Source organism: Salmo salar, chromosome ssa24, assembly GCF_905237065.1.
Source record: "Salmo salar chromosome ssa24, Ssal_v3.1, whole genome shotgun sequence".
Classification (NCBI taxonomy): domain Eukaryota; kingdom Metazoa; phylum Chordata; class Actinopteri; order Salmoniformes; family Salmonidae; genus Salmo; species Salmo salar.
The window spans coordinates 27,952,074-28,092,969 of record NC_059465.1 but is presented as its reverse complement, the minus strand read 5'-3'; the positions used below and the strand labels follow the sequence as shown (position 1 = coordinate 28,092,969).

Sequence of the window (140,896 nt, the reverse complement as noted above, 5' to 3'; positions counted from 1 at the left end):
GCTAGCAGGAAGGTTGCTCTAACTTTTTCTGTGACTAAACCAACTAGGCTCGCAATTTAACAATTTTATTCCTATTTACAGATGGCATACAAGTTTGATATTAAGGCACATGAAAGTTCAGATGTTCCTGAAAAGGCATTTCTACCCAAAAACGCATTTTGATAAAAAAAATATTTTTTACGTTCAAACGACTCTCTGTGAAGTCGTGACTTGCGACATATCCCTAGTTTCCTGAATCGGGTCACATATGTAATAATAGTATGAGCTTTCTTCTCCGTTGGCACCATCTGTTCTACGCTATTCTTTTCAACATTATTAGCCAAATAATGATCATTTTGCACACAAAAAAAACAAGTGAGACAGTTACACTGGGCAAAAAAAGGATTTGCCCGAAATGCCAGATGGCCAGTCCGCCCTTGAACCTCCACATACAGCAGGAAAACCCCCAAAAGGATAAACAATGAAGCATAGAGATAGAATACATCAAGAGGACAGAGTTTATTTTGTATTTAAAGGGAAGAGAATCTAAACCAGCTCACTCAAAGTTTATCTTAATAAGTAAGACTAAAATATTAAATACGTTGGAGTTCTGAACACAATACAGATTGGAATTCTATGTGCCATAGCCATGAGAATAGCTTTCATCTCTAATGGAGAGAGAAAGAGGGCGCACAAAGGAGACAGTGGAGAAAATCCACATGACAGGTCTAGTTATCTTGAATGCAAATGCTTGCCATGTGTTTGCAAGAATGACACATTTGCTATTTATTGATCAATGGAGGACCACATGCTATAATGCTCCCATCTTACTTTGAGAGACCAGGCAAAGATCCACTCTAATCGTTCAGATGGTGACAAAATGTGTTGACAGTCATTGTTAAGCTCCTTGCCCAGCACTTGGACTGCTCATGGTGTAAACACAGTTAAACATTAATTATGCCAACTGCCAGTGGTGATATCGACAGTGGGATTTGGGTTATAGGTAACCAGGATTTATTTTGTATTTTGTTTCGCATGAACATTCCAAACTGTATTAGATGACCCAAGCCCTCTTCATAGCGAAACAAACAAAAAACTAAAATACATACAGTATATATATATATATATATATATATATTTTTTTTTTTATGTTTGTTTATTTATTAATGATAATGTTACCATCATACAGTGGTTCCTCCTTTAAAAATTGTGAGCTTAGGCTGCAGGACTTATGAGGTCATTTGTGGTTTAGTACGGTACCCTGCGTCACCACTTCATTGCTCCAGACCAGCACAAGGGGGAGTTAGAGCACTGATTATACTTTTGGGGCCCACTGTGTCTCTGACAATGAATGGGTGACATAAACCTAAATAGAAACTGATAATTGTGCACAACTTTAGTATTACTTACATGTACTACAACTGTTGTTATACTAAGGTTTTTATTATTTCATTTTGCTCTTACTGTAGTACTGTAGGACACACCTGACCAGCAACATTGTACAGTGCCTGAGTTGTGCAACGGTCTAAGACACTGCATCGCTGTGTTGCTACAGATGCTGGTTCAATACCCGTGTCGGCCTCGACTTGGAGACCCATGAGGTGACTAGGTTTTTCTCCCTCTAAAAACAGAAATAAATCATTCTAAATAACAAACTTCCTTTATTTACAAATTAGTAACAATGTCTCACCTCATGTTCAAGAATGGTCTTCTTTTGCTCATTTTACGTTATTTGAAAACAAAATCTTCTTTAAGGGGCATTGCACTAATAATGGCGCTGACTAGGGAAATGTTCTCACTGCTCTGTTCTTAGTGTCAGTCTGCACGTTCAAACTAAAACAATGTATCTAACAATGGCATCTTTATGCTTTCATTAATAAAATAATGATAAAAATACTCTTTCAGAATGCCGATGTTTATTTGGTTATGGATCCATAACGATTTACTATGGGAATAAATATCTCTGAATAACAGAAATATCCTCCAATCCTCTATATGTAATTATTGGCGGAGAGTCACGTCATATTTTTCAATATACTGTAGGCCTACCGTAGGTAACATGAGTCTCACTAGTGTTGAGTAATGTGCTGTTAAAAGTGGTCTAGGTCTTATTTATTTAAAGAGCATATTGAAGTTAGAAGCAATAGCCTACAACTATTTTAGCACCGTTCACGCTGCTCTGAGACAAGCATGGCGGCTGGTCTTGATAAATCAATGAGATTTCTATTTTCACTGAATCTTCGTTTGGGTATTGGTTAGATTAGAATTAGAAAATTAGGGTGTAGAAATGTTATGCTTTTAGTGTAACCTTTATTTAACTAGGCAAGTCAGTTAAGAACAAATTCTTATTTACAAGGACAGCCTATTCCTTCCTCCCCATCGGGGAATTGAACCTCGGTCTCCCGCAGAGCACTGGATTCTTTAGCTAAATAGCCCAGTACTGTACTCCCGACCGTCACGTTGTACAGCGCCATATTTTCCGAACCATCCTAACAGAAACCCAGAGGTTTTTTTTTTTTTTCCTTGGAATAGAAACACCATAATATTAATCAAATTAATCCAAAAAAGTAATTGGAAAGGTAGATACAAATTATTTGTGACATTGTGGTTACAATAAAGAATGTAAACAAGATGTAAACAAGATGCTGTATTTTTATTTACAGTAGTGATGGACAGCTGGTGGCATTTTGAAAACAGGTTTTCAAACACTTGTAGCCTGGTTAGCAGGACAATAGACTCTTTATAGCCCGTGCTGCAGTATGACGCAACTTTTAAAGGAGGAACCACTGGAATTACTATCACCTATTTGTCTGTGATAATATCTTGGCAATCTTGCTTATCACAAATGTAACCATCCATGCTACAGTACGGTTATGCTTTGGAATCTGAAAAAAACGGTCCCAATAAAAAAGGATGAATATGGGCTTAGATGTTTCTTAAATCCATATCCTTTAGCAACGCTGCAAGCATTTGTTTTGGATGAACAGGCCTATGTGATTTACTGGGGGGGTAATAAAGTAACAGAGTGGTCTCTACATTATCTCTGTGGATATATACATACCGTACAAAACCTCCTGCATCAGAGACGCTTCAGAAATATCTAATCATATTTACATGCCCCTACATATTCCAGGAGGACTACAGCATTGGGGTAATGACTGAGAAGTCTTTGAAGGCCAACCTCAATAAACTGCATCACTAATTCAAAGCCTCATGCAAGCAAGTAGTTCATCAAGTCTTTTAAAAAGCAATCAAAAACCTTTCCATGAAAAACAGTAAGTAGCTTTTGGATTCACACAACTACGTATGTTTTTAAATCAAACTAAGACCAATGCACTAATGAGTAAGAGTTTCCTTCTGAACATGCTTCAGGCCGTAGCTTTAATAGCCGGCCTCTCGACCAATTAGAAAATTACCCAGGATAGGAAATACTGTACACTGGTGCTTCATCAATTACTGTAAAATTGAGTATTTTGCTGCTCCAGCAAACCTGCACTGTCGGGGGTCATTATTTATGTCCTGCTGTTAACAGTCAGATCATAACCATGGCTGCAAATAATATTAATGAATTATGAGAAAATATTAAAGTGCTCTGCAAAACCAAAACACTGGAAAAACATATGTCATATAGAATTGACACGACCACTAACATTGACTACTGACTGACTGACTGACTGACTGACTGACTGACTGACATATTGACAGACTGACATATTGACAGACTGACATATTGACTGACTGACTGACTAACATTGACTACTGAATGACTAACTGATTGACAGTGACTGAATGACTGACTGACATTGACTGACTGACTGACTGACTGACTGAGTGACAGATTGACTGACATTCATTGACTGACATTGACTGACTGACATATTGACAGACTGACATTGACTGACATTGACTGAATGACTGACTTGACTACTGAATGACTAACTGATTGACATTGACTGAATGACTGACTGACTGACATTGACTGACTGATTGACAGATTGACAGACTGACATTGACTGACACTGCCATTGACTACTGACTGACTGACATTGACTGACTGATTGCCATTGACTACTGACTGACTGACTGACAGATTGACAGACTGACTGACTGACTGACAGATTGACAGACTGACTGACTGACTGACATTGCCTCACTGACTGACATTGACTACTGACTGACATTGACTGACTGACATTGACTGACATTGCCTCACTGACTGACATTGACTACTGACTGACATTGACTGACTGACTGACATTGACTACTGACTGACATTGACTACTGACTGACAGACTGACTGACATTGACTACTGACTGACTGACATTGACTACTGACTGACTGACATTGACTACTGACTGACTGACATTGACTACTGACTGACATTGACTGACTGACTGACATTGCCTCACTGACTGACATTGACTACTGACTGACATTGACTACTGACTGACATTGACTGACTGACATTGACTGACATTGCCTCACTGACTGACATTGACTACTGACTGACACTGACTGACTGACTGACATTGACTACTGACTGACAGACTGACTGACATTGACTACTGACTGACTGACAGACTGACATTGACTACTGACTGACTGACATTGACTACTGACTGACTGACATTGACTACTGACTGACTGACATTGACTACTGACTGACTGACATTGACTGACTGACTGACTGACTGACTGACTGACTGACTGACTGACATTGACTGACTGACATTGACTGACTGACTGACATTGACTACTGACTGACTGACATTGACTACTGACTGACATTGACTGGCTGACTGACATTGACTGACTGACATTGACTGACTGACATTGACTGACTGACTGACATTGACTACTGACTGACTGACATTGACTGACTGACTGACATTTGACTGACTGACATTGACTACTGACTGACTGACTGACAGACATTGACTACTGACTGACTGACATTGACTACTGACTGACTGACATTGACTACTGACTGACTGACATTGACTACTGACTGACTGACATTGACTACTGACTGACTGACATTGACTACTGACTGACTGACATTGACTACTGACTGACTGACATTGACTACTGACTGACTGACAGTGACTACTGACTGACTGACAGTGACTGACTGACATTGACTACTGACTGACTGACATTGACTGACTGACTGACTCGCTGACAGACTGACTGACATTGACTGACTGACTGACATTGACTGACTGACTGACATTGACTGACATTGACTGAATGACTGACTGAATGACTGACTGAATGACTGACTGACTGCCATTGACTGATGCTGACGACCATTGACTGACTGATTGACATTGACTGACTGACAGATTGACTGACATTGACTACTGACTGACTGACTGTCATTGACTGACTGACTGATTGACAGACTGACATTGACTGATTGACTGCCATTCACTACTGACTGACATTGACTGACTGACTGACATTGACTGAATGACTGACTGACTGACTGACATTGACTACTGACTGACATTGACTACTGACTGACTGACTGACATTGACTACTGACTGACTGACTGACATTGACTACTGACTGACATTGACTGACGCTGACATACATTGACTGACTGACAGACTGACTGACATTGACTGACGCTGACATACATTGACTGACGCTGACATACATTGACATACATTGACTGACTGACTGACATTGACTGACGCTGACATACATTGACTGACTGACTGACTGACTGACATTGACTGACTGATTGACATTGACTGACTGACTGACATTGACTGACTGACTGTCATTGACTGACTGACTGTCATTGACTGACTGACTGTCATTGACTGACTGACATTGACTGATTGACTGTCATTCACTACTGACTGACTGACTGCCATTGACTGACTCACTGACTGACTGATATTGACTGACTGACTGATATTGGCTGACATTGACTACTGACTGACTGACAGACTGACTGACAGATTGACTGACTGTCATTGACTGACATTGACTGACTGACTGACATTGACTACTGACTGACTGACTGACATTGACTACTGACTGACTGACTGACATTGACTACTGACTGACTGACTGACATTGACTGACGCTGACATACATTGACTGACTGACTGACTGACTGACTGACAGACTGACTGACATTGACTGACTGACTGACATTGACTGACGCTGACATACATTGACTGACGCTGACATACATTGACATACATTGACTGACTGACTGACATTGACTGACGCTGACATACATTGACTGACTGACTGACTGACTGACTGTCATTGACTGACTGACTGATTGACAGACTGACATTGACTGATTGACTGTCATTCACTACTGACTGACTGACTGACAGATTGACAGACTGACTGACTGACAGATTGACAGACTGACTGACTGACTGACAGATTGACAGACTGACTGACTGACTGACAGATTGACAGACTGACTGACTGACTGACATTGCCTCACTGACTGACATTGACTACTGACTGACTGTCATTGACTGACTGACTGATTGACAGACTGACATTGACTGATTGACTGTCATTCACTACTGACTGACTGACTGACAGATTGACAGACTGACTGACTGACAGATTGACAGACTGACTGACTGACTGACAGATTGACAGACTGACTGACTGACTGACAGATTGACAGACTGACTGACTGACTGACATTGCCTCACTGACTGACATTGACTACTGACTGACTGTCATTGACTGACTGACTGATTGACAGACTGACATTGACTGATTGACTGTCATTCACTACTGACTGACTGACTGACAGATTGACAGACTGACTGACTGACTGACAGATTGACAGACTGACTGACTGACTGACATTGCCTCACTGACTGACATTGACTACTGACTGACATTGACTGACTGACTGACTGACATTGCCTCACTGACTGACATTGACTACTGACTGACTGACATTGACTACTGACTGACTGACATTGACTACTGACTGACTGACATTGACTACTGACTGACTGACATTGACTACTGACTGACATTGACTGACTGACTGACATTGACTGACTGACTGACATTGACTACTGACTGACATTTGACTGACTGACTGACATTGACTGACTGACTGACATTTGACTGACATTGACTGACTGACATTGACTGACTGACATTGACTGACTGACATTGACTGACTGACTGACATTGACTACTGACTGACTGACATTGACTACTGACTGACATTGACTGACATTGACTGACTGACATTGACTGACTGACATTGACTGACTGACATTGACTACTGACTGACATTGACTACTGACTGACATTGACTACTGACTGACATTGACTGACATTGACTGACATTGACTACTGACTGACTGACATTGACTACTGACTGACTGACATTGACTACTGACTGACTGACATTGACTACTGACTGACTGACATTGACTACTGACTGACTGACATTGACTACTGACTGACTGACATTGACTACTGACTGACTGACAGTGACTACTGACTGACTGACATTGACTACTGACTGACTGACAGTGACTGACTGACATTGACTACTGACATTGACTGACATTGACTGACATATTGACAGACTGACATTGACTGACTGACTGACATTGACTACTGACTGACATTGACTGACATTGACTGACTGACTGACATTGACTGACTGACTGACATTGACTGACTGACTGACATTGACTACTGACTGACTGACATTGACTACTGACTGACTGACATTGACTACTGACTGACTGACATTGACTACTGACTGACTGACATTGACTACTGACTGACTGACAGTGACTGACTGACATTGACTACTGACATTGACTGACATTGACTGACATAGACTGACATATCGACAGACTGACATTGACTGACATTGACTGACTGACTCGCTGACAGACTGACTGACATTGACTGACTGACTGACATTGACTGACATTGACTGAATGACTGACTGACTGACTGCCATTGACTGATGCTGACGACCATTGACTGACTGATTGACATTGACTGACTGACAGATTGACTGACATTGACTACTGACTGACTGACTGTCATTGACTGACTGACTGATTGACAGACTGACATTGACTGATTGACTGCCATTCACTACTGACTGACTGACTGACATTGACTGATTGACTGCCATTCACTACTGACTGACTGACTGACATTGACTGACTGACTGACATTGACTGACATTGACTGACATTGACTACTGACTGACTGACTGACATTGACTACTGACTGACTGACTGACATTGACTACTGACTGACTGACTGACATTGACTACTGACTGACTGACTGACATTGACTACTGACTGACTGACTGACATTGACTGACGCTGACATACATTGACTGACTGACTGACAGACTGACTGACTGACAGACTGACTGACATTGACTGACGCTGACATACATTGACTGACGCTGACATACATTGACTGACGCTGACATACATTGACATACATTGACTGACTGACTGACATTGACTGACGCTGACATACATTGACTGACTGACTGACTGACATTGACTGACTGATTGACATTGACTGACTGACTGACATTGACTGACTGACTGTCATTGACTGACTGACTGATTGACAGACTGACATTGACTGATTGACTGTCATTCACTACTGACTGACTGACTGCCATTGACTGACTCACTGACTGACTGATATTGACTGACTGACTGATATTGGCTGACATTGACTACTGACTGACTGACAGACTGACTGACAGATTGACTGACTGTCATTGACTGACATTGACTGACTGACTGACTGACATTGACTACTGACTGACTGACTGACATTGACTACTGACTGACTGACTGACATTGACTGACTGACATTGACTGACTGACTGACATTGACTGACGCTGACATACATTGACTGACGCTGACATACATTGACATACATTGACTGACTGACTGACATTGACTGACGCTGACATACATTGACTGACTGACTGACTGTCATTGACTGACTGACTGATTGACAGACTGACATTGACTGATTGACTGTCATTACTGACTGACTGACTGACAGATTGACAGACTGACTGACTGACTGACAGATTGACAGACTGACTGACTGATATTGACTGACTGACTGATATTGGCTGACATTGACTACTGACTGACTGACTGACTGACAGATTGACTGACATTAACTGACTGTCATTGACTGACATTGATTGACTGACTGACATTGACTACTGACTGAATGACATCGACTGACATTGACTGACTGAATGACATTGACTACTGACTGACTGACTGACATTGACTACTGACTGACTGACTGACATTGACTACTGACTGACTGACTGACATTGACTGACGCTGACATACATTGACTGACGCTGACATACATTGACTGACGCTGACATACATTGACATACATTGACTGACTGACTTTGACTGACGCTGACATACATTGACTGACTGACTTTGACTGACTGATTGACATTGACTGACTGACTGACTGTCATTGACTGACTGACTGATTGACAGACTGATTGACTGTCATTCACTACTGACTGACTGACTGCCATTGACTGACTCACTGACTGACTGATATTGACTGACTGACTGATATTGGCTGACATTGACTACTGACTGACTGACAGACTGACTGACACATTGACTGACAGTCATTGACTGACATTGACTGACTGACTGACATTGACTACTGACTGAATGACATCGACTGACATTGACTGACTGAATGATATTGACTACTGACTGACTGACTGACTGACTGACTGACTGATTGACAGACTGACATTGACTGACATTGACTGACATTGACTGACTGACTGACATTGACTACTGACTGACTGACTGACAGATTGACAGACTGACATTGACTGACATTGACTGACTGACTGATTGACTGACTGACATTGACTACTGACTGAATGACTGACTGACTGACTGACAGATTGACTGACTGATTGACTGACTGACAGATTGACTGACATTGACTGACTGACTGACATTGACTACTGACTGAATGACATCGACTGACATTGACTGACATTGACTACTGACTGACTGACTGACTGACTGACTGACGACAGATTGACTGACATTGACTGACATTGACTGACATTGACTGACTGACATTGACTGACTGACATTGACTGACATTGACTGACTGACTGATTGACTGACTGACATTGACTACTGACTGAATGACTGACTGACTGACTGACATTGACTGACTGACTGACTGACAGATTGACTGACATTGACTGACTGATTGACTGACTGACAGATTGACTGACATTGACTGACTGACTGACATTGACTACTGACTGAATGACATCGACTGACATTGACTGACTGAATGACATTGACTACTGACTAACTGACTGACTGACTGACAGATTGACTGACATTGACTGACATTGACTGACATTGACTGACTGACATTGACTGACTGACATTGACTGACATTGACTGACTGAATGACATTGACTACTGACTGATTGACTGACATTGACTGACAGATTGACTGACATTGACTGACTGACTGTCATTGACTGACTGATTGACAGACTGTCATTGACTGACTGATTGACAGACTGACATTGACTGACATTGACTGGCTGACTGATTGACTGACTGACATTGACTACTGACTGAATGACATCGACTGACTGACTGACATTGACTGACATTGACTAACATTGACTAACATTGACTACTGACTGAATGACTGACTGACAGATTGACTGACATTGAGTGACTGACTGTCATTGACTGACTGATTGACAGACTGACATTGACTGACATTGACTGACTGATTGACAGACTGACATTGACTGACATTGACTGACTGACTGACATTGACTACTGACTGAATGACATCGACTGACATTGACTGACATTGACTGACTGACATTGACTACTGACTGAATGACATCGACTGACATTGACTGACTGAATGACATTGACTACTGACTGACTGACTGACTGACTGACATTGACTGACATTGACTGACTGACATTGACTGACATTGACTGACATTGACTACTGACTGACTGACTGACAGATTGACTGACATTGACTGACATTGACTGACTGATTGACTGACTGACGTCGACTGACATTGACTGACTGAATGACATTGACTACTGACTGACTGACTGACTGACTGTCATTGACTGACTGATTGACTGACTGACTGACAGATTGACTGACATTGACTGACTGACTGTCATTGACCGACTGATTGACAGACTGACATTGACTGACTGAATGACATTGACTACTGACTGACTGACAGATTGACTGACATTGACTGACTGACTGTCATTGACTGACTGATTGACTGACTGACATTGACTACTGACTGACTGACATCGACTGACATTGACTGACTGAATGACATTGACTGACTGACTGACAGACTGACAGATTGACTGTCATTGACTGACTGATTGACATTGACTACTGACTGACTGACTGACTGACTGACTGTCATTGACTGACTGATTGACTGACTGACTGACAGATTGACTGACATTGACTGACTGATTGACAGACTGACATTGACTGACTGACATCGACTGACATTGACTGACTGAATGACATTGACTACTGACTGACTGACAGATTGACTGACATTGACTGACTGACATTGACTACTGACTGACTGACATCGACTGACATTGACTGACTGAATGACATTGACTGACTGACTGACTGACTGACTGACAGACTGACAGATTGACTGTCATTGACTGACTGATTGACTGACTGACATTGACTAACGGACTGACTGACATTGACTAACTGTCATTAACTGACTGACATTGAATTTTGACTGACATTGACTGACATTGAAGGACTGACTCAGAAGAGTGGGTGAGCCATGCCGTTCTGAGAGGTGACAGACATATCGATAATGTATTATCATAATAAAATGATATTTAATGATATCAGCAGGTGATATACTGTTTTAATAACTCAAAGTGAGTTAAGCCATACTGTTTTGATTTTTATTAACAATTACTTTATACCGATACTGGAATGCACACACAAAAAAATAAGCTTATGTGCAGTAAAAGCCCAGCCTCAAGAGGAGAGTATCGGACAGCACTAGCTGCACATGTAGGAAGAGAATCTGTGTGATTTTTAGGTCTTGCCCTGGGCACTCGCTCTCCCCTCAGCCCATGTATGCACTCCGGCGTATGGAGCTATAGCGCAGCGGCCGAGTGGGGGGCAGGCCCTTCCAAAGGTGAACTCCAGGTTTGTATTCAAACACAGCTCCACTATCAACAACTTCAACCCCAGAAGGTCTCCAGCACAGATGTGGACATGCCGACAAACAAAATGTCACGTCAAAGTCAAACCAACCGCCCCCTTCTCAAACTTGGCCAGGGGTTTGCTGATTGTGTCGAGATATAGTTGAACCATTTTATGTCCCATTTTCTGAAAAGTGCTGTTCACATGCTATGCAATGTGGAAATCAAATTGCAAATGTCATGACATTTTCAACTGAATGGTTTCGCATTGGTAACCCAAAATGCTGTTTTTATTATCCTTGAAACCTTTTGTTTTACATTGTTGTTTTGTTTGTTGTTGTTTTTATTTGTTCTCGTCTCTTTTTCTCAGTTTTACATTTTTAATTGGTCGTTCGCACATCGGGTTGGTAGTTGTTTGGTTAGGTTGGACGGGGATGGTGGCTCAGAGGGGGTGGAGATGGGAGGGGGGTTTGGAGGAGGAGGTTCTCGGAGGGGACTGTGGGGGGGGTTTGGAGAGGAGGGATGGAGGAGGAGGTTCTCGGAGGGGACTGTGGGGGGGTTGGAGGGGGGATGGAGGAGGAGGTTCTCGGAGGGGACTGTGGGGGGGGTTGGAGGGGGGGTGGAGGAGGAGGTTCTCGGAGGGGACTGTGGGGGGGATGGAGGAGGAGGTTCTCGGAGGGGACTGTGGGGGGGTTGGAGGAGGAGGTTCTCGGAGGGGACTGTGGGGGGGGGGTTGGAGGGGGGATGGAGGAGGAGGTTCTCGGAGGGGACTGTGGGCGGGGGTTTGGAGGAGGAGGTTCTCGGAGGGGACTGTGGGGGGGGCTGGAGGAGGAGGTTCTCGGAGGGGACTGTGGGGGGGATGGAGGAGGTTCTCGGAGGGGACTGTGGGGGGGGGTTGGAGGGGGGGATGGAGGAGGTTCTCGGAGGGGACTGTGGGGGGGGGTTTGGAGAGGGGGATGGAGGAGGTTCTCGGAGGGGACTGTGGGGGGGGTTTGGAGAGGGGGGATGGAGGAGGAGGTTCTCGGAGGGGACTGTGGGGGGGGTTTGGAGAGGGGGGATGGAGGAGGAGGTTCTCGGAGGGGACTGTGGGGGGGGTTGGATGGGGGGATGGAGGAGGTTCTCGGAGGGGACTGTGTGGGGGGGTTGGAGGGGGGGATGGAGGAGGTTCTCGGAGGGGACTGTGGGGGGGGGTTGGAGGGGGGATGGAAGAGGTTCTCGGAGGGGACTGTGGGGGGGTTTGGAGAGGGGGGATGGAGAAGGTTCTCGGAGGGGACTGTGGGGGGGGTTTGGAGAGGGGGGATGGAGGAGGAGGTTCTCGGAGGGGACTGTGGGGGGGGGTTTGGAGAGGGGGGATGGAGGAGGAGGTTCTCGGAGGGGACTGTGGGGGGGGTTGGAGGGGGATGGAGGAGGTTCTCGGAGGGGACTGTGGGGGGGTTTGGAGAGGGGGGATGGAGGAGGTTCTCGGAGGGGACTGTGGGGGGGGTTTGGAGAGGGGGATGGAGGAGGAGGTTCTCGGAGGGGACTGTGGGGGGGTTTGGAGAGGGGGATGGAGGAGGAGGTTCTCGGAGGGGACTGTGGGGGGGGTATGGAGGAGGAGGTTCTCGGAGGGGACTGTGGGGGGGGTGGAGGAGGAGGTTCTCGGAGGGGACTGTGGGGGGGGGGTGGAGGAGGAGGTTCTCGGAGGGGACTGTGGGGGGCGTTGGAGAGGGGGGATGGAGGAGGAGGTTCTCGGAGGGGACTGTGTGGGGGGGTTGGAGGGGGGATGGGGGAGGAGGTTGGAGGGGGGATGGGGAGGAGGTTCTCGGAGGGGACTGTGGGGGGGGTTGGAGGGGGAGGATGGAGGAGGTTCTCGGAGGGGACTGTGGGGGGGGTTGGAGGGGGGGATGGAGGAGGAGGTTCTCGGAGGGGACTGTGGGGGGGTTGGAGGGGGGGATGGAGGAGGAGGTTCTCGGAGGGGACTGTGGGCGGGGGTTTGGAGGAGGAGGTTCTCGGAGGGGACTGTGGGGGGGTTGGAGGGGGTTTGGAGGAGGAGGTTCTCGGAGGGGACTGTGGGGGGGGGTTTGGAGAGGAGGGATGGAGGAGGAGGTTCTCGGAGGGGACTGTGGGGGGGTTGGAGGGGGGATGGAGGAGGAGGTTCTCGGAGGGGACTGTGGGCGGAGGTTTGGAGGAGGAGGTTCTCGGAGGGGACTGTGGGGGGCGTTGGAGAGGGGGGGATGGAGGAGGAGGTTCTCGGAGGGGACTGTGGGGGGGGTTTGGAGGGGGGGATGGAGGAGGTTCTCGGAGGGGACTGTGGGGGGGGTTTGGAGAGGGGGGATGGAGGAGGTTCTCGGAGGGGACTGTGGGGGGGGTTTGGAGAGGGGGGATGGAGGAGGAGGTTCTCGGAGGGGACTGTGGGGGGGTAGGAGGGGGGGGATGGAGGAGGTTCTCGGAGGGGACTGTGGGGGGGGTTGGAGGGGGGGATGGAGGAGGTTCTCGGAGGGGACTGTGGGGGGGGGTTGGAGGGGGGTGGAGGAGGAGGTTCTCGGAGGGGACTGTGGGGGGGGTTTGGAGAGGGGGGGATGGAGGAGGAGGTTCTCGGAGGGGACTGTGTGGGGGGGGGGGGGTGGATAGTTTAGCGTCTCCACTGCAGGTGGATTGGGTTTTAAAATTCTATAATATACACTGCTCAAAAAAATAAAGGGAACACTTAAACAACACATCCTAGATCTGAATGAAAGAAATAAGCTTATTAAATACTTTTTTCTTTACATAGTTGAATGTGCTGACAACAAAATCACACAAAAATAATCAATGGAAATCCAATTTATCAACCCATGGAGGTCTGGATTTGGAGTCACACTCAAAATTAAAGTGGAAAACCACACTACAGGTTGATCCAACTTTGATGTAATGTCCTTAAAACAAGTCAAAATGAGGCTCAGTAGTGTGTGTGGCCTCCACGTGCCTGTATGACTTCCCTACAACGCCTGGGCATGCTCCTGATGATGTGGCAGATGGCCTCCTGAGGGATCTCCTCCCAGACCTGGACTAAAGCATCCGCCAACTCCTGGACAGTCTGTGGTGCAACGTGGCGTTGGTGGATGGAGCGAGACATGATGTCCCAGATGTGCTCAATTGGATTCAGGTCTGGGGAACGGGCGGGCCAGTCCATAGCATCAATGCCTTCCTCTTGCAGGAACTGCTGACACACTCCAGCCACATGAGGTCTAGCATTGTCTTGCATTAGGAGGAACCCAGGGCCAACCGCACTAGCATATGGTCTCACAAGGGGTCTGAGGATCTCATCTCGGTACCTAATGGCAGTCAGGCTACCTCTGGCGAGCACATGGAGGGCTGTACGGCCCCCCAAAGAAATGCCACCCCACAACATGACTGACCCACCGCCAAACCGGTCATGCTGGAGGATGTTGCAGGCAGCAGAACGTTCTCCACGGCGTCTCCAGACTCTGTCACGTCTGTCACATGCTCAGTGTGAACCTGCTTTCATCTGTGAAGAGCACAGGGCGCCAGTGGCGAATTTGCCAATCTTGGTGTTCTCTGGCAAATGCCAAACGTCCTGCACGGTGTTGGGCTGTAAGCACAACCCCCACCTGTGGACGCCGGGCCCTCATACCACCCTCATGGAGTCTGTTTCTGATCGTTTGAGCAGACACATGCACATTTGTGGCCTGCTGGAGGTCCTTTTGCAGGGCTCTGGCAGTGCTCCTCCTGCTCCTCCTTGCACAAAGGCGGAGGTAGCGGTCCTGCTGCTGGGTTGTTGCCCTCCTACGGCCTCCTCCACGTCTCCTGATGTACTGGCCTGTCTCCTGGTAGCGCCTCCATGCTCTGGACACTACGCTGACAGACACAGCAAACCTTCTTGCCACAGCTCGCATTGATATGCCATCCTGGATGAGCTGCACTACCTGAGCCACTTGTGTGGGTTGTTGACTCCGTCTCATGCTACCACTAGAGTGAAAGCACCGCCAGCATTCAAAAGTGACCAAAACATCAGCCAGGAAGCATAGGAACTGAGAAGTGGTCTGTGGTTACCACCTGCAGAACCACTCCTTTATTGGGGGTGTCTTGCTAATTGCCTATAATTTCCACCTGTTGTCTATTCCATTTGCACAACAGCATGTGAAATTTATTGTCAATCAGTGTTGCTTCCAAAGTGGACAGTTTGATTTCACAGAAGTGTGATTGACTTGGAGTTACATTGTGTTGTTTAAGTGTTCCCTTTATTTTTTTGAGCAGTATATATATTTTTATATATATAATGCATTCCTGTAGGAGGAAGAAAATGGATTGACAAGGTGAAGTGTGCATCACTGAGAAAAATGATGCCTTTTGATGTTTGCCGTTAATAGAGGATGATGGTAACTGTCAGAGGCAATAATGGCCAAACACAAGGCTCATAGAAGGCATTTGTTTTTATTGAATTGCCTCCTCCAACTTTTTCCTGACAGTTTTCCTGTTTGAAAATATATGTTCTCCTTTGATAGACTTCTCTCCTCTGTTGACATCTCTCTCCTCTGTTGATATCTCTCTCTGTTGAGCTGAATGTCCATATTTTGAATCACATAAATACTTAATCCAAAGCCATGGCATGAAGCCTTCACCTCCCTTTTCTACTGATCTAAACTATTAAATTGTATTAAAGATGTTGATATGGTGAATAGTTACAGCTGGAGGTGGGTTTAGCATAATCAGCACTTCCTGAGGAGCAGCTTTGAGAGACTGTGACATGTGGTACTGCTGCATTCCTCTCCACTCAGGTCTGATGAATTCAGGCAAAGGGGAGGCCAATTGCTGACGTAAGTTCATAAGCATTAGCTTGGACCGGGCACCAGGCAGATCTACTTATCTTTTAATCATCTACATTTCCAGACAGTATAGGGAATTATATGGTTACAGCAGTGCAACATTGCCACCAGTTCATATTCCAATGGTCTTGCTCTCTGCAGCACCATGCAGTCAGGCCGCTGCCTTAGACCTGGGTCATGCTGGAGTAGAGGGCCGGTTTTGATGGAAAGGCAGAGGGGATATTAGCCTTCTGAGCCTCACAGAGAGAGGTTGACACATTTAAGTTACAGTGAGTCTCTCTATGGTACAATGAGTCAAAGCTTGGCAGCGGAAGACGATCTTAATAACCATACAGTGCATTCGGAAAGTATTCAAACCCCTTGACTTTTCCACATTTTGTTACGTCACAGACTTATTCTAAAATGTATTCAATTGTTATTTTTTCCCCTCATTCATCTACACACAATACCCCATAATGACAAAGCAAAAACAGGTTTTTAGACATTTTTGCAAATTTGTTTAAAAAAATAAAATTATGAAATATCACATTTAGATAAGCATCCAGACACTTTACCCAGTACTTTGTTGAAGTACCAATTACAGCCTCGAGTCTTCTTGGGTATGAAGCTACAAGCTTGGCAGACCTATATTTGTGGAGTTTCTCCCATTCTTCTCCGCAGATCCTCTCAAGCGCTGTCCGGTCGGATGGGAGCGTTGCTGCATGGTTATTTTCAGTTCTCTCCAGAGATGTTTGATCGGGTTCAAGTCCGGGTTCTGGCTGGGCCACTCAAGGACATTCAGAGACTTGTCCCGAAGCCATTCCTGTGTTGTCTTGGCTGTGTGCTTATGGTCGTTGTCCTGTTGGAAGGTGAACCTTCACTCTAGTCTGAGGTCCTGAGCTCTCTGGAGCAAGTTTTCATCAAGGATCTTTCGGTACTTTTCTCCATTCATCTTTCCCTCGATCCTGACTAGTCTCCTAGTCCCTGTCACTGAAAACCATCCCCACAGCATGATATGATGCCAGGTTTCCTCCAGACATGAGTTCAATCTTGGTTTTATCAGACTAGATAATCTTGTTTCTCATGGTCTGATTGTCCTTTAGATGCCTTTTGGCAAACTCCAAGCGGGCTGTCATGTGCCTTTTACGTTGGAGTGGCTTCCGTCTCTACCATAAAGGCCTGATTGCAAAGATGGTTGTCCTTCTGGAAGGTTATCCTATCTCCACAGAGGAACTCTGGAGTTCTCTCAGTCTGACCATCGTGTTCTTGGTCACCTCCATGACAAAGGCCCTTCTCCCTCGATTGCTCAGTTTGGCCGAGCGGCCTGGTCTAGGAAGAGTCTTGGTGGTTCCAAACTTATTCCATTTAAGATTGATGGAGGCCACTGTGTTCTTGGGGACCTTCAATGCTGCATAAATTATTTGGTACCCTTCCCCAGATCTGTGCCTTGACACAATCCAGTCTCGGAGCTCTACGGACGATTCCTTCGACCTCATGGCTTGGTTTTTGCTCTGACATGCGCTGTGGAACTCTAAGGGGTGTTAAACTGGTGGCAGAGAAGTCAGACGCAGGAGAGAAATAACTGTGTTTCCAACGGCACAGTTTATTACAACAACAAAAAACACCGGAAAACATAATAATAAAAATCAATGAGTAACATAACCCGACGCACACCAGTACAGACGTACACAAACACTTACAACAAACAATCTCCGACAAGGACATGAGGGAAAACAAAGGGTTAAATACACAACATGTAATTGATGGGATTGGAACCAGGTGTGAAAGAAGACAAGACAAAATCAATGGAAAATGAAAAATGGATCAGTGATGGCTAGAAGGTCGGTGACGTCGACCGCCGAACACCGCCCGAACAAGGAGAGGGACCGACTTCGGCGGAAGTCGTGACAGGAACCTTATATATCATGTCCAATCAATTGAATGTACCACAGGTGGACTCAAATCAAGTTGTAGAAACATCTCAAGGATGATCAATGGAAACAGGATGCACCTGAGCTCAATTTCAAGTCTCAGAGCAAAGGGTCTGAATACTTACGTAAATTAGGTATTACTTTTTTGTTGTTGTTCAAAATCAGTTTTTTAATTAATACATTTTAGAATAAGGCTGTAACGTTACAAAATGTGAAAAAAAGGGAAGGGGTCTGGATACTTTCTGAAGTCACTGATCTCTCTGTTTCTTAGTCAAAACGTCACATTTCCTGCACTGAAATTCTCATATTTTCTTCCTTTGATGTTGCAGATGACTTTATCTTCACTACAGACTACTTTGCCATAAGCTGCTTTGAAACCAAAGTAGTAATTACCAACAATAATTAATTGTGACTACCAGCCATCGCACTCTGACTGCAGTCAGACATTCTCATTGCATTCAGCCAAATATGAGCCTCACAAAGGATTTTCTATGTAATTGCTCTGTTCAGAAATCTCATTTTAAACCAGTATGGCAAACCCCCAAAAAACGATCAAGTTGAATTTGAACAGTTTTTTGGGGGGAACCAAAATCACCACTGCTGTTTTGGAAAGATGACAGAACATGTAGTAGCAGTGTCTAACTGCTGTTTTGGAAAGATGACAGAACATGTAGTAGCAGTGTCTAACTGCTGTTTTGGAAAGATGACAGAACATGTAGTAGCAGTGTCTAACTGCTGTTTTGGAAAGATGACAGAACATGTAGTAGCAGTGTCTAACTGCTGTTTTGGAAAGATGACAGAACATGTAGTAGCAGTGTCTAACTGCTGTTTTGGAAAGATGACAGAACATGTAGTAGCAGTGTCTAACTGCTGTTTTGGAAAGATGACAGAACATGTAATAGCAGTGTCTAACTGCTGTTTTGGAAAGATGACAGAACATGTAGTAGCAGTGTCTAACTGCTGTTTTGGAAAGATGACAGAACATGTAATAGCAGTGTCTAACTGCTGTTTTGGAAAGATGACAGAACATGTAGTAGCAGTGTCTAACTGCTGTTTTGGAAAGATGACAGAACATGTAATAGCAGTGTCTAACTGCTGTTTTGGAAAGATGACAGAACATGTAGTAGCAGTGTCTAACTGCTGTTTTGGAAAGATGACAGAACATGTAGTAGCAGTGTCTAACTGCTGTTTTGGAAAGATGACAGAACATGTAGTAGCAGTGTCTAACTGCTGTTTTGGAAAGATGACAGAACATGTAGTAGCAGTGTCTAACTGCTGTTTTGGAAAGATGACAGAACATGTAGTAGCAGTGTCTAACTGCTGTTTTGGAAAGATGACAGAACATGTAGTAGCAGTGTCTAACTGCTGTTTTGGAAAGATGACAGAACATGTAGTAGCAGTGTCTAACTGCTGTTTTGGAAAGATGACAGAACATGTAGTAGCAGTGTCTAACTGCTGTTTTGGAAAGATGACAGAACATGTAGTAGCAGTGTCTAACTGCTGTTTTGGAAAGATGACAGAACATGTAGTAGCAGTGTCTAACTGCTGTTTTGGAAAGATGACAGAACATGTAGTAGCAGTGTCTAACTGCTGTTTTGGAAAGATGACAGAACATGTAGTAGCAGTGTCTAACTGCTGTTTTGGAAAGATGACAGAACATGTAGTAGCAGTGTCTAACTGCTGTTTTGGAAAGATGACAGAACATGTAATAGCAGTGTCTAACTGCTGTTTTGGAAAGATGACAGAACATGTAGTAGCAGTGTCTAACTGCTGTTTTGGAAAGATGACAGAACATGTAGTAGCAGTGTCTAACTGCTGTTTTGGAAAGATGACAGAACATGTAATAGCAGTGTCTAACTGCTGTTTTGGAAAGATGACAGAACATGTAGTAGCAGTGTCTAACTGCTGTTTTGGAAAGATGACAGAACATGTAGTAGCAGTGTCTAACTGCTGTTTTGGAAAGATGACAGAACATGTAGTAGCAGTGTCTAACTGCTGTTTTGGAAAGATGACAGAACATGTAATAGCAGTGTCTAACTGCTGTTTTGGAAAGATGACAGAACATGTAGTAGCAGTGTCTAACTGCTGTTTTGGAAAGATGACAGAACATGTAATAGCAGTGTCTAACTGCTGTTTTGGAAAGATGACAGAACATGTAGTAGCAGTGTCTAACTGCTGTTTTGGAAAGATGACAGAACATGTAGTAGCAGTGTCTAACTGCTGTTTTGGAAAGATGACAGAACATGTAATAGCAGTGTCTAACTGCTGTTTTGGAAAGATGACAGAACATGTAGTAGCAGTGTCTAACTGCTGTTTTGGAAAGATGACAGAACATGTAGTAGCAGTGTCTAACTGCTGTTTTGGAAAGATGACAGAACATGTAGTAGCAGTGTCTAACTGCTGTTTTGGAAAGATGACAGAACATGTAATAGCAGTGTCTAACTGCTGTTTTGGAAAGATGACAGAACATGTAGTAGCAGTGTCTAACTGCTGTTTTGGAAAGATGACAGAACATGTAGTAGCAGTGTCTAACTGCTGTTTTGGAAAGATGACAGAACATGTAGTAGCAGTGTCTAACTGCTGTTTTGTGTTTTGGTGTATTTTGTCCCTGCCCATAGCAGTATTTTCTCCTCTGTTTGAAATCCTTCCCTGGAGAATGAACCATTGTAGATGCCCATTCTCAGATAATGAATGCCTTACCACTGAGCTATGAAATTAACAGACCATTATGCGCTAAAACACACACAGAGACAATAAATGATTCCCCATAGCATGGTGCTAAATTCAACCAAGGAATAGGAATAAACATATTGTCATTTTGTGTCCAATATTATCTGGGGGGAAAAATTATGAAAATGTAGCAAAAGATTTCTGCTTGAGGAGCAAAGGACAACAGTGCCCCCCTGTGGACTAAAGTGGCTCCTCATCCAGTTGACAGCTACATCTTGAAGCCAGTTGTAATGCTGCCTAGCTTTGCCATGGTTGTATTCCGTTCATGCTAAATTAACATACAGGCCTTGGGTTTTTAGCTCATTTTCACTCTATATCTATATCTAATAGCCATTAACAGCTGCTTAAGTCTCCTTCACATAATTAACTGTAATTTGATATTTAAACAGTGAGACATGAGAAATGGCTTTAGTTGTGAAAGTCAGAGGAGCAAAAGTATAGCTCTCAAAAGTTGTTTTTCTCAGAGCACCCATGTTGCTATAGACCAGCAGGGTTCAAAACAAAGAAACGGAACCTGTCATCACCAGTGGCGGCCAGTGTCAGACAAATACCCAGAGCCATACAGTATACGCTGCTAGAGGAAGGAGTTTTAGGGGAGAGCAAATTGCCTCTTTACACAAAGAGAGGCGGCAGTCCCACTGCTTTGATGCGTTAGTATATGCACTTACTCTTGGCATCTAGCACAACGTGACTAAATCCAGGCACCAGACTCTCTATTTTTTTTCTGTTGTCCTTGTCTGGAAGTAAGTGTCAATTTGTCACCACAGAGTGTAGCTGTCTGTGACATCTTGGCCCTTTTTCAGATTAAATTCTGTAACATGAAAACAAATCCTAGCATGTCCCAGCCCTATTCTCTAGGGTCATGGTGTAGTAGGGGTGGGGATCCTGGCATGTCCCTGCCTTCTTCTCCAGGGTCATGGTGTAGTAGGGGGGAGATCCTGGCATGTCTCTGTTCTCTCCAGGGTCATAGTGTAGTAGGGGGGAGATCCTGGCATGTCCCTGCCTTCTTCTCCAGGGTCATGGTGTAGTAAGGGGGAGATCCTGGCATGTCTCTGTTCTCTCCAGGGTCATAGTGTAGTAGGGGGGTGATCCTGGCATGTCTCTGTTCTCTCCAGGGTCATGGTGTAGTAGGGGGGTGATCCTGGCATGTCCCTGCCTTCTTCTCCAGGGTCATAGTGTAGTAGGGGGGAGATCCTGGCATGTCTCTGTTCTCTCCAGGGTCATGGTGTAGTAGGGGGGCGATCCTGGCATGTCTCCGTTCTCTCCAGGGTCATGGTGTAGTAGGGGGGTGATCCTGGCATGTCCCTGCCTTCTTCTCCAGGGTCATAGTGTAGTAGGGGGGAGATCCTGGCATGTCTCTGTTCTCTCCAGGGTCATAGTGTAGTAGGGGGGTGATCCTGGCATGTCCCTGCCTTCTTCTCCAGGGTCATAGTGTAGTAGGGGGAGATCCTGGCATGTCCCTGCCTTCTTCTCCAGGGTCATAGTGTAGTAGGGGGAGATCCTGGCATGTCTCTGTTCTCTCCAGGGTCATAGTGTAGTAGGGGGGTGATCCTGGCATGTCCCTGCCTTCTTCTCCAGGGTCATAGTGTAGTAGGGGGGAGATCCTGGCATGTCTCTGTTCTCTCCAGGGTCATGGTGTAGTAGGGGGTCGATCCTGGCTTGTCTCTGTTCTCTCCAGGGTCATGGTGTAGTAGGGGGGTGATCCTGGCATGTCTCTGTTCTCTCCAGGGTCATGGTGTAGTAGGGGGGTGATCCTGGCATGTCTCTGTTCTCTCCAGGGTCATGGTGTAGTAGGGGGGTGATCCTGGCATGTCTCTGTTCTCTCCAGGGTCATGGTGTAGTAAGGGGGTGATCCTGGCATGTCCCTGCCTTCTTCTCCAGGGTCATGGTGTAGTAGGGGAGTGATCCTGGCATGTCCCTGCCTTCTTCTCCAGGGTCATGGTGTAGTAGGAGGGTGATCCTGGCATGTCTCTGTTCTCTCCAGGGTCATGGTGTAGTAGGGGGGTGATCCTGGCATGTCTCTGTTCTCTCCAGGGTCATGGTGTAGTAGGGGGGTGATCCTGGCATGTCTCTGTTCTCTCCAGGGTCATGGTGTAGTAGGGGGGAGATCCTGGCTTGTCTCTGTTCTCTCCAGGGTCATGGTGTAGTAGGGGGGTGATCCTGGCATTTCTCTGTTCTCTCCAGGGTCATGGTGTAGTAGGGGGGAGATCCTGGCTTGTCTCTGTTCTCTCCAGGGTCATGGTGTAGTAGGGGGGAAACACAAGGTCCCTGTAGTCTATGAACTTGACTTTTGTCCCTTCCTGTAGCTGTTTCATCCTACAGCTGTATCCTCTGGGCCCAGGGAGACAAAGCCATGTGAATCAATAAAACCTGGGCTCAGAGAGTCAATAAAGTCCTACTTCTACACACACTGCTAACCTTGCAGTTTTTTCTTCCAGTGCTCTCTTTCTCTTCTCCCCTCCTGTTCTTCCAGTGCTCTCTTTCTCTTCTCCCCTCCTGTTCTTCCAGTGCTCTCTTTCTCTTCTCCCCTCCTGTTCTTCCAGTGCTCTCTTTCTCTTCTCCCCTCCTGTTCTTCCAGTGCTCTCTTTCTCTTCTCCCCTCCTGTTCTTCCAGTGCTCTCTTTCTCTTCTCCCCTCCTGTTCTTCCAGTGCTCTCTTTCTCTTCTCCCCTCCTGTTCTTCCAGTGCTCTCTTTCTCTTCTCCCCTCCTGTTCTTCCAGTGCTCTCTTTCTCTTCTCCCCTCCTGTTCTTCCAGTGCTCTCTTTCTCTTCTCCCCTCCTGTTCTTCCAGTGCTCTCTTTCTCCAAAGACAACTTCTGTCAATATAATCTCTTCTAACCCTTCCTGCTGCACCAGGTGTACAAGCTGTTGCACACAGAGGAGGATTCAGTTGCAGAAAGAGAATAGTTCATTAAGACCCAGGTCGACTGGCTATTGGAGGCCCTTTAGCTTGGTTAGTGCAGCCGCACACCATAGCATCTACATCAGACGTCTGTCTGGATATTCTAGCCTAGCACCTTAGGAGAGGATTCTTTCCAAAGAGACCGTTTACATGATATAGAGCCTTTGGGTACTACACACAAACCCCTTTAGTCTCCATGTAAATTACTTTGGTAAAGATAGAGTGAACGACAGGGAGCAGTTTACTGTAATTAAACCGAGTTGTCATTGTCATCATAGCTGTCTACCGCCCAACACGGAAGCCATTTCCTGTGAAGCACAGAATATTCCTGCATTCATTACAATAATGTAATTGCACATGAAATCAAGAATATATCAATATGAAGTTATCCCATAACGTGTTTATGTTATGGAAACACTTGTTCAATTAAGATTTAAGAGCTTCTGAGTGGCGCAGTGGTCTAAGGCACTGCATCTCAGTGCAAGAGGCATCACTACAGTCCCTGGTTTGAATCTAGGGTGTAGCACATCTGGCCATGATTCGGAGTCCCATAGGGCGGCACACAATTGGCCCATCATCGTCCAGGTTTGGCTGTGTTTGGTCATCATTTTAAATAAGAATTTGTTCTTAACTGACTTGCCTAGTTAAACAAAGGTTACATTTAACAAAAATAAGGCCCGAGGGGGTGTGGTATGTGGCCAATATACCACGGCTAAGGGCTGTTTTTTCGCGCAATGTGGAGTGCCTAGACACAGCCCTTAGCCGTGGTATATTGGCCATATATCACAAACCCCTGAGGTGCCTTATTGCTATTATAAACTAGTTACCAACATAACTAGAAGAGTTAAAAGAAATGTTTTGTCGTACCCGAGGTATACGGTTTGATATACCACGGCTGTCAGCCAATCAGCATTCAGGGCTCGAAGGACCCAGTTTATAATCTCTATTTGTTTAGGGGAATTGTTATGAGCAAACACATCATTCTATACTGATGGAGGGAACTGATGTGATATCACTATCTGTTACTCCTTTGTCTTGGGTTTGTAGATGGCAGCTTCTGCAGCAGCTTGCCTCCAGGCTGCCAAAAGGCATATGTGCAAACAGATAACAGCCCTGTATGTGACCGTAGATTTTGGATTGGAGGCATCCAGATGTAAGATCTGAGGCCCGGCTTCTCTGGTTGACTGGTCAGCTGTGACTGGCCAGGCCTGGACTACAACCCCCACAAAACCCCACCAGAGGGCTCCTCTGCCAGCAGGATAAAGCACATTATGCTGGGGCTTTCTCTGCACATCACAAAGATTATTGGTGTGTGTGTGTGTGTGTGTGTGTTTGTGTTTGCGCGCGCACGCGTGTGTTTAATGTGGTCATAAACATTCGGGGAAAATACTATTGAACCATAAGGCCACAATAGACACAAGGCTACAACTGATTTGCTGGTATGTCAGTGACTTTTACCCATTCTATGCTGCCTAGTATGCCACCTTTCAATACGGACAGGACAACATAACACTCATCAGCAACGTGCTGTCGCAGGACAATGATCAAAATCATGCGAATAAAAAAAGCATCACATTTAACAATTCAGCATATTGAGGAAAAACTTAACATCTGTTAATTATTTCTTAACATCACTGCTTTGTCAGAAGATTTCTTAAACAGTGCGATCAATTTGAATTTGCAGCTCCCAGCTCTTGTGGTCCTGTATGGCTCAGTTGATAGAGCATGGTGCTTTCAATGCCACGATTGTTGGTTTGACTCCTGGGGCAACCCATGTGTAAAATGTATGCATGTAAGTTTCTTTGAATAAAAGCATCTGCTAAATGGCATATATTACTAAGCACCTCAACATACATATTACTACAGGAGCAAGCTAGAACATGTCAGGAGTAAGTCTTCCATTACTTTAACACCCAGAGCCCCTCAAAGGACGTCTTTGAGCTAAAGTGCACAAACAGCTACTCCTAAACGAACGTAACATAGCAGGTGTAATAGACACACCTGAAACTAGATCCCCTACATACTGGTTGTGACGAGAACAAAAAAAAAATGTATTCTGCACTGTTCAACCAATCCAGTAAATGTGGAGAGGAGGTAAGATGGGGTGTCGCCTTGTTTAGGTCCAACAGCAGAAGTCATGTCAAAGGCTCTCTTTCCATTTCCCCTGAAAACAGGAACATCTGGTTGTTAGGGACTCGGCAGAGACAACTCCTGAACAGACGTTCACACCCACAGAGAGCAGAATAATAAAACAGGTGTGGGAATATAAAACCCTGACTTTGTCTGAAAGAGAAATCACACACACACACACACACACCTGTAAAGCCTCTAGAGACCCCAGAGCCAGGTGGCACAGTGCGTAAGATGACATTACTAACTACAATGACTTTGAGTAAACAAGAAGCTATTCCCCCAATCATTATCACTCACCCTCCACAGCGAACCACATAATGAAATGATCACCTCACGTTGGTCTCGGCAGAGAGAACGGAGAGCTGCCCTGCATCTGGCGCAGACAGGAGAGAGATTTACTTTACACCACTGAGCATGGGATAGTGTTATTGGCTTTTTTCCTGGATTTTAATTACAGATAATTATGAGAAAGAAGAAAAGGCAGAATTCATTGAATACAAATTGGCACACTAGAAGTATTGGAGTCTGGAACAGTCATTTTCAAACGTGCTCAGACAAACAAAATGTTTTGTTGTGTTCTTTTTTTAACTGAGAAAGCGCTTGCAAACTATACTGGAACATCAACTGTTACAAAGTAGTCCCTTTTATTGCAGCACATCTTGTTCGAGTTATTATAAGAGGTTTGGAATGTGTCTTCCATCAACCAACACCACAGTGGGGGTTCTAACCTGCATCCCGCAGATCATTAATTCACCTTTTACATAACTGTTATGAACAAGAATATACACTCACCAGACAGTTTATTAGGTACAAAACTGGATCGCTCTTACAGACAGTGAGTCACATGGGAGTGGCTTGCTATATAAAGCAGGCAAACAGGCATTGAAGCATTCAGTTACTGTTCGGTTGAATGTAAGAATGGGCAAAACCAGTGACCTAAGCGACTTTGAGAGTGGTATGATCATCGGTGCGCCAGATCCAGTATCTCAGAAACGTCCTCCTGGGCTTTTCACGTGCAACAGTGTCTAGGGTTTACCGAGAATGCTGCGACAAACAAAAAAATGTCCGGTCAGCGGCAGTCCTGTGGGTGAAAACAGCTCATTGATGAGAGCGGTGGAAGGAGAATGGCAAGAATCGTGTAAGCTCACATAAGAGAGACACATAGCACATTGGGGGCGATGAAACAACGGAAGCCCATTCATTTTCAATGAAGGAAGCAAAGTGGGCGGTGGACTGTTGGGCGATGCGAGAATGGACGAGGGAGCTAAACAGGGCGGGACCAAAGTTGGGGAAAAGTTAACTTTATGCAAATACTCTTGCGACAAAGTGTTGCTATTGACCAATCGAAGCTCACTACAGTTTCCTGCCCCTACTGGATTTGCTGTTGATACCTAGCACTACCTAGCCTGCTTACTAGCAACAACCTGAAGGCGAAGCAAGTATGACTATCCGAATTTACACGTTAAAAGGATCTTGGCCGTAACAGGCACAGTCTGCACAGTCCCCAGACCTCAACACGATCACCAACACTGGACAATTGAGGAGTGGAAAAACCTTGCCTGGAATATGACCGCAAGTTCAGTTTACTTGAGTGGCAAGCACAGTCTGCACAGACCCCAGACCTCAACCCAATAGAGCATCTTTGGGATGAGATGGAACAGGCTGTTCGCAGCATGAATGTACCGCTGTCCAATCTGCAGTAACTGCATGATGCCATCAGGTCAGCATGGACCAACATCCCTGTGGAACGTTCCAGACACCTCGTAGAATACCCCGAAGAATTCAGACTGTAGGGAGGCCGACCTGGTTCTAGATGGGTGTACCTAATAAACTGAGTTTATCTGTGAAGGACATTTTTTTAAGGAATGTGTTTATTGCTTGTTTATTGCATTAAACATGTTATATTCAGATTCCCTTTCATTTTAACCATTCTTTATTCCATGCAATACGATAGCTGCAATGTCAATTGCACCCCTTCCCTAATTGGTTCTGTATCCGTTTGGTTAGTTGACCTAATTATTGAAGGAACAGCAGGTGTGTCTTATTTGAGAGATCCTTGTGTGTGTAAGGTGAGCCACAGTTTAGCCATCAGTTTTGTACCTTTTTACTTGATTTAAACAGTTAATTTCGCAGTCTGTTTTCGAAGCCTTTTAAGTGTTAGAGCGTCTGCCAGCTCTCTCACAATTTCTCCGTGTGAATTATTGAAGAGGGCTGGAGAAACCAGCGAAGCAGGTTTAATCCTCAGGAGCTGAACACTGAGCGTTAACACCAGGGAGACACAGTGAAGCAGGTTTAATCCTCAGGAGCTGAACACTGAGCGTTAACACCAGGGAGACACAGCGGAGCAGGTTTAATCCTCAGGAGTTGAACACTGAGCGTTAAGACCAGGGAGACACAATGAAGCAGGTTTAATCCTCAGGAGCTGAACACTGAGCGTTAAGACCAGGGAGACACAATGAAGCAGGTTTAATCCTCAGGAGCTGAACACTGAGCATTAAGACCAGGGAGACACAGTGAAGCAGGTTTAATCCTCAGGAGCTGAACACTGAGTGGTAAGACCAGGGAGACACAGTGAAGCAGGTTTAATCCTCAGGAGCTGAACACTGAGCGTTAAGACCAGGGAGACACAATGAAGCAGGTTTAATCCTCAGGAGCTGAACACTGAGCGTTAAGACCAGGGAGACACAGTGAAGCAGGTTTAATCCTCAGGAGCTGAACACTGAGCGTTAAGACCAGGGAGACACAGTGAAGCAGGTTTAATCCTCAGGAGCTGAACACTGAGCGTTAAGACCAGGGAGACACAGTGAAGCAGGTATAATCCTCAGGAGCTGAACACTGAGCATTAAGACACAGTGAAGCAGGTATAATCCTCAGGAGCTGAACACTGAGTGGTAAAACCAGGGAGACACAGTGAAGCAGGTTTAATCCTCAGGAGCTGAACACTGAGCATTAAGACCAGGGAGACACAGTGAAGCAGGTATAATCCTCAGGAGCTGAACACTGAGCATTAAGACCAGGGAGACACAGTGAAGCAGGTATAATCCTCAGGAGCTGAACACTGAGCGTTAAGACCAGGGAGACACAGTGAAGCAGGTATAATCCTCAGGAGCTGAACACTGAGCATTAAGACCAGGGAGACACAGTGAAGCAGGTATAATCCTCAGGAGTTGAACACTGAGTGCTAAGACCAGGACACACATAGGATGAGTCAAAGCATCAGCTCCAGAGCATTGTCAGAATTTATCTTTCATATATAACCAACCCTGTTTTCATCACACAAGTCTACCTAATACTCACAAACTGTATAATGAGTAGAGACATTGTGTAGGCTGTTACGTACTAAGTTTTTATTAACTCATGATAGATTTGCCTGCTCCTCTGTATTATAAACATCAAGTAATACAACAGAGATTGGACATTTTGAAGGCACTGTGGGTAGAATTACATGCACACTGTGCTTAGGAATAGCTTTAGAAGAGTGTGGAGGCATCCACCAAGAACAGTGGGCCCATCCAACAAGAACAATGGGCTGATATGTTTGTATAGAATAACAGAACCTCTAGGCTGAGAGAGAGAGAGAGAGAGAGAGAGAGAGAGAGAGAGAGAGAGAGAGAGAGAGAGAGAGAGAGAGAGAGAGAGAGAGAGAGAGAGAGAGAGAGAGAGAGAGAGAGAGAGAGAGAGAGAGAGAGAGAGAGAGAGAGAGAGAGAGAGAGAGAGAGAGAGAGAGAGAGAGAGGCGTGGGAGAAATACCGCTCCAGAGATAGGATGAAAGGAGAGTGAGTGGAAAAGAAAGGAGGAGGGAGCAAGAAAGAGGGGGAGTGAGTGGTAGCGAAGAGAGTGGGAGAAAACAAGGTAAAGGAGAAGGAAAAAGAGGGAGAAAGCAAAATAGTGCGTTTCTGTAGGAGGATGACAGTGTTCACTTCCTGGTCGATGGGATGAAGTGAACACACAGTACGGAGAGACGAATACGGGCTGAGAGGACAAAGATACATAAACACCAAAGGAAACATTGCGCCTGTGTGTCCCACTTCACCAGCTCTAGCCATCCTCTACAGGAAAGAGTCAGACCCAGGAAAGCAGCACAGCACTCAGTAATGGAGGTAGGTCCTCTCACGGCTCAGGCTCAACATGTTATGGCTGCTAAACTGGATGTGATGGGCTACAAGTAGATCATATTGACTAGCCCAGGGCAAACATGCTAGGAAATAATGGAAAGGCACTGGAAAGAAGTCGAGCATTTGGTTGTGTTCTGATTCGGCAATTCTTTGCTGTAAGCAGAGGAGATGTTTAGCAGTCTATGGTTGAAGAAGAACATGTATTTTAACAATTAAAGAGTGGAAAAGTTGATCCTTTTGTGCAGGTGTTTAGCTTGTTTTCTAAAGAACAACTCTCTGGAGTACATGCACCTTGATCCTGACTGAGGTGTCAGCTTTCTACTGCCTCTAAACACTATCAAGTTCTGTTGTTGAAACTATAACTATCAATATAATATGGAGCAATAAAATGTTACATACTACAGCTTTTGATAGTGAATAGAAGAAACAGAAAATGACAGTTTACAGCAGGGGGCATCTGTGTTGCTGTACTAAATTTATAAACTGTATTTCTATCTGGAAAACGCAAGACAATAATAATAATAACAATAAATCAAATCACGTATTCATTAGACACAATTCATGACACAGAAATAGATCCTTATTCTCCTAACAGACAACCTACCACACCAGTGTACATCAAACAAGGAGATTAGTGTACGCTGCCAAAACGTCAAACCATTGTGACATCTGGGAACATTATGTGTTGAAACCTGCAGCCAGGTTTAAATACAGGGTCTGGTGACAAGATTAGATATTGGATAAACAGGGCACCTGCACAGACACGTTCAGCCATGCATTGTCGTGCAGCTTTATGCTGGGAATAAAAATGGATACAGGAAGACATGTGGGTGTAGAGAAACTGGAGATGACAGGCTTTGGAATGCAGCACATAACTGTCTTTTCTTATATTCCATCTGCAGTCTCTTCAGACTAACCATTAAAACCTGCTAATGAAGCTCTCAAAATAACTGGCCCAGATACCCAAATACAGCATGTGTATATAAGGCTTGATTCAGCGATGCTAATGTAGGGATGCTATTGCTATAGTTTTAGCACAGTGAATGAGAACACAACATTGATTCCCCACACCCAAATATGCATACATTTATTTCCTTTAAAAATCTGAACATAAAGTACATTAAGTCCTCAAATGTCAGCTGCACAAACAGCCAATGTTAACCTTAAACACTAGTTAAAGGCCCAGTGCAGTAAAACTATGATTTACCTGTATTTTAAATACAATTCCATACTGTGAAATTGTGAATAGTGATCATTCCATTTTAGTGTAAGAGCTGTTTGAAAAGTCCTCCTGAAATTTCAGCATGTTTTGGTGGGATGGGGTTTTGGCCAATAAGAATATCAAACCACTCTGCCAAAAACAGCTTTCCCCCGCCCCACAGTCCTAAAAAAAATTATTGCTTGAGAAATTGCTATTTGCTAAGAAACAATTTTTGTTTAAAGAAGCCATTTGAATTAAAAGAATCACAGTAAGGTACTTAATTGTTACCCAGAAATTATTTGATGTTGGTATACAAATGGCTGGATTGGACCTTTTAAAGGACAACTTCACTTTTTTAAGCAAATATGTATTTTGGATGTGAATGGCTGTAACGATCGACGTCGGGTGATGAGGAAGCGGACCAAAACGCAGCTGGGAGCGAACACATGTTTATTCTTTACACTGAAATAAACACGTACACAAAACCAAGACAAGGCCGATACGTTAACTTGCTCAAACACAAAGAGACAACACCCCACAAACAGCGTGGGGGAAAGAGGAACTTAAATGTGATCCCAATCAGAGACAACTAGCGACAGCTGTCTCTGATTGGGAATCGACAGAACCCAACATATAAATAACCCACATAGAGCTAACACAAGGCTATAACGCAAACATAGAAAACAAACCAAGGAAAAATACCCAACATGACACACCTTGACCAAAATACCTCGGGGTCAGGGCGTGACAATGGCATGTTATAGAAGTGTCCAGAAAAAAAATCATACCTTATGACTTCTTAATATGCTGTCTGAGGAGTCCAACCTCTGGGGGGGAGAGTTGGCCCCCAAAGCTCGTGGCCTTCATGCTACACCAGTGTTTATCATTTTGAGGTTCCGAATTATCGAATTATCATAGCGAATTATCATTGATGAATGATTTGGAGGAAACTAAACCATGATTGTTCTCCCAGCATATCACTTTTTATGCTTTGGAATTGTTTAGACCTACAGTATACTAAAGCTTATTTACAATACAATATTACAATTATATAAAGATAATGTATGTAAACATTCATGCATAAAGAACAACCCTGTCCAGATCGGTTTGGATAATGCATTGCGCCATGCACTTTGTAGTCTACTCTGTAAATTAATTAACCTGTTTTTGTTTTTACTGTGTGCATTAGGGCCTAAGTGTAATTTTTATTTATATTGTCTAATAATTGTATTTTGTTAACACATCCAGATACTCAGCTCATTTGTGTGGTAACTTTTTTTAGGGATCGAAGAGATTCTCTGAATATTTATTTGTATGGCTGTGGACAGGTCAAGATTATCGGGACTGTCTACACCCAGTCTTAAATAGTTTGATAACAAAAGTAGGCTGTAATGATGAGAGTATAAAACTATTGACTATACAAGTGTGCTATTTTCTGTTGATTTATACAGCTTGTTGTCATACCAAGAGGTCTAAGACAGGTTGGAATAATTTGCATACAGGGAGGGACCAGGGAATCTGGTCACAATGCGGACGCAGTGGGCAGATAACAGACACATTTTAAGTCGTGTAGATGCAACAAATCCCAATCAGATTATGATCGGATCATCTTAATCAGATGAGGACAACCACCTGTTAACGCAAGGTGTAACCACGGCTTCTGTGTAACTAATGGCTGGTCCAGATAAGAGGCCTGGCTCTACTTCAGACCTAACAGCTCTGTCACAGGGTATTCAGCCCCTTGATTCAAGACTTTGAGTTTAAGCCAGTGTAAAACCATCACCAACAAAATAGAACTTTCTACCTAGCATGGCCAATGCTCTTCAAAGTTTGGAGTTAAATGTACTCCTCCTCTAATGCATCTCAGTAGGCACTCCTGTCACTTGTCTTAAAAAGGGCCTCATCTTTTTTTGGGTCCACAAGCTTTCAGTCTGTGGTTCTACATTATTGAAAGAGGATAGTCCTAGAGATACTTTAAAATCCTACTCCCTTTTTTGTTTTCTGTTGCAAGTGGAACGGGTCACTGCAGTTTCAGTTTTAGATGCAGGTTAGTCGAAAAAAAACGAATCAAAAACAAGATTTAAGATCAAATTGGCCATGGACAATGGGCATGATGCAAATTCTAAAAATAATAATATTTGCTGCCATACATTTTCACTGTCATTTCATTTTTAGACCAACTCAGAGATAAAAGCCTAAGTAAATATTTCATGATTACGGAAAAGCTACTGGTCTGTAGCATCTAACGGACAACACACACAACTCTCTAAAACGATTTTTGGATAGATTCCAGGCACTTCCAGTAACATTAAGTGTTCAGCCATCAGAGAACAATCATTGATGTAGAATGTGGATAACGTGGCTCAATAAGGAAATGTATATAAAAAAACATTAAGCCTTTAGCACTTGTCATTTTGCGGCATGGTCATTAAAGGGTAAAGGGTACCATTTGGACTCAATTAAAGACACGTTTATCCTTGCTTGGAGCCCAGCTGCTAGGCTTATGCAAATGCTTTTCACAATGTAAATAGCAGGCAGCCCAGAAATACAATGGATAGAATGGACATCCTCCTCTCTAGAAGTTGATTGTTTGTCAGCCTAATGTCTAATTTCAGAGTGTCGAATCGCTTCAGGCAAGCATTCTAATTTCAGAGATAGGTCTCCATTCAAATGGGCCTGGCTGTTCTTGTCTCAATGAAAAGCAATAATGCTGTATTAATGAGTATAGTGTATGTTCACTTCATCACAACACTCATTTAACCTTGACCCCCATCCACACAAAGCCCTTTCCTCAACTACTCAAAATGATTTATTGAAAGACACTTAGGGTAGCCTACAAAATACCCACCGGCAGCTAAATCATGCAACCTCATATTCAAACATAAAGTTGACATTTTGATTGATGTCACACACACACAGACACTCACTCTTCCCTCAGTGGCAGTAAGTATGTGCGATACACTCTTCAGCGCTAAGGGGTCATTTACTCACAGCCTCCTCAGTAATGTACTAAGTGGATCGTCCAATTAGATCCCATTGTATGCTCTAAGGAGGAGACATCACACTAGTGCATGCAGAGCCTGGATGGACTGATAGCAGGGGAAAACGAGGGACAGTGAAAGATAGATGCTTGTCTCTGCCTCCCACATCATTCTCAGTACAGTCTAATTTTAAAGAAGATTACTCATACTTTCTACACAATGAATAACAGATAATTTTTTATATCTAATGAGGCAAGTCAGTTAAGAACAAATTCTTATTTACAATGACAGTCTACCGGGGAACAGTGGGTTAACTGCCTTGTTCAGGGGCAGAACAACAGATTTTCACCCTGGGGATTCAATCCAGCAACCTTTTGGTTACTGGCCAAATGCTCTAACCACTAGGCTACCTGCCACCCCTGACGATGTCAAGCGATGTCAGGGGGATCCTTGACAGGCTACACAGAGAGAGAGACGGGTCCTTCATCTTCAATTATTCACCTCATCACACACTGGAAATGCTTTTGCTGCCATGTACTACCCTTTTCGATGGCTCACACACACACACCCTTTATGTGAGCCTGGAATAATGGCTGTGTCATGACTGGGAGGACCTAAGGCTAAAAATGTTGATCATCTTGTCTCCTCTCCCTATTCACAGTCTACGTGCCACGAGGGGACAGCAAGTCAGACTGATGTTTTTAATACATTATATTAGTTATTAATAACCAAAATACAGTTGAAGTCAGAAGTTTACATACACTTAGGTTGAAGTCATTAAAGCTCGTTTTTCAACCACTCCACAAATGTCTTGTTAACAAACTATAGCTTTGGCAAGTCGGTTAGGACATCTACTTTGTGCATGACACAAGTCATTTTTCCAATAATTGTTTACAGACAGATTATTTAACTTATAATTCACTGCATCACAATTCCAGTGGGTCAGAAGTTTACATACACTAAGTTGGCTATGCCTTTAAACAGCTTGGTACCCCTGTATATAGCCTCGTTATTGTTATTTTATTGTGTTGCTTTTTATTTTTTACTTTAGTTTATTTAGTAAATATTTTCTTAACTCTGTTTCTTGAACTTCATTGTTTTTTAAGGGCTTGTAAGTAAGCATTTCACGGTAAGGTCTAAACCTGTTGTATTCAGCCCATGTGACAAATAAAATTAGATTTGATTTGAGGTATAAATCCTGTACTTTATGACCCTGCTCTAGCCTCTATGAGGTAATGGATTGGCTACGTGTGTCACTGTGGCTGTCTGAGTGCCAGCTGGTCCTCTGTGTGGCAAGGCTTTGTGTCAGGCAGGTCAGCTGGGGCTTGGGGGAACCAGCAGCAACCCTTCTTCCCACTACACACACTCACTCAAAGAGATCACTCCCTTCACACCCCACTCTCAGTGTCGCCACAAAACCCCCACCCACCCCAATCCTTCTCCAGTGACTGAAAACCTTAATCATGGTGATCCTAGAAGTCCTGAGGGTCAAAGGGATGTTTATAATATATATACACATTTCGATGATGTAGGCCTAATCTTGATGAAATTACAACATTTTCCTAAATACAAGAAGACTCTCTGATAGGTTTAGTGGAGACAGACAAAATGAGTGCAATAAACCACAGATTTAAGGAAATATTGCCCTACTGCTAATGCAGAGCACTTGGACTGCATATCCTTAAATCAATAATGGTCCATCTGTGAACATTGTGCAATATATTCCTCTGATCAACATCCTATCATGGAAAAGTTGATCAATTAAGGTTTTTATGTTAAAAGGTGGAAACAATTTAGGCTGCTTGTCTAAAACAAGGGCTTACTTCTACAGAGGCTGAGAATGTGGCCGAGCTTAAACTGATATAGCAGCACTGAATGTAACTCAAAGCTGCTTAAAGCCCTCAGCAGCAGCACCAGTGGTGTAAAGTATTGAAAATAATGTACTTTTTATACATTTTCCCTGACATCCAAAAGTACTTAGCAGGATAGGAAAATACTCCAATTCACGCACTTATCAAGAGAACATCCCTGGTCATCCCCACTGCCTCTGATCTGGTCGTCACTAAACACAAATGCTTAATTTGTAAATGATGTCTGAGTGTTGGAGATAGCCCCTGGCTATTCTTAAATTTAAAAAACACGAAAACCGTGCCGTCTGGTTTGCTGAATATAAGGAATTAGAAATTACTTATACTTTTAAAACTGAAGTATATTTTAGCAATTACATTTACGTTTGATACTTAAGTATACTTAAAACCAAATACTTTTATTTGACTTTTACTCAAGTAGTATTTTCCTGGGTGACTTTCACTTTTACTTGAGTCATTTTCTATTAAGGTATCTTTACTTTTACTCAAGTATGACAATTGGGTACTTTTTCACCACTGACTACTACTGCACCATTTGCCCTTTATTCTAAAGTGTAGCTATGTATTTTACACTCAAATATGGTGTTTTCTGTTTAATAGGAGTACATCAATTACCAGACAAGAGTCCACACAAAGACTGGCACACTTCAGAAGAAAAAGAAAGAGAGGGGTTCTTTCTCTTCAGCCAGAGAGGTGTTTGTTCAGAGTGGGTGCAGGGCAGTGTGGGAGGAACAGAGAGGGGAGGGGAGAAACAGAGAGGGGAGGGGAGAAACAGAGAGGGGAGGGGAGAAACAGAGAGGGGAGGGGAGAAACAGAGAAGAGAGGGGAGGAACAGAGAAGAGAGGGGAGGAACAGAGAGGGGAGGAACGGAGAGAGGGGAGGAACAGAGAGGGGAGGGGAGGAACAGAGAGGGGAGGAACAGAGAGGGGAGGGGAGGAACAGAGAGGGGAGGGGAGGAACAGAGAGGGGAGGGGAGGAACAGAGAGGGGAGGGGAGGAACAGAGAGGGGAGGGGAGGAACAGAGAGGGGAGGGGAGGAACAGAGAGGGGAGGGGAGAAACAGAGAGGGGAGGGGAGAAACAGAGAGGGGAGGGGAGAAACAGAGAAGGGAGGGGAGGAACAGAGAAGGGGGAGGAACAGAGAGGGGAGGAACAGAGAGGGGAGGGGAGGAACAGAGAGGGGAGGGGAGGAACAGAGAGGGGAGGGGAGGAACAGAGAGGGGAGGGGAGGAACAGAGAGGGGAGGGGAGGAACAGAGAAGGGAGGGGAGGAACAGAGAGGGGAGGGGAGGAACAGAGAGGGGAGGGGAGGAACAGAGAGGGGAGGGGAGGTAATTACACAGTCAGTTGACGGAGAAAAGGGGCACAGGGAGTTTGGGAGTGTAAAGAATCCATTGTGAGGAAAGGAGTTAATCACTTGAGCGGCGTGTGCCGGTGTAAAAGGAGCACATGTTGTACACCCCATCCCCTGGGGGGGCTTCCAAGGTCCCATCTCCTGCCTTCCTGAATTTACATGTCAGTAAAGGAAGACCCACCCCCTCAGAATGGTACCCTCTTGGCGTGGTGATGTGTTCACTGCATGATTGGTTCATTCAGACACACACACTCAGACACACAAACACAGCTACGTGGTATTTCCAGGACTGGGCGGATTGCACAGCGTTAGTCTGCTAGATGGATGCTTTTCCGTGGCAGTAAGTCAATGTGAATATTTTCTAGTCTTGTGATCAATTCTGGTGGTGAATTGTAGAATTTGACAGGGATTGTGAGAGAATTAGTTGAGATACATCAACCAGACAGACAACAGGGGGAGGGGAGAAAAACGATGTCAAAGATTGTTTACATGTGGCATCTGGCATTTGTTCTGTACTTGAACAGGTATAAATCTAAATAATTATTAGCTATTATTTGTGCATTGTAAGGGAACCATACCAAACATTATAGTCATGTAGAATGTATCCTCATCCTGAATGAAGCTAAAGATCAGTTTTTTTCTTACATGCTGTATTGGATAGTGGCCAAGTGGCTGTATTCTCTTTTGTCCATTGTGATTCTACTCCTTGTCCACATAGCTATTATTTCATTTTCTATGAAAACATAAGATGAGCAAAAGAGGTGCATGTTTTGTCAATCTTTTCATCTCCTCCTGAGAGACAAACAGTGCAAAACTAACGCTCCTTATTCAATCAAAACAACTGCACTTTGCACAATGCTCTAATCATGAAGAGCATTAACAGTGACAGCTATGCATGTCTTTCAGGCCAGCCACACTGTGGAAATAATGATTTTCAACAGATTAGCCGTCAGCTACGTACTACTTAATGGGACTATTATAGTTGGCCCTTTGAAACCATGCTTTTGTTCCTGTGGACATTATGCTTAAAGAAAGGACACCAGGTGGTTGGGGAGCCCAAAGGCAATACCATTCACTTCAGAGACCTCTACTTATTAGTAACTAGTGTGAACTGAAAATACACTATAGGTCTGTTCCCTAGAGGATTATAGATCATGGTTGGCAACATCTGGGACCTTGTATCTCCCAGGGCAGGGGTGAGGAAGAGAGGGTACGTCTACAGCAGGGGTAGGCCACCCTGGTCCTGGAGGGCCACAGGTACTTCATGTTTTTGATTTAACCGACCTGGAAGACCAGTTGTGTTAAATTTAGGCAATCATTGAACTGATTAATTAGCTCAGTGGCACTCCAGGAACAGCGTGGCCTACCGCCGGTCTACAGTATGGTTGTTGCAGAAAATAAATGCCTTTATAGAACAAAATTACATTCACAAAATACAATAATAACAAAACATCTGAAATCGAAATGTCTTCCCTGCAGATGGAAACATTGACAATACTGCCCTTGGGTCAAGAGTATAACACCCACTCCAAGTACCTCTTCAACAGCATACGTTAAAGCTGCCAGGACATCTATTCTGCCCTCACCTATGCCCAGAGACCATGGGAAGTGTCAGCAGCTTCATCTCAGGTCCCAGTCTCCACAGCAAGCACTGTCAGGCCACGGAGTACAAACTAAAGAAGGCAGGCCATCCCCGGAAAACAGGCCGGAGCCTGGATGGCCTACTGAAGCACAGCTTTGCTCAGGGGTCTTCCAACCACACCACTAAAGGCATCTCTCAGGCAGGCAGGAGTGAGGACTTATTTTACTTAAAGGTGAGCCAGAAGTCGCGGATGACTCACCACAGAGGCGTCCCAACAGAAGACCGTGTAGGAGAGGGACATTCTACTGATATGGAACCAGACAGTAGAGTGACACCTAAACTGCTGCCTATGTCTGGGAAACTGGAGAAGGTGAGACTGACTTGCTCAACATCATTTTGAATATGCCTGTGTTGTGTAATTAATAACCAGTAAGACAACTTCAAACACAAGATCAGACAAGCACAGTAGGTACTGTAGCAAACAACCACATTTCCTCTGTTGAAGCACCAAGCCTTGTGTTGTCCAGTCTTTTTTGAATCATCTCCAAGGTTGATAACTAAAGCCACAATTCTGAGTTAGTTTTTTCAGCCTAACTGCAGCAGCACGTAACCACACTCAAAGCCATAGACATAGCTAGGTGAAAGGACTGACAGTCCAAGAGATTGAAATAATAATTGTAAACATTTTGAAACTATACCGTATTTGTTAAAATGACAGCAAAAACAAGCAATTGAGTAAAATAACCTTATATAACCTTATGATTGTGCGCTCATGAAGGCATTATAAGTTATATTCTTCAAGAATGAATGGGTAGGCTATATTTTATTAAAGAAAATCACAGTAAATATTGCAATGCCTTGATATTTTGTAAGATGTCATCAGTGATGTTCTTATGCAAACACTGCTCTCTGAATAAATCAAATCACATTTTATTGGTCATATACACATGGTTACCAAATGTTAATGCGAGTGTTCCAAAATGCTTGTGCTTCTAGTTCCGACAATGCAGTAATATCTAACAAGTAATCTAACAAATTCACAACAACTACCTTATACACACAACTGTAAAGGGATGAATAAGAATATGTACATATAAATATATGGATGAGCGATGGCCGTGCGGCATAGGCAAGATGCAGTAGATGGTATAGAATACAGTATATACATATGAGATGAGTAATGCAGGATTTGTTAACATTACTAAAGTGGCGTTATATAAACTGACTAGTTATACCTTTATTAGGTCCATTTATTAAAGTGGCCAGAGATTTGAGTCTGTATGTTGGTTAAACAGTGATGGCTGTTTAACAGTCTGATGGCCTTGAGATAGAAGCTGTTTTTCAGTCTCTCGTTCCCAGCTTTGATGCACCTGTACTGACCTTGCCTTCTGGATGATAGTGGGATGAACAGGCAGTGGCTCGGGTGGTTGTTGAGCTTGATGATCTGTTTGGCCTTCCTGTGACATCGGGTGCTATAGGTGTCCTGGAGGGCAGGTAGTTTGCCCCCGGTGAAGCATTGTGCAGTCCACACTACCCTCTGGAGAGCGTTGCGGTTGAGGGCGGTGCAGTTGCCATACCAGGCGGTGATATAGCCCAACAGGATGCTCTTGATTGTGCATCTGTAAAGGTTTGTGAGGGTTTTAGGTGACAAACCAAATTTCTTCAGCCTCCTGAGGTTGAAGAGGTGCCACACTGTCTGTGTGGGTGGACCATTTCAGTTTGTTCGTGAAGTGTACGCCGAGGAACTTAAAACTTTCCACCTTCTGCACTACTGTCCCGTCGATGTGGATGGGGGGGTGCTCCCTCTGCTGTTTCCTGAAGTCCACGATCATCTCCTTTTGTTTTTTTGATGTTGCGTGAGAGGTTATTTTCCTGACCCCACACTCTGAGGGCCCTCACCTCCACCCTGTAGGCCGTCTCGTCGTTGTTGGTAATCAAGCCTACTGCTGTAGTGTCGTCTGCAAACTTGATGATTGAGTTGGAAGCATTCATGGCCACACAGTCATGGGTGAACAGGGAGTACAGGAGAGGGCTGAGAACGCACCCTTGTGGGGCCCCAGTGTAGAGGATCAACGGGGTGGAGATCTTGTTTCCAACCCTCACCACCTGGGGGCGGCCCGTCAGAAAGTCCAGGACCCAGTTGCACAGGGCGGGGTTGAGACCCAGGGTCACGAGCTTAATGATGAGTTTGGAGAGTACTATGGTATTAAATGCTGAGCTGTAGTCAATGAACAGCATTCTTACATAGGTATTCCTCTTGTCCAGATGGGATAGGGCAGTGTGCAGTGTGAAGGTGATTGCATCGTCAGTGGACCTATTGGGGTGGTAAACAAATTGGAGTGGGTCTAGGGTATCAGGTAGGGTGGAGGTGATATGATACTTGACTAGTCTCTCAAAGCGCTTCATGCCCGGGCCTTTATGGCTGGACAGGAGTCCACAAGCTTACCTCACACTTAACAGTGCCACACATTATTAACACCTGTAAATCTAAGGGTTCTAAGCTGACATATGGAATTGTTTTAAGGTGGTTATACTATGGATCATTTAGCTACTTGATTTCGATTTTAGGACCCCTTTAGGTATAAATGTATTTTAATTAAATATTGAATTTGGCCTTTACTATTATAGCCCAGAGAAACACATTGTATAACACATTCAGAAATTGTCATAAACACATAAACAGTCCAAAAATAAATCATAAGAAACCAGGTTTTGAAATGTGTCTGTCCTATATCTAGGAGATAGAAGAAAGATCAGATAATATTGTTTGTATTTTTTTACACATATTTAACCCTTTTTTGGGGTAGGCACAAAACTACCTTCATACCTCCATTCATTTTTAAAACCGGTACCGGTTACCTTCAGATGAGTCCTGTGACAATCATGTTTGTGAGAGTCTCCTCTTTCCATGGAGTGGTCATAATAGTTGTGTAGGTCAAACCGTTCCTACGCTACAGACGTTTTTGTGAGAAGACCGATTTTCGGGATGTCTCTTGGTCTGACAAACACTGCTCTAGCTCTGTCACCTTTCACCACAGATGCAGAAGTGCGACATAGGCGGATGCAGTGGATTGAGATGCATCCAATGCCAAAAAACAGATATCTCTATGTTATGGGGATTTTTTAAATTATGTTACTTAAATTGACGCACCAATCGACTCTAAGGTATTATCACAAAGTAGGGCTTTTCATATTTTCTCAGACAGTACAACAAGGTGGAGGAGGAGGTTGGGTATAACTAGTGGTGTTTCTAGACAGCACAGACAGAAATATCTTGTTACATATCTTTCATGACAGTTTCATGTATTCTGTATATTCATACATTGCATGTTTACATGTACAAATCTCACATTTCTGGGTGGATATAATCTGTTCCCCCAGCACTAAATGATGGATTAGTCATTGGCAGTATTATTTGCTTACATGATCATCTCCATTGGTTCTCCAAACCAACATGTTATCTGATCGACTTCATTTGTTCCATCTCCTTCCTCTACCTCTAGAATATGGACAAGGCTTTGATCCGGCCCACAGCCTTCAAGCCAGTCATCCCCAAGAGCACCTCTTCCACAGAGATTCACAACAACCTCACCCATCTCCTTAGTCCCCCAGAGAGGACCAGAGACTCCCTCTCAGACTCTGGGCAGGATTCAATGTCCAGCCTGCCTACTCACAGCACCAGTGGGAGCCACAGTGCTTCCACAGGCCCATTGACTCAGTGTGCAGGAGGCTCAGCCCATGCCATGACCCATCCCCAGCAGCCCCCCCTCTCTACATGGTCCAACGGGAATGGCATAAGTGCCAGTGCCAGGGTCACAGCTCTAAGCAATGGAGGGGCAGCGAAGGCTAACAGGGACACCGTCTCCCTCCCCTCACCTCAGCAGCCTAGCCCTCTCTTGGAGGAGATGGGGGGCTGTAATCGCTCACCCATCTCCACAGATGAGTCCATAATTGAGCTGCTGGAGCAGAGGCTGCTGGAAAGTGAGACAGAGCTGCAGGAGCTACAGGTGAGCTTTGAGGAGAAAGAGGTGGACACGTGCCAGCTGTTTGAGGAGAAGCAGAGGTATTGTGTTGAGGAGATGGAGGGCCTGAAGCAGAGGTGCTCCACCAAGCTCAGGCAGGTCTCCCAGAGGGCCGTGAAGAACCACCAGGCCTTGCAGCTGAAGGTCAGCCAGCTGCAGCAGGACAACCAGAGGCTCCAGGACGAGCTGGTCCAGATGACCCAGGAGAAGGACCTGATAGAGGTCAAACTGATGTCGTTTGAGATGGAGAAGAACCAACTAGACCCCACCTTAGAGGAGACCCAGTGGGAGGTAAGTGGCCAGCAGTTGAGCCAGGAGTTTTGACCATATGGTCATACCATGAAAGACTCAGGGCTAATTGTAGACTGTGACTAGGGCTCAATGTATTTTCTGGTCAGGTCACTAGGAAAAACGAGTTATAGCTACTGAACGCCACGGTCTATGACATTTCAAAAATGTCTTGGACAAAAGCAACCACTAGTTCAACACAGTTTTTACTCTTTCCATGTATTATTAGGTCTGCCAAAAGGCTGGGGAGATCTCGCTGCTGAAGCAGCAACTCAGGGACTCCCAGGCTTGTGTCACTCACAGGCTGAAGGACATCATCAGCCTCAAGGCCTCGCTGAAGGAGGCCCGGTCCAAAATGGAGGCACTGGAAAAGCAGAACAAATTGCAAGAGGAAAAGATACGCTCTCGCAGTGTGGATGTCGAGGTACTACTTCTCTTTTCTTAAAAGAAAATCAGAGGAAGTATGATATGCAAACAGAGTAGATTTCTTTACTAATTTTCAGCCGCTACACTAGCCAATGTAAATTGCATTTAAGAGTGAGTGACAATGTTAAACCTAGGCCATTATCTACTTGACCTCCATGTTCAATAGCAAAGTGCATTTGATAATGACACAATTCATATATTCCACCACAGGTATGCCAAAATGAGCTCCAGCGCAAGAAGAACGAGGCTGATCTACTAAGAGCAAAGGTGGACAAACTGGAGACAGACATCAATGAAATGAAAAAGGACCTGGCCCTGGCAAAAGAACAGAGGCAGCAGCAAAAGGCCAAACTGGAGGCCCAGGCCCAGGAGAGGTCAGACCAGGCCCAGGAGAGGTCAGACCAGGCCCAGGAGAGGTCAGACCAGAGTGGGGGCACTGGAGGGAGCATGAGCACTGACTCCCTCCAGAGAGAGGTGAGGAAACTGAAAGTGGAGCTCAGGGAAGAGAGAGAGACTCAGGAGAGGCTGTCGAACAGCTTTGAGCATGAGAGACAGACGTGGAACAGGGAGAAGGACAGAGTCATCAAGTACCAGAAGCAGCTTCAGCTCAACTATCTGCAGATGCACAAGAAGAACCAAGACCTGAAGAGGATCCTGCAGGAGCTCACAGCAGAGCTGGAGAGTCGACCGGAGTTTGACATGGACATCCACAGCTCAGGGTTACACTATGAGGATGTTATCGCCACAGAAATGTGAGGGAGAAACCCACAGAGAATAGTAATAACGATGCTCAAATGTTCTAACAGGGTTATTAAACAGTCATATGAAACACATAATTTGTTATATCTGGCCAAAACACAGATGAGCTATTGCTGCCTTTTAGTGTTGCATTTTAGTGATAATCAAGTTGGCTAACATACTGCTGCAGGATATGATAGAATTGCGGACAGGTTTGGATATTTTTTGATAAAAATCCTTAATTCTCTGTGACTGTGTAAAGCAGGCTTTAAAGGGCACACAGTTCAAACAATAACAAATAACAAAACAGCTGATGGGATGGGGCTTGAGAACTAAAACTACACTAAAATTCATAGACAGAGCTATGGATGCAATGACTGATCATCCATGAGATCAAAATTATAGATTTAACTGTGTTTTGAAGCTATACAGTGTTTGTTTACATTGGCTTTGTATACAAACATTTTAGGTTCTGATGAGGTAAGAGAGTTGAACTAAGCTCTTTAAGCATTTATGAGTTATATTATTTAACATACAATGGCTATATCATGAATTTAGTCCAAATGTTGATGTAGCAACTCCAGATGGCCCTTTAAGTTTGTTATTTTTTTTACATTTTAGTCATTTAGCAGATGCTCTTATCCAGAGCGACTTACAGTAGTGAATGCATCCATTTCATCCAATGCATTTTTTTTTGTCCCCCGTGGGAATCGAACCCACAACCCTGGCTTTGCACACACCATGCTGGCGTTGCAAACACCATGCTCTACCAACTGAGCCACAGGGAAGGCTTATGTTATCTATAAGTGTGGTTTCCCGGAAACAGATTTTAAAATATTTTTAGATGAACATTCTCCATTGAGCCTGCTTTTTAGTCCAGGACTAGGCTTAATGTGTCCAGGAAACCACCCCATAATGAAACCACCTCATAATGTTCAATTGACAGTAGCCTAGAAAGCCTATGAAATGGTTATTCCTCTTGAGAAGTTTCCCAGCATTGTAGTGAATTGGGGCATTCTTTCTGCATGTGTCAAGTCCTACATAAGATGTTGTAAGTCTCCACAACAACCACTGAGACACAGCAATATGATGTGATGTGTTTTTATTTAACCTTTTTGATCACAATCACCACTGTGGCCAGAGATATTGCAGAGAGAATGAGGCAAGAGGCTGCCCTCGTCAGCACCAACACAGATACTGTCATCTGCACAAGTGTATGGGAGTTCACATATCTCTCCTGCAACATAATACAGTAGCTGCATGGCAACAAATGCGGAGGCGTGCAGCCTCTCGCTTCACAAAGTCTTTGTTTTTGTTGGCAGTCACCTGCTCTTTATGTTAAGCATAAACTGTAGCCACGTCTTCCTTTACGTGTCAAAGCACTGGATGTACTGTATATTTTGTGAATTATCATCCATATTATTTATTGATATAAAGGACACAAAAGTTGTAGTGATTAGTGTTGAAAGGAACTACTTAAACTGAGATGATAAAGAGTGTATATTGATGCACTTCCATTTTAAGAGGGGATAGAACATGATTGTCAAAGTGCATCCCACACTACACTGAAAATGTCTCACTGGTAATGATATCTCAAAGATGTAAAACTTCGCTTTGGAGCTGATCACTTGAAAACAAATACCATCTGAGAATGTCTAACGTGTACTGTATCTATTGGTATATTTATGATACATACACAGAGACATGTTTTTAAAATCTGACAATAAATGATGTATACGTACACTACAAAATCAACAGTGTGGTTTTTCATAACATCTCTATCACTGTAAAATGATTTGGCTACTTGATATATTTAACATGTTCTCTTCCTCGTATTGTTTAATCCCAGCCTTTTGTGTTTGCATTGCCCTTCTGGCATCTTCTGCTATCACATGGATGTTTTTCAATCCATTTTCCCAACATGACACCATAAAGGTTAGAAAAGGGAACATAGGTTCTCTCAGACCTATAGAGGCAGTCCAGCCTGTGTCAGTAATTGGACAGCTGTTAAGCACAGGAGATAGTATGATAATGGTGCCTAACCCAGCTTACCCATTCTGATGGCTCAACATTCAAGCACAAAGAGGTTTGAATAAATTAGCAGGCAGAGGCACATGTGCAACATACAAAAGAAAGGCACTGGCCATAGAACAACTAGCTGTTTTGCAGATGTATAATAACCAAGTGAAATTGACCAGGTCCAGGGCTAGCTCAGTCTTGACTCTAGTCGTCCAGACCAATCCGTTTGTTCATTGACGTTTGTGGGCTCTATTTAATCGGTATCGCGGAAGTTTAGTGTTACAGTGTGATTGAAATTTAAAGGCAATGTTGTGTGTGATCAATCATCTCATGTATCATTTTAACTTGCTGGCAGAACTCAGCATGTGACCTGGTTGCTGATGACATCTAGGGGCGGGGTGTGGAAGTGGAAAATGGACTGAATATCATAACAATCTGGATTCACCAAATGTTGTACATTTACATGTTTACAATTAGTAATTTAGCAAACACTCTTATCCAGAGTGACTTACATTAGCCCCGGCCCGCTAGCTTTCTGAACGCCGTGTCTCCCACTTGCCTAGCATAGTAACAACTACCAAACGTCTCCCTGACTCACCTATGATCATTCGGCTACACAGCTGATGCCTGCTGGACTGTTTCATTAACACTGTACCTCATTTTGTTTATCTGTCAGCCCCAGCTTCGAACTCAGGTACTGTGTGTACCTAACTGACCCTCTCTGCCCATTCATCACCATTTACCCGTTGTTGTCTTAGCTCTCTCGACCAACACCTGTGATTGCTTTATGCCTCTCTAATGTCAATATGCCTTGTCTACTGCTGTTTTGGGTTGGGGCTCATTGTTTTATTTCAGTGTAGAGCCCCCAGTCCCGCTCAACATGCCTTAGATAGCTCTTTTGTCCCACCCCCCATGCACACGGTGACCTCACCTGGTGTCACGCTTGTCGTTGGAAATGGAGGACCAAAACGCAGCAGGTAAGTGCAGGCTCATCTTGACGTTTATTTATTTTCAAAATGAATGCCAAAATAACAAACCACGAGAATGAACGAACAACCAACAGTCTGGCAAAGCATAGGCTCAACACAGAACAATCACCCACAAATAACAAACACACCCTCATATATGGGACTCTCAATCAAAGGCAGATAGACAACACCTGCCTTCAACTGAGAGTCCCAACTCCAATTAACCAAACATAGAAACAGACATACTAGACAAATCATAGAATACCTGAAAACCAAACAGTGCCCAAAAACCCCGGAATACTTAAACCAAATGCCCCTTCAACAAAACACACCACCCCGAACCACAAAAAACGAATACCCTCTGCCACGTCCTGACCAAACTACAATACCAATTAACCTTATACTGGTCAGGACGTGACACCTGGCTTAACTTGTGCCTCTAGCGATGCAACCTATCTCATCGTCACTCAATGCCTAGGTTTACCTCCACTGTACTCACATCCTACCATACCCTTGTCTGTAAATTATACCCTGAATCTATTCTACCATGCCCAGAAATCTGTTCCTTTTATTCTCTGTTTCCAACGCACTGGATGACCAGTTCTTATAGCCTTTAGCCGCACCCTTATTCTATTCTACTCCTCCTCTGTTCCTCTGGAGATGTATAGGTTAACCCAGGCCCTGTAGTCCCCAGTACTACACCTATTCCCCAGGCACTCTAATTTTTTTTACTTCTGTAACCGTAAAAGCCTTGGTTTCATGCATGTTAACATCAGAAGCATCCTCCCTAAGTTTGTTTTATTAAGTTTGTTTTATTCACTGCTTTAGTACGCTATGCCAAACCTGAAGTGCTAGCCTTGTCTGAATCCTGGATTAGGAAGGCCACCAAAAATTCTGAAATTTCCATCCCCAACTACAACATTTTCCATCAAGATAGAACTGCCAGAGGGGGCGGAGTTGCAATCTACTGCAGAGATAGCCTGCATTGTTCTGTCTTGCTATCCAGGTCTGTGCCCAAACAGTTCGAGCTTCTACTTTTAAAAATCCACCTTTCCAGAAATAAGTCTCTCACTGTTGACGCTTGTTATAGACCCCCCTCAGCCCCCAGCTGTGCCCTGGACACCATATGTGAATTGATTGCCCCCCATCTATCTTCAGTGTTCGTACTGTTAGGTGACTTGAACTGGGATATGCTTAACACCTCGGCTGTCCTACAATCTAAGCTAGATGCCCTCAATCTCACACAAATTATCAAGGAACCTACCAGGTACAACCCTAAATCCGTAAGATATCACCCTGACCAACTTGCCCTCCAAATACACCTCTGCTGTCTTCAACCAGGATCTCAGCGATCACTGCCTCATTGCCTGTGTCCATAATGGGTACGCGGTCATATGACCACCCCTCATCATTGTCAAACGCTCCCTAAAACACTTCAGCGAGCAGGCCTTTCTAATCGACCTGGCCCGGGTATCCTGGAAGGATATTGACCTCATCCCGTCAGTAGAGGATGCCTGGATGTTCTTTAAAAGTGCTTTCCTCACCATCTTAAATAAGCATGCCCCATTCAAAAAATGTAGAACTAAGAACAGATATAGCCCCTGGTTCACTCCTGACTTGATCAGCACAAAAACATCCAGTGGCATACTGCATTAGCATCAAATAGCCCCCGCGATATGCAACTTTTCAGGGAAGTCAGGAACCAATATGCACAGTCAGTTAGGAAAGGCTAGCTTTTCAAACAGAAATTTGCATCCTGTAGCACTAATTCCAAAGGCTAGAAATCACTGTCACCACCAATAAATCTACGATAATCTAGAAATTCAATAAGCATTTTCTACGGCTGGCCATGCTTTCCACCTGGCTACCCCTACCCCGGCCAACAGCTCTGCACCCCCCGCAGCAACTTGCCCAAGCCCCCCCCCCCCTCCCCCCGCTTCTCCTTCACCCAAATCCAGATAGCTGATGTTCTGAAAGAGCTGCAAAATCTGGACCCCTACTAATCAGCTGGGCTAGACATCCTGGACCCTCTCTTTCAAAAAATATCCGCCGCAATTGTTGCAACCCCAATTACTAGCCTGTTCAACCTCCTCGTATCGTCTGAGATCCCTAAAGATTGGAAAGCTGCCGCGGTCATCCCCCTCTTCAAAGGGGGAGACACTCTAGACCCAAACTGTTACAGATTTATATCCATCCTGCCCTGCCTTTCTAAAGTCTTCGAAAGCCAAGTTAACAAACAGATTACCGACCATTTCGAATCCCACCGTACCTTCTCCACTATGTAATCTGGTTTCCGAGCTGGTCATGGATGCACCTCAGGCACGCTCAAGTTCCTAAACGATATCATAACCGCCATCAATAAAGACAGCACTGTGCAGCCGTCTTCATCAACCTGGCCAAGGCTTTCGACTCTGTCAATCACCGCATTCTTATTGGCAGACGCACTGTGTTAACAAACCTCCAAACGAGCTTCAATGCCATACAACACTCCTTCCATGGCCTCCGAGTACTCTTAAATGCTAGTTAAACTAAATGCATGCTCTTCAATAGATCGCTGCCCGCACCCGCCCGCCTGACTAGCGTCACTACTCTGGACGGTTCTGACTTAGAATATGTGGACAACTACAAATACCTAGGTGTCTGGAGAGACTGTAAACTCTCCTTCCAGTCTCACATTAAGCATCTCCAATCCAAGATTAAATCTAGAATCGGCTTCCTATTTCGCAACAAAGCCTCCTTCACTCATGCTGCCAAACATACCCTCGTAAAACTGACCATCCTACCGATCCTCGACTTCGGCGATGTAATTTACAAAATAGCCCCCAACACTCTACTCAGCAAACTGGATGTAGTCTATCACAGGGCCATCCGTTTTGTCACTAAAGCCCCATATACTACCCACCACTGTGACCTGTATGCTCTCGTTGGCTGGCCCTCACTACATATCCGTCGCCAAACATACTGGCTCCAGGTCATCTATAAGTCTTTGCTAGGTAAAGCCCCACCTTATCTCAGCTCACTGGTCACCATAGCAACACCCACCCGTAGCACGCACTCCAGCAGGTATATTTCACTGGTCATCCCCAAAGCTAACACCTCATTTGGCCGCCTTTCCTTCCAGTTCTCTGCTGCCAATGACTGGAACGAATTGAAAAAGTCACTGAAGCTGTAGACTCATATCTCCCTCACTAACTATAAGCATCAGCTGTCAGAGCAGCTTACCAATAACTGCACCTGTACACAGCCCATCTGTAAATAGTCCACCCAACTACCCCATCCCCATATTGTTATTTTTTCTCTTTTGCACCCCAGTATCTATACTTGCACATCATCATCTGCATATCTATCACTCCAGTGTTAATGCTAAATTGTAATAATTTTGCCACTATTGACTATTTATTGCCTTACCTCCCTAATCTTACTACATTTGCACACACTGTATATATATTTTTTTCTATTGTGTTATTGACTGTACGTTTGTTTATTCCATGTGTAACTCTGTGTTGTTGTTTTTGTCGCACTGATTTGCATTATCTTGGCCAGGTCGCAGTTGTAAATGAGAACTTGTTCTCAACTGGCCTACCTAGTTAAAAAAAAAAAATTAAATAAGCTTTCCCTATGGTTCAGTTGTTTAAGCTGGTCACCTTTTCTAATTGAGGCTGAGGTAGGATTGCTTTGGTGTAGGGACTTGTAGTGAGTGGTTCGCCATGCGGTAGTTCTTATCACCTACATGTATGGGGTATTTATGTTCAGCCAAACGATCCTGGAGATGTGGACATGTGCACAGTGGACATCCCAGTCTGTAGATGACATAGGTGGTATTACATTTAATATAATTTTTTTTATTTGATATTATGTTAGAGGCTGTATCAACAAAATACTTTTATGTAGCCTACAATATTCCTGCAACAAAGATCCTCTTGTCTGAAAAGGTCATTTTTGATGGATGGATTTTGGGGATCAATTTTACATATTACTTGACATGGACAATGCACATTGATCTAGAGGAAAAAGAAACGCACACCTAATTAGGCGAGGTGCTGGATAGCGGAGTGGAAAACTTGAAAATAAAGGAGAGCCGCACACTCTAAGAGCTCAGATGCAAAAATGTAATGTCCAACGTTTCATTTTTGCATCTGAGCTCTTAGAGTGTGTGGCTCTCCTTTATTTTCAATGCACATTGATCAACATTTCTGTAAATATGCCAGATTTAGCCAGCTAGGTAGTTGTAGTCCCTGGGTAGGTAGATAAAACATTACAAAAAGCATAATAAACATTTAATAAGCATTCATTCTACAGCTGCACTGCCGACTACAATCTATACCCTGAGCAAACAGAAGATGGCACTACCAAGCCAACAAAGGTCCGCTTGTCTGAAAAGTTCATATGGACATGTATTTTGATTATACAGTGGCACTCTCCAGATCACTGCTTACCCTATATATACCACAGGAAGCTGCTGAGGGGAAAACGGCTGGAATGGAGTGAATGGAATGGTATCAAACACATGGAAATCATGTTTGATACAATTCCATTTATTCTGTTCCAATGATTGCTATGAGCCCGTCCTCCCCAATTAAGGTGCCACTTGCAGCCTGTGACATATACCCTGAGCAAACAGAAAATGTCACTGCTCATATGAATGGAATCTGTCTTTTTAAAAAATTTTAACTGTCGGTATCTGATGTGACCACCATTGCCTCATGTAGCGCGGCATGTCCTTTGCATAGAGTTGATCAGTCTGTTGATTGTGGCCTGTGGAATGTTGTCCCACTCCTCTTCAAACGCTTTGCGAAGTTGCTGGATTTTGGCAGGAACTGGAACACGCTGTCGTTCACGTCAATCCAGAGCATCGCAAACATGCTCAATGGGTGACATGTCTGGTGATAATGCAGGCCATGGAAGAACTGGGACATTTTCAGCTTCAAGGAATTGTGTACAGATCCTTGTGACATGGGGCTGTGCATTATCATGCTGAAACATGAGGTGATGGCGGCGGGTGAATGGCACGACAATGGGCCTCAGAATCTTTGTGCATTCAAATTGCAATCAATAAAATGAAATTGTGTTCATTGTCTGTAGCTTATGCCTGCCCATACCATAACCACACCGCCACCATGGGGCAAACCGCTCACCCACACTACGCCATTCACGTGGTCTGCGGTTGTAAGGCCGTTTGGACGTACTACCAAATGATCTAAAACGACGTTGGAGGCAGCTTATGGTAGAGAAATTAACATTCAATTCTCTGGCAACAGCTCTGTTGGACATTGCTGCAGTCAGCATGCCAATTGCAAGCTCACACAAAACTTGAGACATCCGTTGCATTGTGTTGTGACAAAACTGCACATTTTAGAGTGGTCTTTTATTATCCCCAGCACAAGGTGCACCTGTGTAATGATAATGCTGTTGAATCAGCTTCTTGATATGCCACACTTGTCAGGTGGATGGATTATCTTGGCAAAGGAAAAATACTCACGAACAGGGATGTAAACAAATTTGTGCACAAAATTTGAGAGAAATAAGCTTTTTGCGCATAAGGAACATTTCTGGGATATTTTATTTCAGCTCATGAAACATGGGACCAACACTTTACATGTTGCCTTTATATTTTTGTTCAGTGTATTTCTGAATCTGTCACAATGACTAACCAGTCATCATCCCTGCTCCAAGCCAACTTCACTTAAAGATTGTTAGAATCATCATCATCATCATCATCACAGACAGGCTTATCTTTACTAAATAAACGGTACAGGAGTCTATATAATGACACAGAAGAGACCAACGGGTAGGCAGAATCAACCCATGCTTTTATTTCATCTGTTGCATATAAAAACATTTTTTCTTCAGTTTTCTTTTTTTTACTGAAAGTTTATGATCTACAGTGCTATCCAATAGACTGCAATTAACAAGGAATCCATTAAAATAACTTTATATTGTCTTGTGAAACTTCCAGACAAGTTGGCATTCTAAAGACATAACCCAAAAATAATTGTCCTGAAGACCTTTTTGAAGTTACAGTTTGTGTGTTACAGTTTGTGTATTTCTTTCATACCATAAGAACACAAAATGAGAAAAGAACCCACCGATTCCATTGGTCCAGGGCTGTTTAGAATCTACAGTATGCGTGTCAAAATAAGAGTCCCCATCGAAGGACGTGTTTTTAGGATGACACCCCCCCTTACCCCCACCCCACCTCACTCCATAATTACTAGCCTTCTCCTCTTCAAGCAGAAAGATGACAGTGGTTTTGGATATTGCATGTGGTATGAGTGAACGTGCTTGCCAAGCATGGCTGAGTAGCACATCGTGAGTGTTTCAGCCTAAATAAATGCAGCAGTGACTGAACACGTGGATGTGTCTCTTCGTCGTGGTGCTTCACAACCCTATAGGATCCACCGTCCCCACAGATCCAGCTTGGCCAAGCCACCACTCATCTAGTGGATTTTAGGCCCGAGTCGACCTGGAACTCCACAGCCATGACCTCCGTTTTCAACCTTGACAACAGAATGTATAGCACGTGCTGCCTTTTTTTCCATGTTCACATAATATTTCTGATTTGGCTGTGAAGGAAAAAGGCGACATTATTTCATGAATTCCTTTCACAACTCGAGGCCATTGTCTGGGTCAGGTCAGCTCAAACCACAAGACTATCTAATGCAGCAAACGAGGAGAAGAAAAAGAAAAGAGAGACTAAAACATGGCATGTTGAATTTAAGGCACAGCCCATGGGCCAAGGAACAGCTTCCCCTAAAAAACTATTTGGCTTTCCCCTGTCCTCCTTCGCTCTGAGCAAGCTTCTCAGATAACCAATATCAATGGATGATTTTCCACTGAATAAGCATGTGTAATAAACATTCTCTCAACAAGAGGTCCGTAATACAGCCACACCATCACCATAAGGGATGATAAGAGTAAATCATTTACAACAAACAGCATCATGATGAGAATAATAATAATTATAGTATATACAACACAATAAATATATGTTTGTAAACAGAGATACAACCAGAAAAGCGGTATTATGGTAAGGTCATCGGGTGAGGATGGGGAAAAACAACTTGGCACAAGAACATAAGAATGAAATAAAACATTTGAAATTACACATTTCTTTTCAAATAAGCACTCTAACAATTCTTGAATTTTTTATACTGTATGTACATATTTAGAGAAAAAAAGCCTATTTGGGTATAGTAACTGGAAAGCCTGTACTGCGGTCTATGCTACAGCGAAAACTTTACTGTACCGCCTTAATATGGCAAGAAAGACACAACTAATACAAAAATATTTCAATAAATAATAGCATCAATTGTAATACCAACAACAATAGAAACGTGTAAAAGAAAGTCTCTTGGCTGAAGTGTATAGAGTCTTGTTCAAGCCTAATGTGCACGTGAGTTTTGGCGAGTTTTAATTTTAAAAAAGTGAAGTAGTGAGATATGAAAACATCCATTATCTATAGCCAACTTGTCTTCTTATGAGACCACTGCACAATGGAGCTGATTGTCTTGTGTTCTTGGTCAAAACAAACAAATCCAAGCTTAGTGTGATGACAATGACAGAGGGTCATGAACCGTCAAAATTATGTTTTAAATCAAATTGGATGATATTTGGATAACCAAATCAAAGTACATTGACCAGAAGTATGAAAAATTACTGTTGCTTCTACATTGAAAAATTTTGGGTCCCCTCCGCCATGTCAAACACTTGGATTCAGGAGGCGGGATTATTAAAGGGATAGGGTGACATCACCCTAACTCTAATTTTAATACACCAACGGTAACATGATATTCTCTTACCTAATTTAAATAAGTACCGCCTTGTTACCAACATTTTAGAAGGCGTGTTTGCGAAGGGGTTTGGTTTATATAGCTACTCTACTGTTGCCAAATTTAGACTATAGGGTGTCAGCAAATATAATGAAAAGTTTATACTATTCATCTATGGCAAAGATACTTATATGTCTCCCCTTTCATCTGTGTCTGGTGTTCGCTAGTGGCTAGCTAGGTCTTCAGACAGCATGAAACAAAAGGGGGGGAAGGGTCGTTCAAAACCCTGACGCAGTTGTCATGTCAACACATCTGTCAGTGCTGCTGTGAACCGCATCACAAGAGACATGCCGAATGGGAGATTAAAATACGTACATCACTGATGCAATTTCAATGTTGTTTGAGTTGCTTTGTGTATCACCAAATTTGCTTGAGATGATTTTACTGCAACACTGTTCACTGCATCCAAGTTTCATGACATAGGCCTTTCAAAGAGCTGTCAATCAAGGCAAGCTCATGAATATTAGCTCCCCACCTCAGCCTGTCATTTAAAACTTCCTGGTAGTTCTTTTTGTTGTTGAACATTTCTATCCCCCCAAAATATTATGAGTGATATTTTAGTCAGTCAAAAGGCTACTTTACATGGGAATCAGAATGACTGTCTGTGACTGCTAATGTGTGAAAACATCAACCATGTAGTGCATTGGAAAAAATTACTGACCTGCAGTAAGGGCTGTGGTCAATTCCATTTTAAGTAAGCACTCACAAATGCTGTTGTAATAATCTGTCACTGTACATATTTCAGACATCTCACAAAGCTATTACTTTATCTGAGGGATTTCAAAGATTCATCTCTATGTTTATTATTATTTATTATTAATGAACTATTATTCAAGAAATTGCTTCCCGAATATGAAATCGAATTGACCACCTCCCTACACCACAATTAGGAAATGGAGACATGATTGACAGGTAATAGGAAATAAGGTTACCATGTGTGCACAAAAAGTGTCGCAACCCGTCAAATTACCAAAATTCTATTATAACATTGCTATAGGTATCAAACCCCCCCATAGAATTCCACAGTACAGCAGAGCGTGGTGACATCACCTCTGTACACTTGCAGCACTCCAATGCAGCAGTCCAATGCTTCTAACAAGCATTGCATTGTCCGATGACATGCGCTCATATTTACTGCAGGCAACAATAAGTAGACCTTCAAGGATTCTTTCTGGTCAGTCAGACAAAATGATTTCATTCAATGTAAAGTCAAGTATGTGTCAACATGTGTCATGTTTTTCTTCAGTGAAAACAATCCTTGAAATGATTGTTGCACGATTATGACAACCGAACATGGGGACAGTGGTATGGGAGTAATAGTGTAAATGCTTTTTGATAAACATGCAATTCCAAATCAAGCTCTAGCACCTACCCTTTAGGCAGTCCTGTAGATCTGAGAGGATTGGATCCACTAATATCTATCCAATCCTCTCAGATCTACTGCGTAGAGGGTAGGGGCAAGGGCTTGATTTGTAATTCTGAGAATACTCCCCAATACTCCCCCCAAAACAATAACTGGTAAGTTACCCTTTTACACACAGAAAAGCAGTGGCAGATGAGGCATTTCTCATCAACAGTTTTCAAGTGCCTTCCAAATGTTTTCAAAAGTCTTATCTACAATAGATCTCCATGTTATGTATGGTACGATACAAAAACTCTATCGAGGTTAAACCTAGCATTAGAGCTGTAAGATCTTAGCCTTTTTTAGTCAGGTTTTCAAGGAAGACTTAAACTTCAGAAAAGTGTCTTGATAAATTCCCACAATGCATTTCTCTCGATGTGCTGCAGTGCCTCTCTCCATCGTGACGTGTCCTGTTGGGATTTCATTCATCCAGACCACACAACAACGTAGCGTGTTGCTTTGCTGATAAATACAAACAACTAAGAAAAACAGACACTACAGTCACTTCTGAAGAATGGGCACTTAATAACACACAGAAACACCGCCATTGGTCAGCCAAGGCTGAAAGGAGTAGAGATATACTGTATATGAACAGCATTAAACACACTCTAAACTCTAATCATATTCCTTAATGTAACTTCAACACACTAGGACTGGGTTTTGAAGGGAAATAACACACAGACTACTCCGGTACAAACGGGAATGGAAAAGAGTTTTCCTGAGTGCAAAAAAGTTGAAGAAGTACCAGTGGGTGTGTCTGAGAAGCTGACCAAGGATGAGGAGGGAGGAGTGGCCAAGGGGTGAACAGCGTGCGCTTTGGAACCCTAAACATAAATATATAAAAAAATAACAGACATTGTCCACAAAACCCCCAAAATACTCTAGAAATAATCATCTCTGGTTACTAAGAAGAAAAGTTTAGTTGCAGTCCATACACTGCTATGTATCGGCTGGTTTCTCCTCTCCCTTCTCTTCCCCTTCCTCCCCCTCCTCTTCCTCCTCCACTACACAAGGTTGTGACGAAGAGGACTCTCCCTCCACTTCCTCTTCCTCCTCCTCCCCAACCTGTTCGTCCAGTAGTATCTCTGTCGACTCTGAGTCCTGCGTACAGAGTGTTTTTGAGTCACTACAACTGTTCTCCTCTTCTTCATCCTCTTCCTCGGGTTGGCTGCCACTGTCCTTCTCCGTGTCCGATTCCCCGTCCTCCTCCAGTGTGAGTTCAAACTGGAACTTGTCCCCTCCAGGGGGACGGCTGCCGTCCTCAGGCTCGTCCAGGGTAGGTGAGGGGCTCTGGGGGATGGTGCTCTGGTACCACTCCCTGTTGTCCTCCAGAGTGTCCAGGATGTCCTGAGCGTCAGGGTGCACCAGGTCTGCCCATGTCTCCCATAGAGGGTGGACGATGTAGTCAATAAAGCCCACCTGGAGAGATGACAGAGAGGGTTAGGGTTAGTGAAAAACAATAGAAAGGATTTGTGTATGTGTGTTTGGTGTGTGCGTGTTAGGGGGGTTGTATGAGTGGGTACCTGGCTCTTCTGGACAGAGGCGTTGTGTTTGTCACACATAGGGCTGATCTCCATGCCTCTCTCCCTCTCCCTGTCCCCCTGGGTGAAGAACTCTTCCATGATGCGGTCGGTCCACTGGCGGTACAGCTGCAGGGGTTTGGTGGGGTTACTCAGGTCTGCACAGTGCACCATGTTCTGCAAAACTTGGATCCTGTCAGAGTAGTTGTCCAGGAGTAGAACTCCAGAGCTGGTCACCTTCTTGGTCTCCACCATGGTCTTCAGGTCAGCCAGGAGGTTCATGTGCTTGGACATGTCAGTCGCTAGGACCTGGGAACCACCAGAGACACAACACAGACTGTCACAATACTGCCAGGGACAAACCAATAGAACACATCTTCTATATTAATGGAGAGTTTGGTAACATCTGATAACATAGAAGAATTAAACAGTAGCACTCAAGTATAACCATGGACATTTTTTAAGCTGATGTGAACACTATTTCAGAGATGTTCCTATTGGTTACTGATTACTATCCAGTCACTAACGATGTCGATGACCATCTTGCGCAGTGATTGTCGTTGTTTTTTGGTCAGGTTCTGGAAGATGTCACAGTTCTCTTCCTGAAGCAGCTTGAAGCCCACAGCCAGGTGGTGGTTCTCCAGGACTGACGAGTCATTGTACATGAGGGCCAGCTCCGAGTCTGGGGGACAAACACACATACACTGACTCAGATGTTTGACATGTTCAATGAAGAGGTGTTGTTGAGGTCCTTATAACTTTAACATAAATATTCACTTAAACAGATCTGGTGTTCTGGCTGACAGAGGCTCATTCTAGTGTTTCCTGACTGACGACTCCTACTGCCTTCGCTGCAGGGCATCCCCCTCTGGACTTCAGGGAGACACCACATGGCACAACGGAGGAGGAGGTGTGTGTGTGTGTGTGTGTGTGTGTGTGTGTGTGTGTGTGTGTGTGTGTGTGTGTGTGTGTGTGTGTGTGTGTGTGTGTGTGTGTGTGTGTGTGTGTGTGTGTGTGTGTGTGTGTGTGTGTGTGTGTGTGTGTGTGTGTGTGTGTGTGTGTGTGTGTGTGTGTGTGTGTGTGTGTGTGTGTGTGTGTGTGGGTTGAATATCTCAGTGGGGTTGTTTAGTAGCCTGTGTGCTTGATGTTGAGTGTTAATCCCCAATGCTGGGGAGAGACAGAGGGCATCCATCATGCCTCGTGTAAGTCAGTGACGTAACTGATCAATCAGGTCTGTATTTAGACTCACTGGTGTTGATGAGGAACTGGTTGGAGACTCCAGGGTGATCCACGTCATGAATAGCACTGGCAAATATGGCAGCTAGGATCTCCAGGTCTGTGAACACAGCCTGGGAACAGCAGAGAGGACAGTACAGGGTTACACCAGCCATTCAACCAAATAACAGCAATCAGAAATCTGTCAGTTACAATCCTGACAAATTAAAGCTGAAGTATATTTTTGTGGGTCTAGGTTTTATACAAATACAAATGCAGTGTTATTGATGGATTGACTGATTGATTGAGGGGTCCAACCTCTAGAGCGGGGGTGGATAGCAGCACGTGAGTGGACTGGGTGACATCAGCAGCATGGATGTTGTTGTGGTAGGCCACGTCACCATGATAATGGTCTTCTAAGGTCATCAGGTAGGTTATAAAGGTGTCGAGTGGAATTTTAAACGTTTTTAACAAGTCTCTCTCCTATAAGAAAAACAAAACAAAAACATAATGTTGTATTGTAGTAGACTGTGGATACAAGTCATGTTAGTACAATCAACAAAAATAAAGCAGATCAAATTGAACTTATCTATACCTGGAATATAGTGTGCATCATGACGGTCAGGGGCCTGTTCCCAGAGAACTGAGTGACTTTGAAAACGTTAAGGCCCCATTTATTTACATCCTCCAGCTCCTGCAAAGGGAAAACAACCATTCTTACACTGATATAGTCGTTTTAGAGCCTAGCCTCACTCTCTTGGTCTTCTCCTCTTTCTCTATCCCTCCTCTCTAGATCTTTCCCTACAACTCTCTCCCCTATATCACCCTCTATCCCTCTTTCTCCCTCACCCTCTCTCTTCATGTCTCCTCGTCCTCCCTTTCCTAACCCTCTCTCCCACTGCTGCCCACCTTAGCCAGTTCGTCCTCTGTCTCGCTCTTGACTCCGAAGCGGGGTATGTTAGAGTTGGTGAGGCTGGAGCTGTGCTGCAGTTTCTTCACCCCACTGATCTCAGACATGGGCCTATTCTTCTTGTCTTCCTTCTCCTTCTGCGTCTGGGGAGTTGGCATCTCCACCTCGTGCTGCTTGTCTGTGTCAAACACATAGAATAAGAGACAGTGAGACGTCCAATAGGGTGCCATTTGGGACACAGCTCTGGCCTCTCTACAGTGTCCAGAATGAGCAGGGAGGAGCCCAGTGGTCACTGTGGTCACTCACCCAGGAAGGTGCTGGAGATGAACTCTGACACCTGGTTCCCTGAGCGACTCATCTCAGACAGGTGGCTGAGCTCCCTGTTCAACATTCTCTTGAACTGGAACACAACACACACACACACACACACACACACACACACACACACACACACACACACACACACACACACACACACACACACACACACACACACACACACACACACACACACACACACACACACACACACACACACACACACAGACAGACAGACAGACAGACAGACACACAGACACACACAGACATACGGACACAGAGAGAAGGGGTTACAGTGTGTAGTATACCAGGAAAAAAAATATGGAGTTACATTCTGCACTGGATGTGTCAATCATGATTTTGTATGATTTAAGTTAAGTTGGTGGAATCCTGGAGCACAAATTGGAGGATTCTGTATGGCCATATCTGCCATTGAGGGTCAAAGTCATATCTTATATATTTGTTTTATTTTATTTTACACCCCGATCTTGTCTCATCGCTGCAACTCCCCAACAGGCTCAGGAGAGCCGAAGGTGGAGTCATAAGTCCTTTGAAAAATGACCCGCCACCTTAACCCAGAAGCACCAATGTGTCGGAGGAATTGACCGGATGAGCCAAGTAAAGCCCCACCGGCCAAACCCTTTCCTAACCCAGAAGACACTGGGCCAATTGTGTGCCGTCCTATGGGACTCCCGGCCACGGCCCGGTTGTGGCACAGTCTGGGAATGAACCCGGGTCTGTAGTAACGCCTCTAGCCCTGCGATGCAGTGCCACTCGGGAGGCCCCGGCTAAAGTAATTTCTAACGGTAGGAGAGTCTTTTAGAAGGGAAACAGCAGACACTGTGAGACACCACACTTTAATCAGTACTATTACAGCATGCTCCACACACACACACACACACACACACACACACACACACACACACACACACACACACACACACACACACACACACACACACACACACACACACACACACACACACACACACACACACACACACAGTTGAGAGGTTGGAGGGAGTACAGATCAGGTGAGATACCCGCTGCACCCCTCTGCTAGCAACAGTTCTGATGTAATCAGTAACCCAATTCTCCGTCACCCACTTTCATTCTCCCTATCCTTTGCTCCCACTCTCCCTCAGTCTCACCCTCTGGAATGGCAGACCCAAATTTAGCTTTGGCCTTCGATTTGGAGGACATTCAGAGGAATGGGTAGCTGAACTCTTAAACAACAGTGATTGCGAAACCAGGCTGAAGGCTTCAGCGAGCGCTGCAAAGCAGTTCCGTAAAATGATACATTTTATCGCACTTTCCCGCAGCGCTCTCTCACCACAGCTACATCAGCGGTCCCAACCCACAAATGTATTTCTTTAAACACACAAAAGGCTATATGAAGGCTGTATCTAGTTATATGTATCTAGTTTCACACAGATTTGGCTATAATTTGTCAATTAGATTTAGCTACAATATCCCAAAGACATCGCAAGTAGATAAAGCCCAAGAATCTATAGTGATATTTCTAAGAGCGTCTACTATTACAATATGATACTACAATATTATTTTGGGACAATATTTTATCGATTTTTGTCTCCATGTATCGATTAATAAAATCTATTTTTTTGGCTACTGTAGGTAGCGTTAGCTAGCGCTAGTTGGCTGTACCTGCACCAAAACTCCAGTATTTTTCATCCTATAGCTGGTTCTCCATATTATTTTGAAATAGTGAGCCAACATGTTTTTAGCACCATTTTTTCCCTGACTGATCAGAACTTGTTTTCTCATGCTCTCTATTGTCTCTCTGCAGCAGGTATTGTCAGCAATTTGTTTCGAACGTCAAAATCATAGTAAAATCGCAGTATTGAATAGTAACACAAAATCGTGAGAATCATGAGAATATCGTATCGTGAGGTCCCTGGCAATTTTCCAGCCCTAGCGTCTACTGTCCTCAACTGTAGTGCTGACAACATTTACATTTCATTCTAAACCTGGCAATTGTTGACCCCACGTTAGCCTGGCCAAACTAAGGGATTTGAACTCAACACCTTCAAGTGACCTTATCCAATGATCAAACAGTGTATATGAGTGTGGAACAAAGTGCTGAACATCTCTGTATCGCTGGACATGTTGGTGAAGCTTGAATCTTCCCTTCCTTACAATAGAGTCGCTGCAATTATTTTGGTACCCAAAGCAAAATAATCTTTGTTCTAGAAAGTGACTGCCGTTGATACAGCCCTTTGATATTCACCAATGCACTCGATGCCACCCTTTCCCACACAGCATATCCCTTTTCCTGCATTTCATACCAAAACTGGTCCCTGTATGCTATAAGCTATCATGTGAACATACTCTTCCATAGAGGCATCTGTAGCCGGGAGTGAGAGCAACACCCTTATCACACCAACTGGGGAGAGCTGCAGACGACACACCCAACCATACTACCATTTATTTATAATGCCAGAAGTACAGATGGATTATGTCACACAACACCTTTGTCTCTCTATTTACAGTTCAAATAAACAAAGTTCAAGTGGATGTCAGGGACAAGCCTACTTTTCCTTTGTCTGGTAATGACATCATTCTCACCTCATCAGAGGAATGATGGCTGCTTTTTCAGAAAACAATATATTAATAGTATTAGAATAATAAAATCCACCTCACATCTTACCTTTATATATCCCCAGGACACAGAGAGCAGGTAGTTGGCCTCAGGCATTTTGAAAAAACAAAATATGTGGTCCAAATATAAAGAGAACAGGCAGACTAGAGCCAGCTACAGCACAGAAAAACAGGCTAGAGAGACCACCAGCAAAAGCAGCTCAATACAGCGAGAGCACAGAGTCCATGAATAAGAGGAGTTTTGAGGTGTACAGCAGGTCCATCCACTGAACACAGTCTGTCATATCTGTTCCGTTCCTCCCCATTGGGAAAGCTATAGTCCAGGATCCTGACTGGAGCACTGCACTCTGGGGAAGCTGGGGACAGAGTGTGGGTGCCCGGGGCTCTGATGAGAGCATCCTCACACACACACACACACACACACACACACACACACACACACACACACACACACACACACACACACACACACACACACACACACACACACACACACACACACACACACACACACACACACACAGCTGGGGTGTGTGAATAATAGATGGAGTGAGAGGAGGATGCTTGGATGCTGCCGGTGCTTGTGGAGAGAGAAGGTCTGTCAATGGTTTGTAAATAAGGCTGCTTCTGCCTGTCTATCACACACACTGAAGCACACGGCTGCTGCCCTCATCCACACACACAGCCTATCAGGGAGAGGATAGGGAAAACAGTGAGCTCATCACCACAGCTAATTGGCTGGACAGGAGCAGAGTGAGCTCATCCCTCTATGTGATTGGCTGAGGTCGAGGTTGGAAGTTAGTCCTCTGAGGAGTTTTTCCCCCATATTTAAAAAAAAACATTTGTGCAGTACAGCGGGATGGGGACATACTGTTTGCTTGTGCTGTGTGTTGTCATCTAGCTGAAGTAATCTGTGAGACACTTGCTGGAAGCGGAGATTGTCTCATCTTGGTCATGCAATATTCACACTGAAAATAATTCAGGCAAATATCCTGGGAGAAAACCACACGTTTAAATCCCATTAAACTTTCACAAGTCATGAGCATCACTGGACTGTCTGGGACAGTTAGTACAGCATTGAGAATACTGTATGTCACTTCACTAAGGGTCATACATGAAGCTGGATTCCATTTGTTTGACTATGAGACCATGGCTTTGTCCTTTGGTCAAAAGAAGTGCACTATATAGGGAATATGGTCCCATTTGGGACACAGCCCATGGTCCAGAGTTGTATGGCGAGCAATAACCTAGCTGTGCTTTCTCTGAACTGGGGATGGGTACAGCACCACTGTATGTGTACTTCTGAAGCAGTTTGGATGGAGTATGGATGGACGGTAGTCAGAACACATTCAAATCCTTAACAGAGGAAAAGAGAGCAGGCTAGAGTTTTGCTTAAATTAACATGCCACCTCAAAGTATTTAGAATGGCAAACTAGACTGGTGGGCATACTTAGACTTATACACTATTAGTTTCCTACCAAAATCCCCTCAGTAGATGGTAGACAGACAGAGCCACAATAGTGTGAGGGTACTGTCGTGTCTCAGATTACTTTACACCTTGCGTCCCCAAAGGTGCCCAGAATGGATTGTGGGTAGTTTACAGCTGCTGGAACAGATGAGACTGCTGGTCACCCGTTGAGAGAGATATAGCGCCTCTGCCTGGGTCCGAGAGACTAGGAACAGGCCGTCACAGGCCCACAAAACACCCACGCACGTACAAATGCGCGCACACACACACACACACACACACACACACACACACACACACACACACACACACACACACACACACACACACACACACACACACACACACACACACACACGGTCAGCTAGCTAGCCGGTATGCTATTGATAGCTCAGCGAAGAGGTGTGAACACACACCTTTGGGTAGAAATCACACCATGTTTAGCTGAGACTTGTATGTAATTTGAAGTGGGACCCAAAATAGGAATTCCCTATGGAATATAGACCCAATCAAATGGATCTCATATCTAGAGCTATTGTTTGTTTTCTCACTTTATTTTGGTGGAAGATTTTTGTGTGTATGTAAAAGCTAACAACATGTACAACAAACTCACACACAGTTTACACATGATTCCACATAATGACATATGTCCATTATTAATACAACATGCCCTTTGCTATTAATAACCAATATGTCTTTCTACAATTTCAGGGTAGATCAGGGACAATAATGACATGTGAGTGTGACATAATCAAATAGGTGGGTGAAAAATACAGCGATTTCAGACGTTTGAAAATGAATGCCTAAACTGTTAAGCTTTGAGTTGTATCTGTTTTAACCTTGTAACAACTCAGAATGAATGCCTAAACTGTTAAGCTTTGAGTTGTATCTGTTTTAACCTTGTAACAACTTGTTCAACTACATGTAGTTCACTACTCCCCAACACTGCCAGTGAATGAAACATAGAATTAGGAATTAGAATACTAGAATGGCCTTTAACATTATTTTAATGGGACAAATGTCAGCCATTTTGGTCAGGGAGTTGGTCAACCATGGTTTGCCAGTGCTGTGATAAAATATTGTGTAAAATAATGAATTTGAAGAAATGATCAGCAATGTACACTACCATTCAAAAGTTTGGGGTCACTTAGAAATGTCCTTGTTTTTGAAAGAAAAACACATTCTTTGTCCATTAAAATAACATCAAATTGATCAGAAATACAGTGTAGACATTGTTAATGTTGTAAATTACTATTGTAGCTGGAAACGGCAGATTTTTTATGGAATATCTACATAGGCGTACATAAGCCCATTATCAGCAACCATCACTCCTGTGTTCCAATGGCACGTTGTGTTAGCTAATCAAAGTTTATCATTTTAAAAGGCTAATTGATCTGTCTCAACGTCACCAGTCTCAACGTCACCAGTCTCAACGACACCAGCCTCAACGTCACCAGTCTCAACGTCAACAGTGAAGAGGCGACTCCGGGATGCTGGCCTTCTAGGCAGAGTTCCTCTATCCAGTGTTATTTTGCCCATCTTAATATTTTATTTTTATTGGCCAGTCTGAGATATGGCTTTTTCTTTGCAACTCTGCCTAGAAGGCCAGCATCCCAGACTCGCCTCTTCACTGTTGAAGTTGAGACTGGTACTATTTAATGAAGCTGCCAGTTGAGGACTTGTGAGGCGTCTGTTTCTCAAACTAGACACTCTAATGTACTTGTCTTCTTGGTCAGTTGTGCACCGGGGCCTCCCACTCCTCTTTCTATTCTGGTTAGAGACAGTTTGTGCTGTTCTGTGAAGGGAGTAGTACACAGCTTTGTACGAGATCGTTTCTTGGCAATTTCTCGCATGGAATAGCCTTCATTCCTCAGAACAAGAATAGACTGTTGAGTTTCAGAAGAAAAGTCTTTGTTTCTGGCCATTGTGAGCCTGTAATTGAACCCACAAATGCTGATGCTCCAGATACTCAACTAGTCTAAAGAAGGCCAGTTTTATTGCATCTTTAATAAGAACAACAGTTTTCAGCTGTGCTAACATAATTGCAAAAGGGTTTTCTAATGATCAATCAGCCTTTTAAAATTATAAACTTGGATTGGCTAACACAACGTGCCATTGGAACACAGGAGTGATGGTTGCTGATAATGGGCCTCTGTACGCCTATGTAGATATTCCATAAAAAATCATAAAAAATCAAAATCAATCATAACATTTCCAGCAACAAAAGTCATTTACAACATTAACAATGTCTACACTGTATTTTTGATCAATTTAATGTTATTTTAAATGGACAAAAAATGTGCTTTTCTTTCAAAAACAAGGACATTTCTAAGTGACCCCAAACTTTTGAACGGTGCTTTATGTTCGTTAGCTAGCTAGCCAGTTTTAAAGGAATATTTCTATACATTTTTCTAATTATCTGCCAATATGCTAACATTCCATTCAAACAATGCAGTCAATCCACAGCCATACACTGGCTCAGATCAGTAGATGATAGGACTTAGACAAGTTATAAATGCAACAAGTGCTGATATTGTATCATATAATAGCACTCACAGCTTTCCAAGGATACAGCAATTTTAACATTTATGGTCAGTTTACATATATTTTAGAGGCTATTTATACAGAAAATGTGTATAAAACCTGTATAAACTGTATTTCTAATTATATGACAAGATTTTAGGTTGACAATAATTCTGTTAAACAATTTCTTATATGTACATGCCTTACTTTTATTTTCCTGCATAAGTAAAATCTGGATTATGCTTCTACTGCCATTCATTCCAATTAGAATAGTTTGGATTTCCCCCTGACCAATATGTCTACCATTTTGATCCCATTTTAGAACTTTGAGCGTTTATGACATAGCCCCTCTAGTAATTTCATTAATAGGTTGCACATCCATCACGTGGTGAACCTTCTCAAGCCGCCCTCTACCGGCTGTGCAATAGTGGTGCCATAAAATTGTGAAAAGCCCATTCATTCTGGACGGAGGCTAACAACTGTTGTTCTAAATTATACTATGGTGCCCGGAAATACGCTGACATTGCTAAACTGGTCAAATATTTAGTAGGACACAACTTTGCCTGCATTATCATGTCGTCAAATTTACTTTAGACAGCTGGCAATGTTGTCTTTAGCTAGGAAAGTTAGTCAAAAATAGCTAGAAATGCTAACGTTAGCTATCTAAAATCCGGTGTCCTCCGCTCAATCTTAGCTAACTAGCGAAGTTTATACTGTGTCTAATGTCAATCTGCCGAAATCAAAATGATACAAGGTTCTCCTACTAATTATTTTTCTCCTATTGAACGGCACTGTATTTCCAAGCCGTTGTAATACACTTCTGATTAAATCGTCATCGGTGCTCATTGACGAGTAGAATGCTCGGTTGGGCATCAGTCCAAAACAAACATTCTCTATGGAATGACATCACTCCTGTGTAATAATAACTGTGATGTCACCATTACATACAGTACATGCAATTACACCAGCTAGCTCTTATGAACCCCCAGCCTATACTCTAAGTTCTACTTAAGTCCTTTATAATGCACACGATGCAACCTGCTAACCCTCTATAGCCACACTGAGTGTACAAAACATTAGGAACATCTTCCTAATACTGAGCAGCATCCTTTTTGTCCTCAGAACAGCTTCAATTCGTCAGGACCTGGACTCTACAAGGTGTCAAAAGCATTTCACAGGGATGCTTGTTGACTCCAATGCTTCCCACAGTGTCAAGTTGGCTGGATGTCCATTGGGTGGTGGACCATTCTTGATACACACCACAGGAAACTGTTGAGCGTGAAAAACTCAGCAGCGTTGATGTTCTTGACACATTTAAACCAGTGCACCTGGCACCTACTACCATACCCTGTTCAAAGGCACTTCAATCTTTTGTCTTGACCATTCACCCTCTGAATGGCACACACACAATCCATGTCTCAACTGTCGCAAGGCTTAAAAATCCTTCTTTAACCTGTCTCCTCCCCTTCATATGCACTGATTGCAGTGGATTTAACAGGTGACATCAATAAGGGATCATAGCTTTCACCTGAATTCACCTGGTAAGTCTATGCCATGGAAAGATTGTTCTTAATGTTTTGTACACTCAGTGTATCACCGGAGGGTGGGGGCACCTTAATTGGGGAAGATGGGCTCATAGTAATGACTGGAACAGAATTCATGGAATGGTATCGAAACACATCAAACACCTGGTTTCCATGTGTTTGATACCATTATATTCACTCCATTCCAGCCATTATTATCAGCCTTCCTGTGCAGTGTATAGCACAATATACGAATAGAACAAAATAACACAAATATATATGAATGATACTGCTATTCTGGTATCCAATGCTACTGTTCTGTATTTACGGAATGAAATACTTCAATTTGATGTTATAGTCATGAAATGCCATGTTGTAGGTTGATGGTTGTGTGTGTGTATTGGAGCACCATTACTGTGTGCTGGAGTGAGACGGCAAGCCAACCAGGCCTGTGTGTGTTGCTATGGAAACCAGGGATAGCTGTGTGTGCGACTATGCTATAGAGTGACAATGCTACAGAGTAGAGCCTGTCTGTCTGTCTGTCTGTCTGTCTGTCTGTCTGTCTGTCTGTCTGTCTGTCTGTCTGTCTGTCTGTCTGTCTGTCTGTCTGTCTGTCTGTCAGTCAGTCATCTGGTAGTGTTACAGCTACATGATCTGTGTCTGACTGTGTCCCATCCATTTGTCTGTCTGCCTGTATCTCATGCCAGGCCCATCCCCCTATTGTGACATCACGGGGTGTGACATCAGCAGACAGGCAGGCAGTCTCTCAGCAGAGCCCAGAGCTGATCAGCATGCAGCACATCAAGGCCTTGCTGGAGAGAGCTGAGCTGAGCATGCTCCCTGCACACCTCCCTCCCTGCATGACAATGCTAGATAGAGCTACAGATACTGATACAAAAGAGATGTATGAATTAATATGAATATTAGTACAAATACAACTGTTGTAGAAGAGGCACGAAGAGGCCAGAGAGAGAAAATAGTTTTTGTTGTTGTTGTTCCAGCCATGTGGGAAGCCAACAATCTCAACTGCAAATGACAATTGGTCATCCATGTACTCACCTGTTTTAAACAAAAACTAAATAAAATAAAACTTAATATGACACATAAGTGAAAGGTTTTTGTCGTTACCTTGTTGGAGGCCATCTCCCCAACTGAGTGTCTGGTCTGCAGGGTCTCCAGCTGGTCCAGGCACCAGTCCAGCTCCTCCAACGTCTCGGTGGCCAGTTTCTGGTAGGCCTCCTCTGGGGGGACGAGACAGGGGGGGCAGGGGGTCAGTACAGGGGCGCTTCAGGGGCCTAGCGCAGACTGCTGGCCCGGGGTCTGCCTCCCCACACACAGCGATGCTGAGATGCCCCGAGTGGACGCATGGGTGACTCTTCATACTGGTGCAGAGGGGCCAGTAGGAGAATGAGAGGGGCCAAGTCACAAGTCTGATTTCCACCCCAAGACAGACACCCTGATAGGGAGAGACCAGAGGGGCCTAGAGTCCTGAATCCTATCCCAGAGACCAACACCCTGAACCAGGTTGTTCAAAGCCAGAGCCCCCCCCCCCTGCCCAAAAGTCCTACTGTCCAAACCTTTGGAGGAATGACAGGGGCATATAGTCCTGGAACCATGAGAGACAGGCAACGAACATGGTCAACCAGAGCAACGTGTAGCACATGGGGATGTGTAAAACATACTCCTCAGCCTGAAGTGTCCCCACTTGCACCAGCGAATAGCTAGCTTTTCATGTGGCGCTGACTGGTAAGACGCTTCAGGAGGGCGGTCACGTGCGCTAGCAATGCACAGGTCCTGAGTTCACACCAGATATGGCCTGAATCAGGAGGAAGGTGGTACTCGCTAAGCAAGCAGCGTGACGTCCTTTACATGAGCATCCAGCATTACAGAGCAGGAAGGCTGTTGAGTGTGCCTCAGTTAAAATCACAGCAGAGTCAGGGAATATGGAGGGTGGCCTTTAGGTTCAGATCTGATACATAAAACAATAAAACAGAGACATACACACGCATACATACACACAAATGCAAAACAACACAGACTCCCAGTCTCTCAATGATGTGTGTGTCTGAGGTTCAGTATACAGTCCATAGAAGATATATAATTCCAGTCATGGAGCAGGATGAAGAGCAGTTTAATTAGCAGGCCCATGTCTGCCCAGAGGAGGGATGGAGGGATGAGGGAGGGATGGAGGAGGAGGGGCAGTAGGTCCAGACGCTGTCCAAACCACAATCTCACACCCAGCAGGTTTTCATCTCCAGGCAGGAACAATGGGGAGCACACTGTAGCATGTTGGTTGGCTGCCTGGCCGGGTTGCTGGGGGGTGCGCGCTTACCGCACACACCACACACACACACACGCGCCAGATGGAGAGCTAACCATAACACATCACTCTGCCTTCTCAGCCTCCCTGGAGCATGAAAGCTACACGTCAACGCTATCCAGAGACAAAAGTGCTTATAATCCAATGAGTGTGTGTTGTGTCTGGGCTCCGTCCTATCGATGCTGTGTGTGTAGCCTCCCTGGTATCCAGACGGCAGATCGATGCTCTTCCTCAGAGCTTGTACCTAAAGCCTGAGAGGACTGCACTGTGGATAGGGGAGGGCCGCACTGAAAGCCTGGCCTGGAGCATGGGGCAGTGGACCTGGAGCTCAATGTTTGTATCCATTCTACAGAGAGGGAGAGGGGGTGAGGGAGGGGTGATGTACAGATAAGGAGAGAGACAGAGAAAGAGGGATGAAGAAAAAGAGATGTACCATGCAGTATGTGCCTGAGACAGATGTCTGACAGAGAACTAGTAGAAGCTTTTTCAAAAGGAACAGTCTAAATAATACGGGTGAAGACAGTTTCAAACAATGTCATGGTTGAGGTGTCAGAAGTCTATTCTAACCCCTTTCAAACCTGAAATAACAGTGTATCAAATATTTTTTATTCCTATTGTAGTCCATATTCCCTATTCCCACTGCAAATTTATGCAAGTCATACATGAATAAAATGTGTCACCTCAAAAGCCAATTAATATTGTCTAAATTAGGATTGGGGAGGACTTAAGGCAATTGGATATGGTTAGGGTTGAACTGGGCTGTGCTGAGGCATGATGGCTGCCATGCGTAGAGCAGGCGCAGGGTAGCCTGGGCCTAGGAGACACACTGGTGGGCAGATGTGCTGTGCCGGCGCACTTCTCACTGGCTGGATGCCCACTCTAGCACGGCACTTGCGGGGAGCTGGTATCAACCGTACCGGACTCTGCGTGCGGATGGGCAAGACGGGCGGAGGTAATGGCAGGGGACAAGACCCTGCCATGGAAACAGGTGGAGACAGCGAGGGAGGAACGGCGACAGTATGAAGAGAGTGCCCAACGACGGAAGCACGAGAGGCAACCCCAATTCATTTTTTGGGGGGGCACACGGGGAGTGTGGCTAGGTCAGGCAATAGACAGTTCCCCGTCCAGAGCTTCCCGGCGACAGTTCCCCGTCCAGAGCTTCCGGCGACAGTTCCCCGTCCAGAGCTTCCGGTGACAGTTCCCCGTCCAGAGCTTCCCGGCAACAGTTCCCCGTCCAGAGCTTCCGGTGACAGTTCCCCGTCCAGAGCTTCCGGCGACAGTTCCCCGTCTAGAGCTTGCGGCGACAGTTCCCCGTCCAGTGCTTCTGGCGACGTCCTACAGTCCGGAGCCTGCAAAGATGGCCCACAGTCCGGAACCGACAGAGACGGCCCACAGTCCGGAGCCTGCAGAGACGGCCTGCAGAGACGGCCCACAGTCTGGAGCCTGCAGAGACGGCCCACAGTCCGGAGGCTGCAGACACGGCCCACAGTCCGGAGCCTGCAGAGACGGCCCACAGTCCGGAGCCTGCAGAGACGGCCCACAGTCCGGAGCCTGCAGAGACGGCCCTTCAGTCCGGAGCTCCCAGAGTCACCCTCCAGTCCGAGGTCTCCAGCGATGCGCATCAGCCCGAGGTCTCCAGTGACGCGCATCAGCCCGAGGTCTCCAGCGACGCGCATCAGCCCGAGGTCTCCAGCGACGCGCATCAGCCCGAGGTCTCCAGCGACGCGCCTTAGCCCTGAGCCTTCAGCGGGGATGGACAGGTTAGGTTGGGGACTAAGGCCAGAGCCTGAGCCACCTCCATAGTAGGAGGATTTGGGAAGGGGGGGTGTAGCACAAGAACCGTCGGTGAGGGTGGCCACCCTCCCTTCCCTCCCTTTAGTTTGGGATTATTTTTGTTTTGTTTTGGGGTTTAGTTTTGTATTTTTGTGTTTTTTTTTTTTGAGGTGCATCTTTGGGGGGGGGGGGTACTGTCACGTCCTGACCAGTAAAGAGGTTATTTGTTATTGTAGTTTGGTCAGGACGTGGCAGGGGGTGTTTGTTTAATGTGTTTCGGGGTTTGTTGGACAATGTTCTATGTTAGTCTATTTCTATGTCTGTGTCTAGTTTATCTATTTCTATGCTTAGTTTATTGGTTTGACCTTCAATTGGAGGCAGCTGTTTCTCGTTGCCTCTAATTGAAGGTCCTATTTAGTAGGGGTGTTTTTTCATGGGTTTTTGTGGGTAGTTGTTCCTTGTGTAGTTGTGTTCCTTACAGGACTGTTTCTCGTCGTTGTTTTTTTGTATTAAGTGTTTTGTTTCGTTTTCTTCTCATTAAATAAAGAAGATGAGCAGACATATTCCCGCTGCGCCTTGGTCCCATCTTTACGACGAGCGTGACAACGTGACCACTATGTCAATATGTATTTGCTGTCAATGTTTTGACGTCAAACTGGTGGCAGTTGTGAAAAAAGTCAATAGTTGGACGAGTTGCAGAGGAAATTGAAAACAATGCCATTGTTGATTACATGCTTTTTTCATTAATTTGGCTATTTTCTCTTGAATCATATGGTCTATCCATTAGAAACTCATAGACAAAATGGACACAGATATAAAGAATGAATACTACATATGAATGAATACATTTTAAAAAAGTTATTCAAGTATAAATTACCAACGTTACGATAGATTGCCATATATTTTCTGTTAATTACCAAAATTACTGAATATTCCAGTAACTTTGGTAAATTACCAGTAGCTTTGCAACCCTAGATATGTTGCATTACACCATGTGTGTAACTAAAGTATACAGAGAGAGCAATCAACTGTGGATTAAAAACACACATACTGTAGGCACTGGAGTGTGTCTGATTATGTACTAATGTACAGTAATACAGCTGGCGCAAAGTAAAGAACATTCAAATCAAATCACATTTTATTTGTCACATGCTTCGTAGGCAACAGGTGTGAAATGCTTACTTACGGGTCCAACAAAGGGTCCAACAATGCAGAGTTAAAGATAAGATAAAGATAAGGTAAAATAACATTTAAAAAAAGGAAATAATGACATGAGGAATAAATACACAGTGAATAACAAATACAAATAACAAGTAAGAATAACATGGCTATATACAGGGAGTAGTAATCAACATGGCTATATACAGGGAGTAAAAAATAACATGACTATATACAGGGAGTAGAAAATAACATGGCTATATACAGGGAGTAGTAATCAACATGGCTATATACAGGGAGTAGAAAATAACATGGCTATATACAGGGAGTAGTAATCAACATGACTATATACAGGGAGTAGTAATCAACATGGCTATATACAGGGAGTAGTAATCAACATGACTATATACAGGGAGTAGTAATCAACATGGCTATATACAGGGAGTATAAAATAACATGACTATATACAGGGAGTAGTAATCAACATGGCTATATACAGGGAGTAGAAAACAACATGACTATATACAGGGAGTAGTAAACAACATGGCTATATACAGGGAGTAGTAATCAACATGGCTATATACAGGGAGTAGTAATCAACATGGCTATATACAGGGAGTAGTAATCAACATGGCTATATACAGGGAGTAGTAATCAACATAGCTATATACAGGGAGTAGAAAATAACATGGCTATATACAGGGAGTAGTAATCAACATGGCTATATACAGGGAGTAGTAATCAACATGGCTATATACAGGGAGTAGAAAATAACATGGCTATATACAGGGAGTAGTAATCAACATGACTATATACAGGGAGTAGTAATCAACATGGCTATATACAGGGAGTAGAAAATAACATGGCTATATACAGGGAGTAGTAATCAACATGGCTATATACAGGGAGTAGTAATCAACATGGCTATATACAGGGAGTAGTAATCAACATGGCTATATACAGGGAGTAGTAATCAACATGACTATATAGAGGGAGTAGTAATCAACATGGCTATATACAGGGAGTAGTAATCAACATGGCTATATACAGGGAGTAGTAAAATCAACATGGCTATATACAGGGAGTAGTAATCAACATGGCTATATACAGGGAGTAGTAATCAACATGGCTATATAGAGGGAGTAGTAATCAACATGGCTATATACAGGGAGTAGTAATCAACATGGCTATATACAGGGAGTAGTAATCAACATGGCTATATACAGGGAGTAGTAATCAACATGGCTATATACAGGGAGTAGTAAATAACATGGCTATATACAGGGAGTAGTAATCAACATGGCTATATACAGGGAGTAGTAATCAACATGGCTATATACAGGGAGTAGAAAATAACATGGCTATATACAGGGAGTAGTAATCAACATGGCTATATACAGGGAGTAGTAATCAACATGGCTATATACAGGGAGTAGTAATCAACATGGCTATATACAGGGAGTAGTAATCAACATGGCTATATACAGGGAGTAGTAATCAACATGGCTATATACAGGGAGTAGTAATCAACATGGCTATATACAGGGAGTAGTAATCAACATGGCTATATACAGGGAGTAGTAATCAACATGGCTATATACAGGGAGTAGTAATCAACATGGCTATATACAGGGAGTAGTAATCAACATGGCTATATACAGGGAGTAGAAAATAACATGGCTATATACAGGGAGTAGTAATCAACATGGCTATATACAGGGAGTAGTAATCAACATGGCTATATACAGGGAGTAGTAATCAACATGGCTATATACAGGGAGTAGTAATCAACATGGCTATATACAGGGAGTAGTAATCAACATGGCTATATACAGGGAGTAGTAATCAACATGGCTATATACAGGGAGTAGTAATCAACATGGCTATATACAGGGAGTAGTAATCAACATGGCTATATACAGGGAGTAGTAATCAACATGGCTATATACAGGGAGTAGTAATCAACATGGCTATATACAGGGAGTAGTAATCAACATGGCTATATACAGGGAGTAGAAATTAACATGGCTATATACAGGGAGTAGTAATCAACATGGCTATATACAGGGAGTAGTAATCAACATGGCTATATACAGGGAGTAGTAATCAACATGGCTATATACAGGGAGTAGTAATCAACATGGCTATATACAGGGAGTAGTAATCAACATGGCTATATACAGGGAGTAGTAATCAACATGGCTATATACAGGGAGTAGTAATCAACATGGCTATATACAGGGAGTAGTAATCAACATGGCTATATACAGGGAGTAGTAATCAACATGGCTATATACAGGGAGTAGTAATCAACATGGCTATATACAGGGAGTAGTAATCAACATGGCTATATACAGGGAGTAGTAATCAACATGGCTATATACAGGGAGTAGTAATCAACATGGCTATATACAGGGAGTAGTAATCAACATGGCTATATACAGGGAGTAGTAATCAACATGGCTATATACAGGGAGTAGTAATCAACATGGCTATATACAGGGAGTAGTAATCAACATGGCTATATACAGGGAGTAGTAATCAACATGGCTATATACAGGGAGTAGTAATCAACATGGCTATATACAGGGAGTAGTAATCAACATGGCTATATACAGGGAGTAGTAATCAACATGGCTATATACAGGGAGTAGTAATCAACATGGCTATATACAGGGAGTAGTAATCAACATGGCTATATACAGGGAGTAGTAATCAACATGGCTATATACAGGGAGTAGTAATCAACATGGCTATATACAGGGAGTAGTAATCAACATGGCTATATACAGGGAGTAGTAATCAACATGGCTATATACAGGGAGTAGTAATCAACATGGCTATATACAGGGAGTAGTAATCAACATGGCTATATACAGGGAGTAGTAATCAACATGGCTATATACAGGGAGTAGTAATCAACATGGCTATATACAGGGAGTAGTAATCAACATGGCTATATACAGGGAGTAGTAATCAACATGGCTATATACAGGGAGTAGTAATCAACATGGCTATATACAGGGAGTAGTAATCAACATGGCTATATACAGGGAGTAGTAATCAACATGGCTATATACAGGGAGTAGTAATCAACATGGCTATATACAGGGAGTAGTAATCAACATGGCTATATACAGGGAGTAGTAATCAACATGGCTATATACAGGGAGTAGTAATCAACATGGCTATATACAGGGAGTAGTAATCAACATGGCTATATACAGGGAGTAGTAATCAACATGGCTATATACAGGGAGTAGTAATCAACATGGCTATATACAGGGAGTAGTAATCAACATGGCTATATACAGGGAGTAGTAATCAACATGGCTATATACAGGGAGTAGTAATCAACATGGCTATATACAGGGAGTAGTAATCAACATGGCTATATACAGGGAGTAGTAATCAACATGGCTATATACAGGGAGTAGTAATCAACATGGCTATATACAGGGAGTAGTAATCAACATGGCTATATACAGGGAGTAGTAATCAACATGGCTATATACAGGGAGTAGTAATCAACATGGCTATATACAGGGAGTAGTAATCAACATGGCTATATACAGGGAGTAGTAATCAACATGGCTATATACAGGGAGTAGTTGTCACGACTTCCGCCGAAGTTGATGCCTCTCCTTGTTCGGGCGGCGTTCGGCGGTCATCGTCACCGGCTTTCTAGCTGCCACCGATCCATGTTTCTTTGTCCATGTGTTATGTCTTGATTGTTCACACCTGGTTCCCATTTCATTATGATTACTTCCCTATTTAAACCCTCTGATATTCATGAATTTTTGTGCGTTATTGTTTTACTGTTGGTCATGTTCGTTGTATGTATTTCGTTAGTGTTTTAACCCTGCGTGGATTTTGTATATGAAATTTTCCTAGAGTAAAGACATATGTTTTACCGAGTTCGGTGTCCTGCGATTGACTCTATTTCTCATCTCCTATACATGTAGGAAATAACATGGCTATATACAGGGAGTAGGAAATAACATGGCTATATGATTCGATATGCAGGGGTACGAGGAAATTGAGGTAGCTATGTACCTGTACGCAGGTAGTCCGGGTAGCCATTTGATTAGTTATTTTGCAGTCTTGTTTAGAAGTCTTAAGGCTTGGGGATAGAAGCTGTTCAGGGTCCTGTTGGTAGCTATTGCCGTACGGTAGCAGAGAGAACAGCCTGTAGCTTGGGTGGCTGGAGTCTTTGACAGTATTTTGGGCCATCCTCTGACACCGCCTGGTATAGAGAACCTGGATGGCAGGGAGCTCGGCCCCAGTGATGTACTGGGTCGTACACACCTACCCTCTGTAGTGCCTTGCAGTCGGATGAAGAGCAGTTGAAACACCAAACGGTGATGCAGCCAGTCAAGATGTTCTCGATGGTGCAGCTGTAGAACTTTTTGAGGATGAGGGTCCATGCCAAATCTTTTCAGCCTCCGGAGGGGAAGAGGCGTTGTCGTGCCGTCTTTACGACTGTGGTGGTGTGTTTGGACCATGATAGATCCTTAGTGATGTGGATATCGAGGAACTTGAAGCTCTCGACCTGCTCCACTAAAGCCCTGTCGATGTCAATTGGGGCGTGCTCGGCCCTCTGTTTCCTGTAGTCCACGATCAGCTCCTTGGTCTTACTGACACTGAGGGAGAGATTGTTGTCCTGGCAACACACTGCTAAGTCTCTGACCTCCCCCTGCAGGCTGTCTCATTGCCGTCGGTGATCAGACCTGCCACCACCAGGCCTACCACCGTTGTGTCGTCGGCAAACTTTGTGGGTGAACAGGGCCTGAGGGGCCCTGTGATGAGGGTCAGTGTGGCGGATGTGTTGTTGCTTACCCTCACCACCTGGGGTCGGCCCATCAGGAAGTCCAGGATCCAGTTGCAAAGCGAGGTGTTTAGTCCCAGGGTTCTTAGCTTAGTGATGAGCTTCGAGGGAACTATGGTGTTGCACGCTGAGCTGTAGTCAATGAACAGCATTTTTACGTAGGTATTCATTTTGTCTAGGTGGGAAAGGGCAGTCTGGAGGGCAATGGAGTGTGTGTGCGTATGTGTGTGCCACATGTACAGTAATATTCCCAACATAACTCACAACCCTCACAAACATCGGCATTACATTACTTTTTCCTCTTTGCCCCCTGCCTCACCCTCTCTTTTACATTTCTCTGCCTCTCCTCCTCCTCTTCATCTTTTTCCTTTTCCCTCCCTCTCCCTCCGTATATCATTCTCCCTCTCCCTCTCTCGTTATCTCTCCCCCTCTCGTTATCTCTCTCCCTCTCTCGTTATCCCTCTCTCGTTATCTCTCTCCCTCTCTGGTTTGGTATCAGTGGGTGGGGTGCCATTCTCTCTGACAGGGACTGCACTGACGTCAATGACATTCTTCTCATGCCTAGTGCGACATCAGACACCAGTGCACGAGAGACTACTCTGCCGCACAGATGGCAGGCTGCTGCCAAACCCTGGACCGGAGCAGATAGGAACACTGGAGCTGGACTGGAAGTGGGAAAAGGGTAATGCTGTACATACCGCCAGCAGGGACATGTTGCTGTTCTTAACTAATGTATGTTGTCATTGCTTTGGAAATCATAATTATCATAACCATCATCATCATTGTGTTTTGGTTTGATTCCATTATATTTGATGTCCAATCTGTAAGATATAAAACTAGAAGGAAACTCTTCGAGAGACACACCTGGTGGCAGGTAGCCTAGTGGTTAGCGGTGGGCCTAGTAACTGAAAGGTTGTCAGTTTGAATCCCAGAGTCGACAAGGTGAAACATCTGTTTATGTGCCCTTGAGCAAGGCACTTAAACCTCCCAGGGTCGCCATTGATAATGGCAGACCAAGGCCGTGACCCCACTCGCCGAGGCTGTCTCAGGGAGAGATGGGATATGCAAAAAAATTATATTATTACATGGCAATACTTTGTCCCTTATACCATGTTGTTCTTCTATAACTACTATGATAACAACAATGCAATTATCCAGGATGCAGTCTGTCCCTATTAAGTGAAGCACATCAGATCAGAATGAATAAAGTGACAACTGTTTTTACTCCCTCACCACCTAGTCTGGATCACAGCAGGTTGCTTACTACTAGACCAGCACTATCGTCTCTCAGAGCTCAGAGTTCATACACCTACATCACTCCTCATTGGTCTATTCTGCTCATCAGTCTATTCTTAGCCCGCTCTAAAATTAGCCATCTTCAAACACCAACCAATCGATGGAGAGATGTCTGATAAACTAAGTGATAGAGATGGAAGGGATGGGGACAAATGTGGAAGAGACCAGCATAATGTCATGTGGGACTCATGGCAGGGCTCATCTAATGCCCCACTGGCCGCTCTATGTCCCATTTAGACTGTTATAAATCCCCTCCTTATTGTCTGTCTCAACAGGATGGCACTGCCTGGCCAGCACAGACCCCTGCATGAATTACAAGTAGTCAATACACTCAAACAACAAGCTGATGACTCAAGCTTTCTTTTATAGCCCATAATGGATGCACTCTGATCAGTTCTAAATATAGTGCAATGTCATCAATTCATCATACACTGTGTTCTACGCATGTTCCAGGGTAGATAGGAGAGTGTTGTGTGAGAAAATGATGTTTTGAATGTCATGTCACCTTTCACTTGAGCATACTGTATTTGGGTTTGGTATTTCACACATGCATATTGTTTTAACAGGGCTAGCTTGTATTCTAGCTTGGATATGTGTTTGTGAGAGAGGAGGATAGAAAGGAAAAGGGCATGCATAGGAGATCTACAATACCCTGAGTGTGACAAGAGCAGACTATGAGACAGAGTATGGGACCTACTAACAGAGTACGGGGCCTAATACAGGACATACTGACAGAGTATGGGACCTATATGACAGAGTATGGGACCTACTAACAGAGTATGGGACCTACTATCAGAGTATGGGACCTACTAACAGAGTATGGGACCTACTATCAGAGTATAGATCCTACTGACAGAGTATGGGACCTACTACAGGACCTACTAACAGAGTATGGGACCTACTATCAGAGTATAGAACCTACTGACAGAGTATGGGATCTACTACAGGACCTACTAACAGAGTATGGGACCTACTAACAGAGTATGGGACCTACTATCAGAGTATAGAACCTACTGACAGAGTATGGGACCTACTACAGGACCTACTAACAGAGTATGGGACCTACTATCAGAGTATAGAACCTACTGACAGAGTATGGGATCTACTACAGGACCTACTAACAGAGTATGGGACCTACTATCAGAGTATAGAACCTACTGACAGAGTATGGGACCTACTACAGGACCTACTATCAGAGTATGGGACCTACTACCAGAATATGGGACCTACTACAGGACCTACTATCAGAGTATGGGACCTACTACAGGACCTACTATCAGAGCATGGGACCTACTAACAGAGTAGAGGATCTATTGGCAGAGTATGGGACCTACTATCAGAATATGGGACCTACTAACAGAGTATGGGATCTATTGGCAAAGTATGGGACCTACTAACAGAGTATGGGACCTACTGGAAGAGTATGGGACCTACTACAGGACCTACTATCAGAGTATGGGACTTACTGGCAGAGAATGGGACCTACTAACAGAGAACGGGATCCATTGGCAGAGTATGGGACCTACTGGCAGAGTATGGGACCTACTGGCAGAGTATGGGACCTACTGGCAGAGTATGGGACCTACTGGCAGAGTATGGGACCGACTAACAGAGTATGGGATCTATTGGCAGAGTATGGGACCTACTGGCAGAGTATGGGACCTACTGGCAGAGTATGGGACCTACTGGCAGAGTATGGGACCGACTAACAGAGTATGGGATCTATTGGCAGAGTATGGGACGTACTGACAGAGCATGGGACCTACTATCAGAGTATGGGACCTACTATGGGACCTACAAACAGAGTATGGGTCCTACTACCAGAGTATGGGACTTACTACGGGACCTACTAAGAGAGAATGGGTCCTACTACAGGACCTACTACCAGAGTATGGGACCTACTACAGGACCTACTACCAGAGTATGGGACCTACTACAGGACCTACTCACAGAGCATGGGACCTACTACAGGACCTACTACCAGAGTATGGGACCTACTACAGGACCTACTCACAGAGCATGGGATCTACTATCAGAGTATGGGACCTATTGAGAGAGTATGGGATCTACTGACAGAGTATTGGACCTACTAACAGAGTATGGGACCTGCAAACAGAGTATGGGATCTATTGGAAGAGTATGGGACCTACTAACAGAGTATGGGATCTATTGGCAAAGTATGGAACCTACTACATGACCTACTAACAGAGTATGGGACCTACTACCAGAGAATGGGACATACTACACGACCTACTACCAGAGTATGGGACCTACTATCAGAGTATGGGACCTACTACAGGACCTACTAACAGAGTATGGGGCCTACTACAGGACCTACTACCAGAGTATGGGACCTACTACAGGACCTACTAACAGAGTATGGAACCTACTATCAGAGTATGGGACCTACTAACAGAGCATGGGACCTACTACAGGAACTACTGGCAGAGTATGGGACCTACTGGCAGAGTATGGGACCTACTACTGGACCTACTATCAGAGTATGGGACCTACTGGTAAAGTATGGGACCTACTATCAGAGTATGGGACCTACTGGTAAAGTATGGGACATACTAACAGAGTATGGGACCTACTACAGGAACTACTGTCAGAGTATGGGACCTTCTAACAGAGCATGTGACCTACTATCAGAGTATGGGACCTATTGACAGAGTATGGGAACTACTGACAGAGTATGGGACCTGCTAACAGAGTATGGGATCTATTGGCAGAGTATGGGACCTACTGGCAGAGTATGGGACTGGCAATCAGAGTATGGGACCTACTGGCAAAGTATGGGACCTACTATCAGAGTATGGGACCTACTGGCAAAGTATGGGACCTACTATCAGAGTATGGGACATACTACAGGACCTACTAACAGAGCATGGAACCTACTATAAGAGAATGGGACCTACTACAGGACCTACTATCAGAGTATGGGACCTACTACAGGACCTACTACCAGAGTTTGGGACTTATTACAGGACCTACTAACAGGAATTTAGTAGGTCCCATATACTTCTGGCCCCTCTTTGGACACTGTGTTAACTAACCTTCAGACGAGCTTCAATGCCATACAACTCTCCTTCCGTGGCCTCCAACTGCTCTTAAATGCAAGTAAAACTAAATGCATGCTATTCAATCGATCACTGCTCGCACCTGCCCACCCGTCCAGCATCACTACTCTGGACGGCTCTGACTTAGAATACATGGACAACTACAAATACCTAGGTGTCTGGTTAGACTGTAAACTCTCCTTCCAGACTCACATTAAGCATCTCCAATCCAAAATTAAATCAAGAATCGGCTTCCTATATCGCAACAAAGCATCCTTCACTCATGCTGCCAAACATACCCTCGTAAAACTGACCATCCTACCGATCCTCTACTTTGGCAATGTCATCAATAAAATAGCCTCCAACACTCTACTCAACAAATTGGATGCAGTCTATCACAGTGCCATCCGTTTTGTCACCAAAGCCCCATACACTACCCACCACTGCGACCTGTACGCTCTCGTTGGTTGGCCCTCACTTCATACTCGTCGCCAAACCCACTGGCTACAGGTTATCTACAAGTCTCTGGTAGGTAAAGCCCCGCCTTATCTCAGCTCACTGGTCACCATAGCAGCACCCACCCGTAGCATGCGCTCCAGCAGGTATATCTCACTTGTCACCCCCAAAGCCAATTCCTCCTTTGGTCGCCTTTCCTTCCAGTTCTCTGCTGCCAATGACTGGAACGAACTGCAAAAATCTCTGAAGCTGGAGACCCATATCTCTCTCACTAGCTTTAAGCACCAGCTGTCACAGCATCTCACAGATCACTGCACCTGTACATAGCCCATCTTTAAACAGCCCATCTATCTACCTCATCCCCTTACTGTATTTATTTTATTTATCTTGCTCCTTTGCACCCCAGTACCTCTACTTGCACATTCATCTTCTGCACATCTACCATTCTAGTGTTTAATTGCTATATTGTAATTACTTCGCCACCATGGCCTATTTATTTCCTTATCTCCCTTATCTTACCTCATTTGCACTCACTGTATATAGACTTCTTTTTTTCTACTGTATTATTGACTGTATGTTTTGTTTATTCCATGTGTAACTCTGTGTTGTTGTATGTGTCGAATTGCTATGCTTTATCTTGGCCAGGTCGCAGTTGCAAATGAGAACTTGTTCTCAACTAGCCTACCTGGTTAAATAAAGGTGAAAATATATATATATATATATATATTAAATAAAGTATATTGTTTGTGAATTCCCGGTCCCTTTCATGGTGTGTTTGTTAGACACACTGATTTAGATGTCTGACCTCCTATCACTGTATACCCAGGTCACTGCTACAGTGGGTCGTGAAAGGTGAGGTGTCACACTGTCCGGCTAAGCACACCCACAGACGTACAGCAGCAACCTGATGCTAGCAGGATCCCATAGGGCTGTGAGGAATGTAGCGACATGATGCTAGCAGGATCCCATAGGGCTGTGTGGAATGTAGCGACATGATGATAGCAGGATCCCATAGGGCTGTGTGGAATGTAGGGACTGGCTATGAGCTATCAGTCAGGGGATGGAGCATGGCGCCTGACAGCATATGGGCACAGAAGCCTTTACACACAAGGCTGAGTGACAGACTGAGAGACTGAGAGACCGAGAGACAGACAGACAGACAGACAGACAGACAGACAGACAGACAGACAGACAGACAGACAGACAGACAGACAGACAGACAGACAGACAGACAGACAGACAGACAGACAGACAGACAGACAGACAGACAGACAGACAGACCACAAGTCCTGCTGGTCGTACTGTACCAGGGTTGCTAACCACTGTCCTGCAGCCTATATGGTTTTTGCTTCCCGTTGTGCTATACTGTACCTAGAGGCGTATCTCTTCTAAACATGGACGGCTTTTATCCAGTGTCCTATTGTTTGGCTCCCCCTAAAGGATGTCTGTGTCATCATCCTCTGTCTCTGGTCTGACAGTTCCCATCCCCCCATCTGTCATATCAGAATGCCATGACACCATCATCAAGGCCTCTTGCCTTTTCCACAGCTGATAGAATGGACAATATTGCTGTAGAACGGTAGAGCATTTTCTCTCCCTCCTTTCAATTGTATCAACATATTCATACAGTACACACACACACACACACACACACACACACACACACACACACACACACACACACACACACACACACACACACACACACACACACACACACACACACACACCACACTTAAAGACTATCAGCGTACCTGTGAAGGTGGTCTTGGTGATGGGTGGTGGATTACACATGGGTGATCTCCTGATGTGGGGAGAAACAAAACACACATTGATACATCTCCTCCCAAAACAACACTACTGCACTACCTCCTATCTCTCCCCTATCGAACTCCTCCTATCTATCTTCCCCCTCTCTTTCTCCTCCTCTTTGTCTCACTAACAGAGGTCAATATACTGCACTGTTCCCTGTTCAGCTGAATCAGTCCTCATTCATCACAGATCTCACGTTGAACAAGAGCAATATGGCAGGGGGTGCACCTTTACTGAGTGTTGTTGTAGTCCCAGGCAAGAACAGTAGGGGGAGAACTACAGCAAAGGAGTGACATTCACGTCTTCTCCACCACATTGTGTAAAATGCAGCAGCAGCAAGTGCCTGGCGGAATAACGCGCAGACCAAAGAGAGATGGCATGGGGAATACTGAAGCCATTTTTAACAAAACACCATAGCAGGAGACTTCATTTGGAGATATCATCATATAATTACATATATAGTCCCAAAAAAGAAAAACAACACTAATATTTGGCAATAAATTGGTTATTTGATTGCCTTGCTCTAGACTACTACACAGCAGTAAATACAGATTCATTGTGTACACAGTGTATGCTTCTGAGGACTTACTTGTTGGACGCTCTGTCTTGTGAACAATTGCTTAATGCAGCAAAATGATTCCGTACAGTTCTTAGACTGGCCAGAACCTGAAGGAGATCAGGACAGATTAACATTAAAGCCCTCAAAATAATCTCACACGTTTGAACAGTGATCGAACAATGGGCCTGTGTCTATTGCACAATATCATGATAACATACTCTACTGTGGTTTCCCCAAGGAATTAGGCAGCAAAACAACACAATACAACTTGTTTATTAGCATGTGTGCCATTGCTCACCTGTGCAAATGGTGTTACAATCATATCGTCGCCATGACTGCAAAAAGAGACCAAGATAAAGAGAGGTTACATTTTATTTTTTGACACACCTGGACACACTTTTATACACAGATCTAAACATGACCTTCAAATTTCCACCCGCTCGGTGACAAAGAGGAAATGACTCCAGCCATGTTATGGCAGTACGTGTAACATGGATATATGGCAAGTCTACTAGGCTATATTATGGATATATCTATAAACATATCTGCTTCTTCATTGACTCTATGCACTTTAACTTTTTACCACAAGCCAGGAACGTGCCAATAGAGTGGACCACCCGGTTCTCTGAAAAACCTGCCTATGACTCGCACGGCAGCTCCTAAACTCTGACACTGGTCACAATGACCGCAAGAAAACTCTTTCCTCCTCTCCTTCTAAATTACTGTCTCCCTGGTGATTCCTGTGGGTGTAAAACAGTGTGCAATCCCCCCAACCCCTCCTCACTTTATCCCCCAATCCCCACCCACTTCCTGTGCTGCCACAAGTCTGAGGGCACAAAGTAAGGGGGGTGGCATCATGCCCTGTCATCCTAGGAGACTAGGGTGGAATGTGCCACAAACACTGCCCTCTGAACTTAGAGAAAGAGGGAGGGCGGGAATAGGAGGAAGAAATAGACATGAAGAAAAATCACCTGCTCCAAGGTTGTGATACTATTGTATCACTGGCATTTCATTAGTAGCAGTAGTAGTTATGGTTATAGAAGTAAACTAGTAAACTATTACAGAGGCAATCTCAATCCTCTATTTCTCCATAACATTCTTCTATATCATCCCTTTTCAGTAAAGGGGAAAATACTTTTACAGAGCTTGAAAAAGAGGACAAGCGAAAGAGATAGAGGGAGTGAGATAGAGAGATGTTTCACATGTCAATAAAGCCCCTTAAATTGAATTGAGAGAGAGCGTGAGAGAGAGAGAACGAGTGGGGAGGGAGGGAGAGAGAGATTAGGCTAGAGGTTGCATTCCAGCTTCCCTCTCCTCCTGTCTTCCCTCCCCCCAGCCCCTAACACTGGTTTGTGTTAGCTAGTACCCAGCAGGATTTTTTTTTTTTAATCTGCAGACAGAACTGTTTACATAGAGGCACCAAAGAAATTTCAATAAGATTCTGTCAGTAAATTATTTCCTTAGAGACATCTATGTTCCCTATGTTTATTTCCCTAGAAAACCAAGTCATTTAGTCCAATATACTGTGTTTGGGATTCATGTCAGTGTTAGATAGCAAAGACATCGGTTTCTAATTTTACTGTACATCAATCATAAGCCCCAGAGTAACAGTTGGCCCTCAGAGTAACAGTTGGCCTCCAGAGTAACATTTGGCCCTCAGGGTAACAATTGGCCCCCAGGGTAACAGTTGGCCCCCAGGGTAACAGTTGGCCCCCAGGGTAACAGTTGGCCCTCAGAGTAACAGTTGGCCTCCAGAGTAACATTTGGCCCCCAGGGTAACAGTTGGCCCCCAGGGTAACAGTTGGCCCCCAGAGTAACAGTTGGCCCCCAGGGTAACAGTTGGCCCCCAGGGTAACAGTTGGCCCCCAGAGTAACAGTTGGCCCCCAGGGTAACAGTAGGCCCCCAGGGTAACAGTTGGCCCCCAGAGTAACAGTTGGCCCCCAGGGTAACAGTAGGCCCCCAGGGTAACAGCTGGACCTCCAGGGTAACAGTTGGCCCCCAGAGTAACAGTTGGCCCCCAGGGTAACAGTTGGCCCCCAGAGTAACAGTTGGCCCCCAGGGTAACAGTTGGCCCCCAGGGTAACAGTAGGCCCCCAGGGTAACAGCTGGACCTCCAGGGTAACAGTTAAATAACCCCTGTGAAAACACTCCATCTCTTCAGTGTGAGAAATAGTAATGCATGTGTAGAAAGATAATGTGTGTGTGTGGATGGGGGGCGGCAATAGGTGAGCTATGATCGACTGAAATAGAACGAGAGAGAGTGTGAGACTGAGTGTGAACAGAGAGGCAGCTGGAGAAAGGAACACTCACATGTCACTGGCGATGGAGGAGTTTCTGGACATGGACTTGGGTGACAGGTCATAGTCCGAGTCGGAGCGGTAGAGGAAGGACTCTCTCCGCTGACTGTGGACAAAGTTGCCCTGCAGTATGAGCCCAGACCCCGGGCTGGCCATGGGGTCCAGTGGGCTGCGCCCCGACGATGTGCCGTTGTCCACATCGAAACTGTCACACAACAACCAGAGAGAGAGAAGAAACATTAGACATAATCATTAACCAGTGTGGCTGTTTGGCTTTTTGTTAATTTGTACTTTAAAGAACACTGGGCAGGTTGTTTAGGATTCTAAACATTCTCTCAAGTATCCAAAAGCCTTTATGTGGCAACTGTATCTCAGGCCAGTACTGCAGCTGTATTGGTGAGTAACACAGCTCTGATAAAGACAATGACTCATTGGGTCACCGCCACCACCTGGGACAATGACGCAATCCCCCTGTGATGTCACTGCTCCTTAGTGTCCCCCCAGATGATCCTCACCCCAGGGATTACACCTGTCACCCAGGGTTACGTGACCTGTTACCTGGGTAACAAGGCCTGGCTCTACTGTAATCCTCCAGTTGAAGTGATTCCCCCCATGTAGTACCATTCACATCCTCATCATCGTAATCACCACTGTCAGCTATGTGATGAGAAAAGCTGTGGTGATAACGTGTGTGCTTCCGTGCATGCGGCGTGCTTGTGTGTGTGGTGAAGGGAACAGTGTGAGCAGAGTGGACTGGGTCAGCTGATTCTGTGCTCATCACTGTGTATATTGATGACATGTTGTGGTGGCTATGGATGGGTCCAGCACATTATGCACTCTGTCTGCCCTGCACAGCATATTCCCTCTATCACCTGGATGAAGAGCATCTCCCTGGAACTTTAGATTGAAATCCAATGGCAGATTCTGGCCTTTGATCGAATATTCCTATTGATTGAAATACATTACATCAATAATGGCCACTGATTCAATCTGTGTTTAACTGTAAGATTCCCTAATAGAACCATGTGATTCCACAAAGATTTAACATGACATGAGATTCAGCAAGCTTATTAAAATGCAACTAACAAAAAAGGACTGTAATCAAGTTACATATTCAAATATAGTGCTGATGGCGATTCCACTGTGGTGTATGATTTAAGTCTTTTCTCCCATCTTCCTGCGCCTTTCATAATACCAGGGTCATTCAGACACACAGGCATTCACAATTACAAAGTATAGTAGAGTGGAGGCTGCTGAGGGGAGGACAGCTCATAATGTCTGGAGCTGTGTAAATGGACTGGGGTCAAATACATGGTAACCATGTGCTTGATGTATTAGATAGCATTCCACTCATTCCTCTCCAGCCATTAACACGAGCCCGTCCCCCCCAATTGAGGTGCCACCAACCTTCTGTGTATCAGGGCCTGCTGCCTACACTCTGTTCCCCCTGGGTAGGGTTGCACAGAGAGGCTATATCACTGAAAACTTTTGAAGTTTACTAGTAAACTACCTGCATTTTGGTAACTTTCAAGGAATAAATAAAATGTTATCAGGTGACATGAGGTCCCTGCTCTAGAAACTCATGGACAATATGGACACAGATATAAAAAATTTATACACTTTAAAAAAGTTATTCAATTATAAATTACCAAAGTTTCCATAGATTGCGACAGATTACAGATGATTCCGGTAATTTTGGTATATTACCGGTAGCTTTGCGACCCTACCCCTAGGTCATATCACTACACCAGGCCAGGGTTCAGCCTGAAACACACCCACACGAGCACCCACACACACCCACACATTACACACACATTATAGATGCCACCACTTAACACTGCCCTCCACAGCCAGAACACCAGCATGTCTATCTCTCGCACACAGAATTATATTCTGGCGTTACCATTTGCTGTCACAGAGGACATACCAAGACTTAACCAATGATGCTCATTGCAGGTCAAAACTTTGCTTTTTTAGAAGTGCTTACTCAATCCAGCACCTGGGAAGCATTTTAGGATGTGCTCCGCTAAAGAACACAGGACATTCCATAAATGTTTTCATGGGTAGTCATGTGGCTATAAGTCTGTGATGCCCTCAGCCCAGTGTCCACCCAGAGGACAGAGCAGGGAGGGCCCGAGAAGCTGAGAGGCAGGGTCTAGGAGGCAGAGAGGCCTTAAAGGAAAACTCTACCCAAAAACTATCTTTCGGTATTAGTTTCATTCGTCCATTGTTGATATAGTCCAAATGTTTTGCATATCAGCAATCACGTTCTCAAGATATATAACTTTCAAAATACAGAAATACAGCCGGTATGATGCACGGCGGAGAGGATGGTCCATTCATTTTCAATGAAGCCTGGGGGGGGGGATTCAAGTTTCAAGTTTTAACGTCACATGGACAAGTACAGTGAAATGCCTTTCTTGCAAGCTCTAAACTCAACAATGCAGTAATCAATAACATTGTATGAACGTAGTCTGCGTGGTGAAACGTAAACAGTATGTCCAACAGCCGGACCAGCTAACTTTCCCACTCTAGCTAGCCAGCTGACACTAGCAGTCACGTTTAACAATACAAATCTTTGTTTTCTAATCTATTTTTGTATTAAACATTATTATTATTTCATTTTTATAAGATGTTTTAAAATATTTGATAAACAATACACATAAAAACACAAACATTACTACATCACCCCTACCCAGACCCACTAGTCCCCCACTCTTATCTCCGGCGCCCGCATCACTTTCTGTCACGTTCTCAAACTGTACTATTTTGTTTCTCTCCGTCGCCCACACTCTTTCAATTATTAGATAATAAAGCATTTTCCATTGCGTGAACGATGGAGGATTGGCTGATTTCCAGTTTGAGTATACGCTTTTTTTAAAGATAATTGATGAGAAGAGTATTGTCCAACCCATCAGTTATCTCACTACACCCTCAAGAGGCTGAGAGACAGGGTCTGGGAGGCAGAGCCTGAGAGGCAGGGCCTGGGAGACAGAGGGGATGAGGGGCCCGGGAGGCAGAGCCTGAGAGGCAGGGCCTGGGAGACAGAGGGGATGAGGGGCCCGGAGGCAGAGCCTGAGAGGCAGGACCTGGGAGACAGAGAGGCTAAGAGGCAGGGCCTACGAGACAGAGACAGAGAGGCAAGGCCTGGGAAGCAGAGCCTGAGAGGCAGAGCGGCTGAGAGGCATAGCTAGGGCTGTTGTGGTGACCATATTACTGCCACACCGGCAGTCACTAGTCATGAAGGCAGTCAAATTCCATGTGACCGTTTAGTCATGGAAATTAGGCTTCTCCAAGCTCTGATGCTAGCCTACCAAACTTGCTAACTGCCTGGTACTCATCACTCTATTGTCCCTCGAATCATGCTGACATCTATGCAAATATTACAGATAGAAGGAGGTTAGTTACAAGTATATTTGTTAATATGGCTTGTTCTAAAAAAAGAAAAGTTGACTCTGAAAACCATATATTCATTCAGACGAGTGGACGGAACAGTATTTACTCATTCTCTCCGCAACTAGCACAAAACCAATGTGTCTGATATGCAGTGAGTCCATAGCTCTCGTGAAAAGTGCCAATCTTAAGTGCCATTATGACACCAGGCATAGTACATTGGATCAGAAGTATCCCCTGAACATGGAGGTGAGAACAAACAAGATTAACCAACTCAGATCCCAGCATGAGAGGTCCACCAAAGTCCTTGTCAATTCACTAACAACCCAACAACATGCAATGGAGTGTTCACTGAGGATAGATTGGGTTTTGGGAAAACACCAAAACATTTTCAGACGCTGAGATGGTAAAAGAATGCATGTGTGAAGTTGCTGACACCTTGCTTGAAGGTAAACTAAAAGATGAGCTCATGGAAAAGATCCCACTGTCAGATTCCACAGCAATGAGGACAACTGAAATATTAGCTGAAGATTTAACTTCACAACTTGATGAGGCCATTCAGAATGCACCTGTCAGGGCTTTCAGAAGGATCGGACCAATACGCAGCATGTTCGTAGTTCCACATCTTTTATTCAATCGTGAAACGAATGCAATATACAATAAACTTGAAATACAAAACAAGAAAGCCGTTAACAACCCACGGCATACAAATGGAAAACCCCCTACATAAATATGATTTCCAATCAGAGGCAACAAGAAGCAGCTGCCTCCAATTGGAGATCAACCCCAAACAAAACCCGACATAGAAATAGAAACCCTAGAACCCAAAGCAACCCAGACAACCAACCAAACACCCCCTGCCACGCCCTGACCCATCTACTATAGAAAAATGACTTCTTACAATGGTCAGGACGTGACAGTAACCCCCCCCCCACAAAGGTGCAGACCCCGACTGCACACAACCCCCCCCCAACACAACAACCACAAAAACACAAGGGGAAGGTAGGGAGGGCGACAAAAGTCTATGGCTGCTCATGTGCTCCACCCAGAACCTTCCTCTTCTCCCGATCCTCCAGAAACGGAGGTGGCTCTGGCGCAGGGCGTAACCTCCATTCCGCCCGCAGATCCCTCCGCTTCTGTAACATAGGCCGGTGGATCATTATTGGAGGAATCGGACTGTAGATCCTTACTGGAATCACTGTGCTGTAGACCACTGCTGGAGGTTCCAACCTCCAAGCCGCCGCTGGAGGATCTGGGCTGAAGGCCCTGGGCCGCAGACCGCCGCTGAAGGCCCTGGGCCGCAGACCGCCGCTGAAGGTCCTGGGCCGCAGACCACCGCTGAAGGCTCCGGGCTGATGAGCGTCGCTGGAGGCTGCGGGCTGGGGAGCGTCGCTGGAGGCTCCTGACTGGGGAGACGCACTAAGGGCCGAGTGCTCACAGCAGGCACCGGCCGTACCGGGTTATGGATGCATACTGAACGTGGCGCAGGAACCGGTCTCACCGGACTGGGGAGACGCACTGGGGACCGAGTGCTCAAAGCAGGCACCGGCCGTACTGGGTTATGGATACGTACTGAAGACTTGATGCGTGGTACTGGCTTAGGTGGCGCCAGACTGGTAACACGCACCTCAGGACTTGTGCAGGGAGCAGGAACAGGACACTCCGGACTGGGTATGCGCACTGGAGGTCTGATGCGTGGAACTGGCTTAGGTGGCGCCAGACTGGCAACACGCACCTCAAGACGAGTGCAGGGAGCAGGAACAGGACGTACCGGGCTATGTAGGCGAACTGGAGACCTGGCATGCTGAGCAGGCCTACTCCTTCCGGGTTCAATGACCATCTTTGCCCTACACCGGCGAGGAGCTTGCACCGACCGCACCGGGCTGTGAGTGCGTATGGGCGATATAGTGCGCACCACACTAACTCATCGCTCGCTCCTCAGCACGCCCGCTCCGCCCTGCTCTTTCAGCCAGTACTTCTCTTCGGATTCTCGCACTTGACTCCTTGACTGGCTTCTGTCTGCTCCACTGCTCTCTCCGATAGGCACGGGAAGTTAGATTAGGGCTCCCCCTGATGTCGACAAACTCCCCTTATGCCACCACCCAAAAAACATAATTATGGGGCTGCCTCTCCACCTTGATTATTGGTGGATATAGCGCTTCGTAGTATCGTCGCTCCCTCTTGGCTTCCTCTAATTCCTCCTTCGGGCGACTATACTCCCCAGCCTGGCTCCAGGGTCCTTTTCCATCTAATATTTCCTCCCAAGTCCACGACTCCAAGTACTTTTTCTCACGCTGCTTGGTCCTTTTATGGTGGGTAGTTCTGTCACAGGGGTCGTTGAATGGAGACCAAGATGCAGCGTGGATAGTGCTCATTCTTAATTCTTTAATGAAGACACTTTAACAAAAAAATTTAAAAAAACGACCAACAACAGTCCCGTCAGGTACAGTTAGACTAAACGGAAACAACTACCCACGGCATACAAATGGAAAACCCCCTACATAAATATGATCTCCAATCAGAGGTAACAATTGGAGATCAACCCCAAACAAAAAAGAGGACCACCCTGACCTGACATCATATCACCGCATCATCATCCATCAATCTGTCCTGTGTACCAGTTTGGAAAAACAGAATTCTGAGGTCATGACAACGATGATGAAACTGATCAACCTTTTGAGAGCAACATCATCCCTACAACACCGCCTGCTACGAGGCATTCTGACAGAGGCCAATACCAGTTTTGATGACTTACTACTGCACAGCAACGTCAGATGGTTCAGCAAAGGCAGGGTTTTGGAACGCTTTTGGGCCATTCAGGAGGTCATCAAAGCTTTCTTATCAGAGCAAAAGGGTGACAAGGCAACTTGGTTTTCTGAGTTTTTGGAAGATGAGGAGAAGATGGAAACAGTTGCGTTTTTGACAGACATTACATCACACCTTAATAAACTGAATGTTAAGCTACAGGGATGGGACAACACAGTGTGTGATATGATAAGAGCAGTCCAGGCTTTCCAGAAGAAATTGGAGCTTTTCAAGAATGCTCTCCAGGGAGAACTTGTCCACTTCCCCAATCTTTTGGTGCAAACGCAGGGAGACAAAGATGTTCCCAACCATATTGATTTCCTACAGAACCCCTTCTTGGTCACAAATGTGACAAAGTTGTCAGAAGAAGCAAAACAGATCTTCAGATGGGTAGATGTTGCATCACTGCAAATGGAGTTGATTAACTGGTGCTGCCTATCTTGGCTAGGACGCTCTTGAAAAAGAGATTTTAAATCTCAATGAGCCCTTCCTGGTTAAATAAAGGTTTAATAATAATTTAATTAAGCTGCAAGAAAATGTGTCTTTGAAGGACCAGGCTGGGGATTGTGACCCTGTCACTTTCTGGGGAAAGACGGTGCCTGCAGCTGATGTCCCTGTTCTCAGGAGACTGGCACCGTACATCCCGACCATGTTTGGCTCCACATACAGCTGTGAATCAGCCTTCTCCACAATGAACTTTATTACAAACAAACACCGCACCAGGCCCACCAATGAACACCTGCACCAGTGTCTCAGAGTGGCTCTCACACCACTTGTGCCAAAGTTCAAAGCATTTGCAGGATACAGAAAGTGTAATTTCTCTCATTAATGCAGGGCAAGGCCCACAGTGACTTGTACATGAATCTTGCATGGCCCACAGTGACTTATACATGAATCTTGCATGGCCCACAGTGACTTATACATGAATATTGCATGGCCCACAGTGACTCAACATGAATATTGCATTGCCCACAGTGACTCAACATGAATATTGCATGGCCCACAGTGACTCAACATGAATATTGCATGGCCCACAGTGACTCAACATTAATATTGCATGGCCCAGTGACTCAACATGAATACTGCATGGCCCACAGTGATGTTCTGTGCATTCAGATGAATATTTTGGTTAAACTTTTTTGCTCTCCAGAAAACATACACTTTATTTTATAAAAATAAATCCTAATAATTCAAGGACCATGTACAATGGTTCACAGTACACTTTCTGCATAGATAATTATGCAACCACTTCTGTTGCACATGTTTGCATTCGAAATAAGTTAATTAATTAATTCAAATTGTAGTCTCATTGAATGTACATTTTATATAACAACATGTTTCCTAAGTGGTAGACGACTATGTTTGTTACTACGCAGTACCACAGCACCGATAAAGGATGATATGCATCCGGAAGACAGGAGATGCTAAATGTGTTTATGTTCATTAACGCTCAATTACCATGAGACCGACAGTTATTTGCATGACAATCACTGGCTGACGAAATTTCGTGACCGCCAATGCCCTAGGCATGGCCTGGGAGCCAGAAAGATAGAGAGATAGAGAGGCAGGGCCTGGGAGAAAGCCCGGGAAACAGAGAGGCTGAGAGGCAGGGCCCGGGAGCCAGAGAGAGAGAGAGAGGCAGGGCCTGGGAGACAGAGACAGAGAGAGAGAGAGAGAGAGAGAGAGAGAGAGAGAGAGAGGGCCTGGGAGCCAGAGAGAGAGAGAGAGAGAGAGAGGGCCTGGGAGCCAGAGAGAGAGAGAGAGTCAGGGCCTCGGAGACAGAGAGGCAGAGAAGCAGAGAGGCAGGGCCTAGGAGACAGAGAGGCAGAGAAGCAGAGAGGCAGGGCCTAGAAGACAGTGAGGCAGAGAGGCATGGCCTAGGAGACGGAGAGGCAGAGAGGCAGGTCCGGGAGACAGAGAGGCAGAGAAGCAGAGGCGAAGAGGCAGGGCCTAGGAGACAGAGAGGCAGAGAGGCGGGGAGGCAAGGCCTAGGAGACAGAGAGGCAGAGAGGCAGGTTCTAGGAGGCAGAGAGACAGAGAGGCTGAGAGGCTGAGAGGCAGGGTCTGAGAAGCAGAGATACAGAGAGGCCTTAGAGGTAATGAGACAGCGATACCTTAGAGGCAGGGCCTGTGAGGCTGAAAGGCAGGGTCTGGGAGGCAGAGAGCCACGTAGGGTCTATCTGCTCTGACCTTTGAATGGAAAATGTGCAAGTTTGGACTGGTGCCTAATTATAGAGTAAATGGAACACATATTGTCCTCATTATGCTGTACCCAGCTTCCTTTCTTCTTTCTCTCTTTCTGTCCTGTTTGTCTCTCTCTGGCCGCTCTCTGCACTCTATTTCTCTCTGCACCCTCTCTCTCCCCTCTCTGTCCTTCTGTCTCTATGTCATAGTTGGTAAAGCAGCGCTGAACCCTCCCCAGTTGCTATCACAATAAGTTACTGATAAATGACGTGTTCCCCACACTTACGCCCTAGCAGCACGTTGAATAAGGGTGGCAGGTAGCCTAGCAGTTATAGCACTGGGACAGTAACCAAAATGTTGCTTGTTCGAATCTCTGAGCCGGCAAGGTGGAAAAATCTGTTCTGCCCTTGAGCAAGGCAGTTAACCCCCACAACAGCTGCTGCCAGGGTGCCGATGACGCCGATTATGCCAGCTCCCCGCACCTCTCTGATTCAGAGGGGTTGGGTTAAATGCGGAAGACACATTTCTGTTGAATGCATTCAGTTGTGCAACTGACTAGGTATCCTCCTTTCCCTTCTCTTTCCAATTATAAACCTGGACTCAGATACACAACACACACTGTTCTCATTAAGAGTTAGTCTCTCTGTATTGTATATGTGTGTCTCGTGAGTCAGTTATTATCCTGATGTCACACACTGCACCACGACGCATAACTGATAATAATACAGGTGACAACCAGGATACAGTATGTACATGTGACATATATATAAATGAATGGGAGAACACTGAATGCAAAATAGCAACCAAGAGGGCAAGAGTAAAAAAGGCGCTGATTAAACAGATTACATTACTTTTGGCCAAGAGATCACTGGAATAAGTGTAAAGTGTGTAATACAGTGTGATATTATTCATCTACAATGTATTTTCTTAACCCTGGGCAACATGGGCCTGGGAGGCTCACAGGGATATTGGTATCCACTGTACTCCACCAATTCATTTTTCAACTTCAACTCTACTATTCCCCCAAAAGTTTTTTGTTGTTGACATAAATGCATTGTAATTTAAGCTTTAAAACTGCAAAGTTTTCTCTCTGTGTCATGGCAAAATTGCACGATATTAGCTTTTAAGGTGCAACAATAGAAAATATCTCTGCCCTATAACAAAATGTGTAGAACCGCAGGAAATTAGCTTGAAAACTTGAAAATGTTCTCTCTAATGCCTAGAGGGAGGCCTTTTAAATGTTATTTTCCCAGGCCAGAGACTTGGTTTGTCCAGCCATCCACCGCAGGTGTTATAGTAAAACTACTTTTAGGCAATTTTCTTCACACTCAAGTTGTGTTCTGATTATGAGGGGTCCCCAGTCCCAAAAGGGGTCCCCAGTCCCAAAAGGGGTCCCCAGTCCCAAAAGGTTTGAGAACCCCTGCTGTAGTTAGGCTATAAACCCAGTCAACTGACTTGCCATAGGGCATCTCTGAGTCACAGGTGACGGTTATTAATACACATCTCCATGGCAGGGTCATCAGAACAGTAACCACAACAGAAGGGGGTATTGACTAGATGGTATACGGCTTAAGTCAGAATTTACTTTTCGTAGCAGGTTAGGAGAACTTATGCACCAGGTTGGGAGAATTAACATAGCAGGTTAGGAGAAATAGTTTAAGGTTAGGAAAAGGGTTAGGATAAAGATAAGCTTAAATGCCAAAATTTCAACTTTTGACATCAATTTGACATAAACTGTATCCCTTTAGACAGCAGAGGGGCTTGGTCTAGATGGCTATTAGGGAGGCCAGAGATGAGTGTCTTTGGTAAATAATCAACTGTGTAGAAAGGAGAGGAGACGGTAAGGAGAGACACTGTGGTGCTGACAGTGTGTGTCTTGCCCTTGGCCACAACTAAACATGTCAGATAAACAACTAAACATATCAGCCAGCAAAAGCAAATAGAGAGACAGTGGGATAGGGGGAGGGAGTATTATGATGTCATACAGACGTGGCATGTGACATGGAAAATGTGAGGTGGGGTTTGTGACACAGAAAAGAAGGGGGGGGGGGTATTGCTTCGTTGAGACACATGGCATGTCTGTTAGGTATTGTGATTTCACATAGGGTGACATTCTGTACAGAATGGAAGGTGAGATGTGATGATGTCACGGAGACAAATACTGTCCTGTAGCTACTGTGACATAATAGGAGAAGACATAATGGAGAGTTCCCTTGTGGTAGAACCTGCTGTTCAATCTGTCAGCCATGAAGAAATGCTCATCTCTCTCTCTCTCTCTCTCTCTCTCTCTCTCTCTCTCTCTGTCTCTCTCTCTTTCTCTCTCTGTCTCTCTCTCTTCTCTCTCTCTCTCTCTGTCTCTCTCTCTTTCTCTCTCTGTCTCTCTCTCTCTCTCTCTCTCTCTCTATCTCTCTCTCTCTATCTCTCTCTCTATCTCTCTCTCTCTCTCTCTCTCTCTCTCTCTGTCTCTCTCTCTCTCTCTCTCTCTCTCTCTCTCTCTCTCTCTCTCTCTCTCTCTCTCTCTCTCTCTCTCTCTCTCTCTCTCTCTCTCTCTCTCTCTCTCTCTCTCTCTCTCTCTCTCTCTCTCTCTCTCTCTCTCTCTCTCTCTCTCTCTCTCTCTCTCTCTCTCTCTCTCTCTCTCTCTCTGTCTCTCTCTCTCCATTTCAATTTAAGGGGCTTTATTGGCATGACAAACATATGTTTACATTGCCAAAGCAAATTAAATAGATAATAAACAAAAGTGAAATCAACAATAAAATGAACAGTAAACATTACACTCACAGATTTCTCTCTCTCTTTCTCTCTTTCCAATTCAATTCAATTCAAGGGCTTTATTGGCATGACAAACATATGTTTACATTGCCAAAGCAAGTGAAATAGCTAATAAATAAAAATGAAATCAACAATAAAATGAACAGTAAACATTACACTCACAAGAGACATTTCAAATGTCATATTATGGCTATATACAGTGTCGTAATGACGTGCAAATAGTTAAAGTACAAAAGGGAAAATAAATAAACATTAATATCTCTCTCTCATTGGCTGAATATTGGTATGGGAAAAATGTTAACATTGACAAAGCAAGTGAAATAGATAATAAACTCTCTCTATCTCTGTCTCTGTCTCTCTCTCTGTCTCTCTCTCTCTGTCTCTGTCTCTCTCTCTGTCTCTCTCTCTCTGTCTGTCTCTCTGTCTCTCTCTCTCTCTCTCTCTGTCTCTCTGTCTCTCTCTCGCTCTGTCTCTGTCTCTCTCTCTCTGTCTGTCTCTCACTCTCTCTCTCTGTCTCTCTCTCTCTCTCTGTCTCTCTCTCGCTCTGTCTCTGTCTCTCTCTCTCTGTCTGTCTCTCTGTCTCTCTCTCTCTGTCTGTCTCTCTGTCTTTCTCTCACTCTCTGTCTGTCTCTGTCTCTGTCTCTGTCTCTGTCTCTCTCTCTCTGTCTCTGTCACTGCCTCTCTCTCTGTCACACACCCACTCAATCAATGACACCTATACTATTCCAGGCAGAACCTTGAAACCTTTATGAGTATCCAAGCAGCCTGAGAGCTCTGATAGTGAGTTGACATATAGCAGGCCTAGACACTTGGTTCTGTCCTGTTCAGGCATGCAATATAGTCCACAGTAGACTGCACCTTTCCCAGTCCCAGTCCATGTGACTTACTAACCCTACTGACTTGATTTGAAAGGAAAAAGGGAAACATTTCCTCCTTCTCTCCTTATTTCTCCTCTCCTCTTCTTTTCTCTCCACCCTGCACCTTTCCCTCACCAAGGTCAGGTTTACTCATCTAAGACAAACAGAGACACAAATGTGTACCCGCACGCAAACACACACACACGCGCGCAAACACACACACACACACACACACACACACACACACACACACACACACACACACACACACACACACACACACACACACACACACACACACACACACACACACACACACAGAGATACAGTTGAAGTCGTAAGTTTACATACACTTACGTTGGAGTCATTAAAACTCATTGTGCAACCACTCCACAAATTTCTTGTTAACAAACTATAGTTTGGCAAGTCGGTTAGAACATCTACTTTGTGCATGACACAAGTAATTTTTCCAACAATTGTTTACAGACAGATTATTTGACTTATAATTCACTGCATCACAATTCCAGTGGGTCAGCAGTTTACATACACTAAGTTGACTGTGACTTTAAACAGCTTGGAAAATTCCAGAAAATGATGTCATGGCTTTAGAAGCTTCTGATAGGCTAATTGACATACTTTGAGTCAATTGGAGGTGTACCTGTGGATGTATTTCAAGGTCTACCTTCAAACTCAGTGCCTCTTTGCTTGACATCATGGGAAAATCAAAAGAAATCAGCCAAAACCTCAGAAAAACAATTGTAGACCCCCACAAGTCTGGTTCATCCTTGGGAGCAATTCAATTTCCAAACGCCTGAAGGTACCACGTTCATCTGTACAAACAATAGTACGCAAGTATAAATACCATGGGACCACACAGCCGTCATACCGCTCAGGAAGGAGACGTGTTCTGTCTCCTAGAGATGAACGTACTTTGGTGTGAAAAGTGCAAATCAATCCCAGAACAACAGCAAAGGACCTTGTGAAGATGCTGGAGGAAACAGGTACAAAAGTATCTATATCCACAGTAAAACGAGTCCTATATTGACATAACCTGAAAGGCCACTCAGCAAGGAAGAAGCCACTGCTCCAAAACCGCCATAAAATAGCCAGACTACAGTTTGCAACTGCACATGGGGACAAAGATCGTACTTTTTGGAGAAATGTCCTCTGGTCTGATGAAACAAAAATAGAACTGTTTGGCCATAATGACCATCGTTATGTTTGGAGGAAAAAGGGGGAGGCTTCAAGCCGAAGAACACCATCCCAACCGTGAAGCACGGGGGTGGCAGCATCATGTTGTGGGGGTGCTTTGCTGCAGGAGGGACTGGTGCACTTCACAAAATAGATGGCATCATGAGGAAGGACAATTATGTGGATTTATTGAAGCAGCATCTCATGACATCAGTCAGGAAGTTAAAGCTTGGTCGCAAATGGGTCTTCCAGATGGACAACGACCCCAAGCAGCGTGTGCGACCAAGGAGGCCTACAAACCTGACTGAGTTACACCAGCATTGTCAGGAGGAATGGGCCAAAATTCACCAAACTTATTGTGGGAAGCTTGCGGAAGGCTACCCGAAACATTTGACCCGAGTTAAACAATTTAAAGGCAATGCTACCAAATACTAATTGAGTGTATGTAAACTTCTGACCCACTGGGAATGTGATGAAAGAAATACAATTTTAAATAAATCATTCTCTCTACTATTATTCTGACATTTCACATTCTTAAAAAAAGTGGTGATCCTAACTGACCTAAGACAGGGAATTTTTACTAGGATTGAATGTCAGGAATTGTGAAAAACTGAGTTTAAATGTATTTGGCTAAGGTCTATGTAAACTTTCGACTTCAACTGTAAGTCCATAAGAGAAGAAGAGCTATGACAAACTGAGAAGTAAACAACAGCCCAGTCCTGGACCGATGGAGATATAAAAAATACATGATTTAAACGATAGTATGTGGTGTGGGGGCTGTGCTTTGGCAAAGTGGGTGGGGTTATATCCTGCCTGTTTGGCCCTGTCCGGGGGTATCATCGGATGGGGCCACAGTGTCTTCTGATCCCTCCTGTCTCAGCCTCCAGTATTTATGCTGCAGTAGTTTATGTGTCGGGGGGCTAGGGTCAGTCTGTTACATCTGGAGTATTTCTCTTGTCTTATCCGGTGTCCTGTGTGAATTTAAATATGCTCTCTCTAATTCTCTCTTTCTCTCTTTCTGTCTTTCTCTCGGAGGACCTGAGCCCTAGGACCATGCCTCAGGACTACCTGGTATGATGACTCCTTGCTGTCCCCAGTCCACCTGGCCGTGCTGCTGCTCCAGTTTCAACTGTTCTGCCTGCGGCTATGGAACCCTGACCTGTTCACCGGACGTGCTTGTTGCACCCTCGACAACTACTATGATTATTATTATTTTACCATGCTGGTCATTTATGAACATTTTAACATTTTAACATCTTGACCATGTTCTGTTATAATATCCACCCTGCACAGCCAGAAGAGGACTGGCCACCCCTCATAGCCTGGTTCCTCTCTAGGTTTCTTCCTAGGTTTTTGGCCTTTCTAGGGAGTTTTTCCTAGGGAGTTTTTCCTAGCCACCATGCTTCTTTCACATGCTTTGCTTGCTGTTTGGGGTTTTAGGCTGGGTTTCTGTACAGCACTTTGAGATATCAGCTGATGTACGAAGGGCTATATAAAAATAAATTTGATTGATTGAATTTGATTGAGTATCTGTGGTCACCATCCATTCATATCAGTCCAATGCTCTGTTGTCTTAAATGACTGAAACGGCACACTGTTACAAAATATTACAGATATAGGCATACACGATCTCACATCAGCTGAAATCTGAGAAGAAGAGAAAGATGAGGTTGAACCCTCAGGGCAGACTACTAGAGATATCAATCTCCATGTTAATCTGATCATAATACCTGTTCTTGAAAGGCAGCCTCATTCAGCTGGAAAACTCTGCAATGGCTTTAATGATGATGGGGCTTAGTTCACACAGGCCTTCTCCCAGTCTGAGAGGCTTACGTGGATAATTAGCAGGCTGTGTGAGAACAGAGCGACCCTAAGACTAGGGTCGAGGAGGGAACCAGCATGCTGTGTGTTTGTTCAGGACTGGACTGTACTGCTCAGCCTGAAGTACCACGGAGAAACACTGTGAAAATAAACTAGTCTTCGACAGGGATCTACCCTTGCAGAGAACATGTGAGTGCAGAAGGGATGAGGGAGAAAAAAAAGCCATAGACAAGCGGAGACAGGAGGGAGGTGCAGTCTATGGAAGAGGAGAAGTCTGGGGGCGCTGCTAAGGAGACTTCAGCCAGTGACAGAACACATTCCAGAGTACATGATGATTAACATACAGCCTATACCACCTTGTGAGAGAGTATGTAACGGCTGTTGTATGGTGTTGACATAGTGAGTTCTGATAGAAACGTAGTAACCAGAGACACCACAGCACAGAGGCAAACATCCATGCTGGATGCCTGCTCTTCCTTTCACTGTGCTGTATAGTTAACAGAGTACAACAGAGAGGAAGACTAGAAAAAGACATCTCTCACATACAGTTACTGTAGTTAACCAAGAACTTCTCATGTTCCCCAGTCAAAACAACAAATATGAACGGACAGGCCAGAGCTTGACAGCCTGAAGAAGGAAAGGAACCAGAGAACAGTGGGAAGTATGATAAGGGTGCAGGAGAGAGGACAGAGAGGATTGAGATGACAGGCAGGAGACAGAGGCAGGGAGAGGAAGACGATGTGGAGATAAATGACAGAGCCTTACACAGGATGATGGAAGGAGAGAGAGAGAGAGAGAGAGAGAGAGAGAGAGAGAGAGAGAGAGAGAGAGAGGTGTATGTGTGTCTTTTGGAGGGGTTGGATTAAAAGTGGTTGGACCTTATGTGCAATTGACCAATAAAGTTATCTTAATCTCAAAATAAGAGGAAAAACCGATGGTAAGAAACTAGGGGACTGGAAATGGGGCGAGTGAGAGAGGAAAGTAGCAGGACAAAGGAGAGAGAGAAAAGGGTGAGAGAGATAAAGGTTTGAGAGAGGGGAAAGAGAACACAGAAACAGAGAGAAACTGGACAGTGTGTGGCTGGAAGATGTGTCTGTTTACCAGATTCCTTCCATGTTCCGTAGAGAGCTGATGGAGCGAGATCGTGGCTTCATAACAATACTCATGATGTCACCTTCTCTCCCACACGTTACTGTCCTGTCCAGGCCACAGCCCCCACGGTTCTGTTCAGGTCAAACCACAGACCCCACAACTCCCTAGAAAGGAAAGTGTTCCTGTTCAAACCACGGTCCCCACAGTTCCCACGTTTTCCCCTCCTGGTCAAACAGTCCTATTGTGTTCAGATTGTGGTCAAACCACAGCGGTCACTCTTCACTTCTACAGTTATCTCAAAAAGCAGTCCTGAGATTCTTTTAATACCGTGTTGCAACCTCTCCTTCGAACTGCAGTAATCCTGTGGATCGGTCCAACAGAGTGGTCCTGTAATGTTCCTGTTGTGGTCGTGTTGTGTTTAGGGCTTCTGTGCCCCAGCCTGGGAGCTTATGGTCCAGACAGAAACAGAGACTGGTAGATATGTCAGAGAACACAGGACTGGAGTCCCAACTAAAACTATTCACTACACAGGAATCCTCTCTCTCAGACCACAGTGTGAGTCGGATCCGCCTCCTCTATTTATCGGTCTCTCTCTCCCCCTTTCTTTCTCTTTCCCTTCCTCAGACTCCTGCTTTGCTCTCTCTCTCTCTTGCTCTGTTGTTGTTACCAACGTGTGTCAATTCTCTTCCACTTTTTTCCTTACCTCTCCTTCCTCTCCCTCTCGACAGTCTTTTCCTGGCCAGCGAGTATAAGCCTTCCTCCTCTCTTTCTTCTCCCACTTTTTTCTCTCTGTCTTCTGACTCTTCCCTCCTTCCCTGGCCACATGTGTAAGCTCTATCTCTCTCTCTCTCTCTCCTTCCTGCAGCTTGAGGGGGGGTTTGCGTTGGCAGGGGTGGGGTTGTTGAGGTTGCAGTAACTCCTTCAGGGGCGGGGCTCTATCCCATAGTACAGCCGCTGTCTCAAACATCAATCACACTGCTGCCAAGGTAACCAAACACCAACACCCATGTTGTATTATCCACAATGTGCTAGAGAAGTAGCATAGTGGCATGTGGCACAAATACACTGTGACTTCCAATGAATTACAATTGAAGTTATCCACAGTGACTAATACAGGTATAGTAAGGACAGAAAGTAGCTGAATAAAAGTCATAATAAGAGCAATGTAAATTAAGTAAAATGTTCTTACATATTAAGCAACTTCAATGACTGAAAACTGCTTGCATAATAGCGGAGCGAGGGAGAGAGGGAGGGAGGGACAATGACCAACCAGGAGAGGACTAGCCCCAGACCATTCTCCAACGTGAAAATATTGTGTTACGTGAAATCATACCAACAACGTAAATTCAAGGTAACTACATACATTCTAGGAAGTCTAATCCCTCCAAATGAATATCAAGTGTAACTTGACCATCTATTGTTACTTATAAGTCTAACTTGATCATCTTCTATTTGGTGTGAGGTAATAGTAAGTACTGTTTCAACTGTAGCAAACGTCTACAATCAACATTTTTCTTATCAAACAGAGAAAGAACATGGTGAATGTGGAATCAGGGTATGCTCCGGATCTTGAGGAAGTTTTGTAAACAAACATGGAGGCTTCCACCACATGGCAGAACTTGGCCAAAGTGTCTGGCAGGGCTACTACACAAGCCCAATTACCTCATAACCTGGTCACAGACAGACAGACAGACAGACAGACAGACAGACAGACAGACAGACAGACAGACAGACAGACAGACAGACAGACAGACAGACAGACAGACAGACAGACAGACAGACAGACAGACAGACAGACAGACAGACAGACAGACAGAGAGAGAGAGAGAGAGCTCCTCATTAGGGTCTGACTGGGACAGGTAAGTGATTCTCTTATGACGCACGTCTTAGACACAACAACAGCTCGTAATAAGACCCGGTAGTAATAATGCCCGGCTATGACAGCAACACACACGTACAAACACACACACACACACACACACACACCTGCATCTCATATACCTTGGCATAATTGTGTGCCGTGACAACAGAGTGACGTCAACTAGAGGATGTTGTCTTTTGTTCTGCCAGAGAAGAGGGAGAGGGAAAGAAAGAGAGAGGGAGAGAGAGAGAGAAACTGGCCCACTCAAGGCTTTCTATGAGGGATAATACGTTGGTAATTTGCTTCATGTGCTGCTTCTTTTCTTTTATGTTGTGTGAGAGAAAAGAGACAGGACTGGGGCCACCATGGGCCGCACGTCACACTCTCTCACACTGTCTCACACTCCCAAACACACTCTCGAACACACACACACAATGAGCTGTAAATCGACATAATCAATGCTGACCTCAGGTAATGAGGTAATAATGTATGTAGCGTATGTAGTGTACCCACACACATCAGCTAACGAATAGGCCTATTCACCCAACAACAGGATGAAACAGGATGTCATTTGATTGGGGGAAATCTTAACAAAGTATATTGATAATGAACTTGCCTTATTCCTTCTTCCGGTCACTTTTGTGGACCCTGAGCCTAGTTACCCTCTGACCTTCTGACTCCACATAAAGTCTAACATACAGCATTTGTTTTAGGTCAGACATGAAGAGAAACAGCTATTCTACATACATCAAATCAATTTGTTGGCAAACCAATGAGCTTCTTTAACAGCAGAGGTACAGTAATGTGACTGATTTCATGCTGGTGCATCCTGAGGCTGTCCATGGTATACAGATCACGTGACTCGTTGGCAGTGAATGAAGTGGAGCTGAATGGCACAACCCACTGGTTCATGTTTAAGCATAAGTCACACCCTGAGTTTTTTCTTACCCAGGGCCATAGTTACAGGCTAAAGGCAATATCATTTTTATTTTAAACTGTGGTAATTTCACAGGTCCACAGTGACATACTGTCATTGTTGCATACAACCCAACAAGAAAGGGTTAACAACTTAAACACAAGATAGGATAACAAAGCGCGTCAAACTAAGAAGTACAGCAGTTACATTCAGTTACATGTAAAGGTATAATACAAGTTCAGCACATAGGTCATTTGAATCATTATTGCCATCTAGTGCTGAAATAGGCATACTGTATATGCTAGGGCAGTGCATTGTGTCCCCCTAGTGGTCATGAAAGTTAACCTGAAGTAGGCCTAGCAATAAGGCAAGAATAGACCAAGCTAAGAATCAGAATATTCCAAAGTTACTTGGTTGAATTGATTTTGTTAAATGAGTTCATGATGCATATGACCTTATTCACTCTACTATCAGTGCAATGGCTACCCAGACTATTTACATCCCCCCCCTCTTTTACGCCGCTGCTACTCTCTGTTATCATCTATGCATAGTCACTTTAATAACTCTACCTACATGTGCATATTACCTCAATTACCTCGACCAACTGGTGCCCCCGCACATTGACTCTGTACCGGTACCCTCTGTAAATAGTCTGGCTATTGTTATTTTACTGCTGCTCTTTATTTACTTGTTCCTTTTATTTCTTGTTCCTATTCATATTTTTTAAACAGCATTGTTGGTTAGGGGTTTGTAAGTAAGCATTTCACGGTAAGGTCTACACCTGTTGTATTCGGCGCATGTGACTAATACCATTTGATTTGATTTGAACGTGTTATAAATAGGTTGAAGTGAGGCTACAGAGGAGAGACGGTCAGCCCACTCAATCCACAGGTCAAGCTCCACCCATATCTATATGTCTAGAATAACACTCTGACCTTTACCTCATGACTTGGTTATGGCGCCAAGACTCACACGCCACATTACACACACGCACACATGCACGCACGTCATTCACACACGCACACACACATGCTTACGTACGCGCAGACACACACACACACACACACACACAAATACAGAAATAACCTGCTTTGATAATCATAAAGCACACATCTGATTACTATGATTACTTGGAGAGACAGACAGACCCTGCAGAATTAGCACTAATGGGAGGAAAGTGCCTTGGCTATGAGCGTTAGAGCAACCAATAAGCTGAATAATCAACTGAATGGAGGCGTCTCCCAGAACATGGAGTAAAGTGCAGGATTTGATGGAGCTCTCCCATTCCCTTATTTGTCACCTTTCACTCTTCTAATAGCACCAATCTCTCTATCTAACAGTAAACATGTTGCTGCATCCACACACACACACACACACACACACACACACACTTCAAAGTCTACTGCAGATATTGACCAACACCTGTGCAACATTGGATCTATACAGACCAAACACCAGAACTAATCCCTTATAAAAACCAAAGCCACAGATGCAGGATCTTAATTTGACCTACAGTATATTGTCACAACAAAATAATCCTACGGCAACAGGATTTGAAAGTTTTGTCCATAATGTTGCTTGATCAGTGGTTAGGCTATTAACTGGCCAAAAGTAGGCTACAGTGCCTTCAGAAAGTTTTCACACCCGTTGACGTTTTCAAAATTTTGTTGTGTTACAGCCTGCATTTAAAATACCTCATAATGTCAAAGTGGAATTATGTTTTGAGAAATGTTTACAAATGAATTAAAAATGAAAAGCTGAAATGTCTTGAGTCAGTAAGTATTCAACCCTTTTCTTATGGCAAGCCTACATAAGTTCAGGAATATAATTGTGCTTAATAAGCCACATAATTTATTGCATGGACTCACTCTGTGTGCAATAATAGTGTTCAACATGCTTTTTCAATTACTACCACATCTCTGTACCCCACATATACAATTATCTGTACAGTCCCTCAGTCGAGCAGTAAATTTCAAGCACAGAATCAACCAAAAAGACCAGAGAGGTTTTCCAAAGGTTCTCAAAGGGGAAAAAAAGAAAAGATAAAAAGAAAAAAGAAAGCAGATATTGAATATCCCTCTGAGCATGGTGCAGTTATTAATTACACTTTGGATGGTGTACCAATACACCCAGTCCCTACAAAGATACAGGTGCCCTTTAACTCAGTTGCCGGTGAGGAAGGAAACCACTCAGGGATTTCACCATGAACCCAACGGTGACTTTAAAACAGTTGCAGTTTAGTGGCTGTGATGGGAGATAACTGAGGATGGATCAACAACATTGGAGTTACTCCACAATACTAACATAAACGACAGAGTGAAATAAAGAAATCATTTACAGAATACAAATATTCCAAAACATGCATCCTGTTTGCAATAAGGCACTAAAGTAATAATGCAAAAAATGTGGCAAAGAAATTAACTTTTTGTCCTGAATACGTAGGACAAATCCAACATAACGCGTCAGTCAGTAAGCACCACCCTTCGTATTTTCAAGCATGGTGATGGCTGTTATGTGTATACTTGTCATCGGCAAGGTCTAGAGAGTTTTTAAGGATAAAAATGAAGGGAATAGAGCTAACTACAGGCAAAATCCTAAAGAAAACTTAGTTCGGTCTGCTATCCAACAGACACTGAGAGAAAAATGCACCTTTCAGCAGGACAATAACCTAAAACACAATGCCAAATCTCTTACTGGAGTTGCTTACCAAGACGACATTGAATGTTGTTGGCAAAGTTACAGTTTTGACTTAAATCGCCTTGAAAATCTATGGCAAGACTTGAAAATGTCTGTCGGGCAATGATCAACAACCACTTTTTTTAAGAACAATGGGCAAATTTTGCACAATCCTGGTGTGGAAAGCTCTTAGAGACTTACACAGAAAGACACCAAAGGTGATTCTAACATGTATTGACTCAGGGGGTTCAATACTTATCTTATCAAGATATATAAATGATTTATTTTCCATGTGTATATATATATATATATATATATATAGTGAGATCTTGCATGGAGCCCAAGGCCGAGGGACATTGACAGTTCTTTTGTGTTTCTTCCATTTGCGAATAATCGCACCAACTGTTGTCACCTTCTCACCAAGCTGCTTGGCGATGGTCTTGTAGCCCATTCCAGCCTGGTCAAGGTCTACAATCTTGTCCCTGACATCCTTGGAGAGCTCTTTGGTCTTGGCCATGGTGGAGAGTTTGGAATCTGATAAATTGATTGCTTCTGTGGACAGGTGTCAATTATACAGGTAACAAACTGAGATTAGGAGCACTCCCTTTAAGAGTGTGCTCCTAATCTCAGCTCGTTACCTGTATAAAAGACACTTGGGAGCCAGAAATCTTTCTGATTGAGAGGGGGTCAAATACTTATTTCCCTCATTAAAATGCAAATCAATTTATAACATTTTTTGCATGCATTTTTCTGGATTTTTTTGCTGTTATTCTGTCTCTCACTGTTCAAATAAACCTACCATTAAAATTATAGACTGATCATTTCTTTGTCAGTGGGCAAACGTACAAAATCAGCAGGGGATCAAATACTTTTTTCGCTCACTGTATAGTACCAGTCAAAAGTTTGGACACACCTTCTAATTAAAGTGTTTTATTTATTTGTACTATTTTCTACATTGTAGAATAATAGTGAAGACATCACAACTATGAAACATATATGGAATCATGTAGTAACCAAAAAAGTGTTAAATAAATGAAAATATATTTTAGATTTTAGATTCTTCAAAGTAGCCACCCTTTGCCTTGATGACAGCTTTGCACTCTTTTGGCATTCTCTCAATCTGCTTCATGAGGAATGCTTTTCCAACATAGGTTGAGCACTTGTTGGCTACTTTTTCTTCACTCTGTGGTCCAACTCATCCCAAACCATCTCAATTGGATTGAAGTTGGGTGATTGTGGAGGCCAGGTCATCTGATGCAGCACCATCACTCTCCTTCTTGGTGAAATAGCCCTTACACAGCCTGGAGGTGTGTTTTGGGTCATTGTCCTGTTGAAAAACAAATGATAGTCCCACTAAGCGCAAACCAGATGGGATGGCGTATCATTTCAGAATGCTGTGGTAGCCATGCTGGTTAAGTGTGCCTGAATTCTAAATAAATCACAGACAGTGTCACCAGCAAAGCACCCCCACACCATCACACTTCCTCCTCCACGCTTCATGGTTGGAACCACACATGCAGAAATCATCCATTCACCTACTCTGCGTCTCACAAAGTTAAAACCAAAAATCTCAAATTTGGAATCATCATACCAAAGGACAGATTTCCACCAGTCTAATGACCATGTTTCTTGGCCCAAGCAAGTCTCTTCTTCTTATTGGTGTCCTTTAGAAGTGGTTTATTTTCAGCAATTCGACCATGAAGGCCTGATTCACACAGTCTCCTCTGAACAGTTGATGTTGAGATGTGTCTGTTACTTATTTGAACCTTTATTTAACTAGGCAAGTCAGTAAAGAACAAATTCTTATTTACAATGACGGCCTAGGAACAGTGGATTAACTGCCTTGTTCAGCGGCAGAACAACAGATTTTTACCTTGTCAGCTGGGATTCGATTTAGCAACCTTTCGGTTACTGGCCCAATGCTCTAACCACTAGGCTATCTGCTGCCCCTGTTACTTGAACTCTGTGAAGCATTTATTTGGGCTGCAATTTCTGAGGCTGGTAACTCAAATGAACTTATCCTCTGCAGCAGAGGTAACTCTGGGTCTTCCTTTCCTGTGGTGGTCCTCATGAGAGCTGGTTTCATCATAGTGCTTGATGGTTTTGGCGACTGCACTTGAAGAAACTTTCAAAGTTCTTGACATTTTGCGGATTGACTGACCTTCATGTCTTAAAGTAATGATGGACTGTCGTTTCTCTTTGCTTATTTGAGATGTTCTTGCCATAATATGGTATTTTACCAAATAGGGCTATCTTCTGTATACCACCCCTACTTTGTCACAACACAACTGATTTGCTCAAACGCATTAAGGAAAGAAATTCCACAAATTAACTTTTAAGAAGGCACACTTGTTAATTGAAATGCATTCCAGGTGACTGGATGAAGCTGGTTGAGAGAATGCCAAGAGTGTGCAAAGCTGTCAACAAGGCAAAGGGTGGCTACTTTGAAGAATCTAAAATATATTTAGATTTGTTTAACACTTCTTTGGTTACTACATGATTCCATATGTGTTATTTCATAGTTTTGATGTCTTCACTATTATTCTACATTGTAGAAAATAGTAAAAATAAAGAATAACCCTTGAATGAGTAGGTGTGTCCAAACTTTTGACTGGTACTGTATATACATATATGTTTTATTTTTACTTTGACATTGGAGTATTTTGTGTAGATTGTTGACAATTTAAAAAAAATTCAATCCATTTAAATCCCACTTTGTAACACAACAACATTTTGGCAAAGTCAAGTGGTGTGAATACTTTCTGAAGCCACTGTACAAGAAATGTGCATATAACTGCGTTAGTGTGGGTTTTCAGTGAATGTATGTAAATCACAAAGCTCATTTGCATTAACATTTCCTGCGGTGCAGAAAAATTCTCAGCAACAAAATAGTGATCAAAATAGCCCAGCGGCTGAGAAACGGAGCAACGACATTTTACATAACACTGTGGCGCACTTCAATGTGAACGCTGATCTGTTCGTTAGGGTTGCCCCGGTGGAGCTATTTATCACCAGTAGGCCAGGTAGGGCTTAGATAAGTGAGCAAACATACACACGGGCACACACACACATCCACATAAACACACACACACACACACACACACACACACACACACACACACACACACACACACACACACACACACACACACACACACACACACACACACACACACACACACACACACACACACACACACACACACACACACACACACACACACACACACACACACACACAAGAGCATTCACACACACAAAATGAGGAAGGGCTTTAAAGAACTATTATTGATCAATCCAGTTGGCTAATAGAGCTCTATGACATGTTCAACTTCCCCTGTCTGCTCCTCTTCCACTGACGATCTCTGACACACAAGGAATATCTGCCTGTTTACTGACGAAACAGAAAGCTTTGTGAGAGGGAGCAGTTGAAAAATAACTATGACAGTCCAAGAATCACAGCAACAATCCCATTCTAGTCCATCTCAAGACAGTTTTCTCTGGGACAAAACTGCACCCCTTCTAGAGAGCGCCACTGGACATCTAGCCTTGGAATAATAACTAAACAGAAACATGACATATTGGTCGATTAATAATAAATGCAGAGTCACAATAGCCTACCCTCCCTCCCCTATCCCCAGTGCCCACAGTTACCCTCTCCTCCTGGCTTTGATGTCGATGGGCTTGTTGGTGGAGTATGGAGAGCCACTGGAGCAGGCATGGCGGTAGCGTGCTATCCTCTCAAGAGACTCGGAGTTCGCTGGCAGACTCATCTTACTGCACCTCCACACTCAAAGCTGAGACAAACACTCACACACATACGTGCAAGGGAACAGTCCCTTACAGCAGACACACACACGGTAGAGTCACACACACACACTCACTCACACACACACGCGCACAAGCGCCAGGCAGGACACTCCTACAGAGCTCCACTGGACATCTACCCTCTACGAGAAGAGAGAGAGGAAGGAGAGGTGGAGGGAGAAGCATGAGATAAGGTGAGAGAGAGAGAGAGAGAGAGAGAGAGAGAGAGAGAGAGAGAGAGAGAGAGAGAGAGAGAGACTGAATGATTGTGCAGAGGGGCGGGTACACAGCTACTGGCTGATACTTTATATGTCAGTTACTTTAGACAGCAGTGCTATTACGGTCTGTCTCTAAGTCTAAGTCTCTAAGAGAGACACTATTAGTGTCTGTCTCTAAGTCCATCTGAAACAGCTAAGAAGATAATACTCACTCACTCACTCACTCACTCACTCACTCACTCACTCACTCACTCACTCACTCACTCACTCACTCACTCACTCACTCACTGAGGGGATTCGATAAATGCCCTGGGCCTGCCCCGGGTGAACCGGGTTAGCATTGATTGCATTCGTTTTGTGACCTTGCTGACAACATGACTGAGTAGCAATGATGGGGAAGCTACTCTGAACATATAGTTCACCAAGCTACCAATTACTTCACACTGGAAGAAGTTAAGCTACACTAAAATATAGTTTTCTAAAGTTATTTTGAAAAAGTAGTTCACTACATCTAAACTACTTCGTGAAGAATTATCATATCTAAATCTGAAATGTCATTGACTACAAATTGCAAGAACAGATCACTCTGGAGTCAGATGTTAACATAACGTGTAATTTAGCCTATTAAACACAAAAACAATGTATCCAGTGAGAAAGAGGCAGGTTTGATGACTAAAATTAAAGGGAATTCTTGCCTACTCCACTCATATTTTCTTTTCTTTTTGAAAAGAAAAGTAGTGTGTCGTTCCAGTAGTTAGCTACATCGCTACATGGCAAACAAGTAATTACAGTTGAAGTCGGAAGTTTACACACACTTAGGTAGGTGTTATTAAAACTTGTTTTTCAACCACTCCACAAATTTCTTGTTAACAAACTATAGTTTTGCCAAGTCGGTTAGAACATCTACTTTGTGCATGACACAAGTAATTTTTCCAACAATTGTTTACAGGCAGATTATTTCACTTATAATTCACTGTATCACAATTCCAGTGGGTCAGCAGTTTACATACACTAAGTTGGCTGTGACTTTAAAAATTTAGGAAAATTCCAGAAAATGGTGTCAAGGCTTTAGAAGCTTCTGATAGGCTAATTGACATCATTTGAGCCAATTGGAGGTGTACCTGTGGATGTATTTCAAGGCCTTCCTTCAAACGCAGTGCCTCTTTGCTTGACATCATGGGAAAATCAAAAGAAATCAGCCAAGACCTCAGAAGAAAAATTGTAGACCTCCACAAGTCTGGTTCATCCTTTGGAGCAATTTCCAAATGCCTGAAGGTACCACGTTCATCTGTACAAACAATAGTACGCAAGTATAAACACCATGGGACCACGCAGCCGTCATACCGCTCAGGAAGAAGACGCGTTCTGTCTCCTAGAGATGGGCGTACTTTGGTGCAAAAAGTGCAAATCAATTCCAGAACAACAGCAAAGGACCTTGTGAAGATGCTGGAGGAAATAGGTAGAAAAGTATCTATATCCACAGTAAAACGAGTCCTATATCTACATGACCTGAAAGGCCGCTCAGCAAGGAAGAAGACACTGCTCCAAAACCACCATAAAAAATCCAGACTACGGTTTGCAACTGCACATGGGGACAAAGTTCGTACTTTCTGGAGAAATGTCTTCTGGTCTGATAAAACAAAAATGGAACTGTTTGGCCATATGACCATCGTTATGTTTGGTGGAAAAAGGGGGAGGCTTGCAAGCTGAAGAACACCATCCCAACCGTGAAGCACGGTGGTGGCAGCATCATGTTGTCGCGGTGCTTTGCTGCAGGAGGGACTGGTGCACTTCACAAAATAGATGGCATCATGAGGAAGGACAATTATGTGGATATATTAAAGCAGCATCTCAAGACATCCGTCAGGAAGTTAAAGCTTGGTCGCAAATGGGTCTTCCAAATGGACAATGACCCCAAGCATACTTCCAAAGTTGTGGCAAAATGGCTTAAGGACAACAAAGGCAAGGTATTGGAATGGCCATCACAAGCCCTGACCTTAATCCCATTGAAAATTTGTGGGCAGAACTGGAAAAGCGTGTACGAGCAAGGAGGCCTACAAACCTGACTCAACTACACCAGCTCTGTCAGGAGGAATGGGCCAAAATTCACCAAACTTATTGTGGGAAGCTTGTGGAAGGCTACCTGAAACGTTTGACCCAAGTTAAACAATTTAAAGGCAATGCTACCAAATACTAATTGAGTGTATGTAAACTTCTGACCCACTGGGAATGTGATGAAATAAATAAAAGCCGAAATAAATAATTCTCTCTACTATTATTCTGACATTTCACATTCTTAAAATAAAGTGGTGACCCTAACTGACCTAAGACAGGGTATTTTTACTCTGATTAAATGTCAGGAATTGTGAAAAACTCAGTTTAAATGTATTTGGCTAAGGTGTATTTAAACTTCTGACTTCAACTGTAACTACTGAAAACACTACCAAGATTTTTTTATTTATTTTATTTAACCCAAATAAGTTGACTTAGAACACGTTCTCATTTACAGCAATGACCTGGGGAATAGTTACAGGGGAGAGGAGGGGGGGATGAATGAGCCAATTGTAAGCTGGGGATGATTAGGTGACCGTGATGGTACGAGGGCCAGATTGGGAATTTAGTTCAACTACCACCAAGCTACTGCAAAATGTGGTTAAATTACAATTAAATTCTCTACTCCCCAACACTGCAGAGGGGCGCTGATTACTGTTCCATTTGAGAAGGGCGCTCCTCCCTCACCGCTTTTGCGTGTTCACGTCATGGGCCATACCCCAGTGCACTTAATCGAACTCGCTCGCTCACTCACCCACTCACTCAGTGCTGTGATAGCCTACCCATAAGAGCTGTGATACCCATCTTTCAAAGCTAGGGGGCAGCAGTGCCCCATACAGGGACTTGGAATTTCAGCCTGATGTACTGGTTGAGAGGGCATGAAGCTAAATTCAATTGGATTGCACTTACTGTAATTCACCATTATATTGTTATTGCAATAGTCTTATCAAAAACACCACCAGCATCACGACAAGAAACATAAAACCGCCTATCATTTTAGCTAATTGCTCAAATGTTTGACAAGTTGACAAAACATCCTTTTTCAGTTAGACTACCTTTCCACTACAAATCCTTCCCATAATCTCAATCAATAGCTAGGAGAACTTGACGTTTGTTATGGCTGCAAGCAATGGCATTGATGCTTCAACCAATATTTTACCATATGAAGGTGAATTGTTGCCAGGCTAATTTAGGTTTGTAATGAGCATGCTATCAATGGCCAACAGTGGGCAGTCTCTTCTAAGAAGAAGGACAGTCATGGCTGAACACCACACGTACTCAGACACACACCTGCGTTCGTCTGTCATGGCTTCACAGAGCTAGCAGGTGACAAATGCTCCTTGGTGGCTATCCATGACTTTAAAGGCACAGATACAATGACAGATGCAACACTGCACATGTGTAAACACATCAAGACACACCCAGACATGGACACAGCACACACACCTGGCTGCAGCATTGTGAGATGAGCACCCAGGAATGGTGTTAGGCTGTTGTCACAAGGTCTCCCTGAGGCACACGGCCAATTAACCTGCTATCAGAGAAATGGTCCTGTGTGGCACAGTTGGTAGAGCATGGCACTTGCAACACCAATATTGTGGGTTTGACTCCTGCTTGGCCCACCCAATGCGGAAATGTATGCGTGCCTTACTGTAAGTCTCTTTGGATAAAAGTGTCTGCTAATATTAGAGAGAGAGACAGTGGACAGCTAATTGGACATGCTGTCATTGTGATTGGCTTATGAGGCACAGAGCGCTACAGATCTACTCGCCAGTGTAGGGTCACAGACCTCGTTAGGAGCTTAGAAACAACCCACTGTCACCTGCGAAGGAGCAACAGAGAGAGAGTGAAGGAAAGAAGGGGAGCGAGTGAGTTAAAATGGAAGAGGGAGACCAAGAGGGCGAGATAAGAAGAGGGAGGGTGCAAGTTCCCCCCATTAGGGGGTGAATGGTACTTTATGTCACAGGGGCCTCCTCAATGACTCATTCACACTTCCTGTGTCCCTACGCCCCTCGCTAGGCTCCACCAGGAACCCAACCAACAGGGCTTTATACTGACAAAGCAGGCTCAAATAAAGACCAGGAGAGAGAGAGAGAGAGAGAGAGAGAGAGAGAGAGAGAGAGAGAGAGAGAGAGAGAGAGAGAGAGAGAGAGAGAGAGAGACTAAAGTACTGGACTACAAATCCGGTGAGCGGTGACCAGGTTCTTTCAGGTCCTCTTTATCTTTAAGTTCTCCTCCCAGATTCATGTTTGTAAACTGGTTTCCATGGTTGCAGAACGACAGAATTCAGAAGGGCATATAGGTCCTGATATCCAATCAGGCCTCAGTTGCTAGGAGACCGCCGTAGGTTTAATAATCACAAATTTAATGGAAAAATGAATGGGTACCGCCACCGGACTTGTCAACGAGCATTAATGTGGAGAAAGCTACAGAAGATGATAGGCCATATAAAGAATGTACAAGATCAGAATGAATGAGAATGGAATATACCTATCCATGTAGGCCACATGGAACAATTCATAACATTCAATAAGTCTATATCTACAAGACATGATGATTGATATAAATCTATTGATATAATCTGATATAAATCGACAAAATCACTATTTTCTGAAGATGTACCTTAAGTTAAACAAGTCTCATGAAGAGAACAATGTGTGAAAAGCACCATCACTTGAAGGGTCACAACAGCTGTGGACTGTTCATGACTATTCTACCTGCCATTAAGTTGGAGGTCTCAGTGAGGAGCTGGCTCACAAAGCAGAGATGCTCACAAGTCAACTAGTTTCCCCACACTTCAGATAACGGGACAAGCGTCACACACCAGGGGATAAGGCTCCTTGTGTGTGTGTGTGTGTGTGTGTGTGTGTGTGTGTGTGTGTGTGTGTGTGTGTGTGTGTGTGTGTGTGTGTGTGTGTGTGTGTGTGTGTGTGTGTGTGTGTGTGTGTGTGTGTGTGTGTGTGTGTGTGTGTGTGTCATTGATCATGCCTGAATGCATGACTTTGCATGGGGGACACTATTGGACTGATTTGAGCCCAGGTGTTCACACAGGCCTGAAGATCCCAACAGGGATGTTGTGTGTAGAGAACTGACCTTTTCTCCATGTTACATCACTTTAAAAAGCTTTATTTTCTGTGGCACTGGGATTTGATGACCGGTAGGCTACCACTGCCACTGCTGCTTTTCTCTTCTCCCGCTGGTACCTTATTGATCCCTTTATGTCACTGATTTCTCAGAGTGTAGGCTGCCCACTGAACACACCTTGTTGTACCTCAGAGTGTAGGCTGCCCACTGAACACACCTTGTTGTACCTCAGAGTGTAGGCTGCCCACTGAACACACCTTGTTGTACCTCAGAGAGTGTAGGCTGCCCACTGAACACACCTTGTTGTACCTCAGAGTGTAGGCTGCCCACTGAACACACCTTGTTGTACCTCTGAGAGTGTAGGCTGCCCACTGAACACACCTTGTTGTACCTCAGAGTGTAGGCTGCCCACTGAACACACCTTGTTGTACCTCAGAGAGTGTAGGCTGCCCACTGAACACACCTTGTTGTACCTCAGAGTGTAGGCTGCCCACTGAACACACCTTGTTGTACCTCAGAGTGTAGGCTGCCCACTGAACACACCTTGTTGTACCTCAGAGAGTGTAGGCTGCCCACTGAACACACCTTGCTGTACCTCAGAGTGTAGGCTGCCCACTGAACACACCTTGTTGTACCTCTGAGAGTGTAGGCTGCCCACTGAACACACCTTGTTGTACCTCAGAGTGTAGGCTGCCCACTGAACACACCTTGTTGTACCTCAGAGTGTAGACTGCCCACTGAACACACCTTGTTGTACCTCAGAGAGTGTAGGCTGCCCACTGAACACACCTTGCTGTACCTCAGAGTGTAGGCTGCCCACTGAACACACCTTGTTGTTTTCTAAATTATTTTAAGGACAGTATGTAAACTAGCTTTACCTCAACTTGCAAAGTATGGAGGCTAACAAACAGCTCCATACCATGCAGGTAGCCTAGTGGTTAGAGCATTGGACCAGTAACCAAAAGGTTGCTAGATCGAATCCCCAAGCTGACAAGGTACAAATCTGTCGTTCTGCCCCTGAACAAGGCAGTTTAACCCACTGTTCCTAGGCTGTCAATGTAAATAACAATTTGTTCTTAACTGACTTGCCTAGTTAAATTAAAGTAAAAAAATAAAAAAATAACCAGTGCATGGTATGGAGGCTAACAGCTTCACTAACCAGTGCATGGCATGGAGGCTAAAAGCTTCACTAACCAGTGCATGGCATGGAGGCTAAAAGCTTCACTAACCAGTGCATGGCATGGAGGCTAACAGCTTCACTAAACAGTGCATGGCATGGGGGCTAACAGTTTCACTAAACAATGCATGGTATGGGGGCTAACAGCTTCACTAAACAGTGCATGGTATGGAGGCTAACAGCTTCACTAACCAGTGCATGGATTGGAGGCTAACAGCTTCATTAACCAGTGCATGGATTGGAGGCTAACAGCTTCATTAAACAGTGCATGGAGTCTAACAGCCTCACCTCATCATTGTCCCTCTGGTCTTTGTGTCTCTGGCTGAAGCACATGGACCACCAGTAAGCTGTTTACAGGTCAACTCCAATATCAACTCAACACCATTCTGACATATCACAGCTAATGGCATAGAAAGTCTCAAGATGGATGACACAACAGTAATGACAGACTAATGACAGACCTGCTAAATAGCATGAATAATCAAATCATCAATCATTCAATCAAACTCTGACATGCTCTTTTTTTCTAATCTCTGGGAAAACACACACAAACACACACACATACACACACACGCTTATGCTAATAGGTTTAGTCTGGCTCGCATCCCAGTGATGTCAGAGTAATCCCTCTTTAAAACCTTGATGACATCATCATGACGTGGTGTCGATGTGTGTGTTTGGGAGGTAGGAGAGTGAGTGAGGACATATAGGCGCAAACAAAGTATGTGTGTGTGTGCGCAGGCGTGTGCATGTGTGTGTGAGGGTGTGCCACCGATCAAGGATTCCCGGAGATCCCGAAGGAATCTGGAGATTAGCCAGGTTAAGCCGTTCTCCAAACAGAACATGGGTCACCATGACGACCATAATAATACAACGACACCATGGTGATAATAATTTTATTTTTTAAATGTTTTTTATTGAACCTTTTTTTAACTAGGCAAGTCAGTTAAGAACAAATTCTTATTTACAATGACGGCCTACTCATAGTCCATCATTAACGCTGTCGTTGTCATAAACACACCAAAATCGTCATCATCCTCAGAGCTACTATTTTCATCAGTAGTTGAGCACCTTATAATAGACGTTGTGATGTCACACCAATGTTCTAATTCCTAATTCTGTGTCACACACCCATATGCTTATGGATTGGCCAGAAGGGACAGGTACAACAAAACATGTCTGTGTCCCAAATGGCACCGTATTCCCTATATAGTGCACAATATTTGACCATGGGCCCTTGTCCTATCCTTTAGACAACCGTGACATTGAGTCTATTTTCTGAGTTTGACCACTAGTTATCGGGGTCTGTAAGTTCCTTCCATTTTCCAGCAGGATCCTATCTTCACCCCTGGAATTATTTGGTACACACAAATGTAAGCACTAAGCTCCTTCATTTGGATTCCAACAAGTTCCTTATATTCCCTGTGCCCTTGTGGGTTCCCCCTCCTGGATTATCAAAATGGTATTAGCCCTCTGGTGCTGTAATATGGGAATATCTGGTCTAGAATATATTGTGTTCATGAGGGGAACTCCGCACATGCAAAGTAAGCATCATACTGACCAGAATCACCTTTTTGTTGTCATAAGCAATAGGCCTCTAATGCTGCTGTTCTCATAAATATTTTCATCCTCCTGAGTTTCTGCAAGTGTAGCCTTATGTAATTAGCATAGTGATGTCACACTCAGGGGCAATGGATAGAAACAATATGACAATACAGACGTCAGTATAACAGATCAGCTGAAAGTTCACTTCTGTTCCCAAATGACCTAAATGACAAATAAATAAGTATCCTACCCCTGAAGGACAGGGACTAAAACCTGGTGACGTAGGCATGGTGACGTAGGCATGGTGACGTAGGCATGGTGACGGAGGCATGTAATGTAGGCATGGTGACGTAGGCATGGGACGTAGGCATGGTGACGTAGGCATGTTGACGTAGCCATGGTGACGTAGGCATGTTGACGTAGGCATGTTGACGTAGCCATGGTGACGTAGGCATGTTGACATAGACATGTGATCTAGGCATGGTGGCGTAGGCATGGTGGCGTAGGCTTGGTGGCGTAGGCATGGTGGCGTAGGCATGGTGGCGTAGGCTTGGTGACGTAGGCATGGTGGCGTAGGCATGGTGATGTAGGCATGGACATAGCACCAGCTCTCTGACCTCAAACTCACTAATGATATTAACAGTTCCCTAACAACTAGGCCGTAGCAGCTCTACTGTAAGGCTGGCTAAAGGAAGAACTAGGACTGCTTCATCGCTATTTGTGGTCATATTTGCATTTGGAGTTGTGTATCTCTAGTCCCTCCATGCTGTTAGATGACATTCTGCCAGCCTGCTGTGCCCCTGCTCTGAGAGGTTCAACCGTTCAGAAACAGAGATGGAAGATAGATCTGATTTATGGTGAGTTTAGTCATGAACCACCTGCGGCCATTCTTTCTCCCCTCTGACAGATCTGACGCCGGGATTGCATTTTAATTGATCTGACTGTCGTGTTCTGAATGTTCCAAAGCGTTACAGAAGATGAAATGTTCTATCTTACAGCTTATACTGGGGATGCAGGGGAAACAGAGCAGATGGAATGAAATTAATGTGAGTTTTGGGGCAATGCAGAGGCTCTCTGTGTGAGTTTGGCGCTGCACATCTTAGTAGTAAGCACAGAGACTTGCTTTGAAAAAATTATTAAAATAAAAACACCTTTCAATCTTGTTTTTCAACTGGTCTTTCACAGCTATTTAGAAGGTACACGAAACAATTGTTCTGAAAATGACAGTCAAACACTGCATGGGGTCTATGGTGTCTTTGTAAAGATGTCCCCTTTATGGACAATATACTGAGCATTGAAGCTGACAACAGATCCCAGACAAAGTGATGCATGATTAGTCGAAAAAACTGGTCCTGCCAAGCACACATTCTGTCCAGAACAATGGTTGATAAACGCTCACTGTCACAGACACGTATATACACACACACACACACACACACACACACACACACACACACACACACACACACACACACACACACACACAGATCTGTGGTGCTGGATGTGTAATTGGATCTTGGTTGTGCTGCTTATCGTGAATAACGGGAACATTATCTCCAGCCATGACTCACTGCACCTTGCTTGACCTGAGCTGAGTGCCTGGGTGTGTGCTTGCCTGGGTGTGTGCATGTGTGCATGCATGTGTGCATGTGAGTATCTGAGTGTGAGACTTAGTGATATAAGGGTGAAAGAAAAAGGTGTGTGTGTGTGTGTGTGTGTGTGTGTGTGTGTGTGTGTGTGTGTGTGTGTGTGTGTGTGTGTGTGTGTGCGTGTGGGAGAGAAAGAGAGAGGGGAGCCTCACACCTGGTAAGAAGACTAAGGCCAGTTTTGACTGACTGATTCACTCAATCCCTATTAAGAAACACTGCTCTACCAAAAGACCCAAACCAAGCTGTGAATGAGGAAATACCAACTAAATAGAAGTTGAGTAACAAAGAAATTCCTTTATTGTGGCTCAGTTGGTAGAGCATGGTGTTTGCAACGCCAGCATGGTGTGTGCAACACCAGGGTTGTGGGTTCGATTCCCACGGGGGGCCAGTACAAAAAAAAAATGCATAAAATGAAATGTATGTATTCACTACTGTAAGTCGCTCTGGATAAGAGCGTCTGCTAAATGACTAAAATGTAATGTAAAATGAAATTGCCAAAAGTGACCAATATAATAGAAAAATAAAAAATAAATAAATAGTCTGATGCAGTAGGCTCTTCCTATCCAGACGAAGTCAACAGCTGTCATTTTCCATGGAACATAACTACACGCAGACACACACACACACATTTCTCCAACAAGCTGTGTCTATAGACTCCCACAGAGCTCTGCAGCAGACTGACCCCCCAGTCTGGCTGTATAGAGCCCACCTTAATAAAGATCTGTGCGTCACAAGTAGCACGGCAGGATGACAAAGATTGATGCTACGGGAGAGCGAAGATGCAGCATTTAACACACACACACACACACAAATTTGTCTCGCTCTCATCTCTCTTTCTCATCTCTGCTGGTCCTATGGTTTCACTGAGAGATGGCTTTGCCTCCAAAAGGCTGTGATTCTGGCAGCACTCAGAGTTCCCCAAAAGCCAATTTTCTAAACCTCCACCTCGGTTGTGCATAAAGTTACTGAGAGTCAGGCAAAGTAATCTAAGTTTGAGTTTACACTATTTGATCCTGTACAAAAAGAGCTCTAGGAGAGAAAGATAGGCCTAGGAGAGAAAGAGAGGTCTAGAAGAGAAAGATAGGCCTAGAAGAGAAAGATAGGCCTAGGAGAGAAAGAGAGGTCTAGGAGAGAAAGACAGGTCTAGGAGAGAAAGATAGGCCTAGAAGAGAAAGATAGGCCTAGAAGAGAAAGATAGGCCTAGAAGAGAAAGATAGGCCTAGAAGAGAAAGATAGGTCTAGGAGAGAAAGATAGGTCTAGGAGAGAAAGATAGGCCTAGGAGAGAAAGATAGGCCTAGGAGAGAAAGAGAACTCTAGAGGAGAAAGACAGGTCTAAGAGAGAAAGACAGGTCTAGGAGAGAAAGAGAGGTCTAGGAGAGAAAGAGAGGTCTAGGAGAGAAAGAGAGGTCTAGGAGAGAAAGAGAGCTCTAGAGGAGAAAGAGAGGTCTAGGAGAGAAAGAGAGGTCTAGGAGAGAAAGAGAGCTCTAGAGGAGAAAGAGAGGTCTAGAGGAGAAAGAGAGGTCTAGGGGAGAAAGATAGGTCTAGGAGAGAAAGAGAGGTCTAGGAGAGAAAGAGAGCTCTAGAGGAGAAAGAGAGGTCTAGGAGAGAAAGAGAGCTGTAGAGGAGAAAGACAGATCTAGGAGAGAAAGAGAGGTGTAGAGGAGAAAGACAGATCTAGGAGAGAAAGAGAGGTCTAGGAGAGAAAGATAGGCCTAGAAGAGAAAGATAGGCCTAGAAGAGAAAGATAAGCCTAGGAGAGAAAGATAGGTCTAGGAGAGAAAGATAGGCCTAGGAGAGAAAGATAGGCCTAGGAGAGAAAGAGAACTCTAGAGGAGAAAGACAGGTCTAAGAGAGAAAGACAGGTCTAGGAGAGAAAGAGAGGTCTAGGAGAGAAAGAGAGGTCTAGGAGAGAAAGAGAGGTCTAGGAGAGAAAGAGAGCTCTAGAGGAGAAAGAGAGATCTAGGAGAGAAAGAGAGGTCTAGGAGAGAAAGAGAGCTCTAGAGGAGAAAGAGAGGTCTAGAGGAGAAAGAGAGGTCTAGGGGAGAAAGATAGGTCTAGGAGAGAAAGAGAGGTCTAGGAGAGAAAGAGAGCTCTAGAGGAGAAAGAGAGGTCTAGGGGAGAATGATAGGTCTAGAAGAGAAAGAGAGGTCTAGGAGAGAAAGAGAGCTCTAGAGGAGAAAGAGAGGTCTAGGAGAGAAAGAGAGCTGTAGAGGAGAAAGACAGATCTAGGAGAGAAAGAGAGGTGTAGAGGAGAAAGACAGATCTAGGAGAGAAAGAGAGGTCTAGGAGAGAAAGAGAGCTCTAGAGGAGAAAGATAGGTCTAGGAGAGAAAGAGAGCAGCTAATTTTCCCAGTTTCACCACGTGACTTGATTATTGAGGCATCACAGCGCCAACAGCTTGGGGAGCAAAGAGCTCCTTCTCAACTGCTACCATGCTATCTAAATATAGACCTCACAATTCTTCTCTTCTCTCCTCTCTCAGCACACCACAGTGCAATGGGTTCGCTGTATATGATTACTTTAGATGCTCTGCAGTTGTTGTTACGGTTTGCCTTATTTCAATCCTATTTCTGTAAATAGAAATCGACATGAGACGCTTATTTTACTGTCATTATTAAAGTGCTCAGTACCAACCACACAAACATGGTTATATAACATTAAATGAAAAATAGTGATGCAGGATGAAAACGTTATTTTGAGTTAGGTTGTCAAGTATTTTTATAATGCAGCAAAGTAAAAATAGGAAATCCACTGGAAAGATAAGGTAAGGACTGACAAAATGACAAATAGCGGATTCATAGCGTTAGGCAACACAAAATGTATAGGCCTATAGATTAAGTCAAATGTTCAATGCCAGCTACAGTATGTTATTCCTCCCACATGAACTCTGTTCCTGAAACGACTGCTGTTTCTGGAAGTATTCATGTAATAAGAGGCAGACAAGAACAGTCACTAGCACTCTGAGATCCAACCCTGCAAATCACTATGGTGACCACTGTGTTTGTGACCAACTCAAAGTGAGTCTGCCAACCTAACACTAAACTAAGACACTCATTAATCCCTTCAATAAGAGCTGTAAAGTCTCGACTGTCTAACTGACAAACTATCGCTCTAAACCCAGCTTCCTCTGTTGACAAAGACATCACTTCCTGTCTACAGGTCTGAGGAGTAGAGGAAGAATCAGAGGACATGGTTCACTCTCCTGCGCTCCTACGTATGTGTGTGTGTGTGCATGCGTGCCTGCTGAGTGCTAAATCCGAGTCAAAAATGGGTTTGTGTAACAGCCACTCAGCCTCTCTCTCCCCAGGTGAGGCTTTGTTGTCATGGAGGTAAGTGGTAAATTTAGTCCGGCATCTGCTAGGGTTCCTAATGTCCTACTATATCAATGAGGACATGGGGCTACCAAATAGATACATACTCTATTGTAACGCACAGCACAATTTCACAGTCCAACACACTCTGCAAACAATAACACAGGCTTGAGTTCAGAGCTCAACATGTACTCTGAATAAGTTATTTGAAATGATAAACTATATATAAAGGTATGTGGACACCCCTTCAAATCAGTGGATTCAGTTATTTCAGCCACACCTGTTGCTGACAGGTGTATAAAATTGAGCACACAGCCATGCAATCTCCATAGACAAACATCGGCAGTAGAATGGCCTTACTGAAGAGCTCAGTGACTTTCAATGTGGCCCCGTCATAGGATGCCACCTTTCCAACAAGTCAGTTCGTCAAATTTCTGTCCTGCTAAGAGCTGCTCCGGTCAACTGTAAGTGCTGTTATTGTGAAGTGGAAATGTCTAGGAAACGCGAAGTGGTAGGCCACCCAAGCTCACAGAACAGGACAGCCGAGAGCTGAAGCACGTAGCATGTAAAAATTGTCTGTGCAACACTCACTACCGAGTTCCAAACTGCCTCTGGAAGCAACATCAGCACAAGAACTGTTAGTCGGAAGCTTCATGAAATGGTTTTCCATGGCCGAGCAGCCACACACAAGCCTAAGATCACCATGCGCAATGCCAAGCGTCGGCTGGAGTGGTGTAAAGCTTGCCGCAATTGGACTCTGGAGCAGTGGAAACACGTTCTCTGGAGTGATGAATCACGCTTCACCATCTGGCAGTCCGACAGACGAAAGGCTTGTCCTTTATTAAGACTATAGTGATAAATAATGCACATCCATCTAAAAGCTCCTCTGTACACACACACACACACACACACACACACACAGACACAGACACAGACACAGACACAGACACACACACACACACACACACACACACTGTAGGGGATGGATGGCGTATCCCTGTTTATGGGGACTGAAACAGGGCTAGGTCCCTCTGCAGCAAACAGACACACTGCCAAAATGGGTTCAGACAGCTCATCTTTAAAGGAAACAGAAGAAAGCCTGTGTTCAGACAACCTTGACAACGTGGACATGTTGTTTTATTAACATTGTCACTTCATCTGGCTGCTATATCCCACCAAACCACTGACACTACCCATAAAAGGGAAAACACATGATTGAAAAACAAAAACACAAGTATACTAAACTGGAAGTCTGTACTATACATATTTATACTATACTTAACGTATACTTTTATCCTGGAATTCTAAGGAATGATTACCCATCCAGATTATCTAACCAATTATGACCATTAATATAATACATTATTACCATACATTAATAGCAGCCTGCTGAAGCTAAGCCATTCAATCTCTATAATAACTACTGAGCATCACTTATTTCCTCAGTTAAAGGCTTAAGCATCCTTACATAACTCCCTTACATAGTCTATGTCCCAAATGGTTACCTATTCCCTACATAGCACACTGGGCCTTTAAGCATCCGCAACACAGCAATTAACACAATGTAAAACTCCTACAAAGTTACCCACACAAAATAAAGCATTTCATGGTAAATACCAGATGAGCTGCAAGTCTGTCTCAGTAAATCAAAATCAAATCAAATTGTATTTGTCACATGCAACGAATACAACAAGTGTAGACCTTACAGTGAAATGCTTACTTACAAGCCCTTAACCAACAATGCAGTTAAAAAAAAGAAGAAAAAAAAAGTAACAACAAATTACAGAGCAGCAGTAAAATAACAATAGCGAGGCTATATACAGGGGGTACCGGTACAGAGTTAATGTGCGGGGGCACCAGTGTCGAGGTAATTGAGGTAATATGTACATGCAGGTAGAGTTATTAAAGTGACTTGTGCATAGATAATGAACAGAGAGTAGCAGCAGCATAAAAGAGGGGGGCAATGCAAATAGTCTGGGTAGTCATTTGATTAGATGTTCAGTAGTCTTATGGCTTGGGGGTAGAAGCTGTTTAGAAGCCTCTTGGACCTAGACTTGGCTCTCCGGTACCGCCTGCTGTGCGGCAGCAGAGAGAACAGCCTATGACTAGGGTGGCTGGAGTCTTTGACAAGTTTTAGGGCCTTCCTCTGACACCGCCTGGTATAGAGTTCCTGGATGGCAGGAAGCTTGGCCCCAGTGATGTACTGGGCCGTACGCACTATCCTCTGTAGTGTCTTGCGGTCGGAGGCCAAGCAGTTGCCATACCAGACAGTGATGCAACCAGTCAGGATGCTCTCAATGGTGCAGCTGTAAAACCTTTTGAGGATCTGAGGACCCATGCCAAATCTTTTCAGTCTCCTGAGGGTGGATAGGTTTTGTCGTGCCCTCTTCACGACTGTCTTGGTGTGCTTGGGCCATGTTCGTTTGTTGGTGATGTGGACACCAAGGAACTTGAAGCTCTCAACCTGCTCCACTACAGCCCCGTCGATGAGAATGGGGGCATGCCTCTCTCTAGGAGCGCCACCTCCTGATGAGCGTTTTCCTGTTTGCTTATCGCGTTATACAGCTCATTGAGTGCGGTTTTAGTGCCAGCATCGGTCTGTGGTGGTATGTAGACAGCTACGAAAAATACAAATGAAAACTCTCTAGGTAGATAATGTGGTCTACAGCTTATCATGAGATACTCTACCTCAGGTGAGCAAAACCTCGAGACTTCCTTAGATATCGTGCACCAGCTGTTGTGTACAAATATACATAGACCGCCACCCCTTGTCTTACCAAAGGCTGCTGTTCTATCCTGCCAATACAGTGTATAACCCGCCAGCTGTACGTTATTCATGTTGTCTTTCAGCCACGACTCTGTGAAACATAAGATATTACAGTTTTTAATGTCCCATTGGCAGGATATACATGCTTTTCGTTTGTCCAATTCATCATCCAGCGATTGTACATTGGCCAATAGTACGGATGGCAAAGGCAGATTAGTCACTCGTTGTCGGATCCTCACAAGGCACCCCGATCTCTTTCCACGATACCTCTTCAATCTTTTTCTCCTGCAAATGACGGGGATGAGGGCCTGTTCGGGTGTCTGGAGTAAATCTCTCTCGTCCGACTCATTAAAGAGAAATTCTTCGTCTAGTTCAAGGTGAGTAATCGCTGTTCTGATTTCCAGAAGCTCTTTCAGTCATAAGAGATGGTAGCAGCAACATTATGTACAAAATAAGTTATAAAAATTGCGAAAAAGCAAACAAAATAGCACGGTTGGTTAAGAACCCATAAAACTGCAGCCAACCCCTCCGGCGCCATCATAGTAACACTGTGATGTCACGTTTCAGTATGACAGATGTAATCCATTTCAAGTTTGAATGAATGTGACTTTACCTAGCAATAACAAAGAGTATACAACAGGTGGGTCTAATCCTGAATGCTGATTGGTTAAAAGCGCATTCCAGCCGGTATCTATTCCATCAGTTATCACCGGCTAAATCTATGATGTTAAAATGCCTACTTACTCTGTTCCATCTGACAGCACAATCCACTGTCTCATCAGCCCAGCCAAGCAATTATCTCACATTTCTTTTAGACAAAAATTTTGTTTTCAACAGCAGATATTTGTATAAACATTGCAGTCTGTCTCTCTGGCATGTGCAACATTGTTTCAATATTAAAATTTGATTTCCAGCTGTCCCATAGTAATGAATGTGTCGGGGTCGGTAGTCGGGACGAGACAGACAGACAGGCAGGCAGCGTGATTCAGTTGGTATCATTTTTATGGATATATACAAAGAAATTTCAATTGAAAAAAGGTAAAACGAAACCAACAAAACAGCTAGTTTGCCGTCTTTACAGCTTCAGTGTTTGAAGTGATTGTGTTAGCTGTGTTGTTGGCTAGCTCCTCTGAACAGTGAGAGTCTAATCCTGAACTGATGAGAGAGCACATTTTCTGAGCCAGGCGAAATCGCACCTCATTAGCTCATTGTTATGGATGTATCTAAATAAATGTCACTAGAAAACAGCTTTAACAAATGCAAATACAGCTACTGTTGTTATTCTTTTTGACATTTGACATGACTGTAAGTTAGCCATAGTTGGCTAGCTAGTAAGCAAGAGATAAGAACGTTGCCAGACAATATAGGCAATGGGACATTTAGAACAAATGACTGGGTCGCGTCTATAGATACAGAACAAAAAGACTTAACAACTGAGTCACGTCTCTGGCAATCAAACCGATAGAACAAACAACCAGCCAGCTTGGGTAGCAACCTTAGATTTGTGTCGGGATTATATCTCGTGGATTGATGAAATAGTATGTTTCAAAATCAAAAGAACGTTTTTAATGAAAATTTGTCAATCATTACTTGAATATGTTGGTAACCTGTTGAATAAAAATGGTAATGCCCTCGAAGCCGGTGTATGGAGGGCCTAACAACACCCGTGCCAATATCTACTCCAAACACTGGCTTCGAGGGCATTATCACATAAATAACTTGCAGCAATGCTAAGCGTGTGTGTGTGTTAGAGAGAGAGGGGAGAGAGAGAGATTGAGGAGGGTGTTCGAGAGAGAGGATATCTCGTTGTGTTTTCTGTTTACGTAGCTGCCATTGGATTAGCTAGGAACATTCCTCCTAACCGCTCACCTCAAAGAAACAGATTTTCTCCTTCTGACTGTCTGTCTGTCTGTCTGTCTGTCTGTCTGTCTGTCTGTCTGTCTGTCTGTCTGTCTGTCTGTCTGTCTGTCTGTCTGTCTGTCTGTCTGTCTGTCTGTCTGTCTGTCTGTCTGTCTGTCTGTCTGTCTGTCTGTCTGCCTGCTGTTCCCCTATACAGCCTTTGGTCTGGCATCCCTCCAACGCCTTTAATCTAATACTGATTAAAGTAAACAATGGGTTGGGACAAGAGCTCCCGACCATGTGACCTGACCAAGAGAAACTCAATAGCCAATGCTAAAACCTCTGAAACAGAAAATGTGTTATATAATTATTATATTGTCTTATATGGAGTTTTCCTGACCTGAGACAATGCTTGGCTGAACACATGTAAAACACCAAAATCATTTAGATGAATCTGCACGGTATGTGCTACAGCCAGCGTGACATTTGAGCTCACGCTCCAGACACTTCTGTCATTGCTCACTTCAAGTACTGCAAGCAACCATAAGCAGAAGTCTGTCTGAAGGACTGTACTGTACCTGCTGCATGTTAATGCTGGTCAGGAAGGAAGCAGCAGGGTTGAGGTATGGGTCAATAACCTGCCAGAGACTATTATGGTCCAAATATTGAGTCACTGTTATATGACTAGCTCTAATAACAGACCATTTGAAGATGGGAAGCAGCAAGGAAACAGTGCACAGCAGTACATCATTTCATGGCTTTGAGAAAGCCACATCCCCAAAGGAGTGTCTATTTAAATGGCTGATGAAAAGTGCAGAGGAGGAATCTAAAGCATGGAGCCACGACTAGCAGGCTCTATGAGCCTCCACTGTCCTGTCTTCTGTTCTGGGATAAATAAAAGCTCTGAAAGCTCTACGGCTGCCTGCTGCTGCAGTTTATGTCTGATTTAGACTTATTTATGGATCAACTCAAGCATTTATTGTGGGAGAAAACAGCAGGAAATACGTGGCACATTGAACAATAAATCTCCCAGAGAAGGGCTTGGGCTGAACTGGGCTGGGCTGCCTGTCGGGAGTACTAACTGCCTTGGAACATAAATACAGTACAGAACAGTAGGAAAACACAGGACACAGGAGAACACACACAAAAACAAATGTTGACGGGGGGGGGGGCCTTAAGTTTAGATGGAAGAGAGCTGCTGAACTCATGTCCACTACTGTTGCTGCCATGTTGGACACACAAACACACAAACAGAAACACACACACACACTCACCATATACATGAGTGCCTCCTGAAAGGGAAGTTGCTGAAGTGCATCATAGTCCTTTCCCGCGCCCTGTGGCAGAGTCCAGGCTTCATGGAACTGTGTACTGAATCTTTCCGCTAACCTTTAACACGATCTACACACACTGCCCTCCACGTGCTGCAACCACTTCCAAAACAACATCATGTCTGCATGCCCCTTACAGTGCCCTACATCATATTAATAATACTCATTCCAGTGATGTGCCACCACGTGGACAAGTCATCATGTAGTCAGTAGATGGGATATGAATAGGCTACATACTGCAAGGCCACCCAAGCTTGGATAAACACATGCAGTTTGGTGCATGCAAGCCTTCAGCGGTGTAAATGAGAGTCCTCAGAGCTGTGACCCAGGAGTCCACACAGGATCAGCTACTAGTTTCTCAGGCGGCTGCTCTTTTTTCCGAGGGATTCTTCCGGCGAGGACCTGGAAATCGCTGTCCCACATCCTCATGGTGAACGGGTTCAGGGATTCATCTCTCCGGAAACCATTCCTTTTCCTGAAAGCCAGGGAAGACGGTTGGAGCAGGAGCAGTCAACGCTGGCGTGACAGAGCATGTTACTCTCTCTCCGTCTCTCCCTATATCTCTATGTCTATCTCTATCTTCCTCTCTCCTATCTCTATCTTCCTCTCTCGTATTTCTATCTCTCTCTTCCTATCTCTATCACTTTCTCTCTCCTACCTCTCTCCTATATCTATCTTCCTCTCTCCTATCTCTATCTTCCTCTCTTGTATTTCTATCTCTCTCTTCCTATCTCTATCACTTCCTCTCTCCTATCTCTCCTATATCTATCTTCCTCTCTCCTATCTCTCTCTTCCTCTCTCCATCTTCCTATCTCCTATCTCTATCTTCCTCTCTCCTATCACTATGTCTCTCTTCCGCTCTAGATTCTGCCTGTCCCCATTAGCTCCCGGGGAAGAAGGAATAAGGGGTAAAAAATGTGTGAAGCGCTGCGCTCTCATCCCTGCTCTCCCTCTCTCTCGCGCGCGCTCTCTGTCTTGCTCCCTCCCTCCCTCCCTCCCTCCCTCCCTCCCTTCCTTCCTTCCTTCCTTCCTTCCTTCCTTCCTTCCTTCCTTCCTTCCTTCCTTCCTTCCTTCCTTCCTTCCTTCCTTCCTTCCTTCCTTCCTTCCTTCCTTCCTTCCTTCCTAGTAAGTCTGAGGGATGTCCTGACCCTGTTAGGTGTGTGACTGCTCCTTCTGTGTACAGTGAGCTAAACCTATTGATCCTCTTAGTGCACACAGCTCAGCCTTCATTCAATGCAGACATCTGTGTTTGTGAGTGTATAGGAAAATGTGTGTGCAAGTGTGCATGTGCATGTGTGTGTGTGTGTGAGTGTGCATTCGTGTAAGCCTCCTCAGAGGCAGCTTGTCAACTTGTGGCACTGCAGTGAGGTAAAAACCAAACACACATGCATACCGCATGCACGCACATAAACACACACACAGATTTCTTCTCAGAGATAGGCTAGTGTGGTGGTGACATCTGTCATTTCCCAAATGTACATATTACCATGAACGCTAAAACAAAAACTCTCTCACTCTGCCTCCCTCTTCTCTCTCTTTCTCTGTCCTTCAATCAACACCCCTCTATCTTTCTCTAGCTCCTTCCTTCTCCATCTCTATCCAGTCTGGGGCTTCTCTGTGTTGGTTCTTTTCTATCATTTATTTTCTCTCTCTCACTATGTGTCACGTCCTGAACTGCCGGAGTGGCCAGACTGCGCTGAACTGCCGGAGTGGCCAGACTGCGCTGAACTGCCGGAGTGGCCAGACTGCGCTGAACTGCCGGAGTGGCCAGACTGCCCTGACCTGCCGGAGTGGCCAGACTGCCCTGACCTGCTGGAGTGGCCAGACTGCCCTGACCTGCCGGAGTGGCCAGACTGCCCTGACCTGCCGGAGTGGCCAGACTGCCCTGACCTGCCGGAGTGGCCAGACTGCCCTGACCTGCCGGAGTGGCCAGACTGCCCAGACCGTCCCGAACTGCCAGACTGCCCAGACCGTCCCGAACTGCCAGACTGCCCAGACCGTCCCGAACTGCCAGACTGCCCAGACCGTCCCGAACTGCCAGACTGCCCAGACCGTCCCGAACTGCCAGACTGCCCAGACCGTCCCGGACTGCCCCGACTGTCCCGAACTGCCGGACTGCCCCGACTGTCCCGAACTGCCAGACTGCCCCGACTGTCCCGAACTGCCAGACTGCCCCGACTGTCCCGAACTGCCAGACTGCCCCGACTGTCCCCCGGCGATGCCAGACTGGCCCGACTGCCCCCCGGCGATGCCAGACTGGCCCGACTGCCCCCGGCGATGCCAGAGTGGCCCGACAGCCTGGAACGGCCGGAACCAGAGCCACCTCCAGATATAGGTGGGTTGGGGAGGGGGGGTGTAGCACAGTGCCGTCGTTGACGGCAGCCACCCTCCCTTCCCTCCCTTTAGAAAAGGGGATTTTTTTTTTGGTGTTGCTTGGGGATATTTTTTATTAAGGTGCTTCTGGGGTAGCACCTTTAAGGGGGGGGTACTGTCACGTCCTGGCCAGTATAAGGTTAATTGTTTTTGTAGTTTGGTCAGGACGTGGCAGAAGGTATTTGTTTTATGTGGTTCGGGGTGGTGTGTTTGTGTAAAGGGTGTTTGATTTAGTATTTCCGGGTTTTTGGTTGATGGTCTATGTGTTTGTATTCTATGGTTAGTCTGGTGTGTGTGTTTCTATGTTTGGTTATTTGGGGTTGGGACTCTCAGTTGAAGGCAGGTGTTGTCTATCTGCCTTTGATTGAGAGTCCCATATATTAGGGTGTGTTTGTGTGTGTGATTTGTGGGTGATTGTTCTGAGTTTAGCCTTGTGCCTTACCAGACTGTCTGTATTTCGTTCGGTCATTTGTTTTGTTATTTTGTACGTTCATTTTGGAAGTTAATAAATCTCAAGATGAGCATACACATACCTGCTGCGTTTTGGTCCTCCATTACCGACGACAACCGCGACACTATGTTTCCCACTCTCTCTGTCCCTCCCCCCACTTTCTCTCCCTCCTCTTCCCTTATCTCTCTCTTTCTCTCCCTCCTCTTCCCTTATCTCTCTCCTTCTCTCTTTCCTCTTCCCTACTCTCTCTCTTTCTTTCACTGTGCCAACACATCATTGAACCATGACCTTTCAGACTGCAGAACTAATGCTGGCGCATGTTTCTGTGTCTGTATGTGTCTAGGTTAGGGATGGGCAATGTTGATGGGGGTGGGGGCCACAAAAAATATACACTCATCATGAAGGGCGCAGTGACTCGTGGGTCTGCGTATCCACATCCATACTGACACATGCAATCAGAGTCGTCTCTAACATTTTGTTGGAGTTATATTGTTGCAGTTTTAGAGCAAGTTTGGAAAAATCCATCACATTTTGCCATGTGGCAGAGAGAAGATTTTGCTGTTTTATAATACATTTCATGCAATTCTACTCATTCTGCCATAGGGCAGAGATAAACATTTTCCCTCTGAAATGTAGAGCTCTCCTGACAATTATCCAACTCTGTATCTATACTCATGACAATACCGCTACTAATCTCAAACCCTGATGAAAATGTTCTTACATACTCTGGAGTTTAGGTATTACAATTATCTGAAGTCAAAACAGGACACAATAATAGTGAAACAGGACAGTGTGTTCATCATTGAACATGTAACATACACTGAGTGTACAAAACACTAGGAACACCTGCTTTTTCCATGACAGACTGACCAGGTGAATCCAGGTGAAAGCTATGATCCCTTATTGATGTCACTTAAATCCACTTCAATCAGTGTAGATGAAATGGGAGGAGACAGGTTAAAGTCTCAATATTAGGAAGATGTTCCTAATGTTTGGTATACTCAATATATGCTGTACAATGCAGACATGTGTGTGTGTGTGCGTGTGTGTGGTATACTCAATGTATGCTGTACAATGCAGACGTGTGTGTGTGTGTGTGTGGGTGGGTGTGTGTGTGTGTGTGATGCTGGGTTGAGGTCAGCATTAGCCCATTCTGAGTATGTGAGTGGGTGTGTGTGTGTGAGCATTAAAACTATCATCCTGGCTCTGAGCCAATTGCTGTGGTCTGAAAAACAGGATTCAGTCCTGCCTCTTACACACATCCTGCCCAACACACACGTCAGCAGTCTCTCAACTCCTGCCAGGAGTCAAAACGCCTCTCGCCCTCCACAAACCCTCTCTGTCAACCACCCGTCAGTGAGAGAGGAAGGATTGGAAGGGTGGAGAGGAGAAGGTATGGGGTTAATTTGGGCGGTAACCAAGTAGAGGAATTCCGTTCCTTTGACTAGGGTGAAATAATACATAGTTTACTGTGTATACTGTAATTGTTTTTTTAATCAACGCACGCTAGTGATGGGCAGGTTGACTCATAACCCGCAATCCCCGCGGTTATATCTGCGGGGCGGGTAGGTTTAGGGTCATGAAATATTTGGTGGATGAATGGCAGGTGGGTGGCGGGCGGGATGAATAAGAAAACATTTAAATACATAAAAAATACATACATGTATAATTCTTGTGCAATTCATATCTATAGGCTACATTGAGGTTTTTCTTTCATTATTTTTATCTGGCGTTAATGAGTAGCGTAAGCCCATGTTTTAGGGCCTAAATGTACACTCGCCAAATACACGCCAATTGCCAAATGCTTTTGGGAACTTGAGCAGAAAAAGTTAACGTCGATCCACTGAGGCAAAAAGGACAATGTTGTTGTTTAATTCAATAAGAGAAAAGCTGCGAAATGGAGGGCAGAAAATAAATAGAAGGAGGGCCAGAACAGTAGCCTGATGTTTAGGAAAGATTTGGTGAAGTGGTAAAAGAGGATGATAGCAGGGCTATGTTACAGTATGTATGATGATTGTGAGGCACTCCGCGTTGCATCGTGTGTTAGAACAGCCCTTGGCCATGGTATATTGGCCATATACCACACCTCCCTCAGGCCTTATTTTAATTCTAGTGCAACAAGTAATGATGAAGAATGCATGTATCTAAACTACCTTCCCTCCAGGACACCTACACCACCCGATGTCACAGGAAGGCCAAAAAGATCATCAAGGACAACAACCACCCGAGCCACTGCCTGTTCACCCCGCTATCATCCAGAAGGCGAGGTCAGTACAGGTGCATCAAAGCTGGGACCGAGAGACTGAAAAACAGCTTCTATCTCAAGGCCATCAGACTGTTAAACAGCCATCACTAACATTGCTGCCAACTCACTGACTGAAATCTAGCCACTTTAATAATGGAAATATTGATGTAATAAATGTATCACTAGCCACTTTAAACAATTCCACTTTATATAATGTTTACATACCCTACATTACTCATCTCATACGTATATACTGTACTCTATACCATCTACTGCATCTTGCATATGCCTTTCGGCCATCATTCAGTTATATATTTTTATGTACATATTCTTATTCATTCCTTTACACTTGTGTGTATAAGGTAGTTGTTGTGAAATTGTTAGGTTAGATTACTTGTTAGATATTACTGCATGGTCGGAACTAGAAGCACAAGCATTTCGCTACACTCGCATTAACATCTGCTAACCATGTGTATGTGATAAATAAAATGTGATTTGATTTGACAAGTTGACCAACAAATAGCCTAACATAATGTCGGAAATTATAAGCAGAAACATAGACCTATCTTCAAAATCATTCTGCCATCTCTGACTGTACAGCCTTTTTTTCTATCTTAGCAGGTTCACTTTATCACATATAGTCAGGTGGTTACAGATGAGTTATTAACAGTTGTGGGCGGGTGAACAAGCAGCTGATCAGTGCATCACTAATGCACACACACACACACACACACACACACACACACACACACACACACACACACACACACACACACACACACACACACACACACACACACACACACACACACACACACACACACACACACGTAGGCCATCATCCAAAGAGACCCTATCTCATCTAGCATCTCTGTGTCTCTGACTGTCTGTGGTTTTGTTTCATAACGATGGTTCCAGTGTTAGGGCTGCTCCTCCTGCTCTACTGAACACTGGTAACCTGTCACAAGCAATCCTGCAGCCTGCCACACTACAGACAGACAGGGGAGATAGGGAAAGGCCACACTGGTGGGTACTGAGACAGAGAGAGACAGAGAGAGGGAGGGGAGAGAGAGAGAGAGAGAGAGAGAGAGAGAGAGAGAGAGAGAGAGAGAGAGACCGAGAGAGGGAGGGAGGGGGAGAGAGAAGGATGGAGGGGGTGTGTGTATAGGGGGAGGGGGGTAGAAAAGAGAAAGGAGATTGGAGAGATGGGAAAGGTCACTGTGGGTAAACATAGCTGCACTGAAAATCATAGAGAGATGGGGAAGAGGGGGTGCAACTCAATATTAGGAAGGTGTTCCTAATGTTATGTACACTCAGTGTATGTCAGCTGCAGAGAGACAAGAGAGAGCCATAATAAAAATGAGTTTTGATCAGTCATGAAAATAAAAGTGCTGAAAACTTGTTGGCTCAATATTTAAAAAGTAGATTGAGAACCAGCTATAGGATGAAAAATACCGGAGTTTTGGTGCAGGTACAGCCGACTAGCGCTAGCTAATGTTACCTAGGATTTTTTAAATAAATAAATACAGTACATATATATATATATATATATATATATATATTTACAAATCGACACTTGGAGTCAAAGTATCAATATAATATCGACCAAAGCAATATTGCGATATGTAACTGTATCGATTTCCCACACATTACTTCTGCTAACATCACAAAACATTATGGATTCCTATGCTTGGAGTGGAAATGGAGGCCAGGATTTTATAGTCCTTGGATTTGGATATCGATTTCATGTGTGCTGACATTTATCTCCAGATCAATAGCTGAGAGAACAGCGGAGAACAACCTCCAATATGTCTACTTAGAAAACAATAGAATGCCATTTAAATAACATAGGTAATGAGATAGTGAGTCTCTAAGTGCTTTTTTTGTCATTTACTCACAGAAATATCCCTTCCATCTCACTGCTTAGTTCTCAGTCGCAAATAGGTGGTGTTGGTTTATTGACAGAAATTAGGGGCTGGTAGCCCACCGGGCTGCCAAATCTAGGGTGCATTATGTCCACAAAGGGGATGCCGCCGTGAAATTTGAGGCATTATCAAGTGCTTGTCAAATTGCGAATGAGAGACTACTGAAGTGTGTACAGCCTGCGCTGTACACATTCATCATGCAGCCTTACAATGTACTAAAAATCAAAACACATAGCCCAACTTTTGTAGAACCACTAAAGTTACATGAATAACTCTAAATTAAGTATGTAGGAGTACCTATTCCTTTTTTAACCGCTCAACACAGACTAGCCGCATGTGCGCACTCCCTCAAATCGTTTGGAGAAAATAT

General features: G+C 44.2%; 2 protein-coding genes across 6 annotated transcripts; one reads left to right on the top strand and one right to left on the bottom strand.

The window, feature by feature from the left end:
* The first annotated feature begins 30,527 nt into the window (after positions 1–30,527).
* Positions 30,528–47,063, top strand: LOC106585365 (leucine zipper putative tumor suppressor 1). Of its 3 annotated transcripts, none has more exons than XM_014171476.2 (5): positions 30,528–30,841; positions 39,737–40,209; positions 43,343–44,152; positions 44,379–44,573; positions 44,786–47,063. In XM_014171476.2, the coding sequence occupies exons 2-5, from the start codon at positions 39,859–39,861 to the stop codon at positions 45,329–45,331; spliced, it is 1,902 nt and encodes a 633-aa protein (XP_014026951.2). In that variant the 5' UTR covers positions 30,528–30,841; positions 39,737–39,858; the 3' UTR covers positions 45,332–47,063. The 3 variants fall into 3 exon arrangements, with proteins under 3 accessions (XP_014026951.2, XP_045562973.1, XP_045562972.1); XM_045707016.1 differs by lacking the exon at positions 30,528–30,841 and adding an exon at positions 38,326–38,597; XM_045707017.1 differs by lacking the exon at positions 39,737–40,209.
* Positions 47,064–54,089: 7,026 nt separating this feature from the next.
* LOC106585720 (cAMP-specific 3',5'-cyclic phosphodiesterase 4D) lies at positions 54,090–114,707 on the bottom strand. 3 transcript variants are annotated; one of them, XM_014172261.2, is made up of 14 exons: positions 114,406–114,707; positions 89,200–89,391; positions 87,187–87,223; positions 86,919–86,995; positions 86,272–86,321; positions 70,756–70,868; positions 61,483–61,576; positions 61,176–61,354; positions 60,862–60,960; positions 60,585–60,749; positions 60,301–60,400; positions 59,579–59,733; positions 59,055–59,360; positions 54,090–58,950 (listed from the first exon to the last, which is right to left on the bottom strand). In XM_014172261.2, exons 1-14 carry the CDS (start codon positions 114,522–114,524, stop codon positions 58,471–58,473), a joined length of 2,166 nt encoding a protein of 721 aa, XP_014027736.1. In that variant the 5' UTR covers positions 114,525–114,707; the 3' UTR covers positions 54,090–58,470. The 3 variants fall into 3 exon arrangements, with proteins under 3 accessions (XP_014027736.1, XP_014027738.1, XP_014027739.1); XM_014172263.2 differs by lacking the exon at positions 114,406–114,707 and adding an exon at positions 105,308–106,619; XM_014172264.2 differs by lacking the exons at positions 70,756–70,868; positions 86,272–86,321; positions 86,919–86,995; ... (1 more) ...; positions 89,200–89,391; positions 114,406–114,707 and adding an exon at positions 64,163–64,491.
* Positions 114,708–140,896: the final 26,189 nt, after the last annotated feature.

What these genes read in the sequence shown, in the direction of transcription:
- LOC106585365 (XM_014171476.2), top strand. Translation starts at nt 39,859, where the DNA reads ATGGGAAGTGTCAGCAGCTTCATCTCAGGTCCCAGTCTCCACAGCAAG. An exon ending in TAGAGGAGACCCAGTGGGAG is followed by an intron (nt 44,153 to 44,378) that starts GTAAGTGGCCAG and finishes ATGTATTATTAG; the next exon opens with GTCTGCCAAAAGGCTGGGGA. An exon ending in CTCGCAGTGTGGATGTCGAG is followed by an intron (nt 44,574 to 44,785) that starts GTACTACTTCTC and finishes ATTCCACCACAG; the next exon opens with GTATGCCAAAATGAGCTCCA.
- LOC106585720 (XM_014172261.2), bottom strand. Translation starts at nt 114,524, where the DNA reads ATGAGTCTGCCAGCGAACTCCGAGTCTCTTGAGAGGATAGCACGCTAC. An exon ending in CAAGACAGAGCGTCCAACAA is followed by an intron (nt 86,322 to 86,918) that starts GTAAGTCCTCAG and finishes TCCCCACATCAG; the next exon opens with GAGATCACCCATGTGTAATC. An exon ending in GCAAGATGGTCATCGACATC is followed by an intron (nt 59,361 to 59,578) that starts GTTAGTGACTGG and finishes GGTGGTTCCCAG; the next exon opens with GTCCTAGCGACTGACATGTC.